General features: G+C 32.6%; 12 protein-coding genes, 1 non-coding gene and 1 pseudogene across 15 annotated transcripts; 5 read left to right on the top strand and 9 right to left on the bottom strand.

The window, feature by feature from the left end:
* Window positions 1-14,117: 14,117 nt before the first annotated feature.
* LOC120207477 lies at window positions 14,118-25,039 on the bottom strand (annotated as a pseudogene).
* An 834-nt stretch (window positions 25,040-25,873) lies between these two features.
* Window positions 25,874-30,238, top strand: LOC120207476 (glutathione S-transferase L3-like). The gene is given in 13 exon segments (XM_039206934.1): window positions 25,874-25,965; window positions 27,635-27,688; window positions 27,781-27,852; window positions 27,964-28,024; window positions 28,125-28,146; window positions 28,149-28,169; window positions 28,172-28,209; window positions 28,634-28,732; window positions 28,819-28,921; window positions 29,014-29,090; window positions 29,393-29,500; window positions 29,876-29,958; window positions 30,047-30,238. Coding segments are annotated over 13 exon segments (945 nt in total). The 3' UTR covers window positions 30,162-30,238.
* A 4,853-nt stretch (window positions 30,239-35,091) lies between these two features.
* LOC120207503 (thylakoid membrane protein TERC, chloroplastic-like) lies at window positions 35,092-38,860 on the top strand. The gene is made up of 14 exons (XM_039206955.1): window positions 35,092-35,394; window positions 36,091-36,168; window positions 36,275-36,360; window positions 36,456-36,532; window positions 36,698-36,785; window positions 36,947-37,027; window positions 37,107-37,163; window positions 37,326-37,407; window positions 37,597-37,646; window positions 37,808-37,864; window positions 37,959-38,037; window positions 38,128-38,186; window positions 38,466-38,523; window positions 38,619-38,860. Exons 1-14 carry the CDS (start codon window positions 35,244-35,246, stop codon window positions 38,708-38,710), a joined length of 1,095 nt encoding a protein of 364 aa, XP_039062886.1. The 5' UTR covers window positions 35,092-35,243; the 3' UTR covers window positions 38,711-38,860.
* A 1,015-nt stretch (window positions 38,861-39,875) lies between these two features.
* LOC120207502 (calcium-transporting ATPase 1, endoplasmic reticulum-type-like) lies at window positions 39,876-44,746 on the bottom strand. The gene is made up of 8 exons (XM_039206954.1): window positions 43,156-44,746; window positions 42,901-42,970; window positions 42,682-42,803; window positions 42,102-42,383; window positions 41,620-41,997; window positions 41,204-41,313; window positions 40,817-41,045; window positions 39,876-40,725 (listed from the first exon to the last, which is right to left on the bottom strand). Exons 1-8 carry the CDS (start codon window positions 44,566-44,568, stop codon window positions 40,144-40,146), a joined length of 3,186 nt encoding a protein of 1,061 aa, XP_039062885.1. The 5' UTR covers window positions 44,569-44,746; the 3' UTR covers window positions 39,876-40,143.
* Window positions 44,747-68,418: 23,672 nt separating this feature from the next.
* Window positions 68,419-68,612, top strand: LOC120207543. The gene has a single exon (XR_005524219.1). It is a non-coding gene; the product is annotated as a U2 spliceosomal RNA (small nuclear RNA).
* Window positions 68,613-72,233: 3,621 nt separating this feature from the next.
* LOC120207501 (exocyst complex component EXO70H1-like) lies at window positions 72,234-74,254 on the bottom strand. Its single transcript, XM_039206953.1, has one exon. It carries the CDS (start codon window positions 74,186-74,188, stop codon window positions 72,269-72,271), a length of 1,920 nt encoding a protein of 639 aa, XP_039062884.1. The 5' UTR covers window positions 74,189-74,254; the 3' UTR covers window positions 72,234-72,268.
* Window positions 74,255-90,517: 16,263 nt separating this feature from the next.
* On the top strand, window positions 90,518-93,352 carry LOC120207496 (UDP-glucuronic acid decarboxylase 1-like). Its single transcript, XM_039206948.1, has 7 exons — window positions 90,518-91,349; window positions 91,498-91,645; window positions 91,743-91,822; window positions 92,197-92,280; window positions 92,381-92,455; window positions 92,731-92,823; window positions 92,916-93,352. Exons 1-7 carry the CDS (start codon window positions 90,726-90,728, stop codon window positions 93,120-93,122), a joined length of 1,311 nt encoding a protein of 436 aa, XP_039062879.1. The 5' UTR covers window positions 90,518-90,725; the 3' UTR covers window positions 93,123-93,352.
* A 1,741-nt stretch (window positions 93,353-95,093) lies between these two features.
* On the top strand, window positions 95,094-96,007 carry LOC120207498. Its single transcript, XM_039206950.1, has 3 exons — window positions 95,094-95,520; window positions 95,599-95,674; window positions 95,757-96,007. The coding sequence occupies exons 1-3, from the start codon at window positions 95,152-95,154 to the stop codon at window positions 95,909-95,911; spliced, it is 600 nt and encodes a 199-aa protein (XP_039062881.1). The 5' UTR covers window positions 95,094-95,151; the 3' UTR covers window positions 95,912-96,007.
* Window positions 96,008-97,348: 1,341 nt separating this feature from the next.
* Window positions 97,349-99,084, bottom strand: LOC120207494 (pentatricopeptide repeat-containing protein At5g42450, mitochondrial). The gene has a single exon (XM_039206947.1). It carries the CDS (start codon window positions 99,016-99,018, stop codon window positions 97,453-97,455), a length of 1,566 nt encoding a protein of 521 aa, XP_039062878.1. The 5' UTR covers window positions 99,019-99,084; the 3' UTR covers window positions 97,349-97,452.
* A 493-nt stretch (window positions 99,085-99,577) lies between these two features.
* LOC120207475 lies at window positions 99,578-100,765 on the bottom strand. Its single transcript, XM_039206933.1, has 2 exons — window positions 100,739-100,765; window positions 99,578-100,153 (listed from the first exon to the last, which is right to left on the bottom strand). Exons 1-2 carry the CDS (start codon window positions 100,763-100,765, stop codon window positions 99,578-99,580), a joined length of 603 nt encoding a protein of 200 aa, XP_039062864.1.
* Window positions 100,766-101,824: 1,059 nt separating this feature from the next.
* LOC120207500 (organelle RRM domain-containing protein 2, mitochondrial-like) lies at window positions 101,825-113,766 on the bottom strand. Its single transcript, XM_039206952.1, has 4 exons — window positions 113,565-113,766; window positions 111,860-111,928; window positions 111,388-111,784; window positions 101,825-101,836 (listed from the first exon to the last, which is right to left on the bottom strand). Exons 1-3 carry the CDS (start codon window positions 113,677-113,679, stop codon window positions 111,564-111,566), a joined length of 405 nt encoding a protein of 134 aa, XP_039062883.1. The 5' UTR covers window positions 113,680-113,766; the 3' UTR covers window positions 101,825-101,836; window positions 111,388-111,563.
* On the bottom strand, window positions 102,133-122,955 carry LOC120207493. 2 transcript variants are annotated; one of them, XM_039206945.1, is made up of 20 exons: window positions 122,646-122,955; window positions 121,642-122,478; window positions 121,478-121,546; window positions 121,177-121,375; window positions 119,671-119,752; window positions 119,279-119,332; window positions 119,110-119,191; window positions 118,960-119,019; window positions 118,818-118,870; window positions 118,577-118,743; window positions 118,013-118,196; window positions 117,721-117,778; window positions 117,585-117,641; window positions 117,250-117,498; window positions 116,522-116,583; window positions 116,232-116,288; window positions 116,030-116,123; window positions 115,635-115,775; window positions 115,056-115,165; window positions 102,133-102,142 (listed from the first exon to the last, which is right to left on the bottom strand). In XM_039206945.1, exons 2-19 carry the CDS (start codon window positions 122,311-122,313, stop codon window positions 115,079-115,081), a joined length of 2,427 nt encoding a protein of 808 aa, XP_039062876.1. In that variant the 5' UTR covers window positions 122,314-122,478; window positions 122,646-122,955; the 3' UTR covers window positions 102,133-102,142; window positions 115,056-115,078. The 2 variants fall into 2 exon arrangements, with proteins under 2 accessions (XP_039062876.1, XP_039062877.1); XM_039206946.1 differs by lacking the exon at window positions 102,133-102,142 and having other exon boundaries at window positions 114,865-115,165; window positions 119,279-119,329.
* LOC120207497 (ras-related protein RABE1c-like) lies at window positions 102,394-105,395 on the bottom strand. Of its 2 annotated transcripts, none has more exons than XM_039206949.1 (9): window positions 105,267-105,395; window positions 105,041-105,169; window positions 104,441-104,513; window positions 103,933-104,033; window positions 103,408-103,473; window positions 103,085-103,182; window positions 102,887-102,949; window positions 102,702-102,794; window positions 102,394-102,621 (listed from the first exon to the last, which is right to left on the bottom strand). In XM_039206949.1, the coding sequence occupies exons 2-9, from the start codon at window positions 105,111-105,113 to the stop codon at window positions 102,538-102,540; spliced, it is 651 nt and encodes a 216-aa protein (XP_039062880.1). In that variant the 5' UTR covers window positions 105,114-105,169; window positions 105,267-105,395; the 3' UTR covers window positions 102,394-102,537. The 2 variants fall into 2 exon arrangements, 1 of the variants encoding a protein (XP_039062880.1); XR_005524217.1 differs by having other exon boundaries at window positions 102,531-102,621; window positions 102,887-103,025; window positions 103,060-103,182.
* Window positions 106,732-108,495, bottom strand: LOC120207499 (histone H2A-like). The gene is made up of 2 exons (XM_039206951.1): window positions 108,175-108,495; window positions 106,732-107,163 (listed from the first exon to the last, which is right to left on the bottom strand). The coding sequence occupies exons 1-2, from the start codon at window positions 108,382-108,384 to the stop codon at window positions 106,906-106,908; spliced, it is 468 nt and encodes a 155-aa protein (XP_039062882.1). The 5' UTR covers window positions 108,385-108,495; the 3' UTR covers window positions 106,732-106,905.
* Window positions 122,956-144,179: the final 21,224 nt, after the last annotated feature.

The following is a 144,179-nucleotide window of genomic DNA, read 5'->3' as shown; positions in this document are numbered from 1 at the left end:
TGGTTTAATTTGAATAAATTGAAAAGTTTAAGAACTGATCTTGGAAATTTTGTCTAGGAATTATTATCAATATGAAAGAATGGAATGAAAAAGATGTCTTTTAGCATGAATGAATTTAAAATTCGTTTTTTAATGATTTTTAAAACGTGAGGTTTAGAAAAAGGGAAAGAAAATTTTGGAACTTTGGTTAATATCTCTTCTTCTTCTTCTCCCACCGTGAAACTCCATTGCTAAGGCGAGTTCTTTTGAAGTTGGTTAATCATTTCATTTTGAGTTGGTTTTTGGTTCATGTTTGGAATAGAAGATTAAGGGAACTTATAGATGATGAAGAAACTGAGTAATTAAGGAATTATTGGTGAATTAGGAAAATGGGTTTTTAAATGAATGGATGCAATTTGGTTAATAATTAGATTCTAAAGGCATATTTGACTTGTCAAAAGGCTAATTAAGGTATTTGAAATTTTAGAAATGATTGAAAACATGTTTGAATATTTGATGTGCTTTTTAGTTTAAGTGTTCCATGGAGAATTTTGGATGTTAAAAGGGGATTAATGGATATAAGTTGTATGTGATGAATGTTATTGAGTTTAAGGGCTTGAATGGAGTTAGAGATATGATATTTAGGAGAGTTTAGAATAAATTCAAAATGAAATAAGTGAAATCTGGGTAAGAGTATCGGTACAGGAAGAACAATACAAATACTATAAGGTTAAATTGAAATAAATGGTTTGAATTTTATGAACAGTATCGATACTAATTGAAGTAGTATCGATACTAATGTGCAGATATTGATACCAAGGGTAATGTATTGATACTGTAAGTAAAGATGAAATTCTAAAATTTTGAAATGGTGTCTGTAACACCCCCAACCCGTATCCGACCCGGATACGAGTCCGAAGTGTCACATTGACTTTTCAAACATTTATTCGTATAAAATAGTGAGTAATTTAAAAACTTTGATACATTTAACTTATTCAAAACGTTTACAAAATATATCAGAGTTCATACAATTTATATCTTTAGAGTACATGCCAACTACACTCTATAACCAGTACATATATTTTCTGATCTGACATTTGGTAAGGAGAACTGACCTGTCTTGCTCTGCATTACTCTTTACTCTTCTTGAAACCTACGTGTGAAACAATCACACGCTAAGTCGAAGACTTAGTGAGGCATAACAACTTATAATGCACTTTATAACATATATCAATACATGCATTTTCTGTTCTATCATGTTATACCAATTCCATGCAATCTTCGTATCATATAAAATCATATCAGATTAATTACAGTAAATACATACATACACATAATTCATCATTAAGTTCATCATAATCACATACTTTTATGGTTAACCTTTTCAATCAAACACTATACACCCCAACATCATATCATTTCTATAACATTTATCATACCACTAACATATTTATTCATATCTCTGGATTAGCCCATGTGCATATGTGAGAACTATCGATATGTGAGTCTATAGAGGTTGTGCACTAATGCTGTCACCACAGCTCGTATAATTGCACCGAAGTGCTGCGTAGAATTGCACCGTAGTGTCATATAATAATGTCCATAAGGACCACATATTATTCCTTAAGAATCATATACATATACTAGGGATCAAGTATGTGTCTTTCAAGACTTCACACATTCCAAATATACATATGTCCCGAAGGACCGCGTACAATTGCACCGTAGTGCCATATAATAATGTCCATAAGGACCACATATTATTCCTTAAGAATCATATACATATACTAGGGATCAAGTATGTGTCTTTCAAGACTTCACACATGTTCCAAATAATAAATATACATATGTCCCAAGGACCGCGTAGACCTCGACTCTTGGCATGCCACTATACCCCTAGCTCTCATGACACATAACATGGGCGTTATCATTTTTTTCATTTCAAATATTCACATAAACTTGTAATTCCTTTCACATATCACATATCACATAGCTTCTTTTCATATTATCACGTAGTCACATAGTTCACTTACACGTAGATCGTTTCCATATAATTCACATGTCACATATACATGTTTTCATATAATTTCTATCATTTCTCACCCAATCACTTTATTCATGTAAACATACTTATCATATATTGTTCACATAAGATCATATACTTCATAACATATAAAACACCTAGAAACACTTTCACGTAGCTTATATCAATTTTCAGAGTCCTTTCATATTACCTGATGACATATATCATATAGATATAATACTGATATCATATTATCTACCTTATGCTCCATTTCTTTGTATTCCCTTTTTCATATCAGCATACATTTAAATTCTATATGGTCCTATCAATATCCTATAAACTTACTCATATTCTCATATATCATATTTTAATATAATTTGTATAGTAATACTCTATAATTGTATCATATAATGATTTTACCCAAGTACTCCTTTATAAAGTTTTATATTACATGTTCAATTAGTCTCATGCTATCTTATAATATTTCCATTTATTTTATATCATTTTCCTTTTCCACTCACCAAACCATCTATTTATTTAGTTCAATTTCTCATGACTTCCCTAATACTCTTTAATAAAACTTTGTAGCTCTTCACTATAATACATAAACCATAGTTTCCTTTAATTTATCAATCTTCCCTATATTACTTATGTATCCTTATTATGCCTTCGAATTCATACTATTCTCTTAGAGCCTCCTAACATTTCTCGTATAATCACTTATACCATATCATATAACTTATACTTGATTATCTTATTCTCTCATGTTCATTTCATTTCTTATGACTATCATATACTTATCTCATGTTCTTCCTTATTACATATTAAAGTCTTACATACATCATAGCATATACAAAGCATATCATTATCTTTAGTCATGCATACATACAATCAATGTAATACAGATAATCACATATAATTATAACCACACATAATCATGTCCATGACTTCATGCATATTACTCTCATGCATATACTCTAGAAATAGACTCATCGCAAGTCTTATTTCCATTAAACACTACATATCACTAGTATGCACTCACCTGGCCTCACTAGTCCATTGAATTCTTTACGCGCAGAATCTACATAAATGTACATTTTGAGGCAATCATTAGATACCTACACCTTGTAATTGGATACTAGCAACTTAAACGAACTTATTAAATCAATATTCACTTTTTCCTTTAGGGGAATCGGTTCCCTACTATGGGGGTATCGATTCCCTCATGACATTCTGGAAATGTTGTTCGTTTGAAGGGGTATCGGTTCCCCTTGAATGGGTACCGATCCCCCTTGCCCAGAAATCATATTTTTTAAACCAATCTATATTCATTTATTTCATCTTAAACCTCAAACCCTATCTTCCATATGAGATTCAAGAATCATACCAAATTTTCAATGTGTTCTAATTCTAATTCTAACACTTCATACTTCTTAATTAGATTGATGACAAGTCAAATTCATCCATAAAACTTCAACAACCATACCATATCAAATTTCATCTTAAACTCATATTGCAAATTCCTTCATAATTCCTTTATCTTATTGTTTAAATCCCATATAAGCTTTCCTTAAGCTTATTTAATACCCAAAGAATCAAAACTAAGCTTAAAACTCAAGAATTAACCAACTGAAATTAAACTTACCTTTGCCTTGCTCTCCCACATATGAACAAGAATAAAAGAGAAGAGAACTCTGGATGTTTCTCCCATTTCCCACGTTTATATTACCTTTAAAAGAAATATAAAAATCTTTCTGGTCAAATGACCATTTAACCCTTAATTTTCTTTAATAATTACTAATTAACCTTCATCATATATTCAATAATCATTGAATTTCATTTTATACTTTAGTCACCAAATTCTGAAACTTTACAATTGGTCACTAACCCGGTATTGAGGATGTTACAAATCTCCCTCCTTATAAGAAATTCGTCCTCGAATTTTCACTGCACATCTTAATAAGAACATATCTTCTAATGTTCTTATGTTGCTTCCCTGACTTATTCTTTCTTGTCATCATCAGAAACTTACTTTTTAATCATTTAGTTTTCCGACTATCTTTTTCGTTTATACATTCATCCTTTGTTGCTTATCATATAAACATAACCAGTAATACCAATCCATTGTTGTCTTTCTCTTATTCGCTTATGCATCTTCCTTGACCTTTTCTAAAATTCAATAATGTCATCATCACGTTGACAGTAACATCCATCTCTATATCATAAGTCCATCTATTTCTTCATAACTCTCTAATTACCTTATAACCATACAAAACTTGTATTTCGTCATCATTTGACCAAACACAACTTTAAATCTTCTTCAATGTGATAAACATATACTTTAAGGAGTCAAGCAATATTTCACATCACCTTGCACACTTGTCTTATTTCTATATCAAAATTGTCCTCTGTACTTCCATATTTATCGCATCTGATCCTTTAAATCAATCCCTTTCATTTCTTTATTCCTTCTTCCTTATACATAAATCATGTATTTCTTTCATATTCACATACTCTTGTCTTATCACTTATACTCATCTTTATGTAACCAATCTTCATTGCTCCTCATTACTCTAATAACCCATTTCTTATACATAACTTCATTCTTTATCATTTCTTATACTTGTATTTTCCTTCCTGAAGGTTCCATGCAAATACTTATCTCTTTCTACATCAGCTATCTGCTCAGAATATACAACTATATTCAAATTCACATCGTAATCAATTAACTCCACTTTATCTTTCCTCCAATCTTATAACTCTAGCACCTTTACTCGACAGCTAGATAATAACTTTTGTTCAATCTAGGGCACAAGCCCTATTATACCAATCATATACATCCTTTCCAATCTAAATTATTTCAAAATTCGCTTACACAACTTATCAATTTCACCTCTATTCTCATACATCCTGAAATTTCTTTTGCTCAAACTCAACATTCTAACTTCCTATGTCCTATAATCTGATCATCGATATACACATTCTCAAACTCTTCTTATCAATCCTCTGCTTTACTTAAATATACAAATTCTTACTTCTTTTTCCTTTACTATACCACATTACTATGATCCAAATATGCAACTATATCCAGATCCATTACAGATCTGGTTATCATATCCTGACAATATCTTATAATCTTATAATTCCAGTACATTTTTATCACATACTCTAGTTAGCCAATGCTAACTCTTTCCATCTTAACTGCAACCCTTATCATAAACATACTCTTGTTTATGCGCAATACTATCACTTCGTTTCAAACTCATAAGCTCTGACTTATACATCTTATACACTTGTCACTGATGCACTTATCCTTGAGTTCTTCTATACGTACTCATCACATCCTTAGATCTTTTTAACATTCTTATGGTGACACATGTTCACCATATTCTATCTTATCCACATAATAACAAAACTACTCTATATCGTGTTTTCGATTCCAAACGATGAAAACTTTCTATCATTATTCAGATATGATTTCAACTTTATGAAATCAACTTTTGATCTTACTAGGCATTTCCTGAGGTGTCCGCTCTTCATCCTGCCTGGCCAGGGCAGGTGAATAGCTATCACAATCAGGAATATCACCTTTCACTTACTTCGAAATTATCACGATTGGATTTCTACTGTATTAAACTATTCTTATTCTATTTGCAAGACAACATATTCCTTACACTATCATATCAGAAATTTTTCAATCTATGTTGGCATGTACACCTTTTATGATACTTTGGACTTCGGTTTATACCAAGAATCGGCTAAACCTTAGCTCTGATACCATTAAATGTAACACCCCCAACCCGTATCCGACCCAGATACGAGTATGAAGTGTCACATTGACTTTTCAAACATTTATTCGTATAAAATAGTGAGTAATTTAAAAACTTTGATACATTTAACTTTATTCAAAACGTTTACAAAATATATCAGAGTTCATACAATTTATATCTTTAGACTACATGCCAACTACACTCTATAACCAGTACATATATTTTCTGATCTGACATTTGGTAAGGAGAACTGACCTGTCTTGCTCCGCATTACTCTTTACTCTTCTTGAAACCTACGTGTGAAACAATCACACGCTAAGTCGAAGACTTAGTGAGGCATAACAACTTATAATGCACTTTATAACATATATATCAATACATGCATGTTCTATTCTATCATGTTATACCAATTCCATGCATTCTTCGTATCATAAATCATATCAGATTAATTACAGTAATACATACATACACATAATTCATCATTAACAGTTCATCATGTAATCACATACTTTTATGGTTAACCTTTTCAATCAAACACTATACACACCCAACATCATATCATTTCTATAACATTTATCATACCACTAACATATTTGTTCATATCTGGATTAGCCCATGTGCATATGTGAGAACTATCGATATGTGAGTCTATAGAGGTTGTGCACTAATGCTGTCACCACAGCTCGTATAATTGCACCGAAGTGCCGCGTAGAATTGCACCATAGTGCCATATAATAATATCCATAAGGACCACATATTATTCCTTAAGAATCATATACATATACTAGGGATCAAGTATGTGTCTTTCAAGACTTCACACATGTTCCAAAGAATATACATATATCCCGAAGGACCGCGTAGAATTGCACCGTAGTGCCATAATAATGTCCATAAGGACCACATATTATTCCTTAAGAATCATATACATATACTAGGGATCAAGTATGTGTCTTTCAAGACTTCACACATGTTCCAAAGAATATACATATGTCCCGAAGGACCGCGTAGACCTCGACTCTTGGCATGCCAACTATACCCTAGCTCTCATGACACAAACATGGGCGTTATCATTTATTTCATTTCAAATATTCACATAAACTTGTAATTCACTTTCACATATCACATATCACATAGCTTCTTTCATATTATCACGTAGTCACTAGTTCACTTACACGTAGATCGTTTCCATATAATTCACATGTCACATATATCATGTTTCATATAATTTCTATCATTTCTCACCCAATCACATTTATTCATGTAAACATACTTATCATATATTGTTCACATAAGATCATATTCATATAACATATAAAAACACCTAGAACACTTTCACGTAGCTTATATCAATTTTCAGATTCCTTTCATATTACCTGAGACATATCATATAGATATATAATAACTGATATCATATTATCTACGTTATGCTCCATTTCTTTGTATCCCTTTTTCATATCAGCATACATTTAAATATTCTTATATGTCCTATCAATATCCTATAAACTTACTCATATTCTCATATATCATATTTTAATATAATTTGTATAGTAATACTCTATAATTGTATCATATAATGATTTTACCCAAGTACTCCTTTATAAAGTTTATATTACATGTTCAATTAGTCTCATGCTATCTTATAAATAATTCCATTTATTTTATATCATTTTCCTTTTCCACTCGCATAAACCATCTATTTATTTAGTTCAATTTCTCATGACTTCCCCAATACTCTTTAATAAAACTTTGTAGCTCTTCACTATAATACATAAACCATAGTTTCCTTTAATTTATCAATCTTCCCTATATTACTTATGTCCTTATTATGCCTTCGAATTCATACTATTCTCTTAGAGCCTCCTAACATTTCTCGTATAATCACTTATACCATATCATAAACTTATACTTGATTATCTTATTCTCTCATGTTCATTTCATTTCTTATGACTCTATCATATAACTTATCTCATGTTCTTCCATTATTACATATTAAAGTCTTACATACATCATATAGCATATACAAAGCATATCATTATCTTTAGTCATGCATACATACAATCAATGTAATACAGATAATCACATATAATTATAACCACACATAATCATGTCCATGACTTCATGCATATTACTCTAGGAAATAGACTCATCGCAAGTCTTATTTCCATTAAACACTACATATCACTAGTATGCACTCACCTGGCCTCGCTAGTCAATTTCAATCTCATATCTTTCCCTTGATCGATCTTACTTGCCAAATGTTCCGGAATTGCTTTACGCGCAGAATCTACATAAATGTACATTTTGAGGCAATCATTAGATACCTACACCTTGTAATTGGATACTAGCAACTTAAACGAACTTATTAAATCAATATTCACATTTTTCCTTTAGGGGGAATCGGTTCCCTACTATGGGGGTATCGATTCCCTCATGACATTCTGGAAATGTTGTTCGTTTGAAGGGGTATCGGTTCCCCTTGAATGGGTACCGATTCCCCTTGCCCAGAAGTCATATTTTCAACCCGAAAATTACTTCATTTCCTCTCAAACACTTCATATATCATCCCTTTTTCATTCTTAACTCTAGTACACATACTTAAACCAATCTATATTCATTTATTTCATCTTAAACCTCAAAATCCTATCTTCCATATGAGATTCAAGAATCATACCAAATTTTCAATGTGTTCTAATTCTAATTCTAACACTTCATACTTCTTAATTAGATTGATGACAAGTCAAATTCATCCATAAAACTTCAACAACCATACCATATCAAAATTTCATCTTAAAACTCATATTGCAAATTCCTTCATAATTCCTTTATCTTATTGTTTAAATCCCATATAAGCTTTCCTTAAGCTTATTTAATACCCAAAGAATCAAAACTAAGCTTAAAACTCAAGAATTAACCAACTGAAATTAAACTTACATTTGCCTTGCTCTCCTACGTATGAAGAAGAAGAAAGGAGAAGAGAACTCTGGATGTTTATCCCATTTCCCACGTTTATATTACCTTTAAAAGAAATATAAAAATCTTTCTGGTCAAATGACCATTTAACCCTTAATTTTCTTTAATAATTACTAATTAACCTTCATCATATATATCCAATAATCATTGAACTAGTTCATTCTTATACTTTAGTCACCAAATTCTGAAACTTTACAATTTGGTCACTAACCCGGTATTGAGGATGTTACAGTGTCGATATTGAAGTCGGTATCGGTACCATAGAAGAGAAGTATCGGTACTGTGGGTAGAGTACTGATACTATTCAGTCTAAAATGTAATGAGGGGTTTCATTTTGATTATATAAATGCTAATTGGTTATTCGTTAATGGAAATTTAGTATTGATCTTGGACATATCGATGTGTAGATTTGAATCGAAAGTGTATCGAAAGAATTGACATAGTACGAGATTGGACGAAATAAAAAGAATTTCGTTTAGGATTTATGTGAGGCAAATGTGAGTGCATTTTAATTATGCTTTCAAAGTATTGAATGAGGAAGACTTGCAATAAGTCAACCTTGGCTGATTTGGAAAGAAACTGTTTTCCAATTTGTTATTGTAAATATTTACCTTGTTTTGCAAAATGATTTCTTATAATGATTTTGAGTATGAATCACCCAAACTATTTTATACGCTAAGTTCTTGTTTATCACATGTGAAATATTTTAATTCTATTGATAACGTGAAAATTTTATAGGTGAAAATATTCTACGTGAAAATGTCTATGTGAATATATGTTAAGTGAATGTGTTCTACGTGAAAAATACCCTATGCGAAAGTGCTATGTGAATAAAAAAACACTTGAATAATAAATGAAAAATTAATTATAAAGCTAAAGCCCAAATTATATGTATGAGAATTAGAGGTATAGTTGGCATGCCAAGAGTCGAGGGTTCTACGCGGTCATTCGGGACAAATTCTACGAGGTCCTTCAGGACGAACCTACGTGGCACTTAGGATCAAATTATATGAGCAATGGTGACTGCATTTAGTGCACAACCTTAATGTACTCATATACCTTGATTTCTTAGTTATATACGTTGGACTAATAAAACAAATTGATATAATTTTGAATAATGTATAATAGTATACGATGTTTTCATGACGGATCTATTGGTTTTTATATAAAATGTTTTCAATGAATTGTATAAGCAAGTGTCAAATGGATATAAGTTAATCAATGTTTAATAGTAAATGCTATAATTTATGAAGAGTATGAAGTTTTTGTAAATAAATATGTATTTTGAAATATTTAAATATTGTTTTTATTGTTTTATTATACTCATTATGTCTCACTAAGTCATAGACTTAGCGTGTGATTGGTTTTACACGTAGGTTCAGAGGAGTAAGCAGAGTAAGCAAGGATGGGACAACATATCTCTGAAGAGTATCATATCAGAGAAAATTAAATCGTATGTGATGTTGTTATTGGAACTTTGTTGGCATGTTTCATAAGTGTTTAAATGAGTCAAAGCGTTTAAAAAGTCAATGTGACACCTTAAATTCGTATCTGAGTCGGGTACGGGTTTGGATGTTACAATGATAGTGACTAGTTCAACTCGTGTAATCAATATTGAGAAGTGAATATTTTGAAGGATATAAGCCTAAATGATTAGTGAGTACCACGGTGTTGAGATATGTTCAACCTTATTTGACCCAGAATCATGATAATTCAATATAAATATTGGATAGGAAAAAATATCGTTAAATTATTAAGTATTCTTTCAAAATCAAAATGACAAAAATAGCCCTATATAGTACAATTACAAAAATGCACTTCAAAAAGACCAAGATTGCCCCTAAAAGTGAAAAATAACCCTGAAATGACATACCTGACCAAATTACCAGAAAAATACATATGTTTGAATTGATCAAAATTTACCAAAATGTCCTCGAGCTGCGAAACAACTAAAATAACCTTCAATGTTCAAATGACCAAAATACCCTGAACTCTAAAAGAACCATAATACCTTGAACTCTATGATAACCGAAGTAACCTCCACTGTTGAAGCGGCCTGTTAACCTAACAACTTAGAATAAGTAGATGTCCTGATAAATTTTAAAAACACCGATAAACCTAAGTGTTGTATCGTTATTTAAGGTGAATCACGACCCAAGTACGTCGACCATTCTAGATATTGTTGTAATTCATAAATAAATTAAACACCACTGAAATATTTGTTCATCTTGTGAAGATCTATTTGATATTGATTATAAAAGAGGTTCGTTCAACTAGTGCAATCAATACTGAGGAGGGAATATATGAGAAGTATCTTGACCCAAATGATTGATAAAAATTACAGTGTTGGAATCTGATTAGTGCAACTTGACTCAAGTATGAATATTCAATATAATCTTAAATATTGCAATTTATCGCCCAACCATTATTATGATAAATTACTAAGAATTCTCCAAAAATCAAATATCCAAAATGCCCCTGATTGCATGAATAATGGAATTACTCTAGTTATATATAAAATTTAAATTATTCTGATGTAAGGTTCCTGAATACCTTTCTGATGCATTTGAATCCTAAATGATACTGAAGTATCAATTCCTAAATGATTGATTATATCTGTTAGTAATTGAACCCTTTTTATATAGGGATAACGTACTTGAAATCTGATTAATCTATAAAAATTCTATGTTTTCCTTTCTTGATAACGATCAAATACCTCCGAAAAATAACTAAATCTTCTAGCGTGTTCCCTACGTGCTATATGATTGTTTTATCTGTTTTGAAATGTGATTTACCGGAATTACTGATTTAGTGATTTACAGGTTGACTGTTTAGGTACTATGGCTATCTAATATATGTTATATGATTACTTGTTTTCACTAGAAGATATGATTATGTCGATTTATGAACCATTGAATTCATTGCTTACTGTGTGAATGATTTTATTGAGATACCATTTTGAGTAGGATACTGGAGTATGGAGGTTCAGCTCTGATCAAGCTACAATTCTTTACGGACCCAAGGCATTCCCTTAGGTTGACTCCTAGGTCCATTGGGCCTAGGGTAAGTCATTATGGATGCAGTTTTGGGAACTGCATATGGTGTATGGGTGGGGCATTCATATGATTTAAATTAACTACATAGTCATTTTTATAATATTCTACGGGATCATGATTTGGATATTATAGGGTACTACTAAATCTGATTTCTACCGGATATTGTATGGGTATGAGTCTGGAGTACGGAGGTTCAGCTCTGATCAAGCTGGTAATTCCTTACAGATCTAAGGTGGCCTTTGGGTAGGCCCATAGGCCCCAAGATACTCCTTTAGGGTGGTTCATTTGCTTTGTGCTTAGGGTAAACCCTTATGGATGCAGTTATAGGGGACTACATATGAAGTATTCAGATGGAGAATATTATAGTGATTTTAAAAATTTGTTTTACTAAAATAAAATATTACTATTTATAATCTATGATTTTATTTATTCTGGTTACATGGAAATACACTAGACATTCTATTATGATCTTCTGAACCTGATCCTCTAAATTTTTCCTCTGAACTGTAAGCTTTTTGTCTTTCACTTGAGGAAATATCAGTGGAACCTCAGTTTCTCACGAAAACCTGTAGACGTTTGAATCAATAAGGAAAATTTATGTTTTCTCATTTATCTGCATATCCTTCAGCATCACTTGGTAGTTCTGTATTACTGAGCTTCCCAAAGCTCACTCTTTTACTCACCATTTCAGGTTAAAAGAATTGATTCAGTGCAGCTATCGACATTTGTAATGGGAGTTCCTTTAGCTTAGGTTGAAGAGTACAATACAAGTGTAATTAGGGGGCATGTATTTGATTTTTATATTGTGTCTGAAACTTGTATGGTTTTAATTATGTTTGTAATATATGAATGGTTTTCTAAACTTGTATTTTAATTATAAATTGTTTTATGATTTTACGCGTTTTAACATAAATTTTAATTTTTCCTAGATTTTTATTGTAGGTTGCTCCGGTGGCCCTAATGTAGCACCTCGGATCGGATCGGGTCACCCGTATCGGTCTGAGGGTGTTACACTAAACATGTAATTTACCCTATATACTAAATCCTGATTTAGTTTTTTATCTTGATTTTGAATTAACTTAAATTCTGCTCCACAAAAACTTCAATAAATCTCTCTTCCACTCTATTTTCTTCCCATCCAACACTTTCTACTCTCCTCTTTTTTTTTCTTCACCACTCAAAACACATATATATAAACAAAAACAAACTTATATTCTAATTTGATTTTATTGCAGACAAGGGTTTACTTGTATTCTGATTTGATTTACTTATATAAACAAAAACAAACTTATTTTATAATTACTAGTTAGAACTTCATTAGATTTTACGTCCGGTTGCAAAGGGTCTACTTATATTCTAATATGATTTTATTGTAGGCAAGGCCATCATTCAAAGACAGAAAAATGTTCTCTCAAATGGCTGATCCAATGCTGCAAGGTCGGTATTCTCCAAGGGGCCTTATTCCAAGCACTAGCAGTGGCAGCAATGTGTGTTCAATAGCAGCCAAATATCATATGAGGCCTCTCATTGCTGATGTAGTTACAGCTTCGACCTACCTTGCTTCTCAAAATTCAAACCAGAACCAGGACAGGGTTCCCACTCGGCACCTGCCTCTCCACGTCGGACAAAGAGAGACAGAGATAAGAAACTCAATGGTGATAGCGGTTCTGAAAGGGATCGGACCAAGCACTAGCATGGCAGCAATGTGTTCAATAGCAGCCAAATATCATATGAGGCCTCTCATTGCTGATGTAGTACAGCTTCGACCTACCTTGCTTCTCAAATTCAAACCAGAACCAGGACAGGGTTCCCACTCGGCACTGCCTCTCCACGTCGGACAAAGAGAGACAGATAAGAACTCAATGGTGATAGCGGTTCTGAAAGGGATCGGACCAGAAGGCCATGATTTTAAGGTCAAATGCTAACTGCCTGCAAAGCACAGCATGCCATAGTATCAAATTTTGCTAAATTATTACAAAGAATAGGCGCAGTTCTATAAAGCTACAGTGTTACTGTAAGGAGATACTTGTAGATTTTGTTTTTCCTATGCTTATGAAATTTCTATCACTCATGATATAGTGTGATTTGAGTGTACAGTTGATACTGTAAAGCATGAAATCTCCTTAGAAATGACAGAATCAATCATGACGGTATTGTCTCATGGAGTTCAACATGCATGAATACTAAATTAAGAATCACGTGAACTGAACATTGTAGAAAATACAGATTCTGATGAAGAGAAAACAGTAAGCTTTTCTCTATTTTCACTTGAATGATTCGGTTACAACATGTCTTGTTATAGTCCTTTTAGTATGATTATATTCGAATCAATATAGTTCAACAAGTCTACTAGGGTTCAATTAACACTTTATACAAACAGAACCCTCTTTTTAAGTCTTGCCATTAATTCCCGGTATATATATAACTACAAAAAAAAAGGAGAGAGAGAGAGAGAGCAAATAAACTCAGAAAGATGCAGAGAAGTGATTTCTTTGATAGTTGAGGCTCAAAATCAAAGGATAATATGGCACCAGGGCTGTCCCTAACTAGAGCTCTTTTGTTGGCCTTCGCTTTTGGTTTCTTCTCCTGTTCTGCTTGAGCTGGGCTCCTCAACATTAAGTTTTTCCTGCCATATCGAATTCACGGTTACAAGCTTCATAGTAAATGTATAAAAAATAGGTAAGTAACATCTTCTGAACTCTAAACCTGATATATAATTGAAAACCATTGTAGCACCATTACAATGTAAAAAATTACCTGGTTTTTGTCAAGCCAGCGTCCAAGTGACAATAGCCCCCCCATTCGTCCAGGATTGTCCTGCCGAGTCCTACAAAAGCATGCTATCTTTGTTAGACATAGCTATGTAGATGCATCCGGAAACTTGTGGAAAACTATCCATTCAGCAAACATAATTCAGAACATGCATAAACAAAGTCTATAGCCAGGCCCTATTGTTGAGTGGAGATCTAAATGCCATTGAAAATCTCAGCCTTAAAAATTAGGATGACATTTTAAATCTATAACATGCAACCACTTTTGTGATTTCCTTACAAGAGAATACACGTATACAGCAGTTTATATTTTGTAAAAATGAATCATTCCCTTTCATTTTAGAGTGTGTATAAGAGGACGGACTTTCCGTTAACCAAAGAGACTCACGTACCAAATTCCCAATTCAATGAAGAATACCTTCGTTTCTAAGGGGTATCTTAAGGGTAGAACAACATCTAATTTTAAGTTTTCTTCAGTAGCTGGATTAATGTACATATGCTCTTTGCATTTAATGTCTCTCGTAGTTTTCCACATCACCACCAAGCTAATTGTAAATTTATCAGAACATGTTGAGTACAAGGAATGGAGATATTAGTCGTATTATTTAGAATTATCTTTTTCTTATAAACCAATGAGTTCTAGAAGATAGATGCTTAAAAACATTCTTACTGTGAATAAGTTGGCGATTTAGGATGGCCGATTGATACTGCATGGTAGCCTCCAACATTGATTCTGCCATAACCACCCTCTTTCCCAACTCAACATTAGAAGCCAAGGCCTTCTCGTATTTTTCCTGCAATGTATCCTTTTTGAGAATCAATATAGTCAGAAGAGAAGGAAAACAACTCATGGGATCTAGAATTTATCAGAGTAGAAAAGATAGTATCGATCAGGCATGAAGACCTTAAAAATGAACTGCATAGTTCATGAATTGTAAGAATATAACAAACATTAATTCTTTAGTGAAAGACTTAAAATAGTAGAAAAACATAGCATGTCAAGTTTTGAATACGTAAACCATTGACAGCTTAACCAACCCTTGGAGTTCTTATTTAAATAAATTGCCTAACAATAGCTTAAATTTCTCGATGAGGTTCAATATAAGAAAATATCATTTAGCATGGAACTCAACTGAAAACAGAATAAGTAGATTCCTCCTTGTTTTATAATCAATATCTTTGGACTTCTTTTCTTATCCTACATGAAGAACCATATGAAATCTACAGTTCAATATTATTTGTGATAGCTAGACATCAAGAAAAACAAGAACCTGAAGCACGGAATTTGCTTCTCTCAGGGAAGCTGCCTCTTTCTCTGCATTTCTGCGAGCAACTTCGAGTATCCTTTGTTCCTGCTCCAGGTGCACCAAAGCCTGTGGCAAATAGAATCTAAAAATCACCAGAGGACTCAAAATAGTTCATGAAAATGTATTTCAATGCATCCGAGAAGAGGAAAAATTATACCTTAAGCACTGCAGCTTCCTTCTCTTTCTTAACAGCAAGAGCTTGGTGTAGATCAGCCACCTCTTGCTCTAACTGTTCAATCTGCAGGAATATCAACAAACCTCAATCCTGCAAGCACTTGAGTAAACCAAATCTCACAAAAATACAAGTATTTTCAATGAACAGTTACATGCTTGGCAGGTCTAGCATATTCGTATAAAGAATTTACATATACCTTTGCATACAATTCTTGTGGATTATCTTTTTGGTCAGCTCCATAAGTGCTATCTCAAGCTCCTCAGCTCTTGAAAAGAACAGAGTCCACGGTTACAAATAAATGATAGGTTATAGAAGTTGACAGACGTATCAGAAGTAATATGCAAAGAAAATATGAACATGGTCATGGGATTCATTCCTAATTTTGAAGCAGATTGCTAATTCTAATTCCACGAGATGCACTTTCTTCAATGGCTATCTTGATAAAGCAACTCCTTGAAATGATGAGATGACTGCTAGATATGATGCTTTATTTCATATCTATGATGTAAAGCAATGTATCAGATGAAAAGGATCGACAACTTCAAGAAGGCTAAATACCAATGGTTCTCTAAAAGGAGAAAGCTGAGCTACTATGCTGCCATCCATGCACCTTAATGAGAAAGTTCATAATTGATATGAGTTGGCTGGTCAATAAATTGCATGGTGGAAAATGCACTGCTTGACCTGGGAGTACAGCAGCTCTTTTTCCCTCAAGCAACCTACACAACTCAATCCTCATCCTATCAACCTGCTCATAAACTGTTAATGATTGAAATCTCAAAGAAGTTGAACGGTGATGATTCATATCCATCCAATTAATACAAGTGAACACTGTTGGAAAACCAAGGATAACCTAAGTGAGTATAAATATAATACAACTTAGTCGTGGTTATTAGGTTTAGAAATGCATTACTTATAAGATTGGTTATAATAGCAAATAATATTAAGCCTTTATTAAGTAATATGATTAAGCCACAGGATATTCGCCCAATCATATCATCACTCAGTTCATGCACTGTAGTTAAAGGTCTTTCACCAATGTTCTTATAGTACAATCATCCAACAGAATTGATGTTTTGTGATTTCTCCAAATGTCGACAAAGAACTAAAATCAAAATCCTTCTACCCAGGTTATTCAAGATTATGTTGTAGTTTTCTATATTCACATCTCTGAAAGTTAGCAACTCAAACTAAATTTTTGGCAAGCAAAAAAATGGTCATGAGACTTACTAAATCAAATACAATATTCAACACTACAATCAGTGGTACATGGTCTGAAATATAAAACAAGTGCTAAGAGGAAACACAGAAAAGCACCTGATCCTGAAGAGATGGAAAGGTCCCAACTTCTAAATCTGAATTTAGCTACAGAGCAATTCATCCAGACCAGAGGAACGGGACTCCAACTTAAACATGTTTCTGTCATCAGCAGGATCTTTTTCTTCCTGTCCGCGATTTTGCTTAAAACTATACAGCTTAGATGCAATTCGTTTTGAATCTTCTGAAACTTGAGCTCCTTTAGCTCTTTCCCCGACAATCATTAGCACGGTTGGTCTATGCTTTTTCTCTCAACTTATGTAATTATCATCAGTCACAGATAAAAAACCCAATGCAGGCAGTCAAAACAGTTGGCTGCTGTCAAACGTTGCCAGCAAGGGATTGCAGCAAAGTGATAGCATCCCCAGCATCCTTAGTTGTAACTATGGCAGGAGCTGCAGTAAACTTCATGTAACTAGACTGCTTTTGAATTCATCATCCACATTTAATGATTCATATTTATAAATATAAATCTGAATACCATGTAGCTCCATTAAAGCAAGGGCCGTTCGAAATAGCATAACACGATTTCCTTCAAATAGAATCACATCCCAAATTCGAAGAACTGGAGAACAAGAATCCATCGCAAGGTAAACATGATGTCTAATAAAAAAGAGTAGACTACTAGGAACCAAGCATTTGACCGAAGTTTTTATTTTTTTTCTTTTGTGGGGGTGGGGATTTAACTTCTAGCACTAAATTTAAATCTTACCGCTTTCCCAAGGAAGTATATTTACGAAATAGAAAGAAACCATGTTGTAGAAATCCATGCCACCTGCACTCCCAAGTCACAGATGATGACGCAGCATTAGCAAACATGAAAGAGAAAATCACCCGTATGGTTTCACGTAGGAATGAGAAGATAATAGATAGAGAATATGTTGAAAAGTAGACAAACCCAATCTGGGAAATCTTTCACGCATCACTCTTCAAATACAAGTTGATCAACCTGAGAAAATAGAAATATTTAGAATTAAAAGACACTGCAATACTGAAAGATGGCATCCCTTTAGAAATACTGCAATATCGGCATGTTTTGAACATGCAGATAGACGCTAAACTTCTAAGAAACTAGAGGATCTTATAAGGAACACGAAGCATCATAAAGAGTGAACAATTTAAACCTGGGATTCTATCATTTCCTCTATAGTACCCATCAAAGTAGTCATCAATAATGCCCACCAAGGTCCTAGGAATACATTGAGAGAAATCAATCTTTAAAGCTAACCGAGCTATTCTGAATAATGAGCATGCATGTGCCCATATGCCTTTGTACAATAATTAGAAAAGATAATTAGATAGCAAGTCATGCCAAGATAAAACGTCGAAAACTCTAGATAGAAATCAATCTTTATGAAAAGTTACTGAACCTACCAAAAGGCATTTTCCTCAAAGAAGAAGCAATAATCCAGCAAGAAATCATTGCCTGCATGTTTAGTATGAATAAGGATAACTAAGTACTAAAATAATAATACCATGTTCGTAACCCCAGTAGACATTTGGGATCTCAAGTTGCACTTAAACTTTATTTATGCTCACACCTTTCCAGGCAAGTTATATAGCAAATGAAAAAGTCAGACTGTGTATACTACTAGCAAGGAGCTTGATCCACTGGTGAGGTGAAAATTTTAATTGAAACATAAGCAGTCATAGTTTTAGAGCATTGGAGATGTTCTCGAGGTAGAAAATTATCAATCAATAACTATGACCTTGTTGTACTGTGCTTAAAAGTAACATCATTTCTGAAATGAAGGAAAGAATAAGAAATTGAACGAGCTTTTAGATTCTGTATAAAACTTCCTTAGATTGATTTTAAAGAACATAAGACTGCAAATAAAGCATGAGTACGAGAGAAAGAACTGTGATCTAGATCCGCAATCACGAAAAGTAAATGTAGGTTTCAACTGATTTGGTAAAGAAAGTCCCCCTAATATGGAGCAAGTTTGAAAGAGAGAAATCAATAGAAGGTAGTATCGTATACAGAAAGGGTATTGTTATTATTATACAAGCCTTGATAAGTATCTTGTGTTTATTGATGTTACCTTTTTAGAAGAAAAAAACATCATTTTTTTTCCCTTCAGGTTTTGTGAGTCAAGGGGAGGATGATTAATTAATTTACCATGTCATTTCCAATTTGAATTCACCATCCTCGACCTTTATTAAGCGTCTCATTAATTACACCTACTAGTGTTGCTCACGTTCAACAAAATCTGACCCAATTCTCGATGAACTGGTATCTTTGTCATTAGATTCGGTTATCATTGATGATCTCGATCTTCCTATTGCTCTGCGAAAAGGTTAATGTACATGTACATATTCAATATCTTCAGTTGTTTCCTATAACCATTTGTGTCTCTCTCTTGTTTTTTTCTACATCCTTAGATAATGTATCTATACCTAAACTGTTCAAGAGGCATAACTCATCCTGGATGCATACATAATGTTTGCGGAGATGATTGCTAGATGTCAATGGTACTTGAACTTTGGTTACATTACATTCTGGTAAACAAGTTATTGGTCGTAAAGGGTTTACTGTCAAATTTAATCATGATGACTCTATTGCTCGATTGAAAGTTATTGCTAAAGGATATGTTTGAATTAGGCGTGGACTATCATGACACTTCCTCTCATGTTTCTAAATTTGCTTTTGTTAGATTGTTTATCTTTATTTCAGCAACTTATGATTGGTCTCTACATCAATTCAACAAAGAATGTATTTCTTCTGGTAATTTTCAGGAGGTTTATACGGAGCACAACCTAGTTTTGTTGCTCCAGAAGTATAAGTGTAACACTCACTTTTTCCCCAATTATAAACTCTAGGATTTGTGAATTTTGTCTCTAAATACCCAATTTCTGTTTGGTGACTAAATTGTAAATTTTAGAATTTGAGGACAATTTCTTAAACTCTGGAAAATTCAAGGATCAAAGGCATGGTTTTCCCATTTTCTATTATAATTCAAACCCTGCCTTCCTTTTTCTTTTCCACCGCGCGGCCCCTTGCTCCACCCTTTTCTTTCTTCTTCTTTGCTTTGCTTACCCATCACTGCCGCTTCCTCACTTTCCATTGCCGCCGTCGTCCTTGGTTGAGGTAAGGTCACCGTTTTTCTTCCCTAAAGGCCCCCACGCCGTAACCCTTAATTTCGTTGTAGTTGGGGGCTGTTTGGGAGTGCGAATAGGGATGGACATAAATTGGGTTGGGTCGGGTTTTTGGTCCATCTAATTCGATCCGAGTAAAACAAAATTTTACTCGACCCAAACCTGACCCGATATATAACTTAGAAATCCAATCCGACCTGAAATAATAAAAAAATATTATTTTTATTTAATAAATAAAAACGGTGATTTAATTGAAAAAATTATATATAAAGAAGTATTATTATAATTATTCCTAAATATATAAGATAAAATTATATATATTTTTCAAGTTGAATTGGGTATTTTTTATCCTAAACCCGACCTGACCCAAAATGCACACTTAAAAAAATTTAACTCAAATCGAACCTAAAATTTTTAAAAAACCAGACCCAATCGAGTTGGGTCGGGTCGATACCTATTGAATTCGGGTCTCATGCCCGTCCCTAAGTGCAAAACAACGAGCGTTGGCTCGTAAACAGCCGTTGTTAGGCTGCGTTTTGGCCGTTCGTGGCCATTGTGTGGCCGGAAATGGTGTGGGGAAGGCCTAGCGGCCGGATTCGGTCCAAATGGCGCCATAATCGGCAATATAGCGTTCTGCCCCCCTTTGTTCCCTTGCCGGCCGTTTAAGGCCACTCGCCGGCCTTAGGGTCTGCTTCCGGTGTGTTTTCGTCGCCGGCAGTGTCATTTTCCTGACAGCCCCTATATTCGAACCAAAATCCGCTGCCAAATTTTGATTCGAACTGAAAAATTATTTCGTTATCATCGATAAATTATTCTTAAACTGAAAATTTGGATGTGGTGACTCAAAATCGAATACTGTGATTTTTGCAGGAAAAGTCAAATTGGAAACTGAATTACCTCCTCCCCGCAGTTACCCGCTAATTTAGAATCGACTCGTGTTACTCTCGAGTCGACCGTGAGTGTTGGTTGTTATTTTAATTCGTTAGTTTTGTTAGTTATTTTAGAATATTAAATTGTTTATTAAATTAATTCGTAGGTGCTGATTCGAGTCGACCCACTACAAGAGCTGACCATGGTGTCATTATTGTCGTTAGCTTTTGTCGAGATGTGTCTTTGTCCGGTGTTATGATTACTTGGATGTTGACATGAAATATTGATTTGTTAATTTGTCTGTCATGTGACTTTGGTTGAAATCAATGCCATTCAGAAAATGCCATGAGATAATGTTGATATGTTGCTTTCAGAAAATATTAAGAATTCAGAAATACTTGATTATATTGATATGTTGCATTCGGAAATATTTAATCAGGATATTATGTTGAATTCGGATTATCTGCTATTTATTCAGAAATTATGTAAATATTTTTACATTCAGATTGGATTGGAATTTATGTATGTATCTTATAATGTCATGTCATACTGGGTTTCGATTGATAGAGGAAGTTCATCGTTTTTCACTTGACGGGATGAATTTCACTTTGGATTCAGTGGTCTTTGCTTTTGTGGCGGACTCCACTTCGGATGGTGTTCGTAGTTAGAGTGGTTCTGGGAAACCTACTCTTCGGATGGTGTAAGGTGTTTGGGTGCACATTCATTGCATATTTAATCGGATTATGAATATTTTATTGAATCGGATTGTATTTTGCTTTGTGATGTATAATTTGTGACACATTTTAGAGACACACTAAGCTTAATAGTTTACACCCTTCTAGTTTCTCTTTCAGATTCTCGGTTTAGGTGACTAGTACTTGGAGAATTTTCATCGTTTCTCATAACCCTTCATTATTCATGGTATGAAATTTTTATTCGAATTTATTATTATTGATTGTTTATATTTGTGTTATTGATTTGGGGATTTATCAGAAATATTATGTAATTATTGATCTTGGACATTACATTTAAATTTTGAGAATTTTACCTGATGTTTTGAATATTTATTATTTATAATTAAAGAGATTTTACCTCGGATATATATATATTATGTTTTCGGACTATCAATTTATTTCTTTAATTAAAATATCGGATTTGAGTATTTGATTCGAAGTTGGTTTCTTGAGCGTCAATTTACATATGGATTCCTTGGATCCGACCCAATCCTTTGAGATCGGGTAAAGGGGTTACAATAGGAAAGTATTTTGTCTGAGAAAATCCTTATATGGCTGGAAACATAGTCCTAAAGCTTGGTTTGGGAAGTTTGGTCATGTTATTGAGAAGTTTGGGATGCAAAAGAGTAATTCAGATTATTATGTTCTCTATAAGCTGTCTGATGGAGAAATTATTGTGTTGGTTATATATGTGGATGATATTGTAATTACTGGTAGCGATTTTAGAAGAATTTCATCTCTAAAGTCCTCTCTCCGTACTCAATTTCATACCAAATGCTTGAGGATGTTAAATATCTTTTTTGTGAGCTAAAGTTAGCAGGAGTAAGAAAAAAATCTTCCTATCTTAAAGGAAATATGTTTGAATCGGGAAAGTTAGGTGTCAAACCATACAGTACTCCAATGTTCCCTATTTATCATTAATCAAAGGAGGTGAAATACTTGAAGATCCTGAGAGGTATAAAAGACTTGTTGAAAAGTTGAATTATCTTATTGTTACATGATCTGGTATTACTTATCTAGCGAGTGTGTTGATCATACAGGAAAGTTGGGTGTCAAACCATGCAGTAGGTAAGGAAGTCAAGAGATCTGCTTCAAGATATTATGTTTTTGTTTGATAAAACTTAGTTTTGTGGAAGAGTAAGAAACAAAATGTAATCTCACGATCAAGTCGAAAGTTGAATACAAGCTACGAATCTATGTGTTGTGGGATATATCAACTCCTCAATGAAGTAGGAATTAAGGTTTCAATTCTTGCAAATTTATGGTCTGATAATCAAGCTTCACTTCACATCGCTTCCAATTCGTCCTTTCATGAACGAACAAAGCATATTGAAGTTGATTGTCATTTCATTCGTGAAAAGATCCAATAGGTTTTGATTACTTTATGTGAAAATCGAAGAACATTAGGAGATATTCACAAGGCTCTTAACAGAGTCCGGATTGTTTTATCTATGTAATAAGCTGGCATAGAACAACTTGAGGAGGAGATCTATTTTATTATGGCTAAATAATAGGTATTAGAAGACTAACTAAAATAGAATACTTAATTACTACCTATATCAATTGATGTAAAAAATACAAGAAAATTATTCTCTATTTTTTCTGAGCTTACAGGCACCTTAGCAATGAAGAACGGTGTTTCTAGGATTAAAATTGCTTTTCAAATCAGCTTTCCCAAACACACAGCTGAAAAAAAGAGTTTTGGCTTTTGAAAAGTGTCTTTGGATATGAAATTATCAAAACACCACCATTTATTATTCCCCAACTAATTGTACTTCCCAACATATAATAGACATTAAAACTTTCCAATCACTTCAATGTAAAACACTTAAATTGACAAATCACTTCAATTTTAACAGCCTCAAGTGCCAATTTTTTTTATTTTTAAAAAAGAACTTTATTCATCAATTACCTGACAATATCCAACAGATGGATTATGCCGAGCATATGCTAAAAGTAAACGCCTCAAGGAATCCCTGCCATGATCATTCAGAGCTGGATGACCTGGAAAAGTACGCGGTATATCCTGAAAAATAATCAGACAACTTAGCCTTGGGAGAAATGTGAAAACATTTCAAAGAAAAAGATGTAGCACCTAGGAATTGAAAAGATTGAACAATAAATTCCAAGGCACATGCATCTAATGACCTTCTCAATCTGATTTCTCCATTTTGCAAACACACCGGATGAGTTACTATTCTGATCAGCATCTTGGTTTTCTTTAGCTAGCAAGTCGTCGTAATATCTCTCCACTCGTCGGGCCTTAACGCCTACAAAGGCTTGCCATACCTGCAATGATCGTATTATAAGACAATTCATTTTTCAACAAATGAATATGAAGATTGTAACAAACAAATTAATTTCAACCTCACCTCCCCTCTTAGCTCCTTTGGCACTCCTCCATGAACAAGGCTCTGCAGCTCCTCTTTCCAAGGAAAAAAAGATTCGTCATAAGCCCCATTGTCTGCAATACTTCCTTCGCTAGCTGAGATCTCATTAACACATACCTTTCCTTAAACTTATCCTGAGATTCTCCTTCTGAAGGTCTTCCCTCTTTCTTGATGGAAGATGGCATCTGGTTCCATTCATATTCCTGTTTTTCATATTCTTTCTCTGAACCTTTGAACTCATCAAATTCTCAATGTCACAAAGGGCTGGTCTGGTCTTAGCCCATCTGGGACCTTATGTGTCTTTGTTTCTTCTGTAAGCTGCACCTCCTTTCTCTTGCATTCTCCATTGAAACAAAACTTCGCTTTCCTGTTTCACTTTCCAATGAACCAGCAGTATAAGGCTTTTTCTTTCACTTTCTATTGAATTAGCAGAATCATGCTTCACACTGGAACATCTCCTTCCTTGCTCCTCTCTGAAGCACCCTCTTCTTTATCTCGATGGCTTCAGTCTCTGAAGTATCTTTACTTATTCCTGAAGAATCAACCTCCTCTTTCACTTCAATTGCTTCACTTTGCAGCATCTCCTTACATTCCTCCTCCGAAGCAACATCTTTATTAAATTGTGTAGCTTCAGTCTGCAATATCACCTCGTGTTGCTCTTAGAAGTAGTCTCTTCGTTTGCCTCAATAGAACCTCTTCATTTCTCTCACGAGCTTCCGCAGGTAAGATCTCTTTATTTTCTTCCTGAAGAAGACCCCCATTTTTCACCACACCTAGCAGGTTTTACCATCTTCCTCTTCGGAAGGGCATGGTTCAGTATGTTTTGCATGAAGTTCGAGGAAGATCCTCCATTTCTCTAACTTTCCTCTTCCTCTTCCTGGCATAATGAATTACTATATAAATAACCCAAACTGACAATATATATATATATATTTCTTTAAATGGGCATGGTTCAGTATGTTTTGCATGAAGTTCGAGGAAGATCCTCCATTTCTCTAATCTTTCCTCTTCCTCTTCCTGGCTAATGAATTACTATATCAATAACCAAACTGACAATATATATATATATATATTTCTTTAAATGCAGGTAGCTGATACAATTGAACTCGATGGAAATTTGTACCTTGTAGATATTAACGTACTCTCGATATGTTTGTATGTTTGAGGTCTCACAGTGAATCCATAGGTGTCCCTAAACACATTATTATGCACATATTCGAAAGCAAATTAAACCAGGAGCACACATTCAACCCAAGGACAAAGAACAATTCGGAAAAGGAAATCACGACACTATCAACCTGACTAGAACCAAGTTCAACCTCAGAATCCCTAGATGTTAGATCCAAAACGATAAGATCTATAAAGTTATCAATATTAAAAAATGCTTAAAATGAATATGAACAGGGGATAAAAAAATGAACTTGCTGGAATCAGCCTCCAAAAAGCGCCTGCTCAATAAGGACAATAACATACTTGACAAAAACCTGCAATTATATAACTGTCCATAGTTTTTTTTTATTTACGTTAAACCATTCCACATTTCACAAAGAAAATGTCTCTCCCGCCACTACTTTTTTGTTACTAAAGCTTTAAAATTCTCGAAAATCAACCAAAAGGAAACTGCATTAAAACCCATTCAAAGGGAATTTCTTAAGATCTTGAAAGAAGAATGATTATACCGCGAAACAAGTTACATTTGTTTGTTTAGAATTAGTTCTTTGTTCAAATTCTGATAGCAGAAAAACAGTAGAAATCTAAACAAACCGGAATTTTCAAAGTAAAAGAGAAAATGTAGGAATTTGAAAGCTGAATTACCTCTTAGTTCGAGAGATTGGAGAAATTTTCGGATTCCTTAACAGCTATAAGTTTCCCCTTTTCTATGATGATTAACAAACTTTGGGTGTAATTCGTATGATTCGAAAGAAATAAGGATGGTCGTTGATTCTGTTAACTGAAATTGCAATTTTTACCCTTTTTTCCTATGTACAAATACCGTAACAAAAAGGCTAAAGAAAATAATTTAGATAAATTATATTTATGACCATTTAATTATTTTTTATTTAAACTAATCTTTTAATTTTATCAATTAAATCACATCAACCGTGTTTTCCCCAACACACCTAGGCCTCTACAACAAGATGATGTGACTGTTAAAAAAATAGTATAACTACATTAGTCTTAATATTTACATATCTTATCAATTTAATCATAGTTTAATTCAATTTAATAAATTTATTCTAAAAAATAGTACATTAAACATTTATTAAGAGTAAAGGTTCATTCTAGTGCATGTATATTATTCGTCATAAGGACGTGTAAGAATGTACATTATAAATCTTTTCATAGATTCGTTTGACTCATTGAACTTAAAATGTAAGATACCTATTTAGTCACCCATTTATTCCTTTATAATTTATTTTATAGCCAAATATTAATATTATATATTTCTCGATGCTTTTATCATTTAAATATACTTCCTTCCTCTTAAAAAAATAATATGTCTAAATGTTTATGCGGCTTGTGCCAAATTTTCAAAAAGGCCAGCGTTGCCGACTACTTCCAGCATTTTCCATCTTCAATTCGAAATCTTTCATGGCTCATGAAATGACAAATGAAACACTGCTTAATTTATGTGGGAAGAATGATATAAAAGTAAATTTATATAGGATTTTTCCATGCAATGATGAAAATATAAATGTTAAATTTGGTTAACTCGAAAATTTTAATTTATAACTCGATTTTAATTCAAATCAGTCTAAAATGAAAAAAAATATAAAAATCAATAATTAAATTATAAAATTATCAAAATATTCAGTTAAACTTTAGTGATTTTTTTTAATTTTAATTTGATCCAGATTCAAAAATTGACTTAATAATTCAATTAATTTAAATAACTTAAATAATTTAAGATTGAAAAAGAAATAAATTTTTAAATTCGGTAGAATTTTATCACCACTAGTTTTTTTAAAAAGATTTATCTCAAAAGAAGAAGAAAATTCCCATTAGCTTTTTCTTAACGAAACAGCTCCTCTGGATCTTCCTCCTACCTAAACACAATTTCGTCACTGCTGACTCTCACTATATGCTGCATTCCCTATATAAACGAAAGCACTTCCATTTTCATTTGCATGTGGAATCAATTGTGATCCAAATTCAAAGTGTTCCCAAGAATAAAGCCAACCTTTGGAAGCTGAATTCTCCAGAATTACCCTTAATAGCAATGGCACCGAGTAAGAATCTTGTATTATCTTCTCAATTTTCTATATTCAGGCTCTGGGTTTCTCTAAAAATCATGTATTTTGTCATTGTTTTGTAATTTTAGAACTGTTGAGTCCTTGCCTCCTCCATTGGGCGCCACTGCTGAGCAACCCCTGCTCTTCGATGGAACTACCAGGTTTCACTCTATCTTTTCTGGGTTTTCTTTCATTGATCTTTTATGTTATACTTTTTTGCAATTGCTTGTGTTTATTGCCGAATTTGATCTCTTTTTTCCCGTCTTTTAAAGGTTGTATACTTCTTATACTTGCCCTTTCGCACAGCGTGTTTGGATCACCAGGAATTATAAGGTTGTTTACTTGATTTTGTTTCGGTTTTTTTAAAAGCCTTAGTGCATGTAATTGTTATTATTTTTTCCAACTCTTTAATGTGAATAATTTTTGGTTGCAGGGATTGCAAGACAAGATTAAATTGGTCCTTTGGACCTTCCTAATAGACTGCTTGGTACAAGGAAAAAGTTTACCCTGAAAACAAGGTGAGACAAGGCATATGATAGTCTTTATCAATAATGAACATTGTTCTGGTTATGGTTGATTCAGGACGGACTCAGGATTTTATGTTAAGGGCGAAAATAGATATCAATGGAAAATACAAAGAAATACATAAATTATATAAGAATTTGAGAGTTCGACCGCACTTAGCCTCTTGGGTCCATCCCTGGGTAGATCTATTTGATTTTGTCCATGGGGAATTTTGTCAATAAAAAAATCATGTGTGCTTTAAGGTTCATGTTAACCTGAGCTCATTAATTTGTCAACTTATTGGAACGTTTTAGTGCTTTGACTTGTTTTATTTTATAAATTTGCATGAATTTCCAATCACTTTGGGATCACCATTGTTTGAGCTTTATAAACCCTTTTCCCCCTGATTATTTACTATGTAACAAATTTCATCTTCAGGTGCCATCCTTGGAACATAATGGCAAAGTCATTGGGGAGAGTCTTGATCTGATTAAATATGTTGATAGCAACTTTGAAGGACCTTCTCTTTCGCCTAATGTACGATCGGCTGAATTGTTTACTGCTTTCGATGAAGGTTCCTTTCCACCTATATTAACCATAGTGATCTTTTGAGAATGTCTTAGGATCCAGAGAAGAATAAGTTCTTGGAGGAGTTGTTGTCATATGTTGACAAATTTGTTGGAACGATTTTTACTTCATTTAAAGGAGACCCGTCAAAAGAAGCTGGTTAGTCTGAAAGATGCTACTATTTTGTCAGTTTCATCGTGTATTTATATATAATTCAATAAGAACTAACTGAAACTTCGGACTTGCTTCAGGTGCTGCTTTTGATTACTTAGAAGATGCTCTTAAAAAATATGATGGCCCTTTCCTCCTTGGTCAGGACTTTATTCTGGTAAGTTGGCTTTCCCTAGTGCTGCGGTCTGCTGTCGTAACTCGTTGTTTCTTAGTCAAGTTTGAACGCTTTACAACAGTAAAAGGTTAATTTAATTAATATCTCTCAGAAAACATCTATAGTTGGTAACTATTATAATGTATGTTCCATGAACTAAGGAGTGAGTGTCTAATATGCGTATGTATGATACTAGATTTTTTTCATAATATTAGAAGGATCATTTCCTCACACCAAGGCTATACCATTACGTATCATTTGAGTTTTTCTGTTAAGATACATGAACAAAATTTTGTCATTTTCAGGCTGATATTGCCTACATTCCTTTTGTCGAAAGATTCCAGATCTTCTTATCCGAGGTGTTCAAGTATGACATAACTTCTGGCCGGCCTAAACTGGCAGCATGGATTGAGGTATAATCTAAAAACTACATGCATGCATATGCATAATTTTTTGAAAGAGTTGCTCCTAGTTTTGGTGTAAACTTGTTTTGTAGCCAGTCTAGAAATTCAAAATAAAAACGGCCTACACATTCAGTTAACTGCTGAAGACATGCAGACATTTTCAATGTTAACGTACTGTTCGATTTTTGAATTAATGATTGTTTTGCTTAAGTTATTGTTCATGACGAATACATGCCATTTTCTTTCTTCTTATCTTCCAATCACAACTGCATCAGTTGCACAATCATGGTCCTATCTCGAAACATTCAGATCGATAGGCTTAGTACTAATCTGATATATGCTTCAGCAACGTTTCTTTCTTAATTTTTGTTTTTGACGATCTAGGAGCTGAACAAGATTGATGCGTATAAACAGACGAAGATAACTGATCCAAAGCATTTAGCGAATTTTACAAGCAGCGCTTCTTGGTACCTTTGACGCCCTTAAGATTACTAGTATTTTCATCGGTTGCTACTGCAAAATGTTGCTAACTACTGTATTAAAATCTCATTGCAGGCTCAGAACTGATGAAATTGCTGACATCTTAAGATATAGTATGAAAATAAGACTGGTGTTCCTTGATGTGTTGTTTCCTTCAGTGAAGTCTTGGATATTATGTGGTTCAGTGTGAAAGATCTCTAGTATGTACTAGTATTTGCATTTTACATATATAAATGGGCTTAAAGGCCCGCTTGCATTTCCGATCAATCAGAATAGTGTGATAAATTTGATTGTTGATTTTAATACAAACAACAACAACAAAACCCTATTCCCAATATGTAATGGGGTAGGGGAGGTAGGGTAGTACGTTGCTCCCAACGCCAGGTTGAGAGCAACTTCCGTGGAAGACCTCCGGCAGTCAGACAATTAAAATAAAGATAAAATGCAATGCATGTATAAATAAATAAATAAATAAATAGTTGAACTCCCTGCGTAAAATTTTCTGCATATAGACAGAAAACATAAGACCCGACTAAATTTAAAAAGAGAAAACATGAAGAGAATAATACACATAAGTCAACGATAGAAAGTTACTAGGAGGAATAAAGTCAAATGGGTTTAAAATCTTAAACTAATGCAAAACTACTCCTCTACCTAGTTCAAAGCTTTCATAAATTCTAATGATAGAAACGAATAAAAAGTATAAGTCATGGAAATTACTACAAAGGCATTAAAAGAGACAGATGATACACGCTATGGGTGACCCGCACTACTCGGCTATCCTGGTCTTAAGTCTCCATAATTTCCTATCAGAGGTCATGTCCTCGGTAAGGGCTAAATCTTTCAAATCAAATCTCAAGCAGTCTTTCCATTTCCGCCTTGGTCGTCCTCTCCTTCTGGCACTATCGACTGTAATCGACTCAACCCTCCTAACCGCATCCGACGATTTTCGCCTAATGACATGCTCAAACCACCGTAGTCTTTCCTCCCTCAATTTTTCGGATACAAGCATCACCCCCAAGGACATCCTAATAGTAGAGTTTGGTGTCATGTCCCACAGTGTCCTACCACATGCCCATCGAAGCATTTTCATTTATGCGGCCTCTATCCTCCTTACGTGATCCTTCTTGATTGCCCAACATTCTGATCCATACATCAGCGCTGGTCTTATTGTCATTCTATAAAATTTTCCCTTAAGTTTTAGAGGCACCTTCTTGTCACACAAAACTCCAGTAGCAACCCTCCACTTTAGCCATCCCGCCTTTATACGGTGTGTAAACTACACCCCATCTTTATGTATCATAGACCCTAGGTACTTGAAACAATCCTTTGATGGGATAACGTGTCCTTCTATGTAAACTTCTACATCTTCATCGTTTTGGTTCCCACTAAAGTTTGAACATAAATACTATGTCTTTTCAATATTGATCCTTAGACATTTTTCTTCCAATGCAGTCTTTCAGGTAGCCAGTCTACTATTCAGCTCAGTTTTTGTTTTAGCAACTAGGACAATGTCGTCAACGAAAAACATACACCATGGAACACCGTCTGGTGTCGCACAATAGATGTCGTCCATAATCAAGGAGAAGATGTAAGGGCTAAGAGTCGACCCCTGGTGGAGTCCGATTTCCACCGGGAATGCCTCGGTGTCGCCAACTGTAGTCCTGACGTATGTAGTAGATCTACAGTACATATCTCGAATCGCCCGGATATAAGCAGATGGATCTGTCTAGTCTCCAAGGTCTTCCAGATTGTATCGCGGGGAACGCTATCATACGCCTTCTCAAGGTCAATGAACGCCATGTGAAGATCTCTATTTTTTCTCTATATTTCTCCATAAGCCGTCGAAGTAGATGAATTGCGTCCGTAATAGACCTGCTTGGCATAAAGCCAAATTGGTTTTCCGAGACCCTAGTAACCTGTCTCAACCTAGCCTCTATCACCCTTTCCCATAGATTCATGGTATGGTTGAGTAGTTTAATACCTATGTAGTTGCCACAACGTTGGAGATCTCCTTTATTCTTATAAATTGGTATCACCGTAGACTCTCTCCACTCCTCTGGCATCTTGGCAGTCTCTAAAATAATATTAAAAATGTTGGTCAACCATTTAACTCCCTCTTCTCTTAGGGCTAACCACACAGTGATAGGAATTTGATCTGGACTGACAGCTTTGTCCTCCCCATCTTTCTAAGAGCCATTTTGACTTCCTCAAACCAAATCCTACTTGTAGTGCAGTCATTGGTCGTAGTATGATGGTCGACTGACCCATCAACGGTACTATCTCTATAGGGAGATGCACCGTTATTAAATAAGCCAAAGAAATAACTACCCCAAATTCTCTTAATATCATGATCTTTCACTAAAAGAACACAATTGTTGTCCTTAATAAACCTAATACTACTCTTTTAGGTTACTCTTTAGGAAATGTATTTAACTCGAAATTATTTTTATTTACTTTTAAATTTTGTAACTCAATTTCATATTATTTATAATATTATTAATTATTTTGTTTATTAAAAATATTAATTTTTAATAAGAAGACGACATATCTATAGAAAAATAGATAATAATAATGCCAAGGGAATTAAACTTAAATCTTTTAAAAGAAAGTAACACAACACATAATCAAAAACTAAACCTTAAAGTTATTAAATAATAAACAAATTAACATTTAAAGTAAATAAAATAAGTTAATGTATTTAATATTATTAACTCACTGTTAATGCATTCATAAATTAATATTAAAATATTGTTAAATTAATATTAAATTTAAACATTTTTAAATTAATTTAAATCATATTTATGTATGTAAATCAATTTTTCACAATTTAAGTAATTGAATAAATTTAGATTTCATAATATCCTAAATAACTTGAATATAATTATAGGTATAATTATAAACACAATTGCTGATCGCAACTAAATATAATACATTAATATTGATGATTCACTATTTTTGGTTTAGATAGAAAATTATAATCAATATTTGAACAATCATCAACCCGTGAATTTTGAGGAAAAAAATAAGAAGAAAAAAGGTGTGGTAGAAAAGATCAATAATATAGACGAGTGTCAATGTATTTAATTATTCCTTTTTAGTTGTAACTAAGAGATATTATCTTTATTTTAACTGATTGAATCGTAAAGTGACTATGACTACTCGTATGTTAGCAAGTTAATTGATATGACTGTAAGATCTTGAAGTTTATTTTGATAGATCATGTAGGATTGTCAGAAGTTTGTCTTATCTATAGACTGTAATTAGTTAGGAGGCTATGCTACTCATGTGCCCAGAGGATATGAGTTCATTGGAAGCTCCGGTAAATGAATGAATTTTTTAAGAGGTCTCAATTGACGAAGAATTGACAATTTCCAAATATAACCTTCAGATGTATAATAAGTTACCCTCTTAGTTGAAGAAATGACATAAATACTTAATTCGAAACTTATAACAAAAAATATAACAATTCATTTATCTTTTTAAAATAATTCGATCATTGGATAGAATTATCTTTATGTTGATTAAAATATCTCGATACTTTCACTCAAATAGAAGACAATAATCCTCGTTCAGTCGAGGTGTTTTGATTTCTCCAACTAGTATTCCTTGAAGCAATCTCAGGTCGCCTAAGCTCACTTTGGAAGATAGAGGCTCTTGTAGAAGTTAATTTAAATTTCAAGGAAAAATAATTGATGGGAGTATAAAAGAGTTAAGAATTAACGAGAATAAAAATTTAAAGATATACAATACAAAAATTAAATTAAAAATATATAAAAATAACAGATCAAATTAAAAAATTTTGAATGTTTTTATCAAAAATAAAAATTATATGTCTTTTATGATTATAGATGAATATTGGTATAAATTTGTCAAAATAAACTTAAAACGAAAGTTAATTAAAAAATTACAAATAAAATCATAAAATAATTAAATTATTTATTACAAATAAAATAAAATATTTTTTCAATCTTTAATTATCTAATTTTATAAATTTAAATCAAATTATTCAAAATCAAAATTTAAATTAAAAAATTAAGTTAACTCAGTATTAAAAAATATATTTTTTAGAGTCGGGTTTTGACTCTAAGAAGCATTGTTTTGAAAATCGGACCTGACCGACCGGTTCAACCGGGAACCGTGTGCTAGTCCGGTTCAATCTAAACTGGTTGAATCGCTACTAGTGAACCGGTCAGAACCGCTAAACCGTTCGAACCGGACCGGCTGAAAACCGAAAAAAACCGAAAAATTTTGTTTTTTTTAAAAAAAATTAAACCAAACAACGTCATTTGTTAAACGAGCCAAGTCGAACTCGAGTATTGCTGAGCTCGACTCGAACTTGAAAACTTTAAAAGTAAGCTCAACTCTACTCAAACTCACAAGCTAAAAATTATCAAGTTCAACTCAAACTCGAAATATAATATTGAAACTTGAACTCAAAAAGGCTTGAAATAAAAAAAAAATTTAGAAGCTCGATTGAAGCCTAAAATTCGAGCTTGATTGAAGTGAAAGAATAGTTCACTCAATGCTCACCAAAAGGCTCCATGATTTTAAATGTCAAATTACCTCTATTATTTATAGAAGTTAGTTGTGATGCTCTTCTATGTTTCTTAGCAATGTGGGATTGTTTTGTTCTCATGTTTTTACTCTTTAGACTTTTGGGATGCTCTTCTATGTTTCTTAGTCATGTAAGATTGTTTTAAAAAAAATAAACCAAACAATATCATTTTGTTATGATTTTTTAACCCCAAATTTATTTTTTAATTATAGTTATATAATTATATTTATTATTTAATATGTTTTACCTTAAATATTATGTTGTAGTTAATTTGAATCATTTTGTTTCACTTGATTTTATGATTTTTAACTTATATATGTTATGACTTGCTTTGAATATGACTTGTAATATAAAAAATTATTTTTTATTAAATATTTTTGATATTTATTTAATTTTTTAAATAATTATTACATCGTCTGATTCTTTCGACCTATCAGACCGGTTCTTCTAGTTGAACAAATGAATCGATAGCATGACCGATTCACTAATCGGTACGGTTCTGAAAAGCATGCTAAGAAGTGCTATCACTGGTCACTTCCTTAACCACAAAGAGCTGAACACAGTTAATTCCTTGGGGAAAATAAAACGATACTGATTCAATTTCAGTGGATAAGATTTATTTGGGCCGTTCTCTTTGTCTCTTTACCTTCCTTCCCTCACATATCAAAACTGCCGACAAGAATATTCTCACCGGAGCTCATAGCTCAAACTTCCATGGGATTAGCTTCAGTCGTTCCCCATGGCGGTGCCATTTGCATCGCCCTCAATTTCGATCTCAGACTTTCATCAGTTTCGACTGCGGTTCAATCTCCCAGATGGGCCGGACTCCGGTTCTCAAATTCTCGTCTCTCCGTTCTCCATTCAGGTCTCTTTCACCCCATGCTCTTATGCTCCGTGCGTTGAAGTATTCTTTTTTTTTTTTGTTTCAAGTCAAAATATACCATCAGTTCTGGCAAAGTTTGAGATTTAGTCAATGTAATTACGAAGTTAAAAAAAGTATTAGTTCAACTGTTGATACAATAAGTATTCTTCTCTGTCAAAATTTGCTTAGTATAATGTGTGTTTCATGAATTCATAATTATTTGCTTGTGAAGCTGATGGAGTTTCTTGACTATATTGATAAAAGAACGGATAGAAAATACTAATAGTGTTGATGATTAAACATTTTTCAAATAAAAAGTAACAACATTTAGGCTGTAATTTGTAGAGTGGAAAGAAGGCTGGAAAATTAAAACTAGAAGAATTGAAAGATGAATTATTTTTCTTTCCATTGGTGTGCTGGTTAGGAATGAATGAAAATTTTCTTTTCATTAATTGCTTGGTAGATTTAAGGAATGAGAGTTGAGAAATGATCAACCCTGTCATTCCCCTTTATTTGTCTTTGCCATTAACTTTTCACTATCCCTTTCACCCTTTCATTTTTTCACTCAACCGAGCAAAACTTTAATTTTTAATTTTGTAAGTACCGAATAAATCTCAAATAGATGACTGGATGACGGCATATTTTGATCATGTTTTTTTTTTTTTTATTTTCCATTTTAATTTTTTATTAAACTTGCAGTAAGCCATAACTGCCGGGCAATATGCTTCCCGGCTGCTCGCTCCAGGGGAATGGAGCAGGATGATCAATTGTCTGAAGGTGATTTATCTTTTTATTAACTTAAGGAATTTATATTAATCTCCTAAATTGAAGCTTTTTTTATCGCTTTTGGAGAAAATGATGGAGTTATGGGATAAATCTGCAGATGAGCAGAATTCTTATGCTAATTCCAAGGAGAAACTTCAGGAAAATAAAGCTTATGCATCATCTGCTAAAACTGTTGCTTTTTGGGTAAGTTCTCTCAAAATTATTTATGTTTATTCTTTATTGAATGTGGATTCATATAGTCCTTTGTGGACATTTTGGGTATTCATCATTATGTTTAGGTGTGCTCTGCGGTTGCTTTTGGAGTTGGTGTGGGATTGAAGGAGGGAGCTGGCAAGGCATCAGAATTTTTTGCTGGGTATCTTGATATGAGTGTTGAAAGTTACCTATTAGTCCCTTGTTTCATTATATCTATCTGACTGATAATACATGGCCCTTTTTCCTGTTTTAAATGAATTTCAGACTTTTCAGCTTGGGTTTTTCTCTTTTGCCTGCTATTGCTGTAGTTATGATTTCCTTTCAGGTACCTATTGGAGCAAAGTCTGTCCGTAGACAATTTGTTTGTCTTTGTTCTGATCTTCAAGTACTTCAAAGTGCCACATATGTATCAGGTTCCATACATTTATCTATCTGCTTAAGACATTCCATATAACCATACAGCCTGAGGCTGTCAGTTTTTAGTGTAACATCTCTGGAAAAGATATTCTCACACATAGTGAGCTTTTCCATGTTAACAACTTGTAATATAAAGTTTTTTATGTACAAAATGTAGAATCGGGTTCTTTCATATGGTATTGCTGGTGCAATCATCTTTCGTTTGTCATTGATACTACTTGGAACAGCTACCCTTCAGGTAAATCATTGTTCAATTTTTATGTTTGCATCTGTCAATCTTCTTGTCTGGGCTCATGAACTCCTCCCTGTTGTTTTAGAGGTTTGAGGTGGTCAACCTACTACTGGCTGCTATACTCTTATTCTCATCATTCAAGGTACTGTATGTCTACCGACTGTTGTGACAATCAAGTTGCCATTTATCTAATCTGTTGTGGTGGTGTCTTATTTGCTAAATTTATGACAGTTTTGCATGTGTTATGTTTGCTCCATTGAGTTCAAATTCTAGTGGCTCATCATTTTGTATTATCTTGTGATAGCTATTTTCAAGTGAGGAAGATGACACTGATCTGTCTGACAACTTCATAGTGAAGACATGCCAAAGATTTATCCCCTTCACATGTGATATTCTACCTTCGAATTGCATTCTGTTCTACTTTCATTCAAGTTTATGTAGTTTATTCTGTCTTTTCTTTAAAAGTTGACTACTTATGTACTGGGTGCAATTTTTATTAACGAATTTAGCTAATTTTTTTGCACTGCTTAATGCTTGTGATGTGGTTTTTATTCCTTTTTCTTTTATTGTTGCAGCTAATTATGATGGCAATAAATTTATAAATAAACGGGACAACGTTTGGCAAGTAAGTCATTCATAACAAGTTTCACATCCTCAGTTCTTGTTAACTTTATCACATCATGTTTGTGTGAACTAGCAGTCTTTTCTTATTCTTAAACATATTCGAATTCCTTTACTGAGTTGAATGAATTCTTGATTCTAACAGGTGTCAAATATTTTAAACAGGCAACTCCTTTGCTTCTCACAGTAGCAGTTATTGAGCTCAGTGATATAGCATTTGCTGTAGGTTCTCATTATTCCTGACACATGCCTAGGATATGGACTTGCTGGTTAATGATGAAATGAGGATACTGATGCAAATTTTCATTTTCTTTAGGTTGATTCAATACCAGCTGTTTTTGGTGTTACACGGGATCCTTTTATAGTTTTTTCATCCAATATTTTTGCCATCTTAGGTAATTCTTTTTCTTTCATCTCGTTCTCATGCGCGCGCGCGCATTCAGTCATACAAGATGATTAATTTACTATATTGCTGTCCCTTCAAGGTTTAAGATCACTCTACACACTCATTGCTGAGGGTATGGCAGATCTGGAATACTTGCAGGTAATGTTTACTCTCTCCACTTTACCTTCTAATGCATGCCTTAGATTTGACGCCATGTGTAGAACTTTGAATATAAGCTTGTACCTGTACATGAAGAGAATGTGACGAGTCATCATAAATAATTGAAAGATTATCCATGCAACTCGTTCAAGTTTGCTCGTGTCAATATTCTGCTGGCAATTTGTACTTATCTTGCAGATTACTGTTATGTGATTAAGCATGGTGCACAAATTTGTACCGACAACTTTTATTCTGATTATTTTCCCCTTCCTTTGGCAGCCTTCCATTGCCGTCGTTCTAGGTTTCATTGGGTTTAAAATGATCTTGGATTTCTTTGGTTTGTACCTTGAATCCGTATTGGTCGATACAAATTCATTTTTATTTTGTAAAAGAAGTTAAAAGAGAAGTTCATGTTTTAATTCATTGATGCAGGATTTCATGTATCTACAGAGGCGTCACTCGGTTTTGTTGCGACAAGTCTTAGTGCCGGGGTCCTCTTGAGTTTAGCAAAGAAGGGTGAGTAGCTGAAATCAAGTCAAGCGCAACAGCAGGTGAAGGGCTAATATTTTGAATGTTTTATTTTTAAGTGCAAGAGCAAGTGAGCTCTAAAATTGATGCTCCTCCTTTGTTTCTCATCTCTCTTCAACAATGAAAATGAAGATTAATTGTAGTTATCTCTCACCTCTAAAATTTTCTGTTTATAAATATAAAGTATTTTATTGAAAAAATAATACTGATTATTTTTCATATCTTTTATTCTTATTTTCTTTATTTTTATAACATTTCGAGTTACATTTTTAATTTATGTATTTGACATCTAATGTTGAAATATGTTCAGATCACATAAATAATTTAAGTTTCTTTGTATTGTTTAATTAAAAAATATACAAATTCAATGAAGCATATGAAAAATAATATGGATCAATTTGAGACTTTCTTTCGTTTTCTGGTCTGGTGGATTTTCTTAAGCTGTTTTCCTGGTAAATTAATTATCCTGACAAACGAACAAACGGAAGTTGTATTCTGTAGATTTGATGTTGATATGATTTTACTTCTTTAGGATTGATTTCATCGGCGGAAGTTACATTGGATTCGATTGAGATATTCAACAGGCACGAGAATAACCATCATAAACCATCTTCTCCTCTTTCAACAAAAATAAATAAAGAGTCTAGTCTAACTCAAACTTACAAAATTCAACTCATCGTCGACGATAGAGCACAATAAATATCAAATGGGGAAGCGGAGGGTTTGAAAAAGAAAATTATTACTCGTGATTAGCCCTATTAAAGGATCCAGTTAGTTGTCCAAGTTCTACCTGAAATTGAGAAAGATTTGGATAAAAATATAAAATTCAATAAATGGACTTGGACAAAAAAAAAAAATTAGATTCGCTTAAAATATAGGCGGGATACATTTATCTAAGATGATATCTTCTCTTAATTTACTTTTCCTCATTTCTTCTTTTGTTAATTCTTCTTCATGGTTAATTGTCATCAAACCCTGAATCGCCTTCTCCTCCTCTCTTTCATTTTTGTAGTTATTTTCTTACATTAAACTGTTTGAGGTTTTCCACACCTTGCGTTCTCTATCGCGCTTGAATTGAATGTGATTCATGAATTTTCTTATCTAATTTACACGCCACAGGTTGCCAAAGCTATTGCATTGCACATTTCACAAAATTGCAAATTCAAAAATGTTTTCCCTTTTTGCATTTTCTGACAAGTTTTAATAATGAAACCTAGTAAACAAATGACATACGGGAATAGTTTTGCTTAGCTACTTCTTTGTGGTACAAAACATCCCCCCATGTGAAATTATGCGGGGGCTAAATATGAAACCAATAGTATAGCTCACATTGTAATAACACCATGTTGGAGTAAGAGTTCCCAAGAATATCAATCATTTTTTGAGGTGGTATCCAAACAATCCGACTTATTATTTATACGAACCTGTCTCACTCGGATTTAGGCTTCAACGGTCTTTGATTGTATGATCCCGTCCGACTTGTAAACCTTCCCACAAACTTCAGGACCTCATCTATCAAAATCACGGGGAATGAAACAGCCAGAATCAACAACCATTCATTAAAGCTTAATGGTACGATACCGAATACTTGAGCCAGGAATGGCACATAGACAATCAAGAAGTGCAAGCCGAATGAGACGGACATGGCAAGGAGGAGCCAAGGGTTGACCCATGGACGCATCGACAAGAGGCTTCCATCCTCGGAGAGGGCATTAAGGGAGTTGAACATTTCAATGGCAACCAAAACAGAAAGGGAAAGGGTCATGGCTTTTACTTTGCCTCCTTGGAAGTAATCGCAGGGATTATTTTCAAAGGAGAAGACCTGGTTCCCAGCTGTGAATGATGAAACGGTGAAATTATTCCATGATGAGCACTGGCCCCAGTTGGCGAGCTGAGAGTATGTGACAAGGGTGTGGCCATCACCGCTAAGGTCGATGCCAAAGAAGGAACCATGTGTGTACCAGATAATGAAGACGCCAACAGTTGCTATTCCGACGTATAGTCCAATCACCTGTGCCAGACAATGATGTAAGATCAAGAACTAAAACCCACTAACAAGAAAAACATACTTGATAAAATCAAGCAAAGGTCTAACAAGTTACCAGATAGCGGAATAAAATCCAAGCAGTGATGAGCGAATCATCACTTCTCCGAGGAGGTTTCTTCATGATGTCCTTGTCCGGAGGATTGAATCCCAAAGCAGTTGCAGGTGGTCCATCGGTAACAAGATTAACCCAGAGAAGCTGGACAGGAATCAGACCCTCAGGTATACCTAACGCTGCTGTTAGGAATATTGAGGCAACCTCACCGATATTTGATGAGATCATGTACCTGAAATAATGGTCTTAGCGTCAAAGAACTCCGGAAACAAAAATGATTTTAGGAAACAATCAATATTCAAGCAACGTGAGGAAGGATGCATTTCCTGGCATTATAGCCCATAAGCATGACCTTCAAAGTCTAAAGCATGATAAAAATTTACAACCAACCTGATAAAAGCTTTCATGTTATTGTAAATGGATCTGCCTTCACCAACGGCAGCAACTATTGTACTAAAATTGTCATCTGCCAACACCATGTCAGAAGCTTCCTTGGCAACCTGGCAGTTGGAAAGAAAATAAATGATTTGAGGAAAAGGGGGGAATATGGGATGGTGAAAAGAGAAAAAAGAAAGCATGGACTTAAACTCGAACAGAGCACCATGATTAATAGCTCTCCAACAAATTGGATGAAAGCACCACAGGTCTCCAAACACCCATCAATAATGATCTTCAAGTTCAATTTGTTTTTCATTTTTATTTTTAAATAATTAGAGTTTCATTCGGAACTCTCTGAAAAACCTTTATATAAAGGTGCATTTGAAAAGAAAATCCACAATCAGTGAAGAATAAAATGAAAAAAGTACCTCTGTTCCAGCAATGCCCATGGCAATCCCAATATCAGCCAGTTTCAAAGCAGGCGCATCATTTACTCCATCACCAGTCATAGCAACCACCTCTCCATCTTCCTTTAGCAATCTCACTATCTCCTGCTTGTGTCTTGGTTCAGCTCTGGAAAATAGAAGGCCACCACTTTGTCTCAGATGAGTTTTCTTATCCAACAGTTCCATAAACTCCTTCCCCGTTAAACTTTTCGAGCTGATGTCTTCCATGGACCCAAAAACACCTATTTCACGGCATATAGCTTCGGCTGTATTTTTGTTATCTCCAGTGATAACCATAACACGAATACCAGCTGCTTTACAGTCCTCAATTGCCTGATGGACCTCTTGACGGGGAGGGTCCTAAAAACATTTAATGGCACAACCTAGCAGAGTTACTTCACAGAAGAAACATATAATACAAAGAATTGTAAGCAAAGATAGTGATTAGAAACTTTGCAACTCACCCTCAGTCCAACCAAGCCAACAAAAGTGAGATTGCTCTCAATTAAAGAATAGTTGGAAGGGTCAAGTAATAGGCTATGTGCTGGATGATCATCACTGCCGTCATAGCTTTCAAACTCAGGGAGCTCATCTTTGTATGCAAAACCCAGGCAGCGCAATGCACCGCTTGACATATCTTGAAGAGCATTGGCAACAAGGATCCTTGAATTTTGATCAAGTGGTACAACAGAACCATCAAGCAATTGCATCTTTGAGCTTCTCTCAAGTAAGTTCTCTACAGCTCCCTACCAGAGCCCGTAATTCAAGTTATTTAGCATTAAGGATAAACAAACATGTGAGTTAAGGTTTAGATGTATGAAAAATTAATATATACCAAGTTGATGTTAAAAAACAGCAATAAGTATCATACATCATTCAAAAACCCTACATGCCCATCAATTGTTCAAGTTGAAGAGCAAAAAAATTAACATCACATAGGATCAAAACAAGCATTTGATGGTGGTTCGCAAGATAATCAAATGCCGAAAAAATAACAACTAAGCCTTTCAAGTAAGAAAATCATGAGTGAGATAGCAATAGTACCTTCACTAACAATGACCTTCTTCCCAATTTGGACTTGACAATAACACCCATGGACTTCCTATCACGATCAAACTCAAGGGTTGCAATACGATGCTCATACTCATTCCACCACAGGCAACAACCTTAAGACCATATTAAGCAACATATGTAAATTACAAGTCTTAATGCTAGAAAGGAACTAAGAAAAGAAACAATAAAACATTTGAAAATCTAGCATACGTAGATCATCATTGCTAGCTCCTCCACCACTATAGGATACATTTGGAATGCCCATTTTCTCTACTAGAACCTGCATAGGGATGAACAAGAAGTAAAGTTACAATAAGCCTACTTTTAGAGCGGATATAGATCAACAAATATATATATCAACTACATTGATGAAAACCTCACTGAATATTGACATCATGCTTTAAACTTAATAATCACAATTTATAACTGCATTACAAATTCAAATAAGAGAAGGTTGTAACTAACCTTTAACGCTGCCTCAGTAGGCATTCCATGAGCTAAAAACTTATTGTCAGAATGTGTTAAACCAGCATCATTACAAATAGCAGAAATCTTGGCAATTGTTTCAAGATTAGCATCCATTCCATTACTTGGCCAATCATGTATTTTCCCATCAGAAGGATTATACGTTGTGCCATCAACTCTAAAACTTCGCAAACTACTCGCATCACCCCCCATAGCCACAAGCTTAGCTACTGCCATCTGATTGGTTGTCAAGGTACCTGTTTTATCAGAGCAAATGACAGTAGTACACCCTAATGTCTCGACACTTGGCAACTTCCTCACCAGTGCGTTCTTTTGAGCCATTTTTCTAGTCCCAAGTGCTAAACAAGTGGTAATAACTGTCGGCAACCCTTCTGGAATGGCTGCAACAGCCAACGCTACAGCGATTTCAAAATAATATGTACATTTCTCGAACGAAAACTTGAAATTTCTAGGCCAACCATCAATATACTCCCAACTGAGAAAATATTTGACATTAATTAACCAAACGAAAGCACAAATTACCCCAATTATCATCGTCAGAACCTCTCCGAACTCATTGAGCTTTTTCTTTAACGGCGTGTCTTCTTCGCTTTGTGCCGCCACGTGGATCTGAGTATGAACTTTACCGATCTCTGTTTCCATCCCAATTTGCGTAACCAAACAGAAGCAATTTCCGTTAACCACCGTTGTTCCCGCGAAAACCATGCTCCGTTTGCCTTGAATATCAGCATCTTCACTAACTAACTTGTTAGTTTTATTAACGGCCTCGCTCTCACCCGTCAATGAACCTTGCTCGACTCTCAAAGTTGAACTAACTAACTCCAAAACCCTCATGTCGGCAGGGACTTTATCCCCTACTTTGAGTTCCACGATATCACCGGGAACAAGCTCTTTGGCCGGCAAATTAGGGATTTTGATTCCATCACGAATCACAGTGGCTTGCTCCGATTGGATCTCTTTCAAAGCTTCCAATGCTTTCTCAGCGTTATTTTCTTGCCAAACACCGACGACCGCGTTCACAATCAATATCAGAAATATCACCAACGGCTCAACGAAGGCGGTAATTCCCATTTCGCCGCCTTCATCGCCGTCGTACCAAGCGAGTACGAAAGAAATTACCGCCGCCAGCAATAGGATTCGAACTAAAGTGTCGTTGAACTGTTCCATGATTAAACTCCATATCGACTGCCCTTCGTGCTTTTCCAACTCGTTATAACCGTAGATCTTGCGCCGATTTTCGACTTCTGCCGATGATAATCCCCATTTTCGACTAACTCCATAATGCTTCTCGCATTCGTGGATATCTTTGGCCCAAGCGAGGAACAAATCTGGATCTGTTTGTTTGAAGGCCTCAAATTCTCTTTTCCCATAAACTTCTCCTCCTTTTCCCATATTTAGGATTTGCTACAATACTGAAGATCAAACTTGAGAAAACCTAGGTTGAGGAGGAGAAGATTAAAGTTTGTTTGGTTACCCAGAAAATAGACGAGAAAGTGGAAGTTTTTGTTTCCCACTGTAATCTAGGCTTTGTGCTATTGTTGGTACCCACTATGCTTCTCTCTTTATTGCTTCTTCGCTGCTTTATTTTATTTATTCCTGTTGGGCTCTTATTTTTAAAATCATTCTTTTTTTTAATTACATTTCTTTTTTTTAAATTGTGTGATTAACGAAACTTCCCCCACCACAATCCTAGGTCTAATATCAGTTTGAGTCCCTTCACTATGTTGAAAATTAAAATTTAGTCTCTCTTTTTACTTTAGTATAATTTTATTCTTTTATTTTTACAAATGTTATAAGTAGGTTCAGATTTATAATATTGCTACAGTGATGATCTGAATTCTTTTACTGATATAATGTTATCTAATTATACATTCAAAATTTATAAAAATATAGTTAATTATATTTAACCAATAATAATTTTATATATCAATTTAATATTTAAAATTACACATCGTCATAATGGCTGAAAAAATAGTGTTATAAATTTGAATTATTAAAATAGAATATCAAATTATGTTAAATTAAAGTAAAGGTTAAGTCATAATTTAGTATAACAGAAGGACTAAAACTAAAATTAGACCCATTTTAGCTATATGAGATCAAATGTATTACATAACAGATAGATTTGACAGCTGGCAAATCTGAAAACCTTTTTTTCTTATTTGGCAGTTTTCTATTGGAGAGATCTCAGAATTATGAGGTGTCCTTTAAATACTCTTATTAATTAAAATCTTAAAAATACTGGAAATAGCCGAATATATATTTTTAATAGGAAATAGCGAATATTATTTTTACATCCTTAGCAATTTATATATAATTAATATTTTAATAATTTACACTCATGTTTTATAATTTATTTACATAAGTTATGAAAAAATATTTACTCGTCACTGAATAGTTGTTTTAAAATTTCATTACGCAATAACTATAGTTATATTATTAAATACAATAACTGTTAGATTATTAAAAATATTTATATGAAATTATATTATTTTAAATAGATATATTGATAAAATATATAATTATTTATATATTATGTCATTAAATTTAAATAATAATAATAATTCAATAGTGATTTAAATTAAATTAGATTCGATTGCTATATACAATGGTGGAATAGTGTTTTAGATCTATCCGGACACTTAATAATTGAACAGCATTTTTTTAATAGAATAATTGAACAGTAAAATGATACAAATGGAAGGTTGAAGAGAAAATTGTAGTTTTTGAAGCGGTGGTCAAAACTTGAAAACAGTAACCATAGATAATGCGCGCATACCATTTGTTCACTTTTATTGACTTTTAAATATTTGGGTAAACTATGTACTTAGTCATCTAATTATTTTTGTGATTCTATTTTAGTCATCTAATTATTTTTTAAAAAATTATACCTAAAGTTACGTTTTGATTCCGTTTTGGTCATTAATAGTCAAAACATTAACGATGATGCTAGCGTATCAAACCATAAAATAATAGCATATGATTATTGAAAATAAATTAAAAGAATATTACATTAACAATTCTATATTTTTAGCAATGGGTAATCAAAACATAATTTTTAATATAAAAAAAAGTTGAATGACCAAAATGGAACTATGATAGTAGTTGAATGGCTAAATAATTAAGCTATCCTAAATCTTTTTAATACACTGACTTTTAAGTCTTTTGGGCATCTTTCATTGCGTGCTTTGTTTTTCGTACATGCATCTTTTATAAGTAAAAGAAAGTAACTTGTACCAAACGTAAAGCATCCTAAATATTGTACCAAATTAGGGCATTGTGCCAAATACGAACCAATGTCCCAAAATTCTAAAATGCATCCTTATTCAATGATTTTGTTTGAAGTTCAAAGCCTGTGTTTGAGATTATTAGATCTAAATTGAAGGTATCGATTAGTTAAGAAAAATTGTGAACAAGTGCTACCTTATAATTATCTTAGACTATTCAAAAAATGTTAATAATTATAATTAAACATAAATAAAAATATTATTTGCAGAACAGGTTGTTTAAATAAAATATATTTCTTAATCCGTTAGAATAAATCAATATAATCAATGAAACCATATAAAAGTCGAATTTTTACTCTTTTAAAGAATTTTTTCTCAAAATTAATCTATTTAATGAGATGAGATATTAATAAATTAATTAATTTAATGAGATGAGATATTATTTTCTAATTGAAAGATAATTAATAGAATATATCTAGAGCTTTAAGTACAAGGGATTATGGAAGTCTCTTTTGATCAATTCTTTGACTGCCATTGGAGTGAATTCAATGGTTGTTTTGTTGTACCACAATTTAATTTAAGTATAATTTAAAACGGTTTCAACCTACTTAAAAAGTTATATAAATTTGCAAAATTTTCAGTTGCAACCGAAAAGTTGCATTGTGAAGTGTTTAGAGCTTTATAACTGAAAATATTACGAAGAATGTAATGCTTTCGGTTGTAACTGAAAATGTTATTATGCATAACCTAAAAAGTTAGGCTCTTGATAAAAAAAATTGTTACAACTGATTTTTATCATATTTAATCTTATATTAACAAATTATATTTTAGAATTTCCGTGAATTCAAACACAATTGAATTGGAATGTTGATAGTCCATAAGCTTAGTGATTTCATTCGTAAATTTATTTATTTCGTATAATGTCCACTGAAAAAACTATTATCCAGATTTCGTGAACTAATATTAAAGAGCTTGTTGCTGCGTTTAGGAGACATCAAATTTCTTAATTTTGCTCAAAAGATTTGAATTATTTTGTTTTGAAAGAAAATTGTGACGTAAAGATTAAAAAAGAAAAGTCCAAGGGTACAAGAATCGAATAACACGTCATCTTTTATCAGCCAAAAGAACTTTGTATGAACGCCATAAACTTTATTTTAAATTATCAAATAATATAAGTTATCTCATCTATTATAATGACCATTATGATACAATTCATAGTTAGTTTAAATCACATTGTAATTAATGTGTCAATATTATTTTACGTATAATGAATCGATATTTACTTTCACTCAATCATTTTATATATAATATAAAATTTAAAGATAGTATATAAAAAATAAAAAATGACTAACATATGAAAATCTTAATTATTTCAATACGTTTGAATAGATTACAGTAAGTATCTCAAATTAGTACACTTATGACACAAAACTCCAACATTTATTACACTGTATGGAATAAATTAAAATTTTGTTACAATAATTAAATAACTAAACTTACGTTTTCCAATATGTATGTGTGTAACGTACATGACAATAACTAACATCAAATAATTAAACTACAGTCCGCAGTGTACGACTTTGTTGCAGCTCTGAAACTTAACTAATATTTTTTATTCTAAGCGTGGCAATAATGTGTTTGATATTCTACTATTAGGGATGGAAATAGGTCGGTTTCGGCCAATCCTACCTAACAAAAAAAATTTATATTATTCATTAGACTTAACCCGACATAAAAAATATATATCCTCCATTATAAGGGTGTTCGTGGTCGGTTTGGATCGGTTTTTTACTAAAATTTTATTCAATCCGAAAATATAAATGTTTGAGGTTTGGATGTTTTAAAAAAAATCGATCCGATCCAATTAAGTACGGCTTGATTCGGTTTGGATTTGTGCGGTTTTTGGATTATAATTTTTCAAAAACAATTCTTGAATTTTTTTCCATAAAAATAACATATGTATAACAAAAGCAAAGAGAATATATATTTTAACAAATGCAAGCTTGTGAAGCTTACAAAGAGTATATATTTTAACAAATGCAAGCTTGTGAAGTTTGCTCACATTAATAGTTCAGCAGTAGTTTGTAGATGGAACCAAGATTTTTCATCTTTGGGCATAGATGAGTCCATTTCTTTTCCTTTTGTAAATTCAATATTGCCAAGATGTAAAATTGCAACAATCACTCGAAATATTGCTTCCTGGACAGTGGTGGGGGACAAAATATCAAAGCATTGAAGCACAGTGTGCCTTCCATTTGATCTGTCCATATGTCATTCTTTGTCAACCAAATACACAAAAGACAAATACACAAAAGACAAAGAAACAACCCAAAGCTAAAGACAAAATGAAGGCACCCTATAAAGACAGAGAAACCACATTCTAAAAATTAGAATTAGCACAATATAAAGTGCACTCAAATTAAGTCAATAAGTCTTGAAATTATTCTAGTTATAACTTCATAGAAACTACTAAAAGTTGTACAATTGTTTAAATTCAAAGCAATCCAGAATAGCAACCCAAGCCACAAACATCCATGTTGCAACAAATCACAGTTTAGATAAAAAAATACAATAGTCTCCAACAGATTCCAAAACAACAATACTGCTAGCACATTCAAAACAACATGATCCAAAAACAACTCCAAACAATAACTCCAAACAGTATCTCCAAACAGCAACATGATCCCAAACAGCTCCAAACAACATGATCAAAAGTCCACTGCATGTTTAAAGAAAGACATCCAATTAAAAAAATAATCAATATAATTATTATTAAGAAAAACAACAAATTAAAAATATGATACTAAATCAACAACTAATCAGAATCTGCATCAGATTACTCTTCATATAGTTGTTGGATTGGGGCAAGGTCTTCAAATATTTAAAATATAACCAATTAGTATGACTCAAAATTAAGTCAAAAACAAATACACTACTATGAGGTACAATGAAAATACCTAGCTCAAGCTTTTTTAAATCCTCCACGAGCTCTTTAACATCAGTTGATATTGGGGAGGATCGACACTAATTTTAGGTGCAAATCAAAGCCTCAACGGTCTTTGGTGTAAGAGAGCTCCTATAACAGTTAAGCACTCTATCTCCTGTGCTAAAAGCAGACTCTGAAGCAACAGTAGACAAAGGTATGGCCAAAACATCTCTAGCTAATTGACCAAGAATGGGATATTTGGTAGAGTTCACTTTCCACCAATTCAAAATTTCAAAATTAGGATTGCTTTTCTTCTCCAATGTCTCCAAGAGATACAAGTCTACTTCAATTTTATTCAAATTCTCACGAAGATCTATGTCTTTTTCAAACTCAACAGCAATTTCATCATCAATTGAATCAATGTTTATCGTTATATTTTTCATTAGATGATTGAACACAAGTTTTAAGCTGCCATTGATTAGTAAAAAACCTATACTTCTCAAACATTTCATACAATTCTTCTTTCACCTTTTGACTCATAAATTCAAGAATATCTTTCTCATAAATCTTGTTCATTCCCCACTCAACAAAAAGAAACTTATTACGAGGATCAAGCACCACAACAACAAAAATCAACATATTCATATTTTTCACATTCCCCCAATATTTATCATATTTAACTTTCATTTTTTCAGCCATCCTTCCAAGCATTAGATCACAACTTTCTATCATTTTTTTGAATGTAATCAAAGACAAAACATGTTCATTGAAATATTGAGAAGAGGTAACATACTTTGTACCTGAAACTTTTTCAGTTATATAAAAAAAATCTTCAAGAATTTAACAAGGTATCTTGCAGATTCCCAATCTTCATTATTTGGAATACCACCATGCAACATCACATATTCAACACATTTTTCCCCTAATCTCTTAAATGACTTTTGGAACTTTAAAGCAATTTCAAGCATCAAGTAGGTGGAGTTCCACCTAGTAGGCACATCTAATTGCAAAATACTTTTATCTTGTAGCTTAGATTCCTTAATACAACTTCTAAACTTATCCATGTGACCAGGAGATGCACTGACATATCTAACTGCTTTCCTAATTTTACTAATTGAAGAATTCCACTCTTTCAATCCATCTTGAACCACAAGATTCAAGATATGAACACAACACCTAACATGCATATGTTCTCCCTTTAGAGGATGTGTATTTCAATCATCCATTATACTTTTTAATTTTTGTTTCTTGCTTATGTAAAGACTCCAACAATCCCTAGCAGCTGAAATCCTCCCCGAAATTGGTAGCTTAGGTTGCAAAATACTCATAAAGTAACGAAATCCCTCCCCCTCAACAAACTTAAAAGGCAATTCATCAACAATTATCATTTTAGCTAGTGTTTTTCTACATGCATCAACATCAAAATGAACACTAGTCAAAACATTATTATCTCCCTGCCCATCTTTCTTTTTCAATTGTTGAAAGGAAATAGTTTTTTATGAGAATCACAAGTCTCTTTAGGAAACTTTTTACAAAGATGCAACAAATGGTTTATCATATTACTTGTACCATTTTTGTGAGAATCACATGCATAAAACTTTGCACACCAATTACAAGAAGCTCTAGGTTTTGTGCTACAGGAGATATCTTTAGAAAAATGATCACAATCTCATGATCTATTATTCCTACAATATTTTTTGTTACCTTTATCTCTAGCTTCAGGATTCTTGGATGTGGGTTCATCCACAACTTTCATTTTCCTTTTATCCTTTTCAACTTTAGAGTCTCCCTCTTTGTTTTCATCATGTGCCTCTTCCAAGTTAGGTACTTCATTAGTTGATTTGCTAGACTGCACATCTCTAGCTTCCATTCTATCACTACTGTCATAGTTTTGAGCTTGCATCAATATATATAAAAAATGAATATTAGGAAATTGATGATAGTGATACTATTAAAGACCAAAAAGGAATGAATGGATGTAATTCATTCATTTTGTTAAGGGAATGAATGACTACCTCTTCTATGTTGCAAGGGTTGATTAAATGTAATTCTGTGACTGTACCAAGTCAAGAGAACAAAATTGAAAAATAAAAAAAGGTTAATTAAATGTAATTATATGTATTAATGGTATAAGTATAAATGTCAACCAATCAGAAATAGTGTGATGATAAATTTGTAAGGCAAATGCTAACTAATGCATTCACTGAGCTTGAAATCCATGTGTGAATTTTCATTATTATGATAAACAACATTATAACAATTTAGAAGTGATACAAAGCACAATGAAAGGCCAAGAAGAACCAGAAAATATCAAAACATAAATCACTTTTCTAAACATTTAGTGTACTGGTAATGTGCATCAAAGCCTAAGGTATCCACCAAAAGAAATACAAGATTTAGGAAGCAAATTCAGATAATAGTGTTGAAATTCATTAAACTAGAGAACTTTTTGTTTTTTTAAATGGTTTGACAGTTTTCCATCTGACAAATGTGAAGCTCCACTGAATACAATATAAAAAAATGTTTTAAAGTATATAAATGAGAAGTTGTGCATTATAAATCAAATAATAGATAGCTTTCACATTGGTTCACAGAGAATTTAACCTAGACGATAAATCTATAGTATAAAAGTATATATTGCTTCTAGTAATTAAAAAAAAAAGTAAGTCACATCGTAGCAAACAACTGATATGTTACACATGGTCAAAAACAAAGATGATATCAATATATCATATTATCATATAAAAAAATAATACTCTTGGTTCATGTTTATCAAAATCCTTTCTTATATAGACTAGTATATGAACTTATCAGTCATTCTAAACTTTTGAATGGGAAAGGGCATTGAACTAAATAACACCGAAGTTATTCTGCATGTTTTCAAGATTTTTCACAATATTAAGGCCAAAATTAAATTAATAAGCAGGGATTGTACTCAAGAGAATCCCATAACACTTGTTGAGAATTTGACATGGCAAGTATAATCAAGACTGACATGTAGTAACACAAGAAAGAAGATCTTCTGATAAAGATTGTAATTAGAATACTTTATTTGGTAGAGAACCATAAAAAATAAATAATAAGACTAATAATAATAATCTACATATTACCCTCAAATAGTGGACGAGGATAGGTACCATAGAGTCATTTTTCCTCGTTCAATCTCTTCATCCATTTATAATATACTAGCTAAAATGTTAAATATTGACAACCTTGAAATGTCTCCAATGCTTTTATGCCCAAAAAACACACGCCATTCTTTTGTTCTCATACTCCAGCATCAGTTTTGTGTATAAAACAGACAATTATAATCATGTATCTATTATTATAAGTGGCCAGTATCTACAAGAAGAGAGGAAAAGCGGACTAGAAATAGTAGAATATCAATTTTGAGTATTTAAATCTACAGTATGGGAACATCAATTGATTTTGCAAACAACATCGATTCACTTCCAGTGCCCCCTAAAATACATATCTAAAGCCCTCAAAAGTCAAAACTGAAGGCTCTAATATGACTATATTACTCGAGCTATAGATATATGCAAAATTAATAGGCACAAACACGAAACATGACAGATGAATCCTGATTGCATAAAAGTCATTGAAGTTTCGAGCATGAAAACAACAAATCCACCAATTTCAAGCTTCAACGAAACATACAAACTAAATTTTCGATATCAAGAGCAAGTAATCATCATAGTACTCATTACGGTTAACGAAGATAATGGCATAAAGAGCATAAATGATGCCATGAATATAACCTAGAATAGTGAGGACAAGCATATGAAGAACTCAACATGCATAAACGAAATCACAGTCTCAGATCTCGCATCGCAGAGAAATTATTAATACATAAAATCTAAAGAGAGAGAAGAAAGAGTGACATACACTGTAACAACCATAGAGAAAACAGACTCCAAGTGGAGGTAACAAAATTGTGATGGAGTGAGGGGTGCAAAATCGCGACTGGCCTGTGAGTCGAGGATGATACGGAGGTAGAGTCATTTGGGTTGTGAGTGAAGGGATGTGCTCGAGGAGGATGAGAAGAGGCGGAGTAAATTTGGAACAAACGAAAGTGGGTTAGGGTTTCAATATTTGGCCAGTGAACGAACGTGAGCCAATAAAAGGGTTTCATTTTTTGATTGAACTTGAAATGGTATCGTTCTGCACATGGAGATAGACATTCATTATAAGAGACTATCGGTTCGGTTCGATTTGGATCGGTTCCAGATTTCTAAACCGAAATCGAACTGAACCGATCGTTTTTAAAAAAGCAAACACACTAAATCGGTTTCAATTTTTTCGGTTATCGGTTTTTTGGATCGGTTTTCGGTTTTTTTTGTATCAGATTGGATCTGAACACCACTACTCCACCCAATTTTTTAAGATAAAATAAAAATTCGATCTGACATGAAATAATAATAAAAATATTATTTTTATTCAATAAAAACAACGATTTAATTGAAAAATAGTATATATAGAGGTATTATTGTAATTATTCCTAAATATATAAGATAAAATTATATTTTTTCCATATCGGGTCGGATTGGGTATTTTTACCCTAAAGCAGAATCCGACACAACCCGAATATCACCTTTTAAAAAATCCAACCCTACATGTACCTGTTTTTTTTTAAATCTGACACAATCTGATCGGGTTGGGTTGGAATCCATTGGATTCGAGTCTCATGATTATCCCTATCTACGATCATATTAATTAGTACAATAATATTGTAATATAAAACATAATATTTTGTAGAAATAATAAGTAAACAGATCCCTATAGTATAAGTTGAAAAACAAATTAATATATATTATGAAACCAAACAATTAAATAAGTTGAATTTCTCAAATAATGTAGTGGAAAAAATTATTTGCTTGAATAATGCAGTCGACGGGTTATTTTGTGAAATAGAGTGAATGCTACAGTAACCACTGAAGACGCATTGGAGTCCAAGCGACTTACCCAAACCCCTTAAAGACGCATTGGAGTCCAAGCGCCTCCTCAAAGACGCATGAAAATCAAATGTCTTCCCCTTCGTAGCACTCATACCATCTAATCTTCATTGTGGCCCACATGTATAGCAATGGAGTGTATCACGTGAATATGTAGGTGTAGAAATAAAATCTTCTTTGTGGCCCGCATGCATAACAATAATGAAGTGTACCACGTGAATATGTAGGTGTAGAAATAATACTGCAACTATTGTAGCAATAATGAAGCAATAGTGGGAATAGGGACAGATATTTGGGGGTTGTGGTTAGAGGATTGGGGTTGGTTTTTAAATATAAATATGAGGTGTAAGGAGGGAGAGAGGATTACATCAGGAATGAAAAAAAATATGAGAATAAATAAGAGAAAAGAGGAAGAAATAATAGAAAATAGAAAGAAAGAATAAGAAGAGAATATCAGTTCGTGCTACATTATTCGACAAATTTAACCCGGTTAGTTAGTTAATTTTGTTTATAAAATCTATATTATTTATAAAATAATATGAATAATATAGACGATAAATTTAAATTTGTTATGTTTGTTAATTTTGTTTCAATTAGTTGTATGTGTCATATGTTTGTTGAATAATTAGATATAGTTAGTTAGTAGTACGTGTTATTAAATTATTAATGTTATTAAATTTCGTTGTTCAGATTCGTCTCATTGAAATGGCAGAACAAAATCAATTACTTCATCTTGACGCTCAACATATTTCTAGCCATTTGGGAGCGATGGTTTTATTATTATTTAATAAAATATTATAAATGTTTATTAAATATTATAAAATGTTTATTTTATGATTAATTGAAATAAATTTCATGAATATTATAATTGTAGGAAGATGAGCAGCGAGTCCTCCGTCATCGGATTAGTATTCCCATTAAGCAACACCCTTTGATTGAAGATAACCTGGAAGAGGCTGGATTTTATCATGTTACATTTAAACGGGAGTATAAGTTGGTCCCGAGTTTGATAAGTGCATTGATTGAATATTGGAGGCCAGAAACACATACATTTCATTTGTTGTGCGGAGAATGCGCGATAACCCTAGAAGATGTGGCCTTACAACTTGGGGTTCCAACAAATGGGATGTCGATGCTGATGAAAATGATTATAATATCGTGGAAAAACTTTGCAATGAGTTTCTTGAGCAAACGACAATAAGCCCAAATGTAAAAGGGCGACGTTTAAGGTTGCCGTGGTTAAAGGATCAATTTCAACTCAAAAAAATAGTACCGAAAAAGAAATTGTATATGCAACTCGAGCATATATCTTATAGTTGATTGGGGGAGTTTTGATGTCGGATAAATCTGGCGGTCTGGTTCACACGCAGTATCTCTCGTTTTTGAGAAATTTTGAGAATACAAGTCAGTACAGTTGGGGATATACGATATTGGTGTTCTTGTACCGTGAGATGTGCAATGCGTCAATAATCGTCAATGATACTAATACCGTGGAAATTGGTGGATGTCTGATGTTGCTACAATCTTGGGCTTGACATAGACTTCCATTTTTAACACCTATTAGTCGAACATCGATTGACTTTCCTTTTGCGGGAGGTAATATTTATTTTCTATATTTTAATTTAAATTCTTAATTAGAATTTATTTTTTATGATTAAAAATAAGTAACAAATATTTTTTTGATTTACAAATGGAGGCATAAAATAGAAAATACATGATTATTTCACAATAATATCAAAGAGTTTCGGTTATAGATCACCATTTATAGCAAAAAGAAAGTAAATTTTAGAATATGTAATATAATTATACTATTTAATTTAATTTAAATTAATTAATTTAACTTCATTTATTTATTTATATTTATTTCTTTATTTATAATTTTATAATTTTGTGTAATGAATTAATTTTCATAAATATTAATTTTACAGTTTGTTTGGATGTTGTACCTAGAGCAAGAAGTTTTAGCGTGTGTGCCGCCACAGGTTTTGTTGGATTATGAAACGTGGAATGTTGTTACACTATTGATTCATTTTGCATTTGTTGAGATATTCTTTGCGAATCGAGTGGTGAGGCAGTTCAAGTGCCGTCAACCTATTCCGTCCATTCCATGGGATCATTACCCCTTGCACTAGTTAGATGGACAGGGTAAGCACAACGTGAATTGGGTTGAGAAGCACACAAACTACATTAATGATTGGAACAACAGAGCTTCATCCTTGCCACCAATTGCTCCAATGGAAGATTATGAGTTTAATTTTAAAACTTCGGCTTACTTCAGTATTATTTCGAGCATGAAAAGTCGTACCTGACGACGTTAGGAGAAAGGAAAGAGTTTAAAAATATAAGAGAAAATTTGGTAGAGCCGAGAAATTTATACATAGTGAAAGTGGGAGCTCATCTCAACAACATGAAGCAGAAACAACAGAACTGTTTTATGATTCTTTAGTTCCGGCATACATACCGAAGTTGATGCCTCCTCATGCACCCAACTACACTCCCATGTTTGAATCGATGTATAACTTTGACCAAATGACATCAATGATGTCAAATACCACTATTTGTCAGTATACATTTCCAGGAGGGATGCAAGATGAAACTGGTGGAATGAGAGAGTATAGTGGTGGGCATATCTTTACAAGAGCAGCTGATATACACCTAATGAATGAGGAGGATGACTATCATACTCCTGAGCAATTGCAACAACCACAACGCATTAGACATCCGCCTCGACATTATCATTTGACAACACCCTGACATCGACAACAATTATAAACTCAATTGTTATTTGTTTAAATAGTAATAGTGTGAAAATGTTATTATTATATGTTAAAACTAAATATTTAAGTTATACTAGTATTTTAAATCGTAAACATGAGTAAATATTTTGTTTTTAAAATTTTTTACCTTAACTTAAATTCAAAAATTTAATAATTATTAGTTATAAATTGTTTACCTTACCAAATTGATTAAATTCGAAGATTTATAAATAACAATCGTAAACTTGAGTAAATAATTTTTTTGAAATTTTTTACATTAACTTAAATTTGAAGATTTAATAAATAATAGTTATAAATTCGAAGATTTATAAATGACAATAAATTAGTATAAAATTAAGTTAATTATTATAAAATCATATATATATATATATACATAAATTATTATGCATAAATTGTTATAAAATCAAGTGAATTATTATAAAAAAATTAATATATACATACATAGAAATACATATATGATTACTACTGATGAGGTTTATATCTTGGTAGATTAGGACATTTCTTTTTTGAATGACTTTCACCCCTACATAATCCGCATCTTTTTGGTTGACCCCTCTCTCTAGCATGAAAATCCATACTGATATGAATAGGACTGGACTCAGGTCGACCCTTTGGACTTCTACTAAGCATTGGATTTGGTAGTCATTCGTCATGATCATTTTTTGGCCAATATGATTCATTTGGGATATGTCTGAACGCATAGCTGTAGACATTTAATATCCTATGTAGGTGAAAGCACTCATTAACATAACTGTATACGCTTACACCAGCATACATACATGTAGTGAATGCATGAGCACATGGATATCTATATACCTAAAAGCGACCACAATCACACCATTTGAGTCGTAAATCAACTCTACATGTTTGGCCTTCTCCTCCTTCGTTACTGTGTATGCATGACACAACAAAAGTATGACCAAATCGATCAAAATTATGAACAAGCATTGAGGTTGTCAATCTCTCATTTGCTTCCATTGCTTCCACCATTGTAGGAGCCCAAGTTTGACCTCTATTTATGAGACACTCAATCACCTTGCCTTTATCGGACCAAACCTTAGCCAATTTAAAGTATATCTCATCCACTAAACTAGCTATTGGGAGATGACGTGTACAGTACTGAATTAATTGCCTCAGCAAGATTTGTGGTCATATGTCTATATCGCTGACCCTCGTCGTATACTTGTGACCATTTTTCTCATGGTATTTTCGAATCCCACTTCCATACACGTTGATCATCATAAAATACCTTCAAATTCTCCAATATCTTGGCAAAATTTGGTTGTCATAGTTCATATCCTGTTTCATAATATATATATTGTGTTAAAGCTCAATTAAAAAAACCACATAAATTAATACAAAAATGTTTAAAATAAAACTTAACCATGCTTATTATCTCCCTACGAATGTGGGCGTTATGAAATTGATTGATTCTATTCTTACCAATATGGAGGATACAAAATGTGGGATATGCATGTGGAGGTATCCGACGACTTCCTGATCGTTCAATTACCGCCAAAATGCATGTTCCTCGATCAGATATCAAGCAAACACCATCTTATCAAACGACATATTTACGTAGATTGGTCAAAAAAAATCACATGCTTCTGTTGTCTCTCCTTCAACAATGGAAAATACAATTTGGAAGATATTTTGTTCACCATCTTGCGCAACTGTCATTAACAATACATGCTTATATTGACCATACAACCACGTACCGTCTTCTTGGACCATACGTTTGCAAAATGGAAATCCTTCTATGCATGACTTGAATGCCCAAAAGAGTCTATGAAATATCTTATTCCCTGGAATAAGTTGACCTTCTTCGTCATACGCAGGCATGGTTTGAGACTTCACTATGGTTCCCGGGATGAATCGCTTCATTGCTTGTAACAAATGTGGTAGCTCATTGTACGATGTATCAAAATATCCATATGTCAACTTAATTGCCTTCATTTTCGCATTCCAAACCTTGCCATATTTTACTTGGTATCCAAATTGGCTTCGAATAGATGCAACTAACACTGAACAAGGGATTCTTTGATCCTTCTCAACTAATACCTTCACGTAATCACAAATTACATCAGAGTCCAATGGTCGGTGGTCTTGCTCGATTGAGTTCCGCATATATGTTTCAATTACACTTCGCATATATGTTTTTTGGACACTCTGATCTTTCAATCACAAATCACAACTTAATTGTACCTTTTGATAACCCAAGCATTGTGCCTTTGAATTTTGGACACTCTGATCTTTCAATTACACTCTGGGCCATATTTAACACACTTCGCATGTATGTTTTTTTGGTTGGACTCTGTGATATAGACACGAACATGGCCTTTGATACAATACTCTTTAATCGAGAAAGTAGCTTCATCTTTTCCTCTAAATTACATCCTAACTGAAAATTCACCAGAAATTTCGAATGATTCAACCATATGGTATGGAGGTATATATGGCATGTCTGGGAATTCTTGTTTCCTCATCGCATCATAATCGATCTCGTACATGTGAGGAGTTGGTTGATACAGTGTCATAACTTCATCAGTTGGTCTCGGGTTAGGTGCACCACTACAGCCAAAATTATCTTCGTCGGGTAAAACGGGTTCTTGAGTTTCTTCATCTTTGCTAGAATCATCATGGATTTCTCCTCATCGATTTTCAACATCAACAGTCAATTCTGAGTTATATATGTTTCTCTCCTCGTACTCTGCTAGTGCAGATGTTCCACCAACTTCATTTCCACTTTCTAATAGCGTCATAAAATTGTTTATCGATCTGTATGTCGGGTCCTCAAACTCACTTCCGAAAGCCATTTCAGATGAATTTCCAGACACATTTCTTGATGACCTAGGAGCATCAGATATGTTACGCACATCAACAAATAACTCAATAACTGAAATATTTGTTTACTCATATAATCTAATCATGGTTCCAATATCATCATCTTCTTCAACTGGTACTGCAACATATCTAGTTGGATTGAGACATACCATGAACCTGTGCTTTAAACCATCAATTGTGATGTCCCTTTTGAACATCATATTTATAGGTCTTTTAGACTGGAAAACAACTCCGACCTCATTTTCCATATATATCCATTATAGTGGACAATCGTGAAAAAGTTGTTGCTCATTTTCTCTACAACATCAAAATTTGTATTTATAATAGATAAAATATAATATATATAACAACAATATAAAAATAAACATAACAACAATCGTAACATTAACAAATATTTATAAAAATAATTATAAAATATCTTAAATAAAATTTCTTCAAATTCAGTTCACCTTCGTTATTCCAAAAAAATTAACAAACTATTAGACTAATTTCATATAAATTTATCAAATAATGTAGCACGAACCGATATTCTCTTCTTCTCATTTCTTTCTCTTTTCTCTTATTTCTTCTCCTCTTCTTTTTTTCATTCCCAGTGTAATCATCTCCCTACACCTCATATTTATATTTAAAAACCAATCCCAATCCTCCAATCACAAGCCCCAATTGTCGGTCCCTACTCCCACAATTATTGTTTCATTATTGCTGCAATAGTTACAGCATTATTGCTCTTACATATTCACGTGGTAAAACACTCCATTATTGCTATGCATGCATGGGCTACAGGTATTATTGCTACAATGCTTACATATTCATGTGTGAGGGTAAACTTTTAAATAATGTGTTGGAATTTTTTATTGACTCGAATAACAATTAGTTGGAATTATTTTTTGAAATCAGATATTTGTTACAGTAGAATTTAAGACGCATGGAGTACAATATGAGTTTAATATAAATTTCAGGGAGATGCATGAAGTGTAATGTGTCTCTCATATTTTGGTTTTTCCCTTCATATTTTAGTTTTTTTATTTGAGGTTTAAGGTTTAGATTTTGGGTATTAGATTTAGAATTTAGGGTTTACATTTTAGGTATGATTTAAGGGTTAAATTTTAAGATTCAAGGTTTAGGATTTAGGGGTTAGAAGTTATAATTTAGAGTTTAGGGTTTAATATTTGGATTTAATTTTAACTATTATTATAAAAAATTAAAATAAAATAAAATTGGAGCACAATGCGTTGTAAAACCTAAGGATAAAAACCTAGGAAATTAGGTTCAATTCATGCAAATTAATTAATTAAGAATCACGGGAAACACATCCTCTTCCATGCGTTTTGCATGGGTCACATTCACGAATAAATAATTCTATTCCTACATTATTTGAGGATTTAATTATTTTGAGGTAATATTACCACTCCATTATTGCTATACAGGGCCACAAAGGAGGGGAAGACACATGGATTTCCATGAGTCTTTGAAGAGACGCATTCACTAAAATAATCTGTCGATTGTGTTATTCGAGCAAATAATTTTTTTCATTATATTATTTGAGAAATTCAGCCCAATTAAATATATATAAATATTATTTCCAAATCCAAATGTAAGAGTGATCAAATTTAAATTTAAATAATAATGAACAGATCTAAATCTAATCGGAAAGAAAATTTAAAAAATGAAAGCCAGAGATTATTTAATTTTGGGTTATTGAAGTGTGTGCTTGGGGGGTTTCTTGGAATGTTCATTGAATACAAGTTTATTATAAGAAAAGCAAAGCAAAGAGGTGAAGTTTACCTTTCAAAATCAGATTGGTCCATCTCCCATTTGCCGTAAAGGATTCGTGATCTGTCATTGTCGTGTCAGTGTCGAATGCACGCATACACTTCTGCTCATTGCCCTATGCTCATCCATCCCGTTACCCTATTGGCAGAATAACTTTCATACCCCTCTAACTTTAAGTTTTTCATTTTAATCCTTAAATTTTTATTGTCTCTATGTTGGCCCTCTAACGTTTATTCTTTATTGTCTCGCCCCCGAGTCCAGAATTTAGGATTGGATTATTTAAAAGATGCCTCGAAGTCTATGAATCGGCCTTCAACTTTCACTTTTTTGATCTATAATCATTTGTCGTTAGATCATCTCAGTTTTCAAGTATGTTGTTCACCAATGTCTTCTCTTACGTCTCACCAATTCGGAACTCCCTATCACCGTTGATGCCACAAGCCTTGTTTCTTTTCGCTCGTTGGTGCTTTTCTCGCTCTTCCTCCCTCTTTGCTGGGTCCTTTACTCCGTTGGATTCTTTAAGTGTTTGATTGACAATGTCTGATCAATATACAATGTTTATTTAAAAGTTTTTTTTATTTCATTTTAAGAATCTTTTAGAGGTCATTTTGAAAAACAAGTTCTATCTATTTAATAACTATATAATAAATTCTTTTAAAATGATTTTATTGAGTGATTTCAATAATAAAAGAATTTTAGAGGATTAATATTTAATTAGTTACGCATGTAGGATGTATGTATCGTCAACGACTAAGAAAAAAAAAATAAACAAACACTACATTATAATCATTCTACACTATCAAAAGAAACTTTGTTTACCAACAACTAGTTGGTATAGTGAGATGAGACATTAGGTCCCTTAAATAAGGTCAGAGGTTCGAATCTTTGTGTTTGCGAATAGAGCAAACTGGGTTGGGAGGGTCGTTCTCGTCTCTGCAGTATCCGATTTGGATTAGTTGGTTAATAAATTGGATATCAGTGATTAATTAAAAAAATTCTTTAAAATTGAAAGAATAATTCTTAAGAATTTCGTCAAATTTTTTTAAAAAAAACCTTGACATATTTTTTAAGAAACGGCGCATTAATTCTTCAAAATATTATTTTTCAAATGTTGATTGTCAAGGGTTTGGATTCTAAGCTTGTGAAGTGTGAACTTCATAACTTGTCAAACTATTATTATTATTATTATTATTATTATTATTATTATTAAACCGAAACGTCTCCACTAAAGTGTCCCACCTGTCAACCTTAAAATGTTAAAGCTGTAAATACATCGTTTGAAGTTTAAAATAGGAAATTAGCAGATATTGAAATAGGAAATATTGAATTTATAAATTAAAAAAATCTGAAAAGTTGAAAGACTAAATAATGATAATTCTTGGAAACTGTAATAAATAGGACAAATAAGTGTTGTACTTTAGTTGTGACATTTCTAAGGTAAATGGTCAAACCCGTATTATAATTTACGATTTCCATTACCATTCAAATATTTCAATAGCGTTTGGAATTATCGACGGCAGACAAGAAATGAATTAAAACGAATGTAGGCCACGCTTCACCTTGGGCAAGCTTCGATATTTAGCTTCGGTTGTCAATCGAGACACTAATTTCTGTTTCTTTTATTTCATATGATCATACAATTTTCGAGGTACACAAAATATCCAGAGGTTGCCTCTTATCAACTTAGTTAGTTATCGCAGCATTCGTCTAACCGTTGTAAGTTGAACTTTACGCAAGCGAATGTCTATGTTCTTGAGCCTTAATTCTAAGAAAGAAACTAAGATCACCGAGGTCTTTTAAGGGAAATCTAGTACTTAGACGGGCTACCACATCTATTAATTCATTATTGGGCTTAGGAGTGAGTAAAATTCGATTCGATTCAAATAAAAATTGAATTTTTCTATTCAACTTGACTTGTCTTGATTTGTAATTTTATAAACTCAATTCGAATGAAACATCAGATAAAGTTTGAGTTATAAAATAATATTTGAATAACTAGAAAATTTTAATAATTAATAGATTAATTTTCAAGTTTAAGTCAAATCCTTTCGCATTGAATTTAAAAATATATAAATTTTTATATGTCATGCCATTAAAAATTAACATCATTAACAAAAGTACTAAAACAATGAATAATTTTTTTTAAATATCAACTCAAGACAAGAGAAGATACAGAATTTAGAAATCAAATGTAATATATTTTAAATTAGATCTAACTATTTTTGTTCAAAGTTCAATCATTTTATCTAAATAAAACATAATTTGATTGCAGACTACATTCGATAATTCAAAATAGGTAGAGTTAAGTAAACTCGGTACTCATTGAACTGATTTTTTTTTTTAAACAAAAAGAAAAAACAAAAGAGAATCTAGAAACACAAAATAGAGACAAAGAAGAAAAACATAAAAACAAGGGAAGGTTTGACAAAAACTAAAATGCAAACAACCAAAACAAATAAGTGGGGATACTTTTCGTAGGGTCATTAAAAGCCTATAAGATTACACTTTTGTCGGCTTAGTTTCGAATGAAAATGGACATATTAGGCTTTTTCAACGGATTGTACTTTTCGTAGGGTCATTAAAAGCCGATGAGTATTACACTTTTGTCGGATCTATTTTCCAATGAAAAGAAAATCATGGACTTCTTAGGGATACATCAAATTTTGATGTATACATCTTGAGTTTTGAATACATAATATTTATATTTTGGGTAAACTATATAAATAATTTCGTTTGTTTTCGGTCTAATCGATTTTAGTCACCAATTTAAAAATTAAGGGTATATGGTCCTTAATGTTATCAATACGTTCGATTTAATCACTAACGTTACTGATTCGTTTGATTTTAGTCCCTTAGTCGTTAATTCTTGTTTGATTTTAATCCCTCAGCTATGTCACATATTCGTTAAGGGTTAACTGTGGAAGGACTTAAACCAAACGGACCGATAATATTAGGGACCATTTACCCTTAATTTTTAAATTGCTAACCAAAGTCGAACAGACCCTAAACAAAAGAAATTGTTCGCATAGTTTACCCTGATATCTTTTGTAATCTCTATGTTTATAATGAATTATTAATTTTCTCATTCATATAAGTAAACAAGAGTAATCACATTAAATTTTACCTCTTGTGTGTGATATGTTCTATGTTGATTCCGACATAAAAAACTATTTAGAAAAATATGGGCGGGAAAGAAAAATATTCACTATGTAGAAAAGAAGAACGCAAGAGGGTTTGTAGAAATCAACTTGATTTCTACCCCTAATCTGTAATATCTATTTATAGAGATAATTACTTATTTACAAAAGAAACTTGTTTATTAGAAGTTTTCTCAAAGTAGGTTATCTACTATTAATTAACATCAAACAAAATAAGCTTTCTACTTTCAATCAAATTGGGTTTCGTACTTTTCACAATTATCCATTAATTTTATATCTTTATTAATTTGAGTCATATCGAATTTGGGTTCAAACTATAATAATCTCTATATCGACATGAATTTTCGATGAAGCACTCAAACTCAAGAAAAATCAATTTTTTGCACAGACGAATAAATTATCCACTTTGAGAATATATTCTTTAATTTTTATACGAGACCCCTTCAAAGGGATATTCTTTAACAACGAACACCGGCCAAGTCCAAGCAATACTCAAATTTGGATGTAGGAAGTGACATGGTCAACATATCTCTAGAATTATCATGTGTGTTAATTTTGTTCGCAACAATATCACCTCGAGCAATAATATCACATACAAAGTAATATCGAATATCAATATGTTTTGTTCTCTCATGAAACATTTGATCTTTTGTAAGGAAGATGACATTCTAACTATCACAAAATATAGTGTAGCTTTGAAGATCTTCACTTAGTTGACCAAAGAGTCTCTTTAATCAAATCGCTTATTTACATACTCAAGCAAGTAATCGGCAAAACAATCATAGTTGGTAAGGTACCTTCTCAATATAGTGAAAGTCTAATACCAAATCAGTACTAATTAGTTTAGCACTTCGCCTAGTAAATTTGCTAAGAATCTTCTCAATATACTCTTTTTTATGATATCGAGGTTTTTTTTCCTTCTAAATTTTAAGTCTTTTACCTCAAAACTTTCACTGAGCTAAACTTTATTTTTGCTTTTTTCTTTTATTTTTTACTGCTAACATGTAATCGACATATAATTTTAATATTTATCTAACTTGAAATTGATTACAATTTTGTCAGATCCATTTATGATAATTCACTTCCAAAGGAAATGAGATTATGGAGTTTAGCAGTGGGTTGGCTTCAAGAAATGAAGTGATTCCCTTATAATTCTTCCCTTCTTTTAATGGGCCTTACTTATAGTGAATACGGACATTTAACATTAAATTTCTTAATCATTCGACTGTGATATTTCATATAAATTATATATATTGAGTTTTTGACATACTACGAATACTTATCCATTTGTTTTGTATAAAATAGTTTAACCTCTAATTAATAAAAGTAGTTTCATAATCTATACGACAGAAGTATTATATTAATTTTAAATTTCATGTTTGATCTAAAATACTTTTTAAATTTGAGTCGAGAGTTATTTAATACATCTCTTTGGGATAATAGGACTAAATCATGTCTAAAGAATGATATTGATCATATTTATTAAATATATTAAGTTTTGAAACTCTAAAGTTATTGTCAAAACAATGAAAAATATTTTCAATACCTCTAAAAATTATGGACCAAAAGTTTTGAGTTATGGACCAAATGTTTTCAAAACTCTCCCTTAATTTTTATTTTTTACAGTTTAGTATAGAAATCGCAACTTGATCAATTGATGTTCGATTTAGTTTCTACTTTTTAAATTCATAATTTTGATAGAACATATTTTAAACATAGGTTTATTCAATAAAAAATAATATCTTACACATCAGTGACATCTAATAAAAAACTAAACACAAAAATCACAACAAAAACCGAAATTCTTACCTATATCTCCAAATCAACAACACCATTTAAGAGCATCAATTACGATGCCCAAAATGTGTTTGTATGCAAAAACATATTTGAAGTAAGGTAGTTAAAACAATTTAGAAGGTAGTTATTAAAATCGATTAAAATCAACGGAATTTGCAAGAATAGTTCACGGCTAAATGGTTGAAAATAAGGGAAAATTGATATTGGAAATATCTTTATAGATTTAACAATTTTGATCCTTTTACAATATAGTCACTAAACTTGAATTTTAATTTGAAAATTCAAATTAGTCCTTTCTTTAAAATCAATTTACACTTTAAAAATCATATTTTAATTTAAAAATATTTATTATTATTCGAAAAAATTTATCTCATAATATTTCAAAAAATTTCATTTTACATAAATTGTGAAATTAAACTGATTCTACCGACCAGATTTTGGGAAGTTACATTCCATCCATTTCAAGCATTAAATTTGTGCATTAAGTACTAACTTGCAACCATAGTTTCAAAACTCTTCTTGTAATATTGAAACTCCTAAAACATGTTTGAAAATATATATCGTTGGAGGCACAGAGTATCGATACTGGCACGTGTTTTGGAAACTCACACACGGGTATCAAAACTCTTGAATGTCGGAAAATACTTTCTTGATGTTATTGAGCTACTATGCGGTCCTTTTTATATACTCTATAAGTGATTTATAGTCATTTGGAGAAGTTGGAGGTAGCTTCTAGTCATTTTAAGCATGAAATTTGTTATTTAAATACTCAATTGCAACCATAGTTTGAAACTCTTCTTGGAGAATCGAAACTCCTAAAACATGTTTGAAAATATCAATTGTTGGAGGCCGAGAGTATAGATACTAGAACATGAGTTTTGGAATCTCATATACGTGTATCAAATCCAACATTGGTTTTCAAAACTCTGAAGCACTATGGAATGGAAGTTCTAAAACTAGTATAAGAGTTTCGAAACTCTTACGTGAAGTTTTAAAACTTCACACATAGTTTTGAAATCTAAGGCTCAAGTTTTCACATTTTAGGGTGTTTCTGGTTCTTTAAAAATATTTTAAGTTGGATATTTAAGCCAAAACACAGAGAAAATAATTTTGACATGATTCTTCTTTACAAAAATGATTTAAATGATTTTGGCCAAATTTAGTAACAAATTTGCAATTTCTATAATATAGTAAGGGGTCGTTCTTATTTGCTCGGTTATGAAATATATGAAGTATATTGTTATTTTTTTATAATGATAAAATCGGTTAATTGACGGGGACAAAAAGATATTTAATTACAATATTTTGGTTCAAGTAATTGTAGATTAACATTTTGGACTGAAATATTCATGTTTTCTAAACATACAGGACTAAAATGTGCCTTTGAATAATAGAGAGACTAAAATAAATTTTTGATGGAGTAAAAGAGCTTTCTAATAGAGTTTAACTATTAGTAACTTGAAATACACATATGAGTAGTAAAACTAATAATATTTTTATGATGTAACAAGTGGGTTTGTAACTAATATTAATTTGATAAATGTAAATATGAAATAACATGTGGTTGAAGTTGTTGATCATGTAACCATGAAGAGAATGGCATTGCAGATATTGATTATCTCCAACGAAACTTCTTTATGCGAGAATTGCCTTTAAAACAAAAGCTGTTTGTTTCAGATGCAACTTACAAATGAGATGCTGCATGTAATGTCCCACATGCTTGAGGTATCAAGGGATGCAGGGAGAAGCTGTTCATAAGACCAACGGGCTTCAACTATGGTAAGCATACCTTTCTCGGCCTTTTGGCTAAGATCAAATGTAGTATATGTTCTTATTAGTTTAATATCTGATACGTGGGCCAATGGTTCACACGATATTAAATTTATTTTTTGAGCGGAGGGTCTACCACAGTAGCTTGCTACTGGACTCTCGAGCGTCGCCCTAGTGTTGCACTATTGCTCGGGCCTGGCGCACCCCACCCAATCCCAAGTTTAATGTTTCTATTATGTTTTTTACTATGAAATACCATGCCTCTTTAGTTTTATTTACTTATTGTTTAAATTATGTTCTGGTAATTATTAATTTTTTCCTTTTTAGTTATGTCGTTTTTAAACCATGTAGCTTTTTACGCTCAATATGATTGTCCCCTTAGTTTTGGAATCATTTCATTAAGCGACCATACCTCCTTAGTTAGAATCAGTTCATTAAGTCACCATGATACCTCAAAATTAGGGGTTGAATTATCAAATTTATGTGTCAGGAGGGTTCCATTACAAATTAAGTTTATAACACCCACTATTCGATTGGGGAAGTCCGACCTTGTTACCAACTGTTACATTAGTCACTGGAGTGACCTTGTACAAAATCGTTGCTAAAAATCTCATACAACCAATAATTTATATATAATACAACTGAAGTCCACACTGACATATTATTCATTTCCAAACTTTAATTTTTTTATCATAAAAAGTTTAAATAATTAGATTTTATAAAAATACATATATTATTTAATACAATTTTGTAAAATATATTTATTGAAAATGTTAATAATAATCATTTTTAAAATTATATAAAATCAAAATTGAGAAGAAGAAAAAAGTAAATGACCTCCCTCTATTTTTTAAGATTTGAAATTTCATAAACCATCTTCAAGTCTTCTCTACATGACTCACCAACGTTGTTGCTTGCACCATAATCATTCCATCATATTCCCCATCATAAAATCAAATTTTATTTAAATATAAAACGTGTTTTATATCCAGTACACCAAAAAGTCAACTGTTTTTTTAACCATATATCATTATCAAATTTATAATAACATAAAAAATTATATATAGACATTACAAACATGAATGGATCGAAAGAAGGCAGGTGGGAGTAGATGATTCTCTAAAATTTTAAATTAATATATATTTTAGATGTTTTATTTGTATTTTCAATTTATAATTTTCACACCTAGATTTTATAAGTTCGTCCCATCCTAAAATTTTAAAAGTTCGCTCGACTCGAAAATTTGATTTTTTTTCGACTCCGGCCGACTCGAATTGACTTTGAGTTGTAATTTTATAAACTAGACTAATTTCAAGTTCAAGCCAAGTTATTAAATACAACTCAAATAGCTCGAAAAGTTTTAGTAGTTAGTAAATTGGTTTTCAAGCTTGAGTTGAGTCCATCGATCCATTATGATATACGTATATCACATATGAAAAAATATACATGTATTGTATATGGTTACAAAAAAATTCATTTAAATTGGAATCAAATAGTATAAATATTTACAATTAAATTTAAATAAAATCTCAAAAAACTTTACTCGGAAAAAAAAGTCAAATCAAGTTTGAGTTATAAAATAAGACTCTTCATCTCGAATAACACAAAATTTTTTACTCGACTCGATCACGTGTCCGTTCTCGATGACAAGCATATTGATTACAAAATCTTATAAAATATTTAAACAATATAAGTATAATATGATAAGTTATAAGATATAAAAATAAAATAAAATGATACTTTTTATGATTGAGTTGAAATTAATGGAATTGTATTTTTTAAGATCCATAAGAATGGATGAGTAATTGAAATGTGATGTTGTCGAAACTCAGAAATGAAGAGATGGCAATTCTAATCCCCTTGGAAAATTTGGGTGGCTTAAAATAAAGTTGAATAATATGTCATTTCGAACGTAGTTTTGTTTGGAATGCACCACACAATCGTTAGAATACTTCTCTTCTGTTTTTCTCTGGAAATTTCGTCTCCACCTCCATCTTCTTTTGTTTCTATTATAATTGCATCAGCACCTGTTTTTTTTTCCATTCATTTGACTGGAATTTTCCGCCTTGTTTTCAGGCTCTGACCGTGGCTTTGCTCAACCGAGTTTCACTCGTTTTCATATTGGAAGCTGCTTCTGCTGAAGAGCTTTAGGTTTTGGCAGACATTACGTCATCAAATACGTGATTAACTTATGCAAAACTAAATTGTAAAAGCTAAAATTTAAATTAATCTTTAAATAATGATCAATTCTTTTAATATAAATAAACCATTCTTAAATCAAATCCCTAGATCTTGATTGATAATTTACTGAATCCAAACCATATCCTTTTATTGAAATTGAATAATATAATTGTCGGAAAACAAAGATCGAAAATTACGCTAGATAGATTTGCTCCATCAATTAACCAAATTTCTCAAAATACAAACTACTCATGATGATTATGCAATAAATGTATCCTTCTTTCGAAGATAATAACAAAAAGGGTAAACTACACGTTTAGTATCTAAACATTCATTTGTTTAAAAATCATACATAATATTTACTTTTTATTTCATTTTAGTACCTTGTCATTAAAAACTTAACTAACCGTTAGAACATGTCACTTTTTATGGGCAAATTACATCGTTCATCATTTAACTTTCTTCTCATTCTTATTTTGGTCACTGAAGTTTAATTTTTTAAAATTTAATTACTTAACTTTCAAATTACTTCTAACTTAATCAATTTAACTTTCATATTTATTTTTTTATATTAATTATGCATTAATAAAATAATATAAAAATGTCATGTCACAAAAATTATTAAAAAAATAAATTAGAGTGATTAAACCATGATCAATTTGAAACTTGAGTAGTTATATTGAAATTTTTTAAACTTTAGTGACCAAAATAGGAGTGAGAAGATAGGTAAGTGATGAATGATATAGTTTACCTATAAAAATATCACATGAAGCTTAGGTACTAAAATGAAACTGGTAGTTTAGGTACTAAATATATAGTTTACTCTAAATAAAAAACTGGTTATTTGTAAACACTTGTTAACTGGATTTTACATATATTCTCAAATTGTACATAAAATCTACTTCTTTTATATAAATATCGTATTTTGAAATAATATGTATTTTTAGTATAAATTTAAAATTATATAGTGCGTAAATTTTAATATGTTTATGTTCTTATTGACCTTCTCGTATGGGAAGTTCTACGGTGCAGCAACCTAATATACGGTTAAAAAAATGTGTTACCGGTTTTATTATTATTTTAAATAATAAAACAGGTAAAAAATGACTGAAAACATTATTATTTCTATTGTTTTGGTAATTATTATCAATTACCGATATAGGTAATCGCGGTACAAAAATTTGGTCAAAAATATAATGTTTTCGGTAAAGCGCTACCTAAAATATTATTTTTTAACTGTATTTTTTCTACCGAGTTTACCTATATCGATAATTATAACCAGTAGAAATAATAATTTTTCTATATTTTTTTATCAGTTTTATTATTTAAAATAATAATAAAATTAATAACGTTTTATTTCAGTCGTATATTAAGGTGCCGCACTTGAACGTTTCCTTCTCGTATGATTTTTTTCTCGTTCCGTATCTTATATATATGTACCTGTGATATTGTAATTTGGGTATTCTGAAGTTCACGTAAAATCAGCAGTGAGTAGAAAGAGAAATGAATCTCAAGTATATACATGTAATTAACAGACTGAACAGATTTGAACTATCACGTAGAGGAACACATGAGAAAGTCGTTATATAACTACCTGAAAAAGATGGCCGGTTTCAGGGATTACCAAAAAAATGGCCCTAATTTATTTTATGATTTTATCTTTTATTTAAATAATAAAAAAACTTTACACTCTTAACGGCGATCGTATTTGCCGGCGATGATGAGATGATACCGAAGACGACGTCGAGGTCGACGAACTCCCAGAACTCACTGTCCCGAAAAACAGATCCGACAAGTAGTTACCGATATCTTCAGGTGAAAATCTAACAAATAATCTCGCCATCCTTTCATCTCCGACCGTTGATCTATGCGTATTATAAAAGTCCCGATATAATGCAACGAGTTTTTTCCCGATTGAAACCTTAATCTCATCTCGCAATTTCGAATCGTGTATGATGCAAGAACTCTGCTTCCAGTACGCTACTTCAAAGCTTGCATTGAATTTCCTGAAATAGTCTTTAGCTTTTCCAGGTGTGATCGGAGCCGTTGGATTTTCCGGCAATGAAGCGAATACTTCGCCCCACGCTAACTGCTCGTAATTCGCTGCGAATTGTTTCACCTTGGCTTCGTGTTTCGTTATCCATTCCTCGCCGAGTATGTACTGGAGATTCGATGTACGGACTCTGGAGATCACGTGTTGAAGATTGTTGGCTAAGAATAGGTATGCTAATGAGATGTCTTTGTAATGCTTTGCTTTGCCGTCGAGTTTGCAGAGTAGGACGAGGATGAGCCAGGCCATACGGACTGAAATCGCCGGGGCCGAAGAATCGTCGGATTCTGGACTATATAAGAAGGATGCCGGTAATGATGATTTTACAGGCGGTGGCCAGTCTGCGATGATGTCAGCCAGAATGTTGCTGTAATCGGCGAGGAGAGTGAGGTAATTCATGGAGGAGATTGTAAGTGGATGCAAGCCGCCGCCGGGAATCATCGTTTTGGATGAATCCTTTTGGATTGTTGACTCAAAGTCCATCAACAACCAACGAACAGACTCGCTGAGTCGAACCAGCGAGTTGAGAGCCTGTACTCGGACGGCTGAAGTTGATTCGAAAGAGAAGATCGTTTCGATCTCTTGCCAATCTTCCGAAATGGAGTAGTACATGTCGAGAACTCGGAATACTTTCTCCGGCGGGGATTTTTTGGTCTTGGCGACGAGCTCAGGAAACCCAAACAGGAGCGTGGCTGCTTCTTTTGAGATATCCGTAAAACAAGATTCTTTAATGGAATCGGACGTAGCAAAGACCTGATTGCAGAGGATTCTTTCTCCGGTGAAAAGCGTTCTCATTGAAATCTTCTTTGCTTCTAACCAGTTTTTGATTTTCAAATCCAGTACATCCCAATCCATTTTATTAACCTGAGACGAGCTCATCTTCTCGATTCCCAGCTTATAGATACCTTCATCGATGATCGATTTCCGAATAATTTTATAAATGTCAACGCATTCTTTGGCGTAGCCTGAAGTGATCATGCAATCGGCTATCAATTTAAGATCTGCCATAGCCATAGAAGAAACTTGTTCTATTTCACTGATGGAATCTCCTTCCTTGCGGATCTCATCGTCCGGTGAACCTTCATCATCGAAATCCGACATGCTCGATCTTGCTGAGGTCAATGAGGATCGGGTCGAAACCGATTCCGGATCCAAATGAGCTCGATTCATCGACAAAATCTGGTAAAACTCTTTCTGAAGCCTCTTCATTTCTATTTGCATCAAATTCTGAGCTCGAATGAGCTTCTCTGAACTGGATTCTTGATCGGCAACTAACAAATGCATGGTTTTTTGTAGGTCGTTGACAGATCTTATAAACTGCAGGGCTTCTCTTTTGCTTTCGTATAAAAGAGAGGTCACTTTAGCGTAAGCCGACGTTTCAGCGTCCCATTTCATGATGATTGAAGCCGCGGCGTCGATGGTTTGGTCAATCATGGAATCGGTGAATCTCCGTCGAGGAGTACTGGAGGAAGATTGTGAGGTTGATTGGCGAGAGATGGAAAACGACGGCGTCCTGGGGCTAAAGCAAAGGCTCCTCATTCCTTTTCTCGGCATTTTCTGAGACGAGGTACGTCTTTTGAATCCTTTTCTGTTTGGCGACAGATGATATGATAATAAAAGGAAGAAAATGGAATTTTTGTTTGGTTGTGTCTTTTTCGGGGAGTATTATGAGTTTCAATAAATCGTGGGGAAAGGGATATATATAGACGTTCTCCACGAACGACGCCTCTGCCTTGGAAGGTACAACATGGGGGGCTTCTGACTTTTTGAGTCAGACAATTTGATCTTACGCGGTACACGTGTCTCCTTGTAATAATTTATTTTATCAAAATCGTAAAAAAATATAAAAGAAATTATGAAATAATTATTTTAAATTTTGGGTTTTATTTAATAGTGACAAGTTGAATACTGGGAACTTATTCTAATGTTGGAAAATGGTACACTTGTTTTTATAATAATAATGCTTTTGACTTTGAAACTAAAAAAAAGGTAATACAAAACGAAGGAAGCTAAGCTGTGACGCTCAAAGATAATTAGAGAAATGAAAGCACGTAAGCATCTATATCATATGTTTAGAAAAGTCTAATTCAATATAAGTGCCCTCTAATCCATAAAATAACTTTTTGATAATTTCAATTTCAATTACTTTTCTTGGAAATGAATCCCCAAGCTTAAAGCCCAAGAAACCACTATTTATGAGAACTACGTAAGCCTCTTTCCCCACCTCTTATCTTTGCCTTCACTTTCTTAACACTCTTATCATATAATTTTCAAGTTTAATATATATATATATATATATATATATATATATTATTTTTAAAAAAAACTGTTTACTTTTTTATACACTCGTATACTAAAAAAATGTGAACTTTTAATTTTAGCTTCATATCTAGCTTTGTATAAGAATATAAATCTTCATTTAGTTAGATTTACAGTATAATTAATTAAAGGGTGTTGTTACATTTTTGTTTGGATTATTTTTATTTGTACATAAAAGTTTTCATACAAATTGTAAATAATTATTTTAAGTTTGATGTTGCTTTTTATACTTTTGTCATTTCAAAATTTTGATTTTTTTACTTTTCAATATATATAATAAAAATAATGATGAAAATCGAGTGTGAAAGGGTGGAAAATTTTGACACTCTCTACGGCTTATATAAATCAACGAAATCGCTGCTTTGTATCTGTCAAATGATCAGCGTATAAAATGGAAAAATATGTTAAATAAAAACTCTAATATATATAATATTATTCTCATTGATTTTTTTAGATTTTAAAATATAGAGCTCCTACGATTTTTTTTTGAAAACTTTGAACTTTATATATCTTACACATAAATAAACACATTTTAAAAATAATTTTAAACACTTGAAATTATTAAATAACGTTTTTTTTCTTTTCAAAATCTTTTGATAAGTTAATGACCGGGATCCAAATCACTACTTTAATTAAATATAATTAGTACTAATATTAGATTTAGGTTTATATAATAGCTGGATAACGGTTGTTCAAGTTTTCAAACTTTGATAATAGTTATTTTTGTCTTCTTAATTTTATTCTTCATTTATCACACGTACGGTGCTTATTCTTTGGCAACAAAGTCAAATATTAACAGCCTTGGGAAACATAATATTGCTTGAATTATACATTACCAATCCAAGTTGATATTACTTTCGTCATGCCTACAATTATAGGATTATAACTTATAAAATAATATTGATACCGTACATACATTTGCATGCAATACAGCCGTATACTCATCTTTTTTAAAAAAAATTGCCGTACAGTCATTATTTTAGTCTTATCGCCAACATGTCACAATTGTTTAAAACGCCGTACACATAATTTTTAAATGATGCTGATAAGGTTTCAAATTGCCTATATAAGTGAACATAATATTCTTTTAATTGTTCGTGAATCGTGCGTATAATGTTTATTTATGTCCGTTTGTTAAGTTAAATAAAATATTATGATTAAAACTTTTACTTTCATTAAATAAATGAACAAATACAAATAGATTTGTGTTCGGTTCGTTTATGTTCACGAACAAATTTATTTATCGACTCATTCGTTTATTTTTAGAACAAGCTCGTTTATAAACTTGTTTAAAAGCTCATTTACTTTTTATTTTTTTAAATTCTAAATATTGGTAAATATAGAGACCACATTGAACACATGGTAAAATTTAAAGTTTAAACCATGAAACTCGTGGAGTTTAAGGATGAGTGACATAATTTTACCATTTTATGGTATTATATAAACGAATACTAAATGAATATATTCATGAACATTAAACGAACAAACATGATATTAAAATTTTAAACAAATAAGAACTAAACATGAATATGAATATCTTTAAAAATAAATAAACAAATATGAATATATTTTTGTTCATTTACACCCCTACGACCCTACCCATATATATCACAATTGTTTTTTTAGTCAATGTATCAAAAAAAATGTTCATCACTTCGAATGATATAGAGCTCTCATTTTTTTAAGGCCATAATAAGTGGTCAATCTTCTTATCTAAAGGCGAATCCCTAGAATTTTTCTCTTCCACAAATCTTCAAATTAATATGTCATAGTATGTTATTTCAACCACATCTCATATTGATATGGGAACACAAACAAATCAGCTATAGGGATGTTATTATTATTTTTTTAAAATAAACATACATCAATAAAAATCCTTTCATAATTGAAATTAAAGTCGAAACTCAATCCCTAATAAAAAAAAAAGAAAAAATGACCTTAAAATCCACAAACTAGACTAAGTTTAGCATTGCGCACTAATAATCGTAAGTGATAATCGTAAGGTAATATCCGAAAATGCATGATACAAAGGGATAGAGCTAGGATTGAATTACGAGTAGTTTATAATTAATAGAGTTTTAAAAAGTAATTAAACCATAAAAATTAAGAGATTAAAATTTTGATTTCACTAATTTTAAAATTTAAAGATCTTAAACAAAAATTAAACCAGATAAATTTAGGGTCAAGACCTAATTCTATTAATTTTAAAATTAATAGTGTCTTAAAAACAATTATACTAAATTTTAATTAAAAGAGGCAAGATTTTGATCGTAATAATTTCAAAACTACCAATGACTTAAAAAATAATTAGAACATCAAAGTTTGAAAGGAACCGTTGCGCCTTCCACCTATAACGTCTCCTATCTATAATATGGGTCCGTCCATGGTGATAAATATGACCTATATTAATTGAGTATTGTAAGTTTAATTGGATAATTAGGGACAAACTTAGGCTTCATACATCACTTTGTAATTCCTTTACACTCACATTTTGATGCATGTCGTTTTATTTTATTGTAATTTTATTTGTTTAGTAGTAGTGATTTTTGTTGTGATAACAAGAGAAGACAATGTAAATTGCTTTGAAGTCATGCAATCTCATTATTAGAGGTGTAAGTAAATCGAGTTTGAATAAATAAAGTTGTGTTTGTGTTCGTTTATTTATTTTTGAAGGTGTTTTTGTTTGATTCGTGTTCATATTTAAATTTTTAGTATCATGTTTGTCTTTTTTATTTATTTTTTAAGGTGCTCGTGTTTATTCGTTTAGCGTTCACAAACATATTCATTTAACGTTCGTGAACATACTCATTTTTTTTAATTGAAAGAGTGTATAGAACATTAGTCTAAAGCTGGTGTAGCAGCACCTGTCGAGGTAGCGATTGAATCAATTGCGAGAAGGTCCATAATTCCAAGAGGAGGGGATGCATACTGAACGAGATAAAAGTGACATGCTGGGGCGAACTTGGCAAGACGATCAGCCACATAATTGCTGCAACGTGGAACCCATTGGAAGCGCAACTCCCATGCACACATGCGTAAACCTGCAATTGCTTGAACAAGGGGAATGTGACTCCGAATAGCATTTATATCATCCAATATTTTAATCGCCCAGGTGCTGTCTGATTGGACAATAATTTTTGTAAAACCAGAAGATTGAGCAATAGTGAGTCCAATATATATCCCCAAAAGCTCAGCTTGAAGGATCGAGCTTATGCCTATGTTTTTGCTGAAGCCAACCATCCAAACTCCATGTGAATCACGGATTGCACCACCAATAGAGCCTCTTCCCGTGGACAAGGACACAGCTCCATCTGTATTCAAACACATCCAGCCAGCAGGGGGTTTGCCCCACAAAACAGCTGTTTGTTGTATCAAACGAGGCTTACAAGGCTTTGGCATATAGTTGGCATAGTATTTTGCCCAAACGATGCATCGGCGAAGAAGCGCATCAGTTGGTTGGGTAAGATCGGAGAAGACAAGATCATTCCGTTGTTTCCAAAGCTGCCAAACAATCGAGATAAAGAGGGAAGACCAGGAGAAAGCCTCATTATTCAAGATGATTACCTGCTTTAGATTGTTCAGAAACCAGTCTCGGAGGTTCCACGTAAAGATCCGGGAACTTAAAGATGGAAGGAGCACTCTGTCCCAAAGCTGTCTGGCTTGAACACTATCGCGGAGAACATGGATAACCGTCTCAATGTGCGAACCACAGGAAAGCCTCATTATTGTTTATTAAAAAGTTACTAAATTAATAAATTAGTAATAATTAGTAATTTAACAACTTTCTTATTATCTATTAGTAAATTAGTAATTATTCATTAGATTTTTTAACGAATTTTTTTTTAAGGTAACTACTAAAAAATTATTAAAAAAATTAACAAATTGCTCGCAAACTTATAGAGTTGAATTAGGTTTTGCTCGACTCAACTCGTTAAAATCTCTATTTGAATTTGAATTCAAATCGATTTAACTCGAATCAAATATTAAACAAATTTTAATCGAGTCGAATTTATCAACTCATTAATCACCCTAGTCTTGAGTTCAACTCTTATTTTGTAAAGGTGGTTGTTGAAATGTTCAACGGTTTTAACGGTGATGATAAAATTGATTGAAGTAACTCAATCGTAAGAATTTTTGCTTGAGTGAAAAAATTACAAACGTCCTAAAAAAGTTTGGTGACCACTTAAGTAGTTTATCTTAATACTTATATGGTAGTTATAATTTTTATATATTGTTTATGAATTATTACAAAAATTTCAAAATCTTTAAATTAAAAGATAACATATATTTAAATGTACTTAATCCGTTTTATCTTAAATATTGTAATAATAATTACATTTTTTATACAAATAGAAGCCATCAGTTTTATTAAAAAAGAGAAAATATCTAAAATTGCGATGAAAGTTTACAATTATAAACTTAAACTAAACATATAATTAGAATATTTTCCTATACTAATTACACAAAAAACTAATCACTTAAGATCATACAAATAAAATATTATAAATTCATCCAAAAAACTCAAGTAAAAGATTGATATAAACATATCTGACTGCATCGACAAACAAACCACAACAGGGATGAAGCTATTGAGAGATCAATGACAATCACAAACTAGAGTAAATATATATTACCAAATGAAGACAGTCAAATTGCTGTAAAATTAAGAACCGGTCGTAAATTGCTTCTTAATTTGTATTAAAATTAAAGAACCTTCTGTTCAAATAATAATAATAATAAAGAACCTTGAAAAGGATTTGAATATATAAATATATTGGTTTGATTAACGGGAAAAAGCAGACAAATCTATATTACCCTGAACCCAACCAAAATTTACCCAGATATCAATACAAAGTAATTGAAATATGAATATGCATGTCGATTTCAGGTTAAAGTTTTGGGTGAAAAATAGAAGTAAAGAAAAGTTGGAGTCTTGTAAAAGTTACCAAAACCCAGACATCAACACAAGTAATCAAAATATGAACACACGTGTTCATTTTAGGCACATAATCATAGAAGAATAAAAAAAGTCTTGTTTTTGGATTTGAATCAAAGAAAAATAAAAACTTTTGTGTATAAACTTGCTTTTTAATAAATGATAAACGAAAAAGAATGAAACTTTCAAAGAAATTTCAAGAGTTGCCAAAGAAAGATTGAAGCTAGAAAAATAGAGAGCTCTGGTAAGGGAGATGACGTGATGAACGGCTCAAAGGAGAAGGTAGTAGAAGATGATGGATCAAGAAATTAATAAATGTTTATTTAGTATAATTTTATATAAATATTTATTTTTAAGTATCTATCTTTACGTATTCAAAATTTAAAATTAAGAGGCGAACTATTGAAATTCTAAAAACAACAAATTTATAAAATTTTATGAACATAAAATATATTATTTATAAAGAATTATGAATCAAATTCCTTTAGTGGTTAAGGAATTTGTTGTTATCCTTAATGTTTGGATTCGAGCATCGCATACGCAAGCATATGAGCATTCAAAATCAAATAGTTGAGAGTCTTTGAACAAAATCTATATTGTATTCATCCTAAATTTATCAAATATATATATATATATATATATATATATAATATATATAAAATATATCACAATTTAAAATTTTTAAGAAATAACGGACTCCATCCGTACTTTCGATGTATCATTATCAATATCAATTATGAACCATCTTATTTTCTAGACACCGGCACCACAAAGTAATCAATTTAAAATCAATGACGTTGTCGTGAAAATAAACTTTCAATTATCAAATTACGACGTCTGTGAAGTTTACTTTTGTGCGAAAGAAATTCATGTATGCTTCATAATTCATGTATTCAACTAAACTTAGTCTCATAAAATACATTCATTCATCAAATTTACATCATGTTTAACAGGAAGTGGAACTTTGATCTTTGTTTTTAATATATTCGTTTGACATAATTATAAAATAAACTTAATTATATGCATAGAGTCAGTTGTGCTGGTTTTATCGAGTTCATGTGCATGCAAAATTATTGAACATTTATCAAACAGTTATGAACCTTAGATTATGACAGCAGGCAAAGCCCCGGACGTGCACTTGTCTTGAAAACAAAGGTGGAGAACAGCCTGTTGTAAGAAGAATCTCCAATTTTCAACACGTTAGGATTTGCGTAAACCAGATGAACTCTTCGACTCCGTACACGGAAGTTCAAGTTTGGCGTTTGCAATGACAGTGACATGTGTAGCTGATGATTCGGTTCATGCACGCTCGAGAAAACAGACAATTGTTTGGTCCTCTTAATCCGACCGCAACTGCTTGTTTTAGCTCGTTGTCTGTTTTTAGTTTAGACCAGTAAATTGTTTTCCCAGGTATGGTATGATTTGCAGAAAATGAAAGTGGACACAACTATTTTGACGACAAATGAAATAAAAAAAGATATTTACAAATATTAGTTTAAGAATCCACCCAGTAAACAATTTTTTACATCCGTTTTTCAATGTGTGGATATAAACAGAGATGACCCCAAGCAGACTTTAATATAAAATCATGTACCCTTCCATGTATATAAATGTGAAAACATTTATTTTGTTTTGAAACACGTCATGGGACCTTTCAAACGTGGCTTACATATATGCATATATGAGACTCTTCATTGAAATTTGAAGAACATACAGTACCAACTTAAGAAATAATGTAGTGGATTTGAAAGCTCTTTTCTTGGCAACAAATATTGGGGTTTGACAAAATTAATATTCAAACTGTGAGGTGTTTTTTAATCACCGTTTCCTTTTCCACGCTGCTATCATTTTGAAGTTTTGACGTCTAATATATATCTTTGCATCCTTATAAGTTTCTAATGCTCTAATTAACTTCAAATTGATAGTTGGATCTAAAATAGTTTTGAGTTTCGAGGTGTTCATCGAAATATTAAGTTTTATTAAAGTCAAGTGTTATTCTAAATAATGACGATAGAAATAATCTTACAATAATATATATATTTATATATACGAGCTAGAATCTAACTATATTTAGTATTTCATAAAACTTTTAGTTTTATATTTTTAGAATTATCGGAGGAATATAAATAAACGGTTAGAATTATCTCCTTTTTTGTCAATATTTTCTTATTTTCATTATTGATCTCAATTATATATATATATACACACGTTGTATAGTTTTGAGGTGGCAAGAATGGCTGCCGCCGCCCAAGTTTTCCATGCAAAGCCAAATATCAGCTGCCATAAAAGGAAATAGCAAAGTACGTTGCAACAATCATTACATCAATGTGTGAAAGGGAAGAATAAGAAGATGTGTTTCAACATTCAATTTCGCACTAAAATTCCTTTTTTTTTTCTTTCTCCGAATGAGTAAATACCAAAAAGCATAGATTTGATGTGTTTATATTGATAATGCTTGATATTGTTGAACTACTTGCAAACAAGCAAGGACCATCCTCTTTTTGGAAAAATGTGCCAAATAAAATTTGGGTTTTCACATGTTCACCCGTGTTGTGGATTTGAAGGGCATCACGATTCATGGTTTCAATTAATTCTAGATGTACCGTGTCATGTTATTTCGATGGTAAAAATAAATATCTATCTCTTTAAAAAATTTAAATTTGAGTAATTATATTTATATGATGTATATAAATTATCAATAAATTAAAGGAATTGTTGATGTTTCTAGAGGTCACGTGTTCGAATACCAATGACGGCAAAGGTGATTGAACGTTTATTGTCAAATGATTAAGAGTACTTAGAACAAATATTACTTTGTAATCACTTTTAGATTAATAAAAATATAGCAAATACTATCATTGTAATCACTATATATTATTAAAAAAATTAATTCACATTATATTTGAATGACATAATTAGTTATGGCATCCCTTGATATTTTTTTCACATTCTTAATTTCTTTTAAAAAGGAAATCGTATTTAGGAAAAAGGAAGTGGTTGAACTACTTGATACTAATAAGCGAATGAAAAATGTTTAAAAAATAGATTTACACACACGATACAAATGAAAGGAGAACATATAAAAATATATTTTATAAATTTTTATCGATAATGGTTATCGATGAAATAATAAAAAATCATCTATAAATTTTATTAAACATAAGTTTAATTTTTAAAATAAATTATTTGGTGAAGTGCTAAAATGCTTACAAACAAAAGTTGTTGGTTATGCGTAGCGTTTTAATGTCAAGTGCTCAGTCTTAATAATTTTAATTAAAAAATAACGTATTTAATAGTCTAACTGGTAAAAAGTAATGTTATTTTTTATAGAGATCTTAGATTCGAGTAGTCACGTTTTCAAAGTATCTATGCATTGTAAATAATTTTAAAAAAATTCTAAATAAATATTATTTTATAACACTCTCGAACTATTTAATTTCCCTATAATGTACTATAAAATCCGTAAATAGTTGTCATATTTAATATCCATAAAAAGGATTTTTAGGGTTAAGGAAGCCCATACCCATACATCAAAGAGTTTAGGTTTGTAGCCTTTCAATCTTATAGGCTTTCATCTCTTACCCAAACCTCCACAATTTAAATAGTTTAAAGGCTTTGTTTAGTTTGGTATCTACAATTTATTAAGAAAGAATTAGTGGAGTACGTAAGATTTTATGTCAGAAATATAAATTTATATTAAAAATTTAGGAGTGTAAAATTATATATTTCAAGAAAAGTAAGAATTTCTAAAATCCATAGAGGTGAGTTTTTTTTAATGGTTTGAGGTGATTACAACGTAGTATATTTTTAGAATTTTCTTAACTAATTGACAACACATACACGCTCTGTAGATGTAACTACTCAAACTTAAAACCTTTAAGGAGAACAACATTCCTTTTTACCACATAGATCACTTGGTGGATTCAACATTTTAAAAGAGTTACGAGAGTCTAACAATAAAAATAAAGGGTAAACTACAGAGTTTGTCACTTTTATTTCATTTTTATAAATGTATGGTCACTGGATTTAAAAAGCATAATTTATAGTTAATTTCGCTTTGTTTTAATTAAGATGTGATAATTGAAACGTTAACTTCCGTTAGTTTGATGACGTGGCATGTTAGTAAAAGAGTTTAATTTTTACTTTAACCCTTGAACATTAGATAAAATACTAACAAGGGACCATTTTTTTAATCCAAAGTAATTTAGGAACAAAGTTCTAATTTACACTTTTTTAATATACTTTTCTTATTTCAAATCCACTAAAATCCCCAACCTCGTCACCTCCATCTCTTCCCTTTCCTTTTCCCATTCACCGCCCCCACCCTTTCACCGCCTCATACTCCGCCTCTGTTTCTCTCTTCTCCCCACTCTCCCTCTCAGACGGCGACATTTCATCTTCATCCACCATCTCCTCCTCTTGCATCGTTTTTGTAACGACCTGGGATACGAATCGTTACTCGAGTGTTAACTTAAGATCTAGATATCCAAGTGTTAGAGTGTTAAGGCTTGTTGGACTTATAAGTTGGGCTTGCCTTGGGTTTGGTCTTGACCTAATTGTTATGAAAGTCTTATCATTTTAAAAGTCCATGGATCAAAAGTCTATCATTTTAAAAAGTCCATGGATCCTTGGAGGACTTAGGTTGCTGTTAGACCTTTGAAAGGGATTAGATGGGAAAAAAGGTAGTTTATATAGATGTGTGAGTTTTGAACTAATAGGTGAGCACTGTAGCAAAAGCTTCCCCCACGCCACTTTTGTTTCTGTTCTCTCTCTCTTCCTTCTCCCACGCTTCTCCTCCATTGTTGAAGCTCAAAACTGTTCAAGACCTCAACTCTTATCCTTCTCTTGATAGATTAATTTAAGGGTTATACTTCCTTACTCAGAGCTCCAAATCAAGCTCACCACCTGCTTGGAAGAATGGTATAGGGTAATGGAGGGTTTAAGAATGGGGTTTAGTGTTGAAGACACCATAGATAGTTCTAGCTCGTTTTTATTATTCCCACATAACTTTCATCTTCTCCTAATCATTTTATTGCGTGTTAAAGCTTATCCTTCATGTGTTGTTAGCTAAGAAGCAAGGAGAGACTTCCAAAGCTAAGGAGAAGGGGGTTGTCATTGAAGGTTGAGGAACGAAGTTTCATTCATGAAATTTGGAGTTAATATTCAACTTATTTGTCGTGCTCCATGTATGTGGTAATGTGATACTTGGTTGCTCAATATGTTAGTTGTCTTATTATCTTGGTCATAAAATCTTTAAATGTTTGAATGATGATAAGGATAATGGTGATTCGCATGAGATTATAATACTATTTTAGAGTAAACAAAAATTAGACTGCTTGCCCTTGGTATTTATGAGGAGAGGCAGAAGAGGAAAACGAACAGGGAAATAGAAGCAGAGTGCGGGCAAGGATAGGTGGGAATTTCAAAGTTTAGACGTGTTTAAGGATTTTAGAATAAATATATATATTATAATTGTGAAAGTGAATGGATGAAAGGTAACCCACCCACGTGAAGTACATGTATATTTATATGTATTAAAAAGCATTAAGGGTCCCATAATTATTAAATGATATGTAAATATATATATATATATATTTATATTTTGTAAAACAATATTTTTATCTGATATGTGATATTTGATTAGGGTCTAGTGCTCACTAAATCCACTTTGTTAGTGTTATTAACAAGCTTAGAGGTGAGATCATTTTGGGACTGTTACTGCTCTCTAAAGTGTGACATAGGTTGTAAATACTTCATACCATATTTACGGTTAATCAGCTTGCGTTACTTCTTGCATGTAGCTTTAATTAAATAGTTGTGTATTACTGAGCTTGCAAAGCTCAGTCTTCAAATTATTTTCCTCATGTTAAATATCGAGTAGAGTTGGGGCGTCGACAACTAATCAGAGTTTCAACAACCAGCTTTTTAGAGTACAGTTCTTACTTTTAGAGGGCATGTATTTCACAAGACCTGTATGATTAATCTGTAACTCTTGATTTCACTGTTGGTTTATTTTGATATTTGTTATGCTTGGAGCTTCACATTTTGTAAAACTGTTTCACACCTGATTTGTTTTATATATACTAGTAATATTCCAAACTATAGTTCTATTTATTTTTTTAAAATGTTTTAACTTGAAAATTTTAAGTCAAAAGTCACTCTGGTGATCCAAAGGTGAGACTACCTTAAACCGTTCGATATTTCAGGTCGGGCTCCGGGTGTTACAATTTTTTCTCTTTCCTTCCGTTCCGACGGCCTGCTCTTAGCCGCTCTGAAAAAATCGAAAAGAAAAATCTGGGCATCTAAAAAAGTCGTGAACAATACCACAAATCTCGATGGGTGCTTCAAGTTCCAATAAATTTGGCTGTTGTAAGAAAATCACTTTAGAAGCCGCACAAATGTGTCGGATCTCCGATTCCGATAGCTGCACTTGTTTCCCCGGTCGACCCCGAACTTCCAAAAGCCGATGTATGATATCATCAAGCAACCCTTGTTCCATTTTTCCCAGCCTCTATTTTCGTTCAAATAAATCGTGTTCTTAGTTAAGCAAAACAAAAACAAAACAAAAGAAAGAGGAAAAGTCAACTTGTATTTTTCTCCTTGTCAATGGGGTGTTAAGGAAGAAAAGAGAATATGAACAAGGGCATTTCGTCGATGAATGGAAAAGAGGGAACTCGCGATGTCGTTTAGCGAAGAAGAAGGAATGTTGTGTTGAAGATAAATCGAGTCTGTGCGGCGGCGCAAGTTGGGGAAGAAGAAAAGTATATTAAAAAGGGTAAATCAGAACTTTGTCCCTAAATTACTTTGAATTTATAAAATAGTCTCTAATTAGTATTTTATATAAAATTTAAGGGTTAAAGTAAAAAGTAAACCATTTTACTAACGTGCTATGTCATCAAATTAATGAAAATTAACGTTTCAGTGAGCACATCTTAATTAAAATAAAACAAGAGTGACTACCAATTATGTTTTTTGAATTTAGTGACCATACGTTTAGAAAATTGAAACAAAAACGACAAACTCTAATTTACTCAAAATTAAAAGACATTCTATATTGGTTAAAGCTTTAGGCTTGATAAATAAAATGACCTCTAAAGTATACCATAATTTCCATATCAGTCCTCAATACTTTTTTTTATCAAATGTGCTTCTTGAAGTCTCGTTTCGTCCTTTTTTTTTTAGCTAATGACGTTAAAAAAAATAAATGATGCTTGCAGCCGATAATACACCATGCTCACGAGCTACTTAAAATGTGGAAGCTCGTTAAAATTATGAAGTTCAACAACTTCAATGCAGAGAGGCCGATTCGCACTATATATCATAACAAAATGATAACTAAAAAATTTTCAACGATCGGAAAAAAAAATACTCAATTAAAGCATGAGGATGCTCGAAGTCAAACTCCACAATGATTGAATCAAATTCGAACTTTTTCTATTCAAACTCGACTGGTTTGTGAGGAAGAATATCTTGTTTACATCCCAAACATGTTCATATATTAGTAACCATGCAAGAGTTGAGTAACATGGCAATAAAATTAACAGGCAAAAGAGTGTTTATTCATCCATCAACATCTACTGAAGATACCCTCTTCTACTTTTGACAATCCGCTGAGGGTCCGAGGTATGTCATTGTCCCAACAGGCTTCTTTCCGGACATCACCATTAGAACCCTTACAACCTAAAAATAAAACATATCTCATTGCATCGTCAATAAATGGTCAATTCGATAAGATTTTTTAATATTAAGGATTTATTAAATTATTTTGAATTAAGATTAATAGATCGTCAATAGATGTTTGATATATTAACGGTTTAACAATAATGTTGTATAAGTTTTAAATATATTAGTTTAAAATTTTCAGGGACGATTGCTCTACCCGTCCCTCTTCGATCCAACTAGGATTGTTCGGTGGGAGAAGCAATCACAAGACTGATTCTGCCTCAACATGGATGGAGCCGTCTCCGTGGGCTCGAATGAAAGTGCAGTTGGAGGTGTGATTAGGGATTGTGATGGCAACTGGGTACTCGGCTACAATAAAGCCACCGGGATTACAAATGCACTGCGGGCCGAACTTTAGGGCATGTTCATCGGCATCCAATCTAAAATTACATTTCATCACTCAAAATTACATTTCTCAATCATTAATACTTCGAAAATAAACAAAATTATCATTTAATCTCTGGGTAAATTACTTTTTTTCTCATTTAATTTTTTTTCTCACTCCTATTTTAATCATTAAAGTTTAAAATTTTCAATTTAATCATTCAACTTTTGATTTATTTCTATTTTAATCACTCTACCATTAAATAATTAATAATATTATGACATGACAACCTACACTAAAATTACGTTTTGATCCCTTATAAAAAACTTTTTTTTTTCTCATTCACTCCTTTATTATTCTTCATCCTCTTCTTTTCTCTCTCTTTCTCTATCCAATTAGCATCAGGGCGTCGTTGAGCCTGATGCAAGATTGAAAAATGGGTAAACTACATGTTTAGTGTCTCGACAATAACTTTTATTCTGTTTTTGTCAACCAACTATTTTTTTTAAAATCATGCCTAACATTTAGTTTTTTACTTCATTTTGGTCACTCATCGTTAATTTTTTAACGGTGATGATAACATGTCACAACAAGATAATACCACATCATCATTGAAATATTTAAAAATTATATTTTGTTAATTTTTTAACAATTTGTGACTAAAATATAACGTTAGATATATTTTTTTAAATAGTTGAATGGCCAAAATAAAATAAAGATGTTACTATTTTATTTGGCCTAGGCCACATAAATCTCAGAAATGGGCATGGTGAGTAGGGATGGCAACGGGCCGGGTTCGGGCCGGGTATTGGTCCCCCGTCTCCGTCCCCATTTAAAAAATCGGTACTCGTCCCTGTTTAAAAAATCGCGGGGATTTAAACGGGGATCCCCGTCGGGTAATCGGGGAAAACCGTGGGGAAACGGGTATCCCCGTTTAGCATAAACGGTTATTTAAACGGGTATTGGGCCGGGTATTGGGCTGAGAATCGGGCCGGGTATATATATATATATATATTTAAATTAAATATATAAATATATATTTTTTATTTAAATTAAATTTATTAATATTATATATATATATATATATAATTATTTTTAATATTTATCGGGCGGGTATCGGGGCGAGTAATCGGGGCGGGTAATCGGGTAATCGGGGCGGGGATTACCAAACCCGTCCCCGTCCCCCGTCCCCGTTTAAAATAAATGGGTTTCCCCGTCTCCGTCCCCGTTTATCATCCCGAACCCGACTCGTTTAATTCGATTTTCGGTTTTTCCCATCGGATTCGAGTTTTTTGCCATCCCTAATGGTGAGCACAATCCTCTTTCAACGTGGTTGGCTTTACGTTCTATACTTGACGATGCTATTTCTTTTCCTCTTTCAACCCACGACGATTGTTCGTGGAATCCCAAAGATTCAGGTACGGAATCAGAAACAATTTCCATTTCCTGTTCTTGTCTTGTTCGGAATCTAATTCTCGTCTTCTTCTTCAATCCATTCTTCCATGATTACCCATTAGCCTTCTTAAAAATCGCTAACTCCAGCGAAAACACCATGGAAGATGACTTTGAGTTGCCAACAGCCAACAACATAGAAGAAAACGGGATGGGCATCCCGGAAGACGACCCAGTTAACCCAATCCTCAAAGCTGGCGAGGAGAGAGAGATTGGAAAGAATGGATTGAATAAGAAGTTGGTTAAGGAAGGTGAAGGTAACCGATCGTTTTGAGTGAAGGCCAAAATGGGCAAAATGGTTAAAGTTGGCTAAGCTAAGGTTTATTTCGAATTCAAAGTCGGGAACCAAGCTAAGGATTCATGACTAACGCGAAAGCCTAACGAGCAAAGAAGCACAGCCCTTCCATCGACAAAGACTCCTAACACGAGGACTTATTCAATAAGCACTTGCATGGTCATTGCCTCAGTAGGTCGATCTATGATGACTCGCATTGTGTACTTTTTATTTTTGAAGATGGTGATCATAGGACTACCTTTTATCAATATAACATGCTCAATCTGCTCTTGCTAGCAATGGCAAAGAAGTTGAAGGTAATGAATCTTCTTTCTTCCTTGTTTTTTCTCTTAGTTTATTCATTGATTTGTTTATTATTAGATTTTGATTGCTCTTTTAGATTTCTTTTTTGCAGTGCTTTAAACTGAAGGGTTCCTGCAAAAGCTCTTTGACCATCTGGTTCAAAGGTTCCTTCACACGGGTTGCTAATGTTGCGATACGCAGAGCGTAGAGCCGATTCACTAAGAAAATGACCTAGTTAAAGAACCGGTCCATCCATTGAAACTCTTTATCGAGTCGATGAAGATCCCTCACTTTGTCCCTAGTTCACAAGCCTGTTCCATAACTAGCCTTGAACCATACTACATGGAAGCACACGTTTTGGTCCAAGTTTCCCAATCGAGGGAAAAGAAAAGAGAGAATCTTAAACTAAGTTACGTAATGAAGCTTTTAGTGGAAAAAAACGATCTAGTAACAAAGGAAATAATGTATAGAGTATAGTTATTAAATTAAAAAAAATTAAAATACAGCCAGTAAAATAAGAATGATAAAAGCGTTTAGTAACTAAATTTATAATTTCATTTGTTTTGGCTAATAACAATGAATTGAAACTATTTTCAGTTTATCCTCTGTGAACTGCAGCTTCAGTTCTTCAACCCCATCAAATAGATCCCACGAAAGCACCAAGAGAAACTCTCTAGCTGAGAAGGGAAAAACAAACCATTTACTATTTCGAGAATTCCCACGCAGAAAAGAAAAAGAAAAAACCCAGAAATTTGAAGCCATGAAACAGTTACATAAGCAATCAAGCGTGAACCATAGGCGAGATGAGGAAATGTCAATACCCCAAGCGCCTCCTTACTCGCCCAAAAACTTGAAATACCCCAGATCTCTCCCTAGATCCATTAACTATCTCTTCAAGGAACAACGGCTTTTGTTTATCTTTATCGGCATTTTAATCGGCTCCACTTTCTTCATCCTCCAGCCGACTCTCTCTCGTTTAGCCCCATCCGAGACCCGCCCTTCCATCCCCAGATCTTTCTCCAAAGATGACGTCATTTCCCACACCCAAGACTTCTCCGTTTCTACAAAGCCGGTTCACGGCAAGGTGGGTCGGGTCCCCGTTGGGATCGGCCGGCGGAGAATGAGGATCGTAGTCACCGGTGGGGCTGGCTTCGTTGGGAGCCATCTCGCTGATAAGCTTATTGGAAGAGGCGATCAAGTGATTGTTATAGATAATTTCTTCACCGGGAGGAAAGAAAACGTGGTTCATCTTTTCCGGAACCCGAGGTTCGAACTCATCCGACACGACGTTGTTGAATCGATTCTCTTGGAAGTGGATCAGATCTATCACTTAGCTTGCCCTGCTTCTCCGGTTCATTATAAATACAATCCGGTCAAGACCATCATATCCTTTCCTATAATTTAATGCCAATTTCTCTTTTGTATTTGGTATTCTTCTTTACGTTTCTATGTTCATCAAAACTGTTTGATTTAATGAGTTGCTTTTTTTATTGAATTGTGTTTATTTGAGATCCTTAACTTAGTGAGATTACAAGACAAATGTGATGGGCACTCTTAATATGTTGGGGCTTGCAAAGAGAGTTGGGGCCAGGTTTTTGCTTAGTAGCACGAGTGAGGTTTATGGCGATCCCCTTCAGCATCCCCAGAAAGAAACCTATTGGGGAAATGTGAATCCAATTGGTAAGGAGCTTATACGATGCAACATCAGTTTGTTTTGGCTGATGAATATTCTTTGGTTTTACCTTGCAAAATGTTATCTTTCCGTTAATGTGATTAGGGGAGAGGAGTTGCTATGACGAAGGAAAAAGAACTGCCGAAACCTTAACCATGGATTATCATCGAGGTGCGGGTGTGGAGGTACGTTTTTTTTTTTTGTATATTTACTTGAACAATTTTGGAATGCTCGAGTAATTTACATAAAATATTGTATTCGGAAGCTGCACTAGAAACTACAATCTTGTAATATTTATGGCAATATCCGCATTAAATATTCCTGTTGCATTGACTATCCTGTTATGATTTAGCATGTATCAGTTCTCTAGAATGATCTAGTGTTAATGTGTTATTACTTGGAGCATTGTCGCCTTTGATACTCGATGAGGATGAAAGAATTTGTGAAGGGTTAATTGTGAATATTATTAAAAATTTATGTGGAAGGGAGATTAGAAAAAGGCCTATGTTACAATAGAGGCTACCTGTGATGGTCAGATGATGATACTTTCTGTGTACAGGTGCGAATTGCTCGTATTTTCAACACTTATGGTCCTCGAATGTGCTTGGATGATGGACGTGTCGTTAGCAATTTCGTTGCTCAGGTTGAATGATCCTATGAATCATTTTCTGGCATCGTATGTAGAATTCAATTGAGATTTGGATCATACAACATTTTCTAATTTTTGTAGCTTTATATTACAGGCCATTCGAAAGCAGCCAATGACTGTTTATGGTGATGGGAAACAAACACGTAGCTTCCAATACGTTTCTGATTTGGTATGTCTGCATGTTTATTATCATAACTGCTCTCGATATGGTGCTTTTTTTTCTAGGTGACTTGTATTGGTATTCCAATTGTGAATACTGGAGAAGTGTGAAGTGGAAAAAACTTAGATGATTTTTCTCACTGGGAATAGAGCGAGGAAGTAAAACTAGCCGTGTATAATTTCATTTATTTCAATGGTTAGAACTTAGAAGTGAGACAGTTTCGAAGTTAAGAAGATAAAGTGCCATACAATTGAAAAGGATTTCATACTCTTCATGAATTACAGGTGGATGGACTTGTTGCTTTAATGGAAGGTGAGCACATAGGACCTTTTAATCTGGGCAACCCGGGAGAGTTCACTATGCTTGAATTGGCCGAGGTTTGTCCTTCCGCACCCAATATGTTTTATGTTGACTAATCTTAGCATTAATGGAGGGCCTTCTGAAATTCATTTTCCTCCTAACCTATCAGGTTGTCAAAGACACAATCGATCCAAGTGCAACGATAGAATATAAACCGAATACTGCAGATGATCCACATATGAGGAAACCGGATATCAGCAAAGCAAAGGAGCTGCTGAACTGGGAGCCAAAAATCCCCCTGAGGGAAGGGTTGCCCCTTATGGTGAATGATTTCCGGAACCGCATTTTGAACGAAGGTGAAGGGAAAGGAGCTTAAATGCAAAATGAAGAAATAATGCAACAAGTATGTATAGTGCGAACGACAGGTGTGTTTTGTCAATTCATTTCATTATTATTATTATTATCATCCGTGATCTATGTTACCTGAAAAAATTAGCAGTTTCAGCTCCTCTATAACAAGATATGTTCTTTCCTTTTATGATAATCAGCTCCCATTGTTCGCATCTACATTGTGTAGTTCTTAATAATAATTAGGGTTTTTTTCTCCTATCAAATGATTTGTTAATATTTAGAAAAAATTTCTTCAATAATAAAAATGTATGGCAAAATAAAGGTCCTGAAGCCTCTGGGTTTCAACGTGTCTCTCGTCAGTTTGAATCTACTATTATTCGTTGAGTTTATTTTTAGTTGAACAAGCCTTGCATTTGAGTAACAATAAAACACAAATTATCATTAGATCTTCTACATCAAATTGGTTCTCATTAATATTTAGTGTAATGAAATATATTCAATAATTGATGTTCATATATGCGAGAATCATTAAACAAAACTCGACGATAATTAGGACTAATGAGAAGAAACAATGCTTTAATATGATTGAAACCATTACTATGTTCATAAAGAAAGAAGAAATAAGATTGTGTTTGCCTCTAGATTTCTTTGATGGTTCAAACATGATGTTTTGATTGCATGCATCTATTTTTTCTATTGTTATTACTTGTATTAAACGCACCACTGAATTTCAAATTGAACACGTGGTTTATTTCCATACGTTGTTATCGATCGAGAAGTTCAAGACAATAAATAGAGTAATAGTTTATTTATGTTAGTGTTTTTAGTGGTATGTATAATTGTCTTGTATCATTCATTTTTTCCCCTATCCAAGTTGTGTTAATTTGGGTCTTGGAGTGCTTGATATAATATGATTTGTAGATTATAACGTAAGGTTCATGATGATGAATTAATGTATGATAGCATGTGATATTTTGATCCCATGTGTTAATTGATAAGGCATGATCGTGTTAGAAAGTTAAAGAAAATGGTAATGAGTACTATGTGCGTAAAGAACAAGACTAAACGTTGCAGGAAAGTGATGACATTGTGCTCTAGTTTGGATAATTCATAAATTTTGTTGAGCACTAGGAATATTGTGTCCCCTATTATGTAAGTAGTTGTGTAAAGATGGTGAGGATAAATAAAAAGTTTTAAGCAAGTTAAACTGAATTAAATTAAACAAATTAAAATTAAGAAAGTTTCCTCCAATCATGTTGTGACACGTATTACCATCTAATTGGTGATTAAATTTATTAAACTGAACTAAAATCATGACAAAATTGATAATGTGTGTAAATATTGAGGATTAAATGTATAATTATACTATTTTTTTAACAAGCACATCAACTCCTTCATTAAATATTAATGACAGGTGAATTGATTGGCAATAACTAAATAGTTAGATGGTCTGCTTGACAAATTAAAAGATCGGTGATCAAAATAAAAATTAACAATAATTGAGTGATAATAGATATAATTTATTCAATAAATTATTTCAAAAAGAGAGAATGTGAATTAATTAAAATGTATTTTTATTTATTCTATTCTATTCTATTTGTAATTCTATTAATACGTAACTGGAAAAAAAACATCCTTCTTACCAAATATATTAAAAATAAATTTTAATTTTTTTTATATATATTTTTATCTTTTAATTTCTCATCATTTTAATTCACTTTCTACACTATTAAGTACAACTTGCATGATGTCCGGTATCCTTGGTAATGAAAAAAAATGTAGCATTGTATAGCGAGCTGGGGGTTGATAATTTAGCCGTTGCTCTGTCTCATATGATTCACATACAAACAGGTAGGCCATCCCCCACCTGAAGCATTTAATTAACTCTGTTCTTGTCAATATATATATAATGATTTTTTAAAAAAGGAAAAAGTTTGAAAACTCAACGGCTTTTTTCATGGATCAAGAGGTTGAACATAAAAGCAGAAATCAGTTGGGAGTTGCTGTGTATAAGCCACTGGTTATCTTATCTATCTACAAACCTCAAAAAAGAGATGAAAGGAATGAACATTTTATGTGCATCCCAAGCTTCAACAGCCGTACGTTCAAGCAGGGACCAAGCCTCAGCATCCTCCCTTCAAACCACTACCATTAGAGACTCCAAAAGGTTCGGTAAAACCCTTCCTTCAAACCTTTGTACCTCTCAGCCACCGCCATTCAATCCTTTGCCTTACCATCAGCTGAAGAACAATGAGAAAAGGTCTTCCAATAATGAAGTTTCAGCCAACTCCAATGATCTCATCAAGAAGAACAGTTCGTTGAAGCCAACCGATGCAATTACAAGGAAAAGCAGTTGTTCTGACATTAAAGATGCAGATACCGGTGATAAGCAGATTCAATCTGTACAACAAGATCAACACCAGGTTTCCCTACTCTTCCATTTCACTATTGTTATTGAAGTATCAAATTTGCAGTTAAGTTTTCAATAAATTTGGTCTCAGGTAGTGGTTCTAAAGGTGTCATTGCACTGCAAAGGTTGTGAGGGAAAAGTGAGGAAACATTTATCAAGAATGGAAGGTATGTATGTATATATGCTTAACAGATACATGGTCATCTCCATCAAACCAAAATTACAACCATTTTTGTATGTTTTGAATAGGTGTGACATCCTTCAGCATCGACTCTGCAGCAAAGAAGGTGACAATTGTTGGAGATGTGACACCATCACAAGTGTTGGCCAGTGTTTCCAGGGTTAAGACTGCACAATTTTGGACATCGGCTGTTGCCTCAACCAATAAAATGATAACAAAGTAGCATTGTTAATTACTTCTTTGAACAAGAAATCTAAGCAAATTAGACTATTTTTTATTCTGAAAATGGTAATTTAGTTTGTCATGGAACTCGACTCTGATAACAAAGTAGCTTACAACTTTATATTTACATGATAACTTGCTGCAATTCATCGGATTCAAGATTCAACCAGAATGGTGAAAAGGGTAGCTTGATATTGATACCTTTTGATGATTCTTGCCGGTGTAAAAATCTAGAACTTATATATACAGTCTTGAAATGATCATATTCCAATCTATATATTTACCAGAGATTTGTGCAGGCTATCTTCGAGCTCTTGTATGTTCCACTTTGAGGTAATTTTTCTTGCAGGCTTTATCCATGGGCATTGGTGCATCAGTTGCTGATAGATTTTCAGTAGCTTTGAATTGATCGTGTTGAAAATCAGCCTCCTTTCAGTCCTTGACCAAGAATTTAGATTATGATATTTATTTTCTCGAGTTCTTCAAATACTATCTGATTCACATGACATTCTGGACAATGCCATGTGGCTGAGAAGGTATCAAGGTCAGCTCCATTGATTCCAGAATCAATCAAGACATGAATTATGAACACAGACTCCAAATTCCATTTGGTCATTGCTATCCCTTTGTCCTTGACATACCGAACAGATACTTGATCACCATCATCATCAATAGAAAGAAGCATTGTTCCCTCTTCATATGCCTCGGTTTCGAGTTTTAATACTTGAAGTTGCATTCAAAGGCCTAAAAATATAAACATAACTAAAGGATTAAACAGAATAGATAGAATAACAAGCAATGCGAAATAAAAAATGGAATGTTTCATGCAGCATAATTCAACTAACATTTTATAAGAGTTGTGCATTATAACATAGATGTAAACAATCAAGAGAACCCATTCACTCAGATGTTGAAGGAGAGCTTATGATTCCATAGCTTTAACGTCCCTTAGTACTAGAATCTGATCAAAAACCTAGAAAATTTAAAACGACTGTATCTGTTCTAATCCAAATGGATGCTAAAACATACAAGTAATGAAGCTAAAACAGCCCATAAATTGCCATGAAGGTCGGCACTAATACTCTCAAAGCAATCAGAACCAGTTGATTCTATAACTCAAATTGGACTTGGTTGATCTCTCTCCTTAGAGCCTACTAGAGATCCTAGTTCCGATACAGGGCAATGCTATGGGGCTTGTTGATGTGGATGCCTTTATTGGAAAGCAATATCAGAGAAGGAAGGCAATAAATATATAGAGGGCAGCAGATTAGAGTTTGCTGTAATATTTCTTCTTCAAGCCTGCTTGCAGGGATATCAAACTTTTGTCTTGATATTAGCAGCAACACTGAATTTGAAACAACCAAAGGTTCGAATAAATATGTACTTGGTCTCATATTCCGTTGAATCTCTTAAATCTAACTCACCCCATCGGTCATTCTCAATATATGTTCGTTTTCGAATGAGGATTCAGAGGAAAAGAAGCTGTTACCTGTATCAACAAGAGCAGTGCAGAAGTCCAATGCCATTTTTCTTTTCTACCGACTAGATGTTAAACTCCATTAGAATGCTGGCAACTTCACTGTCCAGTGAATGTTGGATACAAATTCTCAAGGCGCTGTAGATTTCATCTATTTGGCAGTGTTTGCAATCCTTATTCAGGAAAACGTGAACTTTGTTTCTTATTTCGATCCAACTGCAGCCTGGAATTCTTTTCATCTGTTTCTCTTTTATCTCTCTCCTCACCGTCGATGCAATTTCCCATCTGCCAGCGGCAGAATATGCATTGGACAGCATTATATATGATGAAACATCCCCAGGGTCCAATGCCATGATTTTCCTTGCTGCAAATTCGCCAAGTTCCCTATTTGAGTGAATTTGGCAACCTCCAAGCAGTGCTTTCCAAAAACCAATACCTGGTTCAAAAGGCAATTGGTGAATAAACTCCTCAGCTTCCTTGAACCGCCCGGACCGAGCGAGTATATCCACCATACAAGCATAATGCTCTGGTTTAAGCAAGCTGGATTCCTTAAGCCTTACCTTGTTGAAATACGAATAACCCTCAGTAACAAGACCAGCATGATTACAAGCCCATAATAAACCAAGAATTGTAACATAAGTAGGCCTAAAGCCACTTACTAGCATCCTTTCGAATAATTCAATGGCTTCCTTCCCTCTTCCATTCTGCGCATAACCACATATCAAAGCATTCCAAGAAACAACATTTCTTCCGTGAAGTTTATCGAAAACCAAGAGACTATCATCCATACTTCCACATTTGGCATAGAAACTAATAAGAGCATTGCCTATAAACACATTAAGTTGATCTCCCAAAGACTTAAAAGCATAAGCATGAAAACTTTTTCCCTTCCCAAGAGCGGCTATATTAGCTGCTGCAATAATAACACAAGGGAAAGTGGGTTCACTAGGCATCACCCCTTCTCTCAACATCTGAATGAAAATATTTACAGCCTCTTCATTACGACCAGTTTGGCTAAACCCAGAAATCATTGCATTCCAAGAAACAACATTTCTCTCGGGCATCACTTTAAACAGCCATAAAGCATCCTCAAATCTCTCATTCTTCAAGTATCCAGATATCAAAGTTGTGTAAGATACAACATTGGGTTGATGGGTATCTTCGAAAACCCTGCTAGCTTCCTCTATTGTACTCAACTTTGAATAAAGATCTAAACTTGCACTACCCACAAAAACATTGAAATTAAGGCCCCTTTTGATTGCACAGGCGTGAAGTTGCTTCCCGATATTGAGGTCCTTTAACAAAGTGGAAGAGTGCATCACCGTCCCAAACGTGAACTCAGTGGGTCTAATATTGTTAGAAAGCATCCTGGTAAACAAATATATGGCTTCTTTATGTTGCTTTTTCTTAGAGAATGTTCCAATTATGGATGTGGCTGAAACTACACCTAAGTCAGACATTTCGTCGAACAACTTACAAGCATCCGAAAACGAGCTCGATGAACCGTTCAATATATGAATGTGAGCATTTGTAGCCTTTTGGATGTCAAATAAAGGATTATAAGCTTCTCTGCTGAACATGGTTGCGACAGCTGTTAAAGGCAACCTACAATTTGAACTCAACCGAGGCATCAAAGGTTTTTCTGTGTAGTTTCTATTCTGTGGCTAAATAAAGGCCAATAGAAAGGGTAGTCCAATAATGACATGTTGCAAGCAAATCAAGTCGAATTAATTTTTCAGATTAAGAAACTTAACCCTTGTTTAAAGGGAGGGGAGTCACCAATTAATGAGAAAATGAAAAATATTGGTGATAAAAGATGAGAGGATTAGTTGAAAATCCAGATCAATGATAGATCATCACAATGAATATTTAATTCGTCTATTAATAATAAATAAAAAATTTATTAATTATGAACAGTTCTTTTTAAGAATAAAATAATTAAAATAATAATAATCATATTTAAAAATACAAGTATTATTAATTATATAACGCTCAAACAATAAATAAATGATCAAACGAGACGTAAATGATACAAATAAATATGTTCATTTGATGAACTGAACATACTCATACTATTCCTTCACTAAAGGAAGGTTGAAATCTTATTCATATTCCTCTATTTAACTCGATAAATAATTATATTAACAGTATAAACCAAACCATTCACAGATTGTTTACCTAAAGTTACAGTCATTTAGACCCCTGCATTTCATATGGTTCAATGCTTGGAAAACCTGGGATTTCACTGCCAACCAGATTGAATGGCAATGGTGGAGGGTTTCGCCAATTGGGAAGCTGTCCCGTTATCATAAGTGTCTCCAACAATGGTGCTGTATCAACAACAGCTTCCAGCAATCTCCCCTTCTCCGGCAACGGCTTCCCTTTAATCAGGGTATCGATTATTTTTCCGATTGAAGAGTATTCTTCGATTGAAACCCGGCCGTGGCTGGAATCTTCAACGAATGAAGTTCTCAACATTTTTGAACGGATGCCGATACCGGAAGTCGAGGGAACGTTGTGGGGGGAGTCGGTTTGAGGTGGTGGAATGTTGGATGATGGTAAGAGTTTGTTCAATTCAGAGACTTGGGTCATTGATTTCTTCAACTGTTGTTTAGCTTCATCTCTTTCACGGCAGGCCTCGGACAATAGTTGATATAACACATTCGTTGTCTGTTGGTGCATCACAATTTCACCTATCAGATCCTCTCTCTTTGATTCTACTTCATTGTTGTAGCACAGTCGCCTGGATTTCAGTTCAACCAAAGTCTAAAACATTGAATTTTGTATTAGAATGCGAACCCAATTAATAACGGTTACGATCTAATCGGCTTTTTTTTTATTATTAAACCTTACTGGTAAACATAGATAAATAACTTTTTGCTTCCCTTTCAATGAAACCGAACATATCATTAGGCTCAAATTATGAAAACGGATACCCACTGAAATTCATTTGACAATACACACTCTACATATGTATTTATTCAAATCTGTAAGCCCTAAAGAAAACAATATTTTCCTTTATTACTGAAAAATGCTCAATAATTTTTGACAAATACAACATTAATTGATAAAAGTCAAGGGTTTGATTTAGAAATGATGCTCTCTTAATTGATGAATAACGTTAATGATCAACAAGTCATTCAATTGCAGTATCTTTAATGATGAAATCATGAAAAAGGGTTACTTGAACACTTCAGTTTAATTAAGAAAATATAAGTTAGAATGAAAAATGTTAAAGAGTACTTCATGATCATTGAGATATTATTTTTTTTACAAAAAAAAAATTCAGTGATGGAGGAAATTACTAAAATCAAAAGTAGAAAAAATAAATAATTTAAGAGTATGACTAACCTTGCTTTTATTCAACGATGTAGACATGACTCATCTATCTCTCAGTTTATAATTGCCCTACCTATGTTGCCACCAAAAAGAAGATTAATAACGAGTGTAGAAGAAGACCACATTTATATTAAAAGAAAAAAGAGACATTATGGCAATAATTTAATGTGGTAAGACTTCTTATAAAAGATAGACTTGGAATAAATAGATCAGGTAGAAAAGGAGGCCCTTCAAATTATTATTTTTTCTGATAATTTTGTCGATTATTGAGAATGACCGAATTAAATGGGATTTGTATTCTTGTTTTGCCGTCATATTCCATATATTTTGTATAAATATGAATCATATCATTAAATACAATTTCGCGTCTTCATAAATAGAAATGGAAATTTTAGATTTCCTTAAATAATTAATTAGAGATTCTTCTTTTCCCTTTAAGATTTCTTATACTTCTTGGCTTGCTCTTTTAAATGTTTATGAATTGTAATTTTGTTTCTCAAATTTTTTTTATTAATTAAAGTGATTACAAGGTAATATATATTTAAAATATTTTCAATTATTTGACAATGAAAACTTAATCACCTTTATAATCTCTAGTGATCGTATGTGAGACTTTAAGAACAACAACTATTTTTTAATCACTTAAATAACGGTTATCATGAGATAACTTGCCCCTTATCCCAAACGACTTGTATGTTTCCCGCAGTTAACCTTGCAATTACAATTTCAAATTCTATAGAATATGGTCGTTCTTTGTGAATTAATTTGTTTAATTTTTCTGTTCGAAATAATTAGATTTTTTAGTTCTAAAAGTAAATTTTTTTCAATTAATTTTGTTAAATAATTTGATGACTTTTTTTAAAAAAAAATGTTATGCTACGACATACACTGACTTTCCTTTCTTTTTTTACAATTTAATTAGTCTTTCAGCATCTAAAAATAATAGAAAATATATAATATTTTTTTAATAGTCTATAACAATTACAAGATAGATGTTCAAAAATTTTCTTCGCCTATTGACGGCACACACCCTACAAATATAACTATTTAAACCTGAATTTCCTAAAAAAAAGATATTTCCTTTCAACTTTCACCACTGGACAAGTAAAACTACAAAATGTATGATATTTAAATGTTCATATATTAGCCATATGTGTTACGTCATCACATGACTGAATGTGCAAAAAAGATGTCAATTGCACGAGTATCAAGATGTAAATGCCAAACCAATACATATCCACGAACTGACATATATGTTGGAAAAATAGGTCAGCAAATGATGAATTTAAATCGAGGAACTAGATATACCAAAAACACATAGTACATGTGCCTTGAATTTCACTTATATATTTGAAAGTTTATATTTTTGCAAAACCGCTTGAAAAGTCAGATAGATCTGGCCTCGAATGAAAGCTTCTCGCCATTTCCACTGTACCAGTGTTGAATTGCAATGTAGCAGTTGGACTTGAATTTGACTCCACCGGAGAATGACTTGCAAGTTTTATTAGGGAACACACTGCTCCCAAAGTTCCATGGATGGAGTCCCGAAAACGTACTATTGGTTCAAATATATCAAAATGGAAGATAAATTGGCTATCCAACACATGTTATTTGGGGAAAATTAATCTAATATAATCGAACATTTCACACCAAAGAGTTAGCAGATTTAAAAATAATGATATGCAGAGAAGAGAAATACAAACACAAACAATATAAGTTGTAACAAAATTAGTTTTTCTTTTCCCAGACCAAAACAGCTACTACAGTAGTAGAGAATGTACCCTTCAGATCTAATTCTCAACTTAGTTTGTTTAAGTTCCGCAGCAAGCTGATTTTTGAGTGCCCGCCGGACCCCCTGCAGCCTGGTCGGTTTGGTTAATTTTGATCGTTTGTGGCTGCGGATTAAAAAAAAAACAATTGGCAACGGTAAATGGATTTCCATAAATATAGTATGTTAAAGTTTAAGAAACCATACCTCAGGCCTGGAGTCGGTATCCGCAAGTCTTTTCTTAATGTCCCTGGCTATAGAAAAGAAAACCTCCTCAACGTTTAAGTTTGTTTTTGCACTCTGCATGATGATAGAGTGGCTCTTGAGCATGTAGGAGACATTTACTAATCATATCAAAAGTAACTATGACATCTTAAGTAAAATTTACATACAGTTTCAAAGAACTGGATGCCATATTCATCTGCAAGAGCTTGGCCCTTTGAGGTAGGGACGGCCTGAAAAAATAAGTTCCTAAATCAACTTGACAAGAAAAAATATCCACAGGAAATATGCAAACAGAAGGGTAGCCGTTAATACATGCAAACAAAACTATATGAGTGCATATAGAAGAGAGATGAAGAGAAACATACCCTTTTGCTTTCATCCATGTCAGCCTTATTACCAACCAGAATCTTGTTGACATTATCCGAAGCATGCTGTTCAATATTACGGATCCAATTTCTAATGTCTAAGCAGAAAAGGGTATTAATTCAATTACTATAATGGAGAAAGAAAGAAATTTCAGATTACTGGATAAGTAGTATGTTTCAAGTTTCCACATTGCAAGAAAATGAAACGATCCAAAAACGAGGACAGTTAAGAGGAACACTAAAAACAGTAAAAAAAGACGCAAAGGTGGATAAGTTCAAACAACATGCGTATGACAATCGAAATGAAAATGTTCAGTACTTACTATTGAAAGATGACTCATCAGTCACATCATAGACAAGCAAAATACCCATGGCTCCGCGGTAGTAAGCTGCAAAAAATAGAAAACATCACTCGATTCATCCAAGAAGTAGAGAAGACCTTAGAAGACAATAAAAAGAACTCAAAGATTTTCAATTCTAACCAACTGTTGCTAGTATTTTGTTACCAAGTCCTATCATAAACTGGGGAGTACAACTATAAGTGGGTTTGAAAGCATTATAAAAAAAAACATGGAAGCATACATATTCCTAACTTCCAAACGGACTAAAAGACAACATTGAAAGAAAATGGGGTCAACAAAAACCTTGCAATTAGAGATGTTATTAAATGTGACATATTAGAGTGAGAGCAATGGTATTTCACGTCATGCAATGAAACTTGCAAATAACAAGCTCAAGCAAATCAATGCTAACTCATGCTATCAAATATATTATAAATCAGATCAGGTTATAATTATGATTATATTATTCAATTCGAATCAATGACACATTCAGAGTCAGAAGCTAACCCGTTGTAATTGTTCGAAACCGCTCTTGCCCAGCAGTATCCCAAATTTGCAGTTTGATTCTTTTTCCATCGAGCTCTATAGTCCTTATCTTAAAGTCAATTCTGCCAAAGTAAACACATCATTATCAACAAAGGAACGGAAGAACGAAGCTGCATAAGCAAGGTAAAGCAAGGCGAATGGCGAGGTATGTAGAGGTAAGTGTTTGCCTTTAGTAATGTTTAGATATGAATGCAGCTAGTTATAAAGTCAGTTAGGAAAGCTATTAGGAGTTTGTGTGTTTCAATTGTTGGAGTTTGGTAGAGCTACGGTTATAGAATCTGTTAGAACTGTTTCAGCTCAACCAGCTTTGGCTATCCTCTGTATAAATACTGCTGGTCTTCTTTGAAGATATTACAGCGTTTTTAATAAAAGCTTTGAGAGTACTGCCTCTCTTTCTCTCATTATCACAACCCTTTTGTAACAAAATTCATAATAAAAAAGACCACTGAACTTTGATTAGAACACCTACCCAATGGTCGTGATAAAACTTGTAGTAAATGAACCGTCCGAAAAACGCAAGAGGAGGCAACTCTTACCCACACCTGCCCAGCCACAGAATAACAAAGTAAAAAGAACTTATTCATAACTCAAATTCAAAAGTGCAGATATCAAGAAAAAGCTCTTGTAAATTGATGCAATACCAACTTAATCCCCAATTATAGGCAAATACAACTATTTGTAGCAGGCCATCCTACGAACTAAAAAAACACCACCTCATGCAAATGTACATTCTGACTCCAGGATATTCATCATCCGTAAAAGTAATCGAGACAGAAGATATTCACGCTATCGAGACAGATAAATCAAGAAACGCAACCTAAAAAGTCAATAGCATGGATTTAACCACTTATAAATTAATGCATATCATAAACCTAAAATGAAGCTTAATCTAAGGTATGATCTTCAAAACCAAATCACGGTCGCACATCTAGGTTTTCTTTTTGAAAAACAAAAATAAAAGCCTTTCTAAATAAATAACATAATATTTCTCAAAATCGATGTAATAAGGACTAGATGGCATTTCAAATCAATATTCATATATACTGAGAAAATTTTAAAAAAAATTTACCACTATCGCCGATCAAAAGGAGCTTTATGAGATAGTCGTAATCGGCTCGAGCTCTTGCAGGTGGAGCAGCCATAGAAATAGAATAAATTTGTCGAACAGACAAAAAAACGAAGAAAGAACAAATAAACCCTAGAAGAAGAAAAGCTTCGTCGTTAATAATCAATGTAAAAAAATGAATATAAAAATAATTGAAATTTATTTTGGTAAATCGAGAGGAAAGCAATACAGGCGAAGGAAGAGTGAGATCTGGTGAAATGAGATCAGAAGCGTCTCTGGTACGCCACCAACGGTCGGCCGTTGTGAGAGGAGGAAAAGAAAAATTGAGGAGAAAGAATATCGTTTGAGGAAATGTGTGGACCGCAACGGTCTTTCTTTTTCTTTAAATTTATTCGTCAACAGAAGCCAAATAACGACAAGGCTTACTCAGGTTGAACGGCAGCGTTTAGGTCACGGGTTTGGGTTTTGTTATCCTGAAAATGACGATGCAGCCTGCTGCTGGGATGCAATAGAATCGGGTTGGTTTGATTATTATTGAATTTGATTTGGTTTTAATATTTAAAGTTGAGTTCCATTCTATTTGAAAGCTTATGAGATTAAAATTGTTAAGTTTAATTCGAACTTGAAATCAAAAATTGAAATTTGAGTCGAGTTTGAAAAAACTTGAACTCAAAACATTCTCAAACTTAACTTGATTGAAGCTCAAACTTGAACTCAACCTAAATCTTAAGTACATAAAAGTCTTATATTATATTTAAAAAACCAGCAACCTATAAATGTTAATATTATTAATAATTTAATTTTAAAAAATTAAAATTTAATATATTATTTTTCGAGTTGCTCACAAACTTTTCAATTCATATATTAACTCGTTTTGATTTGTTAAAAACTCTAGTAAAGTTCATCCGAATCAAATATTAATCAAATTTTAATCGAATTAAACTCGAGTAGCTTACGATGTATCTCATCTTATTAACAATCCTATCAAGTGCTCTTTAAAAATGACCTTATAATATAATGTCAAATAATTAAAATAATTTTATAGGATAAAAAAAATACAAATAGTATTTTTATTATAAGATTATTTTTTCATTATTATTATGAAAAATTATAAAAGAGTAACAGGTATGAGTGAGCGTTCGATTGAGTCAAGTCGAGTTAAAAGATTTCGATTTATTCGAGTTGTGGAGTCTTATTTTATAACTCAAATTTCCTTTGAAACTTTTTCGAGTCGAGACGAATCAAGTTGTTCGGGTTTGTATTTAAATTTAATTATAAATATTTATAATATTATGGTACTATTTGATTCCAATTTAAATAATTTTCTATAACCATATAGAATACATATATATTTCTTCATCTTTTTTTTCACATGTGATATACATATAACATACAGAATTGAGGGACTCTACTCAAGCTTAAAAGCAATCTACTAATTACTAAAAATTTCGAGTTATCAAAAACCAACCTCAGCCGTCAAACAGTCATCAAATTTTCAGCATAAAAGGTCTAATGAATTTTTCTTCCAACAGTTTTGTACTCTTTCAAGGAACAAACCGCAATTCAAAATTTTCAACTACCATTTCTTGCTACTAATCCTCTCTTGAAATTCAAGTCTCATCCACAATCTGAAAATGCTTGTATAATAGCCGACATAACAAATACAACTAATACCATTAAAACAACTAAAATGATCCAAATTCAATTCATTCATTTTGAACAAAAGCTGGTCTAAACAACACAGGCAACTAGAACTATAGTCGCAGTAATTTCCTACCAGTACCGACATAAACATTTTTCTAAAACCAAATGTACACACAGGAAGCTAAGTACACAAGAAATAAATGAAGCCACAACTAAGACTTACACTAAGCCTTCTTAGGTGACTTCTTTGGGGACTTTGTAGCCTTGGATGATGACTTGGGCTCCTTGGCTGCCTGCACCTTCTCATTTTTCTTTGGCAGAAGAACCGGGTTAATGTTGGGTAGAACTCCACCATGAGCAATAGTCACACCAGCCAACAATTTCCCAAGTTCCTCATCATTCCTCACCGCCAAAAGAACATGTCTTGGAATTATCCTATTCTTCTTGTTGTCCCTTGCAGCATTACCGGCCAACTCAAGAACCTTCAACACCACAAAAGAAAAATCCCCAATTTCTAACAACATTCTTCATATATAAAGTATCGAAACCTTTAAATTCACACCAAGAAAAGAAACCTCAAAAGATAACAGCAAAAGGCTAGTCCCAAATTTAGTGCAGATCATTTCTAGCTTTTTTGTAGTAAAAACAGCTCACAATACGAGAATAGAGGAACTACTACAAATGCTATGATTCAACTCCTAGATTTGCTAAATGATAACTCCTATGAGTGACTGTGAATCAATTAAACTTGAACCCTAGCTCAAATGTTCAATGCAATCTCTTAAGAAAGACTGCAAATGCTTTGATTCAAATCCTAGACATGTTGAACACTAATTCTTATGAGTAAACCTAATCAGATTAGTTTTAGGTTTCATCAATCTACTTCGGATCAAATTGGGTTTTAAGTTTTAACCTTTTCAAAGCATATTGATTTCGAGTCAATTTCAAGTTCAAATTATGACGACTTCAGATTGTTTTGGGAGTTGATCACTCATGCCCGAGGCTTGTTATTATTTTAATTATTCCATATTACTTATTCAAGTCATTTAAGTTCAAGTCAATTTGAATTCAGGTCTTTTCAAGTTCAAATTGAATAGGTTCAAATCAAATCAAATTCAAGTTCGGATTAATCAAATCAATTTTTTTTCAGGATTGGGTCAATTGACAAGTCTACTTAGGATTGGCTAGATGAATCAATTAACCAAAACTCAAGTTCAATTCAGATTTCTCATGGAACCATCATTAAATACATACTTTCTAGACTAATTACTTTTAATTACTACTTGAAGAACAAAGTTTCCACATTTTAAGACCAAAGGAAGATAGAAAGAACTTTCAAACTAGGTAATCACGCCGAATTAACTTATTTTCCGTTTTAACTTCAACAGTAAACTTCCCTAATTTTACTTTTCCCATTTTCTCACTAACCAAACAAACCTTAAGTAGTAAGATAAAAAATAAGGGAAAACAAAAAAGGCTAAAAATGAAATAACCTCAGCAGCAAGGTACTCGAGAACAGCAGCGAGGTAAACGGGAGCACCGGTTCCTACACGCTGAGAATAACGGCCTTTCTTCAGGTAACGACCTATTCGACCAACCGGAAACTGTAACCCGGCTTTCACCGACCGAGAAACAGGTTTCTTCTTTGGACCGCCACCTTTCCTTCCTCCGGATCCTTTCTTCACCTTTGATCCAGCATCCATCACTTGAGAAAAAACGGAGAAAAAAAAAATGAAATGTAAACGAACTTTACAGGTTTTTTTTCTCGATAAAATACTTCCGTCTTTTGTGGGAGGGATGAGTTGTAATTTGTAGAGTACACTACGCAATCTATCTATTACATAGTTTTTTTTGTTTTTTTAATAATAAATTATACCGAATGCAAGTCAACTATAATATATTATTTTATTAATTTTTATAATTATAATAACATTATTTTGTTAAATTTTCTTAAAAGTTATAAAATAGTCATTTGACTATTTATATGTTTCAAACTCGTAATTTTTTGTTAAAAATTGATGGTCGTTTGAGATAAACGTTAACTTGTTAACTGTGATGGGATAAAATCTGATTCTAGAATCGTTTGAATTGTATTTTGTTGATCAAATCTCTATTTACATTATATCGCCAAGTCAATGCATGAAATATTATGTTGATGAATCAGTACTTGAAAACAACGACAATGCTAATAGACATCATTAAAATATAATTTTATAATATCTCAGTCAGGATGTTAACATCTAGTTCAAACGAACATCGATTTTTTTAACAAAAAGATGACGATTTTGGAACATATGAATAGTTGAATGAATATTTTGTAATTTTTAATAGTTAGGAGACTCAACAAAACATTGTTTTATAGTCTAGCAACCATTTTGTAACTTTTAATAGTCAGTGGACTCGACAAAACAATATCCTATAGTTGAGAACTATTTGTGTACTTTACCCTATTTTTTTATCACTTAACTATTATTTTATTCCAAATTATATTTAAAGTTATATTTTAGTCATTTGTCATTAAAAATTAACGATAATATTAAGATATCATCAAAAGATAAAATCACATTAATATTAAAAATAATAATGAAATATTATATCAATATCACCATTAATTTATAACTTTAAATGATCAATGTAGAATTAAAATGTAACGTTTAATATAAATTTAATAATAATAATTAAATGATTAAAATAGAAAAACATATAATAAGTGAATGATTAAATAAGTAATTTAATTTATTTCATTTGATGGTGAGAAAAATGAGAGACATTTGACTCACAGGATTAGAGGTTTACAGCCGTTGGATTGGATTTAATTGACGGCGAAGAAGCAACTTAGCTGCCAACCCTCATGAAACAAAACCAACCAATGAAACGTCAGGATGGAAAGAGAACCGTGGAAATCTGTAAAAGGATGCGTTTGGTTGCCGAATCTTACATTATTAAAGAGAATATTTTTTTTAGAATTGTATTATCATTTTGGTTCACGAAATTTTACATTATCGAGAATACTCTTTTTTCAATAGTAGTATTTTTTTTATTAAAATGATGAGAATGTCATTACCTCCAAATTCTTAGATAATTTTACATTCATACCACTTTGGACAAAATATCCTTGGACTAATGAATTTTTTTTTATAATGATACTTCTAAATTCTTATTTTTTATACTTTACTCAAAATTATAAAAATAATAATTACAAAGAATTTGATTTATTAAAATATTAATAATTTTGATAATTTAAAATATTTTATATTTTTAATATTCAATATTTTATTATTTATAATTTTATAGGATAAAAAATAGTATTATTGTAAAAATGTAATTATTTAAAATAATATTTTATTACCATAATATTATTTTTATATTATATTATATATTTTTTATATTATATTATATTTTATATAAATAAAATATTAATCTTACATTCCGTGAACCAAACGTACACTAAGAGTATACACAGGTGGTTTTCCTTATATTTTTGTTTGATTTTCATCATTGGTTTTTAAAAAATTCAATTTTAATCATTTTTGTTTTCGGTTCGTCTTATTTAATTATTGAGTTGTTAATTCTCGTTAGTTTAATAACATTATATGTTAGAAAAATAGTTAAATTCTAACTTGATCTCTGATTTTTAAACATAATATTAATTTAACCTTAAACTTTACATAAAATACTAATTTAACATTAAACTTTATAGTATAAAATATAAATTTGATCTATGAATTTAATTAAAGTTTACGTCATTGACCGTCACTCGTCACCTTCGATTGTTGTCTCCAGTCAATGTTGGCCGCCCTCAAAAAAAATTAAAATACAAAATTAATATAAAAATCAAAATCGAAATAATTTATTAAAAAAATCTAAATCGAAATAATTTATTAAAAAATCAACCGAATTGTATCTATTTGTCTCAGATTACAGGCGAGCTTTAGTCTAAAAAATTGCACTGTTAATTCGAAGAAAATGTATAAAATCCTCCAGATTTAGGATAAAGTCATTAAAAGAGTAGTTCCATAATTGAGATTGAATTAAGATCAGGTGCTACCATGGATTATTATAAAGACAACCCTCCTAACTCAGTTTGCTCCATTCACAATGTTAAGACTTGAACCCAAACCTTACTTGAAAATTTTTAGTACTTTATCTTACTAGACCAATCAGTTATTGGTTTATGTGATAACTAATGCATGTGTTACAAATTAAATTATGCATAACTGGTGACCAATTTTTAAGAATTTAAATATGCAAATATTTATTTTACATCATTTAAAATTTAAATATTTATTTGACAACTTAGCTAAATACCTTAGATTTCCATCTTGTATAAATATACACGAGTGAACATTCTTCTCCCTCTCACACTTCTATGATTATCAACAATATGAATATAATTGAAATATATTTGCATATTTGTAATAACATTTTATTAAGAAATTATAAATTAGACGTCAATAATCTTTAAAACAGATGGTTAAAAGTTCTCAGGTGACACCTCCCTTCATCCCTACAAGAACAAATAAGGCACATCCAATCTTGCAACAAATACACCCAACACAAAAAGGAAACACAAATAAAAAACTGATTAAAGAACTCATCGCAGAGCAAAAACATGTATTATTGCATTTGAAACTATGAAAAGAATGAAATGGTTGGAAATATTGAGCTTTAACACTACAATAAAAGGTCCACTAATACAAATGAACTGAGTTTTAATACACATTAGTTAACAGGTTTCCCCATGAAGAATAAATCATAGATTCAACACCTTCTAGCTTCTGCAAAAATTATAGGTAATATATGAAAAACTTTTAGCTTTTTTTAAATAAACCCAACAATGGCTCCATGTATTTTAAGCTGAATTAATTATGCCCACACCATCCTACAGTTTTGTTTGTTCTGAAACCAATTTCAGAAGGCCCGGATCTGATCTCGGTGTAGCTCTGTATTCCCTTGGTTTGGCAGGGTCTACGAAAATAACCCATCCATGCAAGAACTTGGCATTCATTTCTTCTCTAGCCTTCTCAGCTTCTTCGATGGATGCATATGTAACAAAACCGAATCCTTTTGACCTTCCAGTGGCTCTATCTCTTACGACTTTGGCTGAAACATAATTTGAAAGTAACATAAAAACTTAATTCTAAAGACGAAAGAAAAACAAGAATAGTTAAATTAAACCTTCAACAATCTGGCCAAACGGGTTAAATGCCTGTTGGAACTGTTCATCGGTTGTTTCTCTTGAGAGACCTGTTCGACATGCCAAGAAAAGGGGTGATTACGATTCAGAAAGTTTCAGCAGACTATGATTAACCGGAATTGTTAAAAGTTATTACGAATATCCATCAGCTAACACACAATGTTTTCCTCATCTGCAATATTACTGACTCAGATGGCAACAGGAGTTCCCCCAAACACTTCAGTAAATGGAAAAGAGATTTTGAAACTCTAGAAATAAACTGAAGTGCCAGGGGGAACTCTAGTGGGCACCTGGCACATACTTTCTCTTAGTTCTTGTTTTGTACTAACAAATGCTCTCTCTATTAATTATACTGTATTCTACACTTCTACTTTATAAAACAAGGGGCACCCGAGTTCTCAAAGAACAAGATAGGCTGAACCTAGACACTATCTCGGGTTAAGTGAAAAAGGAAAAATGTGAGAACAAAAGGACCTTAATGCTTAATAATGCAACCTTTCATTTTCAACTACTTATGTGAGAATTTGTATCTTATCACATGCATATATTTCTGCGACACCATTCCCAATGCTATTCATTCATTCTTCATCTAACCCAAAATTTGACTAGGTTCAGTATGATATACTTAATATATTTTCCCTTCGAAACCTGAGCATAACGTAAAACAATAAAACAAAAAGACAGCTCACGGTATGAAAGAAAGCTGCTCTAAGCCAGTAACAATCCTACAACTATTAATGTAGAATTTGGCACAAAATCCTTTCCATCCGTCCGAAAAATTGTCATTTTAATGCCAATCAATCATAGGATAATAGCATTGAACTTCATGGTACCACAAGCACGCATCCATGAGATGCTGCCTTAACCCAACTAATCCAATCCAAATTAACTCAAAATGTAATGGCAATAAACTTAGACACACCAAAGATTTTAGACTAGGTTTCACTAGATACGACCTCAATCCAACTAATCCTAACACGAATGCTACATTCTCAGGTTGGACTAAAGATACTAAACTCGCCATAGAAGGTTCTGGAAATTAGAACCTTTGTTTGAAATAGGCACGTGGAGACAACACCATGGACGGTAATTCACTCCTTAATCCTTATTCACCTAAAACTCTATTCAAGCAAATGACAAGGGAAATACCAAATTCTTCATGGCATAACTAAATAGCTAAGAAGCAAAAAAGGGCAATTGGGTTTTGAATAACAAAGTTTATGACTTTATAGCTTGATTAACCCCATAAATTCGGGTTGACATCCAATAAATACATTTTCATTCATTCTTTCCAATACATTAATCATCATCATCATCATCATCATTTAAACGTGCAGCACCACTGATGAATGATTGAAGTCGTTCTAGTAATTGGTGATTAAACTAGTTTGGGATGGTAGTGGACATAAAAGTAAAGGAGGGAACCAAATCCTATAAATTTATGCTTTATGTTTAATTTAATAGAAAAAGGAAGAAATTTCTCCAAGTTTTGAATCTTATTAAAGCATTGCATTTATTTAGGATAAGTTAAATCAATTTCCCCCAAATGTTATCTAAATTTCTTGTTTTATTCAAGACCCAATTCACAAGAGATACTGTCAATAAAAAATTAAGAAATGGAAATGAAATTAATCACTAATATGGAAAAACCTTAAAAAAAGAAAGGTAAAGGAAATTAGAGAATACCGCTAATGAAAAGCTTGGGGGAAGTGAGAGTCGAATTCAGACGAATCGAAGAGAACTGAGAGCACAGTGGGGAGGGTTCGGTGAAGACGCGGCGGAATCGGGAAATTAAAGCCATCGGAACGGAGGCAAATAAGAGGTGGAGCAGACGATGTTTGGAAAGACAAGCAACGGACCTCTATTAGGGTTAAGGGTTTTAGATGTTGAAACGACGGCTAAATATTAATATTATTTTGCTACTGATTTGAACAACTATTATTAAATTGTAATCCGATATAAATATCATGTGTAATTTAATATTTATCAGATTTTATTTATTTAATATTATATTTTCATATACAAAAAATTTATTTTTTATGTTTAAATATATAATGTGAAATTTTTAAGAACGTTTAGTTCACGGAATGTAAAAGTTTATCCTTGAAAATAAGATTATTAAAATGTAACTTTATTCTGAGAATATTGTATTATATTGTTTGAATTATTTAATAAGAATGTAAGATTATAGTGTTTGATTGAAAGAATATAAAATTATTTAGATATATATTATACCAAATTATCCTTGTGATACATCTTGCCGCTAGTTTCAAGATACCAATTTGGTCCTTCCTACATTAAGTTCATGAAATATTAGGCTTCCGCCTTCCCTTGTATCTCGGGAAAAAATTTAATAAGTATGTTAAACATATATTTTTAAATAATTTTCATAAGTATAATATATATTTATATAAAATATAATATCATATAGAATAAAATATTAAAAATTGTAATCTTAAGTTGACAAATATATTATTTTTTAATGTATAAGATCTATTTTTTAATAACTTAAAATTAAATATTAATTTAAATAATTACATTTTATACAATAATAATATTTTTCACCTCATAAAATTATAAAATGATTAATATATTAAATATTAAAAAATCAAATAATTTTAACTCCTCAAATTTATTAAAATTTTACTAAATCAAACTCTTTGTATATTATTATTATTACTATTAAGTTTATAATTTTAAGTAAATCACGAAGAATGATAATTGAGAATGATCTATATGAAAAAAATCCATTACTTCCGGTGAATTTGGTAGCGAGAATTATTTATTACCTAGAAATTTGAAGGTAATAATATTTGCATCTCCCATCATTTTAATTGAAAAATACTACTATTGATAATAAATTATTCTCTGGTAATAATTTTTTTCTTGAACTTGAACGAAACGTGGAAACATAACTATGACTTTTCCCCCCATCATTCTAAAGGGTTAAAAACAAAGCTGAAAAAAGAGCAAAATGTGTTTGCTGCATGCAATGCATGTTTGATTCACTCTTCTTTCTAAGTCTTTACATCCTTTCATTGTTTAGTTATAGTTTTGTACAAAAAACAAAACCATTTATGGTGGATGAAAACAAAAACTGGAGCAAAAAAAAAATTAAGACCAACACCACAAATTAGACCTAATGTTAATATGCCAAATCCCGGTATTTTGATGAACTCTCGCAAGGAAGATGATCGGCACTACTCAGATAACAGCTCTACCTTCTTCTCCAACATCACCGTTCCCTTAAAGATCGTCAACTGAAGCTCCTTTTGATACTTGGACAACTGAACATTAAACAAAGTTCACAGTAGCATAACTCTCTTGTTTAGTATTTGGTATAAACAGATCAAAATAGACATGCTAATTGGAAAAGTTGGATCGGTTTGAAAGCGAGTCAATTCGTATTTTAAAATTTTCATATAATTTTGACTTATGGAGCTGTTTTGGATTCTTAATAATTTTGATTTGGGTCTGTTGCTAGTTCAAATCATTTCAGATGTAGGTAAACTTCAAGCTTGAGACTGGGTCAAGTCATCATGTGTTCGAATCATTCCAGACTGTTTGTTCGGCTCATTCCGGATTCAAGTTGTTTTGGGTGCAGGTTACTTTGGGTTCCAATTGTTTTGGTTCTGGGTCAATTCAAGTTTAGATCGGACAGGTTAACCGAATTGGGTTTTCAGGTTCAGATCAGAGTTACAGATTTAGATCAAAATAATTTCTTGTGTCAAAATAAAAGATTAAGACTGCACTTACTTGCTGCTCACTCATCTTAGCAAAGCCAAACTTTTTTGTCCAAATTGACAAAGCTTCGTCCGCAGCTGGGAGCACCAGGTTTTCAACATTCAGGGAACTCAGTAAACTCTCAATACAAGCAAATAGTGCCTGGAAATATCCCTAGAACAAAACCAAATAGGCAAATTATGATCAGTTAGTTTGTTTTTGCATTAGTATATCCGTCAGGTTTTGAACAGATTGGAAAACTAGCAACGAAAGCAATACATGACAGTGTAACAGAGTTAGGGCCCAAGGGGTTTATCTTAAAAGCATTTCAAGGCGGCAAAATTTTGCAATAAGGAGAAGATAGCATTGGTTGCATTTCAGACAGATTAAAAGAGAAGGATTAAAGTTGACAGCAATGCCGAACTTACTTTTCCTTGATGTTTTCTACTTGTAGCTACGATAGGCAGCTCGGCAACCTCCCGACCGAATATTCTAAGAAGACCAGCAGATACAACAACAGACCTGCACATGTGCATCATGAATAAATTCATACATAAATAATCAACAAGACAAGAACACCAAGGAACCGCACACGAAAGAATAAAAAGAGAGAGAGAGAAAGCACTATACCTCACAAGTAAAACCACACAATACATCCCACCAAACTCTTGTCCGGATATATTTCTCCTAAAAGAAGTTCAAACACTAACCATCAGATCAAAACAAACCAGAACACTAGTAAAATTAATTGTCTTAACAATATCAGTAAAATATAGTTAAGCTGCAAAAATTGTGATAAGATGTCATATTAACAACATTAATGTACAATTTTTCTCGAGAACATCTTTTCCTGACCATAAAGATAGTTCAAGTTTTTCAAGGCAAAAAGGAAAGATGCCGGGGTAAGAACAAGTACATACCCGTAGACCATGACAGGAATCAAATCACGACCAGATTTTGCTACAATGGGATCAAAACATTCCTGTCAAAAAGTTCAAATGATTTGAGCAGACAGGCAGTTTTTATATACAACTTGAGTAATAAAATATCTGCATGATGATCAACAGTCTGAAGGCAGCAAGTATATATACATAAGAAAATTCAAAAAAATCCCACTGAAATAGAAAATACTTCAAATGTAATCAAATCCAGTGAGGAAATCACTTTACTTTGAAATCCTGTCTTCACCTCAAATGCAATTTTAATAATTTTCATGGACGGATTTTCATGAATTTGATTTGAGAAGAATATTTCATCTTCTGGATCTTAATAACGCTATCAATCAGCAATCGGTAACATGTTCCCAAATATAAAAATACATGTGATCGTACTCTGTAAGACCAATGACTTCCACCCTAACCTAATAATGATTGTTTGCTAAAGAATGTTTCAACTGTCTTGATTAAAACTATAGCTGAAATGTAGTATATGCAAATAGCAGTCTTAAAATGTCTGTGTATGCTCATCTGCATTCACTCAAAGAACAAGTTCCTTTTATATAATGTTTCAACTCTCGGCATGACTGAAAAAACTAGGTTAAAAGTCACATATGTCCTAACAAAAAGACCAAGTGACAAAAAAGTATATATATCTTGAGCAACTACGTTAATACACTAAAAATAATAGTTTCATATCAGGAAATGATTACTCGAAATATTGCGGCAGCACTTGAAAGTAATGGAAGATGTTCAGGATAACGGCTTTTTCCACTCAGCATTCGCCATTGAACACAATCTGTGGCTCCATCAATTAATAATCCTTTTTCTAAATACTTTCTTTTGATTATATTTTCAAATGAAGTATGAATTATCTGCACCCCACTGGAAACATAACTCTGCAGAGCCCCATGAATTCTGCTGCAGTCATCACAACAGAACCATTTATCCTCGGGTATTTCCTGTAGAATGGATGAAAAACAAAGGTAAACACTTCAACTAGCATGTATATGTTAACAATTAATCTGCCAGAGCATTTCAGACTTACTCTCAAATCACATAGTCCACTATCCCGCAAGCAACCGACATGGAACTCCTTCTCGCACTAAGAAAAAAATAAAAATAAATATTACACCAAAAATATGCTTGCTTGGATAGAAATAGGATGAGGAAACAACACTTACTTGGTCACAGAGAATAACTGTTCGATCATCAAATGTAGAGCCACTAAAGTCATGTCCCCTGAAAAAAAAATCTCATAACACAAAATTAGTAACATATAAAAACTAAATCTTAAACCACTAAACATGTCGAAAACCAAAAAATAAAATGGAAGAAAAAAGATACAAAAATCAGAAGCAACAAAAAAAAATATCCAACTAAGAAACTATATAGAGATTATTGACTCATATTTGATGGAGCCATGAATAGATTTAGTCACACATTCAAGCTCATTTAAAATATATTGGTACCAACCTGCAAACAACACAACCACCAATTTCAGATTCTGGTGCTTTAACAACTCTTGTTAATCGTATCACAATTGGTCTTGCTGTACTTGAAGCTTCTCCAGAAACAGCTTTTCTACCAGAACCATGTTCATCTGCACAATTTGCACAATGCCATTCACCTTCAGGAAGGTGCTCTAGATTCAAACAAGCTGCAATAAAAATTTCAATAGTATTAATGATGAAAGAAAACTTTACAACATATAGAAAATCCGGTAAAAATAACAATACCAAACGTATTTTTACAACTAAGATGATGCAAAATGATAACAGGTTAAGAGATCCACATCTGTCATTTATCTTTTAAAAATAATTTGTACAAAGACAGTCATGATTATCATTGGCATGAAAGCATAAACGTAACTAGAGCTCCAAAAGCTGACCCGCATGCTATGTCTAGTTAATGAATTGTCACATGAAGATCATTTGATGCCGGCCACTCAATCGAATTTTTACAACACCAACAATAAATAAAGGACCTATCTAAACAAGAAAATAAACAAAACAGCTAAAAATAGAATAAATTACAGACCTGGATGAAAAGCCTGGGGGCATTCAGAACAAAGAAGCAGATCTCCAGCATCTCCACACACTGCACACGTATCATCACTGGAACCGGTTGTAACACACTGCCCATTTGCTAATGACAATGCTATATCATGAAGCGTCAATCCATTAGATGTATAGATGTGCCGATACCTGTGTAAAGAAAGAAACTTGATATAGGACTCATAACATTCTAGAAAAGATTAAATTTGGTAAATACCACTTACGGCTGTCTTCTGGCGGCCATTCCAGCATGTGCTTCAAACTGTGAAGGGCTGAGCTGCTCACACCAAATAAATGAATAAATAACAAAAATCATTAATGAGAGAGGTAATCTAGCATAACATTGTTAATGAATTAGAAATTCACCTCTCTCTCACAACAGCAACATACTATACCATTTCCCTGCTTGTAGCCCTCCAGTAACTTCTGAAAAACACATTTAGAGGTCTGGTTAGCACCACTAATAGGAATAAATTGTTGCTAATCAACCGTATTGTATCCAATAAAATATAGCACCTGTCCTTTGATAAAGTAGGCCAATTCCGCTCCATCTGGAAGTCCATTTGGCTTAAAAAGTAACCGGTGTAAATCATTATCCCTGCCAACAATTTAAAGAAATTCCAGCTTAAATCAGGCAGATCTAAGATTTGCAAAGAGAGGGAGCACAATATATTCAATACCATACCTTTTCTTCATGCCACCGTCAGTTTTCTTTCGTTTCATGACTGAGTTCAACCTACTAAAGGTAGAATATCAGTGAAGTGTGCGTAAAAAAAAAAGAACAGTGCTAGTAATAGCCCTCTTTAGGAATTCTTCATCATCATGCAATATTGGAAATTAGTCTAATAAGCTTCCCTCCAACAACTCCTATGAGAACTAAAATTAAAAAGTAAACATGACATCCAAATTCAACTCTACTAAGCATCCAGATAAAACCATCAGCGTAGAATCCTTATCCAAATTGAAAGCCCAGATAATTCAATAAAAACATCCATCAGACAAGGACACTATAGAAAAATTAACAGTTGAAACATGCAAAGATTATAGAAATGGAAATCACCAGAATTTCATATTTACCTTATAGAACTAGGCAAACTAGAAGGTTTCATGTTATATATCTTCTCTGCTTGAACATTTAAGTTACTTTGCTGAATACTAGCTGCAGAATATAACAGCATGTTAAAACATCAAATAGAAAAATTAAAATGTGGCCCTATACTGGCAAGGTACAAAATAAGGTTTTTCTTGAAAAAGATTGATAGTATTGCAACTAATATATTACAAAACCTTTGATTTTATAAGATTTTATCATAACATCGTTCAAAATAAATTATATATATTCCTAAGTTATTCAATGAGAATACTACTAAAGATTTTATCAAACATTTTCAAAGTATCTAAAACCTCAAAAACATGCATTCTGAGTTGTTTCTATATGATTCAATTGATTTTGAGTTGATTTCTAAATGTTCTTGAAAGATGAAATTATATTTTGTCATATTATTATTGAAAATCTTGCAAAACATTTTCAAAGCGTTTAAAATCTCAAAAACATGTGTTCTAAATTGGTTTACATGTTTCTAAATGTTTTTGAGTTGATTAAAAGCATTTTTCAAAGTACTTGAAAAACGAAATTCTATTTCTAGGTCATCTTGTTGAACTTATCTTTAAAACATCTTTTCAAGTGTTACACATGCTCAAAAAAATGTTCTAAAATGATCCTTCAATAATTTTTTTTTGAGTTTGAACAAAATGATTTCCATAATCTTTCAAATGAGTTTCTAACATGAACATACTCAATGGAACAAATAAAAATATTTGATACATTGAAATTGAGTATTGTAGGGTCCAAGAACAAAAGGATCGAACCATTGGAAGACAATAGCCTTAGGTTTCTTGTTTCCTAAGACTCTTATATTATCTCCTAAGAAAGAGAATTCTAATTAAAATAAAACTTATCCTAAAAAAACAGCAGAAAAGAAAACAACTCCTAATAACACTTAAAATTAAAACCGGCAGAAAAGCGTCATAATCGGCTTCTTTGTACAAAAAGGTTAAACCTTTTCCTTGAAACATTCAAATCAAGTTAGTGAATTGGAAAAATCCTTAGTGGTGGAAGGCTGAGGTAGTGAGGTAGACATTCAAAGTGTTGAACCACTATAAATAATTCATGTTCATTTTTCCACCCTTCTCATCGATGTAGCCAAAAACTTTAAAACGCTAATTCAACTCACTTCTGGTAATTATCGAGCTAACAAATACACGTAGAAATCTGGTCCTAGATATCTCTTAATGATTTTTTTGTTCCATTTGAATAATTAGATATGAAATCCTGAGACCCCAAATACATTTTTCTATAACAAGGGAAGTAACCTCAAGCAAAATGGCAGTCCCCTTACTGAATTCTCATCTTTTTTGTTTTTTCTTAGTTTCAAAAGAATTTGACCACGTATCAAATCAGCTGTATATTGAGACCAAAAATTTTATAAATCTATTAAAAACTCAAAAGGGCCCAATAACAGATGGTACATGATCTACAGACAACCAACATAAACCTAATCAAAGCATTAAAACAGAAATTACCTTTCCAATCCTGAAAGGAATCCTCGTTTATGGATGTACCAGCTACATCTTTTATAACTGCATCCAGAATGCTGTGTGGAGCAGTCTTTAGTTCTTGAATAATACTATATATTGGCTTCCCATTCTCCAAGTATATGTGATTATTTGGATGCCTAGTTTTGGCACCAGCATGCTGTTCAAACTCATAGGCACTTAGCACCTACTCATACCCAAGACAACCTTCAGCTAACATAATACATCCTAAGAACTAAGCACTGACAGAAAAATTAATAGTAATAACTGGAGCAGTTGAATTACTTACTTTGGAGAAATTACAAAATGAGCATCCACACAGATATCCACACGCATGAATAATCCCATCCAGTACTCTCTAACAACCATGAAAAAAAAATTGTAATAACTTTAATAAACACGTCAACATTAACAAAAACAAAATTAACCTTAGATAGAGAAAAACCAATTTACCTCCATTGAGATAGAAATATACTTCACTCGGGCTCCATCAAGAATGCCAGTCCCTAACAACTTCTTAACATTTGTAGGGTAGTTACTCGGAACAACCTTCTTAGACATTTTCATTTCCAAATTGGGAGCACAAGGATATCGACCACTCCATTCAAATGAACCATTCCCATAAATATCTTCCATATTCATACATTCACCGCCAACTGAATACAAAGTTTCATTATCATAGTCCTCCTTCCTTTTGCTGAACTTAAAAGTAATTTTCCTAATCCCTGATGAACTCAAGTGTTTCGGAATTTCCAATGTAACATGGGAACTCGACATAGCATTGGATGTATCACCCATTTGAGAACTATCACTGAGACTCTCATTAAAGCTTGAATTCCGGGAACAAACAGAAGTAACCTCACCGCTACCAGCCTGGTTTCTACTGCTTGTGTCATTGAAACAAGACATGTTTTCTTTGGGAGACACAATTGGGTTTGAAACCTCTGATCGAATATCCTCATTGGAAACTTCTTTCGCTTGTTTCTTGTTAGGATATGACTCCAATTCAGATTTTGGTTCCGGATCAAGGCATTCACGGTCTCGCTTCAATTCAGAATTCATCGCATTTACATTCTCCGTAACCTCCTCTGCTGAGATTTCCAAACAGACTGCTTCCTCCTCCATTCAACAACAGTTTGTTCCCAAATTTCTGATAATGACAGCATTCATAAGAGGAAACCCGAAGAAAGGAACGAACCTTAATATTTCACAGTTCATATACTGAAACGCTATTCCAAATTCGAATTTAAAACATGAATTTATCTTCACAATATGTGGGAATATAAAAACCTAATTGCAAAACAAACAGAAAGAAAAATTCAATTCAACAAACAAACAATTCAAAAAAGAAAAAGAAACCCAATAACCGCTCAACCGTTATTTAAGTTTGAAATAAAACTTCGCCAAACCGAAATTTAACCAAAATTAAATAGTAAAAAAGATAAAGATAAAACCACCTACACAGAGCGAAAAAATCAAAGGAAATATACAGATATTGAATCCAAATCACATAGAATTCTATGGCAAATTGACGAATAAACAATGCGTGACGATTGAAAAACCAGATTTCAAATCTCGCGGTTCTAAGATTCGTGAAAAGTTGGGGGGAGAAATTAATGATGGAGTTAAAATTTAAATAAGCGCGGAAGATTTGGGTTAGGGTTTTTTATTGTTTATGAGAGAGAGATAGAGGGAGGGAACGCTGAGGGCGGCAACAAACAAGAAGAGAAAATAGCTTAGTTCGCGGTCCAGATTTAACTTTATCAATAAGGAAGAAAAGATAGAGAGAGAAAATAAATCTGATTCAAATTATTAAGGTTACTATAATAAATAAATACATAAAATATATCATATTTTTCATTTAAGTACGTAAAGTATTTTTGGTCAATATATTTATCTTAACTTATTTATTCGGTCAAAATAAGTACGTAAAGTAGTTTTTGATCAAAATTGATACTTAAAGTATTTTATTTTTTTCATCTAAGTACCTTAAGTACTCTTTAATTAATGTAATGTGTCAATTTTTTTAGAACTTAAATCAAAAAACTTGAATACTTTATGTATTTATATTGACAAAAAATATTTTAAATATCTATTTTGATAAAAAAAATTAAATACTAATTTTGACCCAAAAAAATACTTTAAAAACATAAATGAAAAAACAGTATACTTTATATACTTGTTTATAATATAAGCCAATATTCAATAGTAATATTTAGGTTTAATTTTTATTTTAGTCCCTTTATAATGCTGAAATTTAAGATTTAAATGTAATTTTAATTTGAAGTTATTTATTTCTCTATTTTCATTATATTTTTAGTATTTCCAAATTAATAATATGAATAGCTACTGCAATTGAAATGATAACGTGGGATTAATTTAAAAATGATCTTAATATTTATTTGACATGTAAATTTATTTTATGATTAAACATAATTAATTAAATTTTCATGTAACTCTTAATTTGTAATTGAATAATTGTAAAACAATCACGTTATCACTTCAAATACAACAATTAAATATGTTATTAATTTGGATCTATCGATAATATCATAAAATAGTAAGGACCAAATTATTTGAAATTAAAGTATAAACTTAAACATGAAATTCCAGCATATTTATGTACTAAAATGATATTATACCTATATTTATTTTATATTTTTAAAGGGAAATTGAAAATGTTGGTGAAGATATTTTATTTTGGAAGGAATTAGAAGACAAGTGGATGTCTGGTGGGACCCACAAGTAAAGGAGCATATAAAAAGAAACCACGTGGATTAGCTCGAGAAGTAGTGACGTGAACACATGAGACAACTTTGGATTATTTTATTCCACGGCCTAATTCCATATTATTATTATTATTATTATTATTATTATTATTATTATTATTATTATTATTATCATCATCGTTGGGCTACCCAAATTAAGCTTTCCTTTTAGCCTTTATATGTATGAATCCAAGTGTTACTTTTGGGCTTTCCTTTTAGATCATGGTGGTTAGCGGTGTTCGTGGTCAGTTAACGGTACCATTTAACTTACACAGTTGATTAATTGTTATAACGGTTATTAAATTTTGTTAATCGCAATCTTACTATTATGAAAAGACTAATCGTTAATGATTAATTATTATTAACGGTTTGGTTACAGGTTAATATGCGGTTAACCTATTACACATTTTTCAAATACAACACAACATAAAAGTTTCAAAGTTTCATAAAAATTTACTATGATAGAAACATATATATTTTTAGAAATGTTATTTGTTTGATACACATATTAGTTTTATATAAATATATATATTATAAGGTATATTCATTTTTCAGTTTAAAATCATGTATTTCTTTCATCAGAATTTGATTTAATGTGTTCTAATATAAGATAAACATAATAACTAAAAAAAGTAGGGAGAACCATTTTGATTTTATTTCAAATTTTATTCTCTAAAAAATATAATTAACTTATTTATTTATTAACAGATAGCTGATGGTTAACCATTTATCAAAATTTGTAACCATTATCGTAACTGTTAACCTACATTTTTAACGGTTAAGTTAATCAAAACCGTTTATCCTTAATGGTTTAGTTAATTAACTTGTAAAATGTAGTGATTTAATTATGGTTTACTTTGAACACCCCTAATGGTGGTAATGGTTTATATACGGTGATGAGGCATGATTAGGACCGTAAATGAGACGAAACATATCACAAGCTACTTGAGATTGGTTCGATCAAAGTTTAGTCAAACCTTAAATCGAATGAACTCGACTCGAGTTCGAATTCAAATTCTTAACGAGTCAAAACGAGCTGCTTGATATCCGACTCGAAAAACTCGTGAGGAACTCGAATGAATAATATATTAAACTTTTAGATTTTTAAATTAAATTATTAATAATATGAATATTTATATGTTGTTATTTATATAATAAAAAAACAATATAAGACTTTAATGTACTTAGGGTGCGTTTGGTTCATGGAATGTAGCATTACCTCCGGGAATGAGATTACCGGAACATTACCTGATACATTATTGGGAATGTTATATTACTGTGTTTGGTATGTTTGGCAGGAATGTATGATTACAGTATTTGGTTGAATGAATATGAGATTACTGGAACGTATATTTTACCAAATTGTCCATGTTCTATATGTGTTAACAAGTGAAATTCTAAATATTTAAATGAAAATATTTATATAAAAAATCATCAAAAATATATTACTTTATTATTTTAAATTTATATATTTTTAATAAAATTTATATATACATTTTTTATAAAATTTAAAAGATAAATGGGTAAAATAAAAGAGTAAATATATTATGTATTAATTTAATTATAAATAGTATTATTTTTTACATTATTTATCTAAAAATATATTAAAATTTTACATCAACATTTAACTAAATAAACATATGAAATTTTTAATAGATGAACCATTTTACTCCTGCCAAAATGCAAGATGATGCTCACTTATTTTACTGAATTCTCTCTAAATGATAGTGTGTGTATATGTTATATTTAAATTCTGCAATTCTATCTTGCAATTATTTGCATTAGTCAAGTAAACTTTATTTATCATATTTGTATTAGAAAAATAAACTTGTTGATTCTTATAATTTTTTATGCTTTATTAAATGTTAGCACATTTTTCGTTTTTATAATTTAAACATTTTCTCTGTAAATGAGAACAAACCAACATACAAAACAAATTCATTTTATTTCAACAACAGCCTATTGACTTTGCAAGACCCTTTTTATTTTAACACAACAGATTCATTTTATTTTGCATACAATAATAAACAGAATACAAAACATGTGGTATTCTTGATACCCATTACGATGCAACATTTATGAGAAACACTGGGAAGCAATAAATTATTTTAGCAATTTCAGATAGACTGATAGATAACACTAGCAGGCAACATGCAACAGTAGAACGAAAAGAAAAAGTGCAAACTGAAAGATAAGAGATAAGCTTACATTCTTTGTTTAGCTTACAGAACAAAAAGAAGTATACATTAACCATAAAAAGCAACAACAATGTTCAGACTTACAAAAGATAATGACCATGACATTCTAAACTTAATCATATATGTTGGCTATATTATATACACAACTTCCTTTGGACCTTCAAGGATTTTTACAAGATGGCCAGCCTTGTCCCATATGTACATCTTATGCTCTCCTTTGATAGAAGAAACAACTATTACCCACACACCGTCACCACTGAAACAAGGTGCTTTCCAATGGATCTTCGTGATTGAATCTTGAAACTCCCGAATCAAGCATTTGGATCCAACAACCTTCAGCTTCTCAAGTGTGTTAAAATCCAGTAAAAAGAAAATGACAATGTGCTAAATTTTATCTGAAGAAACAATACATGGTGGAGCAATGCTAGAGCATGAAACTGCACAAGGGCTGCTCTTGATTGAACAACTTCTTGAACCTCATTACTCTATCTTTTAACAAACTCAGGGTTTGTCTGCCCAAATGTTTTTGACATGTTAATAAATGAAAAATGTTTTGATATTAATTTAAAAACTACACGAACATATTTGTGTGTAAAGCAACCCTAAGAAAACTGTTACCTATAGTAAGTGGATACCGCTGACTAAGGCTGCACTTGCAACAACTGGGTTTTTGTCAACAATTTCTTGTTTCAAGTATCGTTCGATCTGGGTTAGAAGAGTTCCATCTGTTATCCGAAAAAGTACACGAATAGCATTTGCTCGATACATATCAGTCTTGCTAGTCATGTCCTTCATGAGAGAGCTTGTAACAATAATAACCTATTATCATCAAGAGGAAGGATTAATTAGTATCAAAATAAGCAAACATGCATGCACAAACACACAAAAAGTTATTCAACGAGCATGGAAAATTCAAGACATATAACCTCATCTGTTGATGGAGATAACTCCTTTATCATCACATAAACCATAAACCTATATCTTTTTGAAACAGCTTTGTCACAACAAAGAAACCTCTATCACTTCAACCTATCGATATAAATAAAAAAGAAAATCGTCATTCACATTATGGTAGAGCTTATTTCCTTCATTATACACAACTACAGAAGAAATACATACAATATAGGTTAATTGTAATTCAACACAGAAAAAAAAGGATTTGATCCTTTCATGTACAATTAGAAAAGAAAGACCAACCTTAGTGAATGCTTCTCCTTGGTTCAGTAGATAAAGAAGCTTTGTGATAACCTGAGAGCATCTTCGAGGATCAAGCTGTCATTGAAAACTCTAGCTTCTTGAAGAACAACGCCCTTCTCAATCCCCAAAAACATATAGTAATCCGCTGTTTAACAAACAAAATTGCAATAAGAAAAAACATTCTCTAAACACCTAAAAGCTGGAAGAACTCAACAACACTACAAATAGAACTCGAACACAATGCATTCATAAAGCCTCGAGATCCATTACTGGCATAAAATACAAAAACCACAAACATATACACGACATGAGAATTATATGCATGATTTTCTTAAACTCGTAATCGCAAGTTCGCACAAAAAGGGTCAGAAGAGTGATACTTCAAAATACGAAAAACAACAATTCATCATCATTTCCCCATCCAACTAAATAGCACGCATTTCAGCTATAAATAAACTTTCAACTTAAACAGAAATTAGGAAAACGAGTCAAATAAAAACTCGGAAAGAATATAGAACATAAGCAAATATTGTTTGAGCAAAATCATATATGAGGGAAAGATATCGCATTTTCCCTGTTTTTCTTCTTCAAAAACAATGTTATGTTCATTAACAATTACTGATGGATTTTCTTTTCCTCCTGCAAATTGTAGTTAACAATAAAAACCAAATAAGCTTTAACACTAAAAAGAATATAAATTGCAACTCCAACTAGCTGAATTCGTTAGGAAACACTCACCATTTGAGAACAATGGGGAAAATATCACTTCAATAAAAAAAATACTCAACATATATAGCAGTTAATTTCTTTTAAAAGAATAATAGAGGGAGAGAGAGATATATATACCAGCAAGAAGGATTCCACGACGATTAAAGGCAATGCATTTCATAACCCCATGCTCCAAATACTCTTCTATCACCTCTGTGGGAAATCTCCTTGCAATTGATCTTCTCCAAATAAAACCCAATTTTAGAAAACCGAAAATAACAAGAAAAAATAATTTTTGAAACGACAGAAGAAACCTTCCCTGGAGAATCACGGGGAAAACCACAAATTTTTATTCCTTAACAGAGGCAAGGTCACGGGGAGAAAAAGATAAGAAAGGGTATTTTAGCCCTTAAGCACGGGAATGAAAAAAATACCTAACTCACATGTGGGAATAACATTCCCGGGAATAAGCACACAAAAAGTTACTGTTGGCATTGAGATATTACCCTTGCTTGGGAATTTTGTCCATCCAAACATGGGTATCTTAATCAGGAAAAAAATATTCCTCCTAGGAATGATGAAATCCTTGATCCAAACGCCCCCTTAAGGTTCAAGTTCAAACTTGAGTTTGAGCTTCAATCGAGCTAAGTTTGAGAATATTTCAAGTTCAAGTTTTTCGAGTTCGAGTCAAGCTTCAATTTTTTATTCGAAGTCGAGCTTGAAAACTTCAAGCTCGAAAGCTTTCCATTCAAGTCAAGCTTCAATTTTTTTATTTTGAGTCGAACTTAACAATGTTAAGCTTGTGATTTTTCGAGTTGATTCGAGCTCAGTTTTACACTTTTTGAGTCGAACTCAATGATACTTAGACTATTTTATAATCACATACAAAATGCAAATATGGACGGCGGTTCATTTCAAACTTCTTTTTAAAATGATTTTTTATGTGTTTAATCATACGTAGTCTCAAGTAATAAAATTTGATTTTATCTTATTTAAAACTCGAACTTTTAAAAAAATTCAAATGCATATAATTTTTACATCAAGAACGTCAAATTTAAAGACCGTTTGAACAAAAACAACTCTTAACAGTTTAATTATATTCGATAATCTATAATGATTTTGTATTTCATCTCCGGTAGTATGTTAATCTTAAAAGAAAACGCTTATCAACACTAGGTGGACCCAAATCAACCAAAAGACCCAAATGAAACGTATAAAAACGTTTTTGGTTGTGGGCCAAAATTAAGAAAAAACAATATATGTATCCGTATCCTTATTAAATGATATATTAATATATTTGGTAAGTAAGTTTATATTATATCCAAAATTATACTCAATTAATTTATAGTCAAAAATGTAATATCAACATATTATAAAGCGATAAAACACGTTTTAGATCCTAAATTTTTTTAGTCTACATTAGTCCTTGAATTTGGACTTTTATTCATTTTAGTGATGTATCACTTTGAGAGTAAGGGTGAGCATTTGCCCAAATCAAACCATTTTTTTGAGTTTATCGAGTTGACATTATATTTCTCAATCCTAATTCAACCTTTTTTTTGGATTGATTCGAATTTAATAAAGTTTGATTTGAATTAAATCGAATATCATGCTAGAGTTAATTTTTTATATACAATTTTACTTGCATAAGTAAACACCAAAGGCATATATGCATGTCTTATCCACTCACACTGCTTGTTGATGTTAATAGAATATTAGTGTTTGATTTTTGAAAATGTGGATTTGTTTTTTTTTTTTTTTGTGTAATCGTGAAATAAAATTAGAAACTCAATAAAGAGTAAACTAAAAAAAGAGAGAGATAAAATCAAAACACGGAATGACGTCATTTCATTGAATGAAGTCGCTTTGCTAATCGATTTAATTGTCAATTTCAATTTGACTTAAACTTAAAAAACCAAATATTAATTTAACTTGATTCTGACAACTCCAAACTCAATTTTTGATTTTTTCAATCAAATCGAGTTTTACTCATTCGTGTATACGAGAGTATACCAAAATGACTAAAAATATAAATGATTACCAAGTTTAAGGGCCAATGAGACAAAATGATATTGAGAGACCATGTTGAAAAGTTTACAAAAATGTAAGGACTAAAAAGTTCTTTATCCTTACTAAAGAGGAACTCTTTTATTTCTACCGTGTTAATTTTCATTATAAATACAAACAATATAGTTGATATTGGAATTATAATATCAAAGCTTTACTGGTTTTTCTCTCTTCTTCCCATTGTATTTGTTTTTGCTTTGAAAATGTCTCAAAGGCCCAATCGTCACCAAAGGAGGCCCTCGCAGTTCGTTTTTGGATCCTTCGACGACATTATGGCTCCCATATCTGATAATGCGACGGAGAATAAGCCTGCTGCTGCTTGTGATGGTGATGCTCCACCTCCTCCTAAGAAGGTTCGTGTCCCGAGTCCTCCATCTGCTGCGGCGGCACCGGCGGGGCCATCCGCGACTGCAGCCAAAGGCACCGAGAAGCCAAAAAATGCTAAAGCTTGATGCAGTGTTGTTTGCTTGGTTCGGTTTATGTTATGTTTTATCCGTTATAATGCATGAAAAAATGAAGTTTGTTCTTCTGTTTGGTAGTAAAAATCATTAGCATAAAGCAATGGTTTTATCAATAAAATTTGCTTTTGTTTTTCATTTAGATATTGTCTTTCTAAGTGTAGTTTTTGTTACATATGCTTATAAGTTGGATTTAGCATTCGATATATATATATATATGTCACATATATCGATCGGTTAGAAAAATCATACTATCAAGTATTCTGACAATTTTAATTTAAACTATATCGAATAAAGTAATTATTTAAATCCAAATTTAAATCGATCGATAAATGTTTGTATTTTTCAATTCCAAATGTGTCCCAACTTTGCGTATCACACAAAGTAGGCGTGAATACATTTTTTTTAGTAGTCTGGATAATTACATGATAATATCTATTTAAAATTGTTTTTAGCCTATTAACAACATATACACGTCCTGTTTAAACTCAAATCCTTTAAAAATATTTTTTTACTAGTGAAACTACTCAATAGACTTTGGAATGAAAACAATATATTATTTTTTTGGACAATAATAATTAATGACTAATTCTATAAAATTTTAATATTTGACAAAATAATTTGGGTTTTAACAGGTAGTGTAATTTGCTGCACATAAATTGTACATGGCTCATTTTACCATAATAGACGTTACATAAAAGAGTTGGACCGTGTGAAAACAATGAGTTGGTAATTATTAAATGTCTAACGTTATAATAAGTAAAGTTTCCAATATTTAAAGGAAACAAATTAATATATTATTCATCTCATTACCTGCACCAAATATTTATGTTCCTTAACATGGTATGTAATTATTAGTTCAATTATAGTATCTCATTTACAATGACATACTTATAAATTAATAAATTTGTTATACAACAATTATATACCATATTAAGAAATTAATATTTTAAACCAGAATTAATTGACGACTAGCATGACTATAACAAATATGGTAATCCAAGGACACAAGTTGCTAATAAGGTATTGCAATAAATGTAGGGTAAATTATTTATTTGGTTACCTATCTATTATTTAGTATTCGTTTCGATCATCTAATTATTATTATTTTTTCAAAATCATATTTACCATTACGTTTTAATTATTATTATTTTTTCAAAATCATATTTAACATTACGTTTTAATCTCCAGTTATTAAAAACGTGATTAACTAATTTAACCATTCTAGAAGAAAAGACTCAAAAACTCTCATATTTTAAAAAAAGTGATAATTCTTTCTTGAAACCTCCAAGTTTAACCGGTTTCGAATTTGGTCCCCAACTGAAAAATCAACTTTATTTTTTATATGAAGTTTCATTTTGATTTGATCTGCAACTTAAAATTCATTTTAATCCTAACTTGTCCATGAGTTTTAATAAACATATTCCTATCTTTTTCACTCTTGGAGCTCATTTACAATTATTTTATAATTAATAATCTCTTTTCTTTTGTAACCTTTCTATTGTTAGAATAAAATTTCGTATGTCAGGAAGCTAACCTGATTTTTAGGATACGATCAAAGATCGTGACAATCAATGATCTAGTTAATTCTTATAAATTATACAACAATTTAGGAGATTAGATTCTCGTAAGATACACACCATTTAATATTCACCATCCATTCTGAAATTCGTACACAGACGAAAGATGTTTCACTTGAAAGTCAATGAAGAAACAAGACTAGATTAAAACCTTTAAAAAATTGTGACACATTAAAAACATACAACGACGTAATCAAAATCATCACGCAATCAATAGGTTGATTTAAGTAGTAAGTAGCTTGATTGCTTAAATAGGTCTCGAATAAAATATATGAATGAGTTGAAGAACTCTTTCGCTCCTTAAATTTCATAAAAATTCTTTTTCTTTAGTTAAAAAACTTAATTTTAGAGTTTTTTTTAACTCATCTTGAAATTTTTAGAAAGATGAAGAACAATCTTACCTTGATAAGTATGGAAGAAACAATGATTATTTTAGAGAGATGATATTGCTAGAAAGGTTTTTAGCTTTATGAATAAGAGAAAAAAGATGAAGGTGACAATGAAAAGGGTATGAAGATGAAAAATAGGAGATTGTGGCATATGTTTAGTAAATGTCCTGAATAGCCCACGTAAAATACAACAAAATTGTTTACAATTTATTTATGAATGATACTATATCGATATTGTCGACACTATTTTCTGTCCGGACGGGGAAAGACTGATACCAACTCGGGAATTTTCTCTTTGAAAAGGTTTTTTTTTGAAATGTGAGGAGCCACACCAATTGAAGATACTAATTTTTTACCCATTTTGATTTATTTTATTATTATTATTATTATAATAATTATTATTATTATTAAATATATTAAATATATAAATAATAATAATAAATACAAGCCCAAAAATCAAAGGCCCAATCAACCGGCCCAAACCAAACTGAAACCCTAAACATTTAGGGTTTCAGCTAGGGTTTCTAACCCTAGCGCCGCAGCCGCCTCTGCCTCCAGCCGCCCCACGTCGACGGTCAGCTGCCAGATGCTCGAATCCACTTCAGCCACGACGCCGCCGCCTCGCTGAAGAATCCAGAAGCTTTGCTGCTTCAACACCCGTCGCCCACGTCGCAAGCTCTATGGGGTGAGTCACCACATAGCTCGGTGACTCACCGAACTCCACCTTTCGGACCGGTCCGAGATAAGCGCCGGTGATGGCTATAAAGCCATCACCTAACCTGCAAAGAAAAAAAGGAGAGAGAGGTAGCCAACAGAAAAAAAGAAGAAGAACGGAGAACAAAAAAAAAAGAAAACCCCACAACACAGCAAGGAAAGGAAGAAGAGAGACTTACCGTGAAAGCCACCGCCTTGATCGGAGTCACCACCGGCCTCTAGACGTCACCAAAAACCTTCGAAAACCGAAGGTATTTTTTAGATCTACTCCGATCGGGAGCCGTTTAGAAGAAAAGACCATCGGAACCGTCATTAGGATGGTCCGATCTACGTTTTAATGTAAAAAAAATGATTCCGGCCACCGAAGGCGGTGGCTGACGACGGGATCAACGCCGGCGAGCGGCTGCTGGCCGGCTGACTTCTCTCTATTTTAGAGAGAAGCGAGAGAGAAAATTCTCTCTCAGAGAAGAGAGAGAGAGAGGAGAAAATGAGAAATGAAGGTTGGCCCTGCGGGCCAGCCGTTTCAGACCTTAAATAGGCCTTCCCGAACGACGTCGTTTCGGGAAGGACTATTTGTGCAAATTTTAATTGTTAAATCCCGTCCGCAGCCATTATAACTTGTATCTCTTATATTTTAGTCACTAAATCGAGTTTATAATCCTTTTAATTCAGATCTTTAATTTTAATTTTATTTATTTTAGTCCTTTGTATTAAAATAATATATTTAGGGTAAATAACAGATTTAGTCCTATAATTTTAATAATTAATATCTTAATCTGAATAGTATGTTTTAATTTATTTTATTCTAATATCCGAATTTTATATAATTTTATTTTAGTCACTAAATTAATAAATAAGAAAATAGCATGTTTAATCCCTATAATTTTGATTAATTATGAATTAGATATTTAATTTTAATTTTACTATAATGTAGTCACTAATTTTAAATCTTTTCATTTATTTTATTGCTTTTAAATATATAGTTCTAATTGTATTTTTATTTGTTTTAATTTTACTTGTTTATATATTTAAATATTTTTATTATTATTATGTAGTCATAAATATATATATAATAAATAATAATTTATTTTTTAAAAAAATAAATTATTTTAACATTTATTTGTCAATATCAAAGAAAAGGGCAGTCTTAATACAACTGGATGTCCTATTATGGTATTTTAAAATTAAATATTATAAAAAATTATTATTTAATTTTATTCAAATTAATATTTATTAATATCAAAGAAAAGAGCTGTCTTAAGGCACCTAGAAGTCCTTTTTCGATATTTTTAAATATTTTTTATATAATTTTGAAATAATAGGATTATAAATTAAATATATTTTGAATTTTTAAATTTTAATAATAGGGACAATTTATAATTAAAAAGTACCAATTTTGGGCGTTGTAGGGGTGCTAATCCTTCCCTAAACGTAACATACCACGAATCCCTTTTTATTATTAAAAAGAACGAATTTTTGGTTATAAACGCAGATCAGTTCATTTTTTTAATTGATGTTTTCTTAAAACTCTTTTAAAAAAAAATAATTTTTAGGTATTCGACCTACCTGACCCAAAAGGCCGATGGCGACTCTCAAATTATTTTCAAAACCATTTATTCATATCATATTTCCTGCCAAATAAATTTTTCGTACCCGGACGAAAACCGGTTACGACAGCTTGGCGACTCCGCTGGGGACATTGTCAAACTTTTAAAATCAATTATAAATTGTCTCTATAAATTAAAATTTATATATTTAATTTACAATTTTTTCTTTTCAAATATTTTATATATTTATTATTTTCATAGTATGTATATATTTTCTTATTAATATTTCATTTTTATTTGCAAGTATTTTATTTCATTATTTATTTTTCTGTCAGAGGTTTGAACATTTCTCCTCACACACAACACTTGCATTGCATAACATAAAGCTCTATAATTGAGTTTGTCCCTTTTAAGTGGGAGTGAAAGTGACGTCTTCGTGAGAATTTATTCTCCGTGTCAGACCTAGCAAGTAACTTTCGGGGTTCATATGCTCTATGTCTTCGTGAGAATTTATTCTCCGTGTCAGGCATAGAGAAATATATCCCCTCAAATTGAACTCGATCCATTTTAGTCTGTGATGGATTAGGATTGAGGGTTAGCAACCCAAGGGGGCACTAACAAGGACAATTCGGGTACCTATATTCTTAGATCTGAAACCCTGCATATAATAAACCCTAGAAACTCTTCCGATCCGAAGTCATGCTGAAATTTTATCCAAAATAGGTGTACACACAGGAGAAATGAATTCTAATTTTACTGTTAATTTATTTTTTTTTCTGATTAAATTACATGTATATTTAAATTATTTAAATTATGAAAAAGCATGTTTAAATAATAATATTTAGGTAAATGTTATTATTAAATTTCTTTATTATGTAAACTAATTCATTTCTTTTTGTGTGTTCTTTATCTTTTCTGTTTGCATAGCATCATACAGGATAAAAGGCATTGATCCTTGTGTTAATTGTCTCATTGGAAAGCCTTCATCCATGGATAAAAAGTGTTCAAGTCAAGTAATTCTAAACTCAGAAGTAAGACAGTGGGCTGAGGACTTACAAAGACAAGAAGGAGACAGTCTGCAGGATGATTATGTATCTGACTTGGCCAGTTATGCTCCAGTTTCGCTAAAAATAAATGATATGCAAGATTTGCGAAGCATTTGGGAAAGTTGGGATTTAAACAAAAAATTGCAGTTTTATCAGACTTACGGAGACATCCCATATTTGCTCTATGTCGAAGTTGATGATGAATTACTCAGAGCCCTAATTCAATTCTGGAATCCAGGGTACAATTGCTTCACTCTCAATAAAGAGGACTTGGTCCCTACTATTGAAGAGTACACAACTTTGCTACATATCGAAGGGGCTTTGGAGAATCGAATCTATTCAAAGTCAATTAAAACTCAACCCTTTCGAGTTAAATTAGCAAAGATTGCCGGGGTACGAGAAGAATGGGTGGCATCCCGTACAAAACAAAAAGGCGAAAGCGAAGGCATTGCTTGGACCAACATTAAAGAACTTATTCAGAGTCATCCAGATACTAAAGTACGATTCGATGTATTTGCTCTGGGTATATATGGTATGGTCATCTTCCCAAAAGTATTGGGATATGTTGAAGCTGCAGTGGTAGATTTGTTTGAACAGCTACCGAAAAAGATTAATCATGTTTCTGCAATTCTAGCAGAGACTTTCAGATCGTTAAATGCTTGTAGAAAGTTAGGAGGTGGACGATTCTCAGGGTGTACCCAGTTGTTATATGTTTGGGTCCGTAGCCATTTCTGGAAGACAGAAAAGGTTTCATACCGAAGCTTTAATACGGATTACTCACCATTAAAAGAATTTCTGGAGCAAGAATGGCCGAAAGAAATTAAGAAAGATATGTGGATTAATGCTTTTCGAAATCTGCAAAGTAATGATGTTGTTTGGTGAGCCCCGTGGCAAATCCAAAGGGAATTCTTTTACAAATGTGGTGATTACAATTGGATAATGCTGCTCGGATTATGGGGATGAATTGGATATGCACCACTTCTGGTCATAAGACAGTATGAAGGTCGTCAATTTGTACCTGTCACCGCTGGATTACATTCATCTGAGTTCGCATTCCATAGCAAAAATTATAAAAGAAATATCATGGAAGCCGTTACAGCTTGGAAAACAACTTTTTGTATCCGAGCTAAAGCAGCAAAAGAAATGCTAACTCCTGATTATGAGGAATGGAGATATGTCAGGAAAAATGAAAATATTCCTCTACTAGATCAAAATGAGGATATCTCTATGGAAGATCGCATTAAGGTGGTTCCATCAGAGATTGAAATCTTGAGAACTGAGTTTGAAGCAGAAAGAGAAGGCTGGTCAAGAGAATTAGAGCAAATGAGACGAGATAAAGCTATGTTGGGTGTTGATATTGACTTTCATTCATCACAATGTGCAATGTTGAGAGAAAACAAAGAAAAATTTGATGGTGAATTTAGAGCATTAAAGAAAAATTACCAAGAGTTATATAAATCCCGGAAAGCATCAGGACCAAGCCAATCGACGGTACAGATGACCAGAGAATTGAACATCGAGAAAAGTCGAGTTGAAGATCTGAAAGGAAAGAATAGCCGTCTACTCAAAAGCCTTGAGAAAGGAAAGCAAAAAATGGAAGATTTTGAGGTTGACAGAAGAGAGAAAATTATAAAACACAAGGCTGAACACCGCGAGATCATGAATGAAATGCAAAGAGAAAGGGATCGAGCCAAAGATTTAGAAGAAATGAAGAATGAAATCTTTGATAAATTTGAAGGTGAGAAAAATATCATGTTCCAGGGATTTGAATCTGAAATGAACCAGCTGATTGCTGAACTTGAAGTCAGGGGCCAAAAGATTGAAGAATTCAATGTTGAAAAAGAAAAATGGGAGCTGGAAAGAAAGAATTTCAACACCAAACTTGAGATAGAGCAAGAAGTGGCTAGTAATTGGATGCAAAGATGCAGAAACAAGAATGTTCAAATCCAGAAGATTAATCAAAGAACGCAAGAAGCACGAACAAAACTTGAAGAAGATCTGGATCAGTCTAGAAACAAAAACTCAGAGTTTAACGCTTACATTTTTCAACTTGAAGAATCATTATTTCAAGAAAAGGTTCGTCTAGGACCTAATGATGTCAAAGAAAGTAATGAGGAAAGTGCTTCACTGCGAAGACGCATTAGAGATCTTGAAAAAATTCTGTACAATTGTCAAGTCAGAATCACTGAGTTAGAGCAAACTCTTGAAGGAACGAATGAACAATGGCAAAAGTCAACTGATTTCTATGTTGAAAGAAGCGAAGAAAGAAGTAATATGGTGTTCGAGGCCATGGTACAAATGAGCGAAGTTGCTAGATATGTTGGGGAACTAGCTGTTGAAGCCAAAATAATTGAGCATCACGTTGATCCAGTTTCTAAGTGCGGAAAGAAGGTGTCATGGTTAATGAAAGAAATTATAGAGTTTAATAGGAAAGCTACGCCTTATCTGTAGTTATGAACTATTATAAAGAAACTTTTGTATGCCGATGAAAGTTGTTCTATGACAATTAACTTTTTGGGATCAATACCTTTTTGTATACATGCATTTTGCATACATTCATTATTCATTTCATGATTTTCTTTATGTATAATTTTTATTATTAAGATAAAATTCATTAATTAAAATTTGGAAAAAATAATATTAAAAGATTTTTCAATCGCAGTTATTCTGGCCAAAAGAGAAATACAACATCACTACGGTACTAGACAAGCTACTAAGAGAATTATGGAGGATAAAATACAACGTATTGAGGAACATCATAATAAAGAACAAGCAGAAATGAGAATGAAGCTGGAAAAAATTGAAGACAGTATTGCAAATTCACAAGACAACATGATGCAGAAAATAGAGGACATGTTTAAAAGGCAGGCTATCATTGGAAAAATGCATGAAAATCCTGTATCTTTCGACCAAGAACCTATGTATCCTCTAGGTTTTCCACCAGAACCAATTTATCACTCTGGTACTACACCTATACAAATAAATGCTCGTACATCAGCATTTCAAGAAGCCAAACCACATGAAAATAGACAAGTGGATCCTGCATCTTCAAGCAAAAATCCGCTTATATCAGATGTGAAAACAGGGGATCTTAATACTGAGCATTTAATCCAGATTTGAATGAGCTGAATGAGAAAGAAAAAGTAAATGAAGAATTGACCAGACAGATCAAGAGCTTAGAAGAACGAATGAAATCCGTGGAAATAACTGAATCATTTTATGGGTTTGACGCTAGTGAGTTGAGTTTGGTTCCAGACTTAATCCTCCCCATCAAGTTCAAAGCTCCCGAATTTGATAAATATGACGGTACTACATGCCCTTCATCCCACATTACTATGTTTTGTCGAAGAATGGCAGGATATGTGAAGGACGAGAAATTGTTAATTCACTGCTTTCAGGATAGTTTGACAGGACCAGCCTTAAAATGGTATACTCAATTGACCAAAGCCAACATTAGATCTTGGAAAGATCTGGCTAAAGCATTCCTAGAGCAATACCGCCATGTAACAGACATGGTACCTGATAGATGGACTCTCCAAAATTTGGAGAAAAAGAATAACGAAACGTTCAGACAGTATGCTGAGAGATGGCGTGACACAGCAGCCCAAGTTCAACCACCTTTGTCAGAAAAAGAGGCCACAATAATATTTGTCCATACATTGAAAGCTCCTTATTTAAATCATCTAATGGGGAATGCAACCAGAAATTTTGCAGATTTGGTCATTTCTGGAGAACTCATTGAAAATGTCTTAAAAAGTGGCAAAATTGAATCAAATGAGGGGTCTAGTTCCAAAAGACCTATGTACCGAAAAAAAGAGAATGAAGTTAACAATGCAAACTCTTACAACAAGGATTCATCGAAAAGTGTTACAATAACCCAGCCAAGGGTTAAGAAAGAGGAAACAAACACTAATCGAGCAGAGTCCAGAGGATCTCGAAAGGAAAATGAAAGGTTGTATTTTACACCTTTACCAGTACCATATGCTGAGATCTATGATTCGCTGTTAAAAGCAGATGTCATACGGCCCTATCCTTTGGTTCCCATGCAACCACCATTCCCTCCTTGGTATGATACAAAGGCACACTGTGTTTACCATGAAGGAATTACGGGTCATTCTATTGAAAACTGTTTGGCATTCAAAAGGGTGGTTCAAAATTTGATCAACACTGGAAAGTTGGAATTCAATACACCATCTGCATCAAATCATCCATTGCCAAATCATGGAGATAAAAACGTGAATGCAATTCAGGAAGAGAACAGAAAGAAAGCAAAAATTGACATTTCTGAAATTAAATCTCCTTTTGTTTGGGTATTCCAACAACTCTCTTTAGCCGGTATAATTCCACAACAATTCAGGCCAAAGCAGAATGAAGGCAAGAATTATTGTGAATATCATCAAGAGAAGGGGCATAAAATTCAACTATGTCCTGAGTTTAGGGATTTGGTGCAAAAATTGATGAACAACAGAGAAATAGAACTCTTTGAAGAAGAACCAGGAAAAAAAGAAGATGATGTTTGCTCATCAGAGGATTCTAAACCTAGTCAAAGAATAAATGATCCTGTGATCATTAATGTGAAATCATCTACGGTGATTCCTACACCAATAAAGCCGAAAGTAGTTATCACCACTCCTCTACCATTTCCATACAAAGATACCCGCAGGGTACCTTGGAATTATACTACCAATGTTTCAATGGTAGGAGGATCTGTTTCTCTAGAAAAAACAGAAGAGAAAATACAGAGTTTGGGTACAACATCGACGTCTGAAGCAGTAAGCGAAGTCGGGTTCTTTACAAGAAGTGGGAGATGTTACTCTCCCAAAACATCCAATGCTTCAGAACAAGTGAAAGCAAAAGGAAAAGCCATGGCAATACCTCATAAGGTATTTGATGATGAATCCCCTCCAGCATTCAATGAGCCTGTGACAGAAAAACAAGCCCAAGAATTTTTGAAATTCCTGAAACATAGTGAGTATAGTGTGGTTGAACAAAACAACAAGCGAGAATTTCTATTCTTGATCTATTGATGAAATACCGGAAGGCGGAATGGGGTCAGTAAAAGCTTTGAACATCACGACACATTGTCATGGTCATGTGTTGCCAGGAGTATTGATTGACAATGGATCTGCTCTCAACTTGATGCCTCTAGTCACACTTCAAAGAATGCCTGTGGATCAATCACACATGAAGAGTTATCAGAATGTAGTGCGAGCCTTTGATGGTACTCAAAAAGAGGTGCTCGGGAAAATGGAAATACCGTTGTTAATTGGACCAGTCGTGTACAATATTGACTTTGTGGTGATGGACATCCACCATACATATAATTGTTTATTAGGGAGGCCATGGATTCATTCAGCAGGAGCGTTCCTTCTTCATTACATCAGAAATTGAAATTTGTTGTTGATGGACAACTAATATGCGTAGGAGCTGAAGAAGAAATCATTGCGTCTATAACAAGTGATGTTCCATATATTGAAACCAATGATGATGCACTTGAATGCTCTTTCCGAGCCCTTGAATTTGTCAATGCAACCTTTATTGCAGAAGGAAGCAAAATTCCATATCCCAGATTATCTGATTGCACCAAGATGACGGTATGACAAACTTTAGGCATCAGAGCTAAAGCTGGGAAAGGTTTAGGAAAGAGTCTTCAAGGGATTTCGGTTCCTATAAATATACAGATGAAGAAAGATCGTTTTGGGCTTGGATTTAAGCCCAATTTTCAGCAAAAGAACAAAGAGATGAAAAGAAGATGTGAAGACAGAAAGGCAAGGTTGAAAAGGGAAAGAAATCCTTTGGGAACACATGTTTTTCCCACAGTTGAAGACCACATTCAGATCAGGGGGAACAATTAATGTAGAACAGCAGCTTGTTGAAGCCTTTAAAGAAGAAAAGTTGACGAAAGATCAAAACATAGTTGAAGAAGCTATGAATGGATTATTTATCAACATGATCATGAATGACAACAAGACTGGCAAATACTTGGATAGGATTCGCCCATGTTTTCCTGGAGAAACACTCAACAATTGGACCACTGAAGATCTTCCTATAGTTTTTAATATTAACGCAGAGTAATATTCAGAACTAATCTTTATGTTTAGCTCAAAAATATGAAAACTTTTTGTTATCTTGTAAAGGAAATTATGTTAAATATAAGAAATTTTCTTTAAAATTTTCAGATGGAAATCATTCTTTACATTTTCTTACATTTTTACATTTATTTATTTCATAAATTTACTATATTCTTTCGGAAATATGTCCGACTTAAATTTGCAGGTGTCACCATGTTAATAGCATGTTTATTCCTAAATTTAATCAAGAGATTAATTTAGAGCAACCCATATGTCTGGAAGAAATCAATGGGTGTGAGTATGAACTGGAATGTGATGTGCCTACTGAACTATTAAGATTGGTAGAAAAAGAAGACAAACAAATTCTACCCCATAAAGAAGAGATTGAGAATGTGAATTTGGGAACAGATAAAGAAATGAAAGAGGTGAAAATTGGTACTACTCTGACAATCCAGATAAAACAAGAATTGATAAATCTCCTTCAAGAGTTCAAAGATATCTTTTCCTGGTCTTATCAAGATATGCCTGGTTTAAGCACATATATAGTGATACACAAGCTTCCAATCAATCCAGAATATAAACCGGTCCAACAAAAGCTCAGACGAATGAGGCCAGAAATGTTGTTGCAGATCAAAGAGGAAGTGATGAAACAGATCAATGCAGGTTTCCTACAGGCAGCTAAATACCCAGAATGGGTAGCCAACATTGTTCCCGTACCCAAGAAAAATGGAAAAGTTCGAATGTGTGTGGATTACAGAGATCTCAACAAAGCTAGTCCGAAAGATAGCTTTCCATTACCCCACATAGACACATTGGTGGACAATACTGCAGGACACGCATGGTTTTCTTTTATGGATGGATTTTTAGGATATAATCAGATAAAAATGAATCCTGAAGACATGGAAAAAACAACATTTGTAACCATGTGGGGCACATTCTGCTACAAAGTGATGCCATTTGGATTGAAAAATACAGGGGCAACGTATCAAAGAGCCATGGTAACTTTGTTTCATGACATGATGCACAAAGAGATTGAAGTATACGTGGATGACATGATTGCCAAATCCCGAACTGAAGAAGAACATATTCAAAACCTGAGAAAGCTTTTCCAGAGATTGAGAAAGTATCAATTAAAGCTCAACCCCGCAAAATGCACTTTTGGGGTAACTTCTGGGAAACTTTTGGGATTTGTGGTCAGCAAAAAAGGAATTGAGATTGATCCAGATAAAGTAAAAGCAATTCAAAATCTCCCACCACCCAATACAAAAAAAGAAGTTCGAGGCTTTTTGGGAAGATTAAATTATATATCTCGGTTCATTTCTCAATTAACTGACAAATGTGATCCAGTGTTCAAATTACTTCGAAAGAACAATCCTGAAGTCTGGAATGAAGAATGTCAAGAAACTTTGGATATTATTAAGAAATATTTATCCAATGCCCCCATTTTAGTATCACCAATGCATGATAGACCGTTAATTCTCTACTTGACGGTCTTCGAAAATTCGATGGGATGTGTACTAGGACAGCATGATGAATCTGGAAGGAAAGAAAAAGCTATTTATTATCTGAGTAAAAAATTTACTGATTGTGAAATTCGATATCCACCAATACAAAAATTATGTTGTGCCTTGATGTGGACTACTCGAAGACTCAGACAATATGTTATACCATACTACTTGGTTGATATCAAAACTTGATCCTTTGAAATTCTTAATGGAATCACCAGCTTTGACAGGCAGAATGGCTAGATGGCAGATGTTATTATCTGAGTTTGATATTGTATATGTCAACCAAAAAGCAATAAAAGGAAGTGTAATAGCTGATTTTCTGGCCAGTCGTGTATCAAATGATTATCAGCCTTTGAACTTCAATTTTCCCGATGAAGATTTGTTGTGCATATCCATGAATGAAGAAGCCAGAACAAATGATGCATCTGCATTTTGGAAGCTTTACTTTGACGGAGCATCTAATGCTTTGGGACGAGGAATCGGGGCAGTGTTAATTTCTCCAGAAAATATTTATTATCCCTTTACAAGTAGACTGGAGTTCTTTTGCACCAATAACATGGCGGAATATGAAGCTTGTGTCATGGGATTGAAAGCAGCTATAGAAAGAAAAATCAAATGTCTCAAAATATATGGAGATTCATCGTTAGTGGTGTATCAATTGCGAGGAGAATGGGAAACAAAAGATCCTAAATTGTTGGAATATCGAAAATTTACCCTCGAATTAGTGAAAGAATTTGAGA

Source organism: Hibiscus syriacus, unplaced genomic scaffold (genome assembly GCF_006381635.1).
Source record: "Hibiscus syriacus cultivar Baekdansim isolate YM2019G1 unplaced genomic scaffold, ASM638163v2 tig00014862_pilon, whole genome shotgun sequence".
Lineage (NCBI taxonomy): Eukaryota > Viridiplantae > Streptophyta > Magnoliopsida > Malvales > Malvaceae > Hibiscus > Hibiscus syriacus.
The sequence above is the reverse complement of the archived record's forward strand: the minus strand, read 5'-3'. Positions and strand labels throughout refer to the sequence as shown.

What these genes read in the sequence shown, in the direction of transcription:
- LOC120207503 (XM_039206955.1), top strand. Translation starts at nt 35,244, where the DNA reads ATGGGATTAGCTTCAGTCGTTCCCCATGGCGGTGCCATTTGCATCGCC. An exon ending in GCATCAGAATTTTTTGCTGG is followed by an intron (nt 36,533 to 36,697) that starts GTATCTTGATAT and finishes ATTTCCTTTCAG; the next exon opens with GTACCTATTGGAGCAAAGTC. An exon ending in TTGGAACAGCTACCCTTCAG is followed by an intron (nt 37,028 to 37,106) that starts GTAAATCATTGT and finishes CTGTTGTTTTAG; the next exon opens with AGGTTTGAGGTGGTCAACCT.
- LOC120207502 (XM_039206954.1), bottom strand. Translation starts at nt 44,568, where the DNA reads ATGGGAAAAGGAGGAGAAGTTTATGGGAAAAGAGAATTTGAGGCCTTC. An exon ending in AGCTAGCAATGATGATCTAC is followed by an intron (nt 42,804 to 42,900) that starts GTATGCTAGATT and finishes TATGGTCTTAAG; the next exon opens with GTTGTTGCCTGTGGTGGAAT. An exon ending in TTGGCTTGGTTGGACTGAGG is followed by an intron (nt 41,998 to 42,101) that starts GTGAGTTGCAAA and finishes AAATGTTTTTAG; the next exon opens with GACCCTCCCCGTCAAGAGGT.
- LOC120207501 (XM_039206953.1), bottom strand. Translation starts at nt 74,188, where the DNA reads ATGCCGAGAAAAGGAATGAGGAGCCTTTGCTTTAGCCCCAGGACGCCG.
- LOC120207496 (XM_039206948.1), top strand. Translation starts at nt 90,726, where the DNA reads ATGAAACAGTTACATAAGCAATCAAGCGTGAACCATAGGCGAGATGAG. An exon ending in ATCGAGGTGCGGGTGTGGAG is followed by an intron (nt 91,823 to 92,196) that starts GTACGTTTTTTT and finishes TTCTGTGTACAG; the next exon opens with GTGCGAATTGCTCGTATTTT. An exon ending in CTATGCTTGAATTGGCCGAG is followed by an intron (nt 92,824 to 92,915) that starts GTTTGTCCTTCC and finishes CTAACCTATCAG; the next exon opens with GTTGTCAAAGACACAATCGA.
- LOC120207498 (XM_039206950.1), top strand. Translation starts at nt 95,152, where the DNA reads ATGAAAGGAATGAACATTTTATGTGCATCCCAAGCTTCAACAGCCGTA. An exon ending in TACAACAAGATCAACACCAG is followed by an intron (nt 95,521 to 95,598) that starts GTTTCCCTACTC and finishes ATTTGGTCTCAG; the next exon opens with GTAGTGGTTCTAAAGGTGTC. An exon ending in ACATTTATCAAGAATGGAAG is followed by an intron (nt 95,675 to 95,756) that starts GTATGTATGTAT and finishes TGTTTTGAATAG; the next exon opens with GTGTGACATCCTTCAGCATC.
- LOC120207494 (XM_039206947.1), bottom strand. Translation starts at nt 99,018, where the DNA reads ATGCCTCGGTTGAGTTCAAATTGTAGGTTGCCTTTAACAGCTGTCGCA.
- LOC120207475 (XM_039206933.1), bottom strand. Translation starts at nt 100,765, where the DNA reads ATGTCTACATCGTTGAATAAAAGCAAG. An exon ending in CATCGTTGAATAAAAGCAAG is followed by an intron (nt 100,154 to 100,738) that starts GTTAGTCATACT and finishes TCAATGTTTTAG; the next exon opens with ACTTTGGTTGAACTGAAATC.
- LOC120207497 (XM_039206949.1), bottom strand. Translation starts at nt 105,113, where the DNA reads ATGGCTGCTCCACCTGCAAGAGCTCGAGCCGATTACGACTATCTCATA. An exon ending in CCTTTTGATCGGCGATAGTG is followed by an intron (nt 104,514 to 105,040) that starts GTAAATTTTTTT and finishes GTGGCTGGGCAG; the next exon opens with GTGTGGGTAAGAGTTGCCTC. An exon ending in GCATCCAGTTCTTTGAAACT is followed by an intron (nt 102,795 to 102,886) that starts GTATGTAAATTT and finishes ATCATCATGCAG; the next exon opens with AGTGCAAAAACAAACTTAAA.
- LOC120207499 (XM_039206951.1), bottom strand. Translation starts at nt 108,384, where the DNA reads ATGGATGCTGGATCAAAGGTGAAGAAAGGATCCGGAGGAAGGAAAGGT. An exon ending in TCGAGTACCTTGCTGCTGAG is followed by an intron (nt 107,164 to 108,174) that starts GTTATTTCATTT and finishes GTGGTGTTGAAG; the next exon opens with GTTCTTGAGTTGGCCGGTAA.
- LOC120207500 (XM_039206952.1), bottom strand. Translation starts at nt 113,679, where the DNA reads ATGGCTTTAATTTCCCGATTCCGCCGCGTCTTCACCGAACCCTCCCCA. An exon ending in CCCCAAGCTTTTCATTAGCG is followed by an intron (nt 111,929 to 113,564) that starts GTATTCTCTAAT and finishes CATGTCGAACAG; the next exon opens with GTCTCTCAAGAGAAACAACC. An exon ending in GTTTGGCCAGATTGTTGAAG is followed by an intron (nt 111,785 to 111,859) that starts GTTTAATTTAAC and finishes ATTATGTTTCAG; the next exon opens with CCAAAGTCGTAAGAGATAGA.
- LOC120207493 (XM_039206945.1), bottom strand. Translation starts at nt 122,313, where the DNA reads ATGGAGGAGGAAGCAGTCTGTTTGGAAATCTCAGCAGAGGAGGTTACG. An exon ending in ATATTTCTATCTCAATGGAG is followed by an intron (nt 121,547 to 121,641) that starts GTAAATTGGTTT and finishes CATGGTTGTTAG; the next exon opens with AGAGTACTGGATGGGATTAT. An exon ending in GGTGGTTGTGTTGTTTGCAG is followed by an intron (nt 117,779 to 118,012) that starts GTTGGTACCAAT and finishes TTTTTTTTTCAG; the next exon opens with GGGACATGACTTTAGTGGCT.